Genomic DNA, 144,179 nt, shown 5'->3' with positions numbered 1-144,179 from the left:
TTTGTCAGAAACCCTCATTTGAATATCCAACAAGTGTTGCAGACTGAGTACCTGCAGGATCTCTTCTTTCCCCCCTTAACAACTGAGGCATATGAGGAATTCTTACAAATGGAAGACATTTGTATTTCCATGAGACAATCAGAATATTTGGACACATTGGACACATGGAGTTACATTTGGGGGACTGAACACTATTCATCCATCAAAGCATATAAAGTCTTGATTGGACATAAGAAACCCCCTCCACATTTCAATTGGATCTGGCAGAGTTGCTGTCAGCCTAAGCATAAAGTTTTCTTTTGGCAACTTCTACATGATCGAGTCAACACAAGAAATTTGCTTAGAAGGAAATTTTTTGTGTTGGAAGCTTATAACTATGCTGTTGGAGGTTGTCAGCAAGAAGAAACACTGCATCACCTCTTCTGGGGTTGTCAATTTGCTCAACATTACTAGGATTTCATATGTCCAACAAGAACCCCAAACTTGTCTGTACTGGAAGCATTCCAAGATCTTAAAGACAAGCTAAGGTATCCATTTTACATGGAGATCATCATACTTGGAGCATGGGCCATTTGGATAACTAGAAATAATAGGATTTTTGAAAACATGGCACCTTCATTCCAAGGCTAGAAGTCCATTTTTTTGGAGGAACTAAAACTTCTAAAGTTTAGAATGAGGAAAAAGCATGAGAGGCAATTTTCTGTTTGGCTTGAAGGCATTCTGTAATTTTCTTTGTTTTTAGGCTACTAGGTTGTTTTATTTTTATTTCTTTCCTTTTTCTTCTATTAGTTTTTTAGTTCTTTTTTCTGTTTTAGGGCTTATCTCAAGCCCCTCAAGACTACTTGCTACTTGGTTCTTTTAATTTATAAAAAAATGCAGTGGGGGTCTTACCCTACTGTTTATAGTCAAAAAAATTGTAATGAGGTGTGTTTCATCGGTGTCCTTCTCTGTCATCTTCAACGGAGGGAAGCAAAAGGATTCACTCCATCACGGGGCCTACGACAGGGGGATCCAATATCCCCCTACCTCTTCTTGCTAGCAGTGGAGGGATTATCTTGTTTATTGAAGTCTACTATTTCCCGATGAGAGGGTACGGGGTATAACGGTGGCAGCAGGAGCTCATGAGGTAAACCATCTACTTTTTGCACATGGCAGCCTCTTATTTTTTAATGCTACACCTGATGGCACCCAGGGTTGACTCTCTCCTTCAATGTTACTGTGGTGCCTCCGGCCATCGCATAAATAGGGAGAAGTCTTCAATCTTCTTTAGCAAAGGTTGTGCCGAGTCTTTAAAACAAGGAATCAAAGAAACCCTGCAAGTCCAAAATGAGCAACTATCCGATCGTTATCTTGGGCTTCCGGCCGATGTGGGAAGATCCAAGGAAGGTTCCTTTAAATATCTCAAGGATAGGATCTGGAAGCATGTGCAAGGTTGGACGGAAAAAGCCTTGTCTGTCGGTGGAAAGGAGGTGCTTATCAAATCTGTAGCTCAAGCAATCCCCACATACTCTATGGCTTGCTTCAAACTGCCAAGGGGTTTATGCCAACACATTAATGGTATTTTGAGGAAGTTTTGGTGGGGATCGAAGAATGGAGAAAGAAAAACTGCATGGGTATCACGGGAAGTTATGTCACAACCTAAAGCTATGGGGGGCATGGGCTTTAGAGATATTGAGCTCTTCAATTTGGCTTTGTTGGCACGCCAAGCCTGGCGGCTTCTTACTGAGCCTAGTACACTTAGTGCCCAGATTTTGAAGGCTGCCTATTATCCTGCATCTATGATCCTTTAAGCAGAGGTTGGAAAGAACCCATCGCAAGTATGGCGCTCAATTATTGAAGGCCGAGACTCACTCAAGCTTGGCCTCATTAAGCGCATTGGCTCAGGTAATGAAACCAACATATGGTCTGATAACTGGATCCCTCGAGACTTTAAACTTCGACCAGTTTGCCCAAAAACTCCAAATCCCCCCGAGCTGGTCTCCGTGCTCATTAATCCCATTACAGTTTCTTGGAACCAGGCTATCTTAGATGAGCATTTTTATGCGATGGACATCGAGGTAATTCTTAACATCCCTCTAAGTAACAGGGTCCGAGAGGATTTTTCTGGTCATGGCATTACGAAAGGAAGGGCACTTTCATGGTCCTGTTAGCCTACTGACTTATGTCATCTATCAAACAGCAGCAGACTGACTGGCTCGAGCATAATGAGGGTCACTCTAATGGCGTAGCAGATAGCCGATCTTGGGCCAAACTTTGGGGAGCCCTGGTCCCCTCCAAGGTCCGAGTATTTGCTTGGCGTTTGGCCAACACCTCAATTCCTACAGGAGATGTTCGAAAAAACCGAAATATGACTGATTTGGCTGGATGCTCACTTTGCCATGCGACAGTTGATTCTTGGCGCCACTCCCTCTTTGATTGCCACATGGCGTGCTGCGTGTGGGCCCTTGCTGACGAAGACCTGACAGAGACGGTCATCTCGAACCGGACGGACGACGCCAAGTTATGGATGTTTTGGCTAGTTGACACCTTACCCGCGGTAGAATTAGCGCACATACTTGTCACCATGTGGGTGATGTCTACTACGCAACCTTCTTCTTGTAGACGTTGTTGGGCCTCCAAGTGCAAAGGTTTGTAGGACAGTAGCAAATTTCCCTCAAGTGGATGACCTAAGGTTTATCAATCCGTGGGAGGCATAGGATGAAGATGGTCTCTCTCAAGCAACCCTGCAACCAAATAACAAAGAGTCTCTTGTGTCCCCAACACACCCAATACAATGGTTAATTGTATAGGTGCACTAGTTCGGCGAAGAGATGGTGATACAACTGCAATATGGATGGAAGATATAGGTATTTGTAATCTGAAATTATAAAAACAGCAAGGTAACAAGTGGTAAAAGTGAGCGTAAATGGTATTGCAATGCTAGGAAACAAGGCCTAGGGTTCATACTTTCACTAGTGCAAGTTCTCTCAACAATAATAACATAATTAGATCATATAACTATACCTCAACATGCAACAAAGAGTCACTCCAAAGTCATTAATAGCGGAGAACAAATGAAGAGATTATTGTAGGGTACGAAACCACCTCAAAGTTATTCTTTCTGATCGATCTATTCAAGAGTCTGTAGTAACATAACACGAAGCTATTCTTTCCGTTTGATCTATCATAGAGTTCGTACTAGAATAACACCTTAAGACACAAATCAACCAAAACCCTAATGTCACCTAGATACTCCATTGTCACCTCAAGTATCCGTGGGTATGATTATACGATATGCATTACACAATCTCGGATTCATCTATTAAACCAACACAAAAATACTTCAAAGAGTGCCCCAAAGTTTCTACCGGAGAATCAAGACGAAAACGTGTGCCAACCCCTATGCATAAGTTCACAAGGTCACTGAACCCGCAAGTTGATCACCGAAACATACATCAAGTGAATCACGTGATATCCCATTGTCACCACAGATAAGCACATGCAAGACATACATCAAGTGTTCTCAAATCCTTAAAGACTCAATCCGATAAGATAACTTCAAAGGGAAAACTCAATCCATTACAAGAGAGTAGAGGGGGAGAAACATCATAAGATCCAACTATAATAGCAAAGCTCGCGATACATCAAGATCGTATCACCTCAAGAACGCGAGAGAGAGATATCAAACACATAGCTACTGGTACATACCCTCAGCCCCGAGGGTGAACTACTCCCTCCTCGTCATGGAGAGAGCCGGGATGATGAAGATGGCCACCGGTGAGGGATCCCCCCTCCGGCAGGGTGCCGAAAAAGGGTCCCGATTGGTTTTTGGTGGCTACAGAGGCTTGCGGCGGCGGAACTCCCGATCTATTGTGCTCCTCGTTGTTTTAGGGTATATGGACATATATAGGTGAAAGAAGTCGGTCAGGGAAGCCACGAGGGGCCCACTAGAGTGGGGGGCGCGACTAGGGTGGCAAGGCGCGCCTCCCTGCCTCATGGCTTCCTCGAAGCTTCCATGACATCTACTCCAAGTCTCCTGGATTGCTTCCGTTCCAAAAATAACTCTCCCGAAGGTTTCATTCCATTTGGACTCCGTTTGATATTCCTTTTCTTCAAAACAATGAAATAGGCAAGAAAACAACAATTTGGGCTGGGCCTCCGGTTAGTAGGTTAGTCCCAAAAATAATATAAAAGTGTTTAGTAAAGCCCATAAACATCCAAAACAGATAATATAATAGCATGAATACTTCATAAATTATAGATACGTTGGAGACGTATCAGCATCCCAAAGCTTAATTCTTGCTCGTCCTCGAGTAGGTAAATGATAAAAGAATTAATTTATGAAGTGTGAATGCTAGCAGGTGCATAAGTTTGATCAATGATAATTTCAATCACCTTTTCTAGCATCATTATATGTCATAACAGCAGCTCATCTCATAAAACTTCTCACGATCAAGTAACAAGCTATTCACATGTTTAAAGCATAGACCATAAACTTTCTTAAAAACTAGCAAACTATGTGCTCAGTCATCAAACAATTGCAATTCATCTTATTTTCAGGAAGGGTCTATGTAAGAGCTTTGATTTAGCAAATCCCACATAGTCAACTATCATATAGTCTTCCATGATTGCTACCAGTCAAAGCATATTTTTAGAACAAATAGCATCGATCGAACACAGAGAAAGATAGGGGCTTAATGTTTCGCCTCCCAACTTACTTATCATATAGATAATTGTCAACAATAATAATTCATGATCAAATATATTTGAATGGCCATATATGCTTAGATCTTTCCCCATCACATGATGCTTGCCAACTAAAGAGTAGGTTGGAATGAGAAGGAATACTACCGACTCTTGCATAAAAGTAAAAGATAGGCCCTTCGCAGAGGGAAGCAGGGATTTGCAGAGGTGCCAGAGCTCGAAGCTTTTAAATAGAGATGAAAATAATTTTGAGAGGTATGCTTTCATTATCAACATAACAACCAAGAGTTCCCAATATCTTCCATACTAGATACATTATAGGCGGTTCCCAAACAGAATGGTAAAGTTTTTACTCCCCCTCCACCAATAATCACACTCCACGGCTTGTCCGAAACAACTGGTGCCGTCCAACTATCAACAATCCCGGGGGAGTTTTTGTTTAAATTATTTGCGATTTTGTTCTTGATCTTTTGATCATAGGACTGGTCATCCCGGTTACCAGCCACTTTCTCGTGAATGATGAGCGGAGTCTACTCATCGTGAGAATAACCCACCTAGCATGGAAGATACTAACAGCCCCTAGTCGCCACATGAGAGATTCGGGCATACAAAACAGATTATTATTTGAAGGTTTAGAGTTTGGCACATGCAAATTTACTTGGAGCGGAAGGTAAATACTGCATATAGGTAGATATGGTGGACACTCATGGCAGAAACTTGGTTCAAGGATTTTGGATACACAAACAATATTCTCGCTTAGTACAGAAACTTTGGCTAGCAAACGATTCTAAATAGCAAGCACCACATGTTAGAGGATCCATAACAATATAACTTCTATACAAATATACCCAAGCATAACTCATTATGTTATCTTCCTTGTCCAACTTTAACTAATTTGCTCAGGTTTGAAAATAATTAATGGGGCTCACATTCATACAAGACCTCTAAGATAGTATATTTATATGTGAAATCTCTCCTCCTTCAATATTCTTTCATGAATTGTTCAAGTGACCAATACAATGTTTGCTAACCTTCAATAAATTTAGCACCTCTACTTCTTATATGTGAAGTCATTATTCCCCATGGGATAAGCATATGAAACATATATAATTTCAGATTTATGGTATTCAAATCATTCAACCATTTACCCATAGGATATAAGTGAAGCACACGAGTACATGGCAAACTACTTCAAAAAGATATAAGTGAAGATCAATGAGTAGTTAAATAATTATTTAGCTATGTGAGGACTCTCTCTCATTTAAGAATTTCAGATCTAATGTATTTTATTCAAACAGCAAGCAAAACAAAACAAAATGACATTTCAATGATATCACTCATCATGTGAAGAAGCAAAAACTTAGGCTCAACCGATACTAACCGATAATTGTTGAAGAAGAAAGGTGGGATGCCTACCGGGGCATCCCCAAGCTTAGATGCTTGAGACTTCTTGGAGTATTATCTTGGGGTGCCTTGGGCATCCCCAAGCTTGAGCTTTTATGTCTCCTTAATTTCTCTCATTGAGGGAGTCCTGGATTAGGGGGTATCCGGACAGCCGGACTATATACATCGTCCGGACTATTGAAGCGTGAAGATACAAGACTCAAGACTTCGTACCGTGTCCGGATGGGACTCTCCTTGGCGTGGAAGGCAAGCTTGGCGATCCAGATATTATATTTCCTTCCTTGTAACCGACTCCATGTAAACCCTAGCCCTCTCCGGTGTCTATATAACCTGAGAGGTTGGTCCTTAGAAGGCCGATCACAATTACAATCATAACCATCATAGGCTAGCTCCTAGGGTTTAGCCTCTACGATCTCGTGGTAGATCTAGTCTTGTACTACTCATATCTTCAATATTAATCAAGAAGGAAGTAGGGTTTTACCTCCATCGAGAGGGCCCGAACCTGGGTAAACATTGTGTCCCTCGCTTCCTGTTACCATCAGCCTAAGACGCACAGATCGGGACCCCCTACACGAGATCCGCTGGTTTTGACACCGACATTGGTGCTTTCATTGAGAGTTCCTTTGTGTCGTCGCTGCAAGGCTCGATGGCCCCTTCGATCATCGTCAACGACATGGTCCAGGGTGAAAATTTTCTCCCCGGACAAATCTTTGTGTTCGGCGGCTTCGCACCGCGGGCTAATTCGCTTGGCCATCTAGAGCAGGTCGACAACTATGCCCCTGGCCATCAGATCAGGTTCGGAAACTTGAACTACACGACGGGCATTCACGGAGACTTGATCTTCAACGGATTCGGGCCTACGCCAGGAGCACCGGACAGTCACGACGGGCATGGCTTAGACCTGTTGTCGGACAATGCTCGGGATATCACCCCGGCAGTAGCCCCAGACCTAAATCCGGAGCAGGCTGCGTTGCCTGAGGACGGAGGGATGGACCCCGCCCCGCAGGCCGCACACTCATCGGCGGTGGAGCCGAACACAGGTCTCACCTCTGTGGAGGCCTGTGATCCCAGACCCTCGGACTCGTATCCGATTGTTGGTTCTAGTCCGCGCACTCCCGAGCCCGTCGAGCCTGGTTGGGCTTCGGTAATGGAGTTTACCGCTGCGGATATCTTCCAGCACTCACCCTTTGGCGACATGTTGAACTCATTAAAGTCCCTCTCTTTGTCAGGAGGCTCTGGGCCGAACTATGTCCGGCTCGAGTGGGAAGCAGGTGACGAAGGAATTCGCTACCCACCCACCACCCACTTCATTGCCACGGTCGATGATCTAACCGACGTGCTTGACTTCGACTCCGAAGACATCGACGGTATGGACGATGATGCAGGAGAAGAACATGAACCACCGCTCACTGGGCGGTGGTCAACCACCTCCTCCTATGATATATATATATATGGTGGATACTCCAAAGGAAACCAATGGCGATGAGGCAACGGAGGATAACCCCTCGGGGAAAAAAGCAAAGCATGGGCATCGTCAACACCACTCCAAGCCCCGCCACAGCAATACCGGCACAGGAGACGAAGACAATCCGTAAGGCGCCAAGGATGGATACAACCCCGATCAGCCTGCCTTTAAGCAGTCCGGACTGGCCATGGTGGGATACTTGGAAAGGGACAACTATACGCCCCCCTCTGAGGACGAGGTAAGCCTCGGCAATGACGAATTCGGCGTGCCTGAAGACCCAGCAGAACAAGTTTGCTTCAAGCGACGGCTCATGGCCACGGCAAGGAGCCTGCAGAGGAAGCAACAGCAGCTTAAAGCTGACCAAGATTTGCTCGTGGATAGGTGGACCAAGGTACTGGCCACCGAAAAATACGAACTCAACCGCCCCGACAAAGGGCACACACGACACAACTTGCTACCTCAACCTAAGCAGGAGAACCCAAGGCACATACCCCGACGTCAACACATTACTACGGTTCAAGACAATACGAACTACACACGAAGAGGCATCCTCAAGCCTCGGTGCAATGGTCATAAATGTCAAGTCAGAGAAGCCAGTGCCAAGTCCAGCAACTCCCAGTCCGGTAAGCGGACAAAGAACAGCTCAAGCCTATCTGGCCCGAGCCACACACTCGATCGACCATGTGAAATTCATGGTACTCCTAGAAGGACGGCAAAGCATACCAATAGAGAATGCCGGACCCTCAAACAAGGTGGTTGGCCGTGTGCCGGAAACAATGAGGGGAGGTGTCTAGTTAAGAGACCCCCCAGAGCATGAAAGTACGGCCGATCGCCCCCGATCACATCAACCACTGCAATTCAATTGCAGTACCTCTAGACCTTGTAGTCCGGGGCTCCATAACACATAAAGCCCCCGCGGGTATGAAATCACAAATAACATCTTTTAAAAGATGCCAGGTGCAGAGGCCAAGTTTTACTGGCCCACCACTCTAACGGTGGTCTTCGGATCACCACAAACTGTAACGCCAAAGAATAATTCTTCGGCACCTTCCCCTCATACTGTAGTTTACCATACACTAACGGGAGGAACCATGTTGACTAGACTCCATGTGGTAAACCATTGGGCCAACACCATGTGGTATAACCACACCTATGTGCAAGGCCGAACCCCGCCCTTAGAGCGGAAATCATACAGCTTCCGGAGTAGCGAGTCGCGCATGCCTATCAAAATTCTGATATGACAGCCAACTATCCGGACACCAACCGAGGAGTTCGCGCTACTTCACGACATATCGGCTGGGCTAACCAGGTTCCGATCAGGAACCCTCGGACCAGCCACAAGAGGACGTTCAGCTACCTCCAAGTATTTTCCTTTACAGACTAACCTTGACGCAGGACATGATTGGCGACGTGGAATTGGCCCAGACACACACGGGCAGGAACATGCATGTGACACCTCCCCTAAAGAAGGCAGTCAGGATTCACTTCAGACCCACTCACAGCCCCCTCCAGTCCGGCCATCACAGGTTCCGCCAAAAACACCTCTTTTTATAATCATAAATCGCAATCATATGCATAGACATATCATCCTACTACAATGCGTAGACTTAAATAACACTTACCGACCGCCGTTTCTCATCGACGCCTTGTGTCATGCCCGATTATGCCAGGGGCTTCACAGTACGACAGTAACGTCCGACCACATTTTTGGTCGCTCGGCACCCCGAACTTATAGCACTATATGCATCAGCTCTGAATCATGTCTTGGGTCATTAGTTGGGTTTGCCTGGCTCCCTTGTCTTGGTACCTTACGTTCCGTTATATCGGCTAAGGTATCGTAGGGAGAACTACTGCGATTGTGTCCCTGATATGCCGGACGAGCACCTCAGTAGAGAAAGCCGAAAACTGACCATCATGATACAACGAGAGCTGGTCAGCTGTTCGAGAGGTTGTAAAATCCTTAAAGATTTATTCCGCATAACGCCATTATAAATGCAGAGTGCGACGGATCGGTCTTCCGATCAGGCGCCAATAGAGCTCCTAGTTCAGCCTTCCGAACACTAGGGCTGCACCGACCATACTTGAATTCCTATGGCTAAGTGAGAGTGGTAAAGCCCTATAGTCCGATTGCCTAGTTCGTGGTGAGGAACACCTCCTTAAAAGGACCCAGCCATGGGATAAAGAGTGTTCATGTATGATCCGAACACCCCCGAGTTTCTTTCGTGGGGGCAGAAGCCGACGACTGGCCAACTCTCAGTATCTACATACACTAAACAACCGCACATGAAGAACAAGTGTTCACACAAAACATGCAATAAATAATAAATGTGCCAGTACCCCATATTACAAAGAACAACACGAATACCCTCAGGGAAATATAATGTCTTTCGTACACTTATCCGCCGCAAGGCGGGCTCCCTTCAGTACACCTTCATAGTACAGTTTGGGCTTGTGGTGCTCTTTACCCTCTGGCGGCCCCTCAGTCATCAGCTTCTCCGTGTCAAGCTTCCCCCAATGCACTTTTGCACAGGCAAATGCCATACGCGCACCCTCTATGCAGACCAATCGCTTAACAGCATCAAGCCGAGGACAAGCGCCCACAATCCGCTTCATGAGCCCGAAGTAACTGCTCGGAATTGGCTCCGCGGGCCACAGCCAGACAACCAAGTCCTTCATGGCTAGCTCAGCCACCTGGTGCAGTTCGACCAGCTGCTTCAGCTGATCGATAAAGGGCACCGGATAGTTCGGCGCCAAATACTGCGACCAGAAATCCCTCTCCGCAGACTTATTCTCCTCGGTCCGGTAGAATTGGGCGGCATCTGATATGCTGCGAGGAAGATCCATGAACGCCCCTGGAAAAGTAAGAATTCAGCTTGCCACTCAAAATTCTTCCCATTATCATGTACAAACGGCTAAGAATACAGAAGGCCTTACCAGCCGCAACTTTCCGGGCCTCCTGAATGTCCCTCATAGCACCTCAGGCTTCTTCCCGAGCATCTTCCGCAACTTTGAGAGCTTGGGCGAGTTCGGATACTTTCCCTACTAGACTCTGCTCCAAGCCCTCGCTTTTCTTCACAGCCTCCTGGAGCTCTCGCTCAGCTGTGATGACCCTGGCCTCGTGTTTCTCATGAAGCGCCTGTTCGGCGGCAGCCTTCTTGTTGGCATCAGCCACGACCTTCTTTAGTGCCTCGAGTTTGGCACTCGCTCCTAGAGCATACAATACAAATACTTTTCACTAGGCACAATTACTCATTCGTGCCAACTTCAAAGACAATGTTTTCAACATACTTGCTTGTCTTCCAATTGCTTCTTCACACGGCCAAGTTCCTCCTCGGCCCGTGCAAGGCTCTGCTTCAGTCCGGACACTTCCACATTATGAGCGGCCGTCCTCTCTGCAGATGCCTGTTTTCACACAAAGGGGTATACGTCATTCACACAGGCTCCTGCGGAAGAAGAGGATTTGATCCCCTGCCCGGCTCCCTCTCCTTCGCCGGACAGTGTATCAGGGGCTACTACTCATATTATGACGATTCCTCAAAGGTTTCTTAGGAAACATACCTCAAAGGCCTTCATAAGGCCAAGGCAGGACTCATTCAGCCCGCTCTCGGTGGGCTGAATCTTTTCAACCACCGCACCCATGAGGGTCCGATGTTCATCGACGATAGACGCGTTCTTTAACGCTGTCGATAGACCGCCTGGCAGCTCTGCTTGGATAGAGGTTGCCGGTGGAGTAGGCAGGCCTCCCACCGTCGAAGGTGACTGCTCGCCCGATCTTGGAGCCTTAGAGGTCTCCAGGACCTTGTCCGGCTGTGGGCCGAACTCAAGATCGCCCCCGCGGTCGGCACGCTTGGGGGCCATCGCTCCCGTGTGTCCGGCTCCAGAGATATGCTCCTCCTGGTCTGGGTCCCGTTGAGACGACACCTTAGTGTCACGCCTGGACTTTGGGGAAGGGGCCTTTGGAGGTGTCTGAGCTCAGCGAGTCCTCTGATGAGGACTATCCGGCCTGAGACCTCGCCGGGCTGTGCAAAATATGGCAACAGTTAAAACTACTATACCCAAACAATCCCGGACGCATATGCGTGTTTGGATTTCGTATACTTACGACTTCTCCAGGGGCTGGGCCCTGGGATCCCACTCCGGGCTGCTATCGGCAGCCGTGGTGGATGCCTCTGGGAGGGAACCTTTCCCCCTCTTGGGTGATTCGGCCTCCAGGGATGAGGAGGCCGTCCTTTTCTTCCCACCTCCAGGGTGAGGCTCGTCCTCCTCTGCTTCCTCCTCTTCGTCTTCAGAAGAAGGATCATCGCTGGAGTCTTCAGATTTGGCGTTCGAAGCCTCGCGACGACGGAGGCCACTCTGGGTCTTTTTGACCTTCTTGGAGGCCTCTTTCCTTGGTGCCTCGTAAGGCGCGGGGACCAGCATCTTTGTCAGAAGAGGTCCGGCCGGTTCCTCAGGCAGCGGGGCCAGACAATGTATCCGCTCCACCTTTTTATCCATCCCTAGGGTTATGATAAAACACGATAAAGATGTCTCCCTCAGGACATGCCAACTGAAGCATGGATGGACGGAGCATAGCTATGACTTACCGGGCTTGCAGAATGGGATAATTGATATCCACGGTCCTCAAAGGAGCCCGGCCATGATTTGCCGGACTTAAAGAGCACCTTCCAGATATCCTTGTGGGAGGAATCGTAGAGCCCCTGAAGGGTCTGGTGCTCGGTTGGGTCGTACTCCCACAAGTTGCAGGCCCGATGCTGGCAAGGGAGAACCAGGCGAACTAACATCACCTGGACTACATCAACGAGCTTGATGTCCTTGTCGACCACACTCTGAATGCCCGTTTGGAGCAGCGACAGCTCATCGGACGAGGACCAGTTCGGGCCCTTCTTGGGCTAGGACGTGAGCCGCAGTGGGGCTCCGGATCTGAACTCTGGAGCTGCAGCCCACTTTTTGCCGCGTGGTTTGGTGATATAGAACCACTGCTGCTGCCACTCCTTGACGGAGTCGTTGAAAGCACCCTTCAGCCAAACGGCCTTGGGCATCTTGCTCACCATGGCGCCGCCGCACTCGGCGTGCTCACCACTCACCACCTTGGGCTTCACATTGAAAATCTTCAGCCACAGGCCGAAGTGAAGCGAAATCCGGAGAAAAGCCTCGCACACGACGATGAACGTCGAGATATTGAGGAAATAATTGGGGGAAAGATCATGAAAATCGATCCCATAGTAATACATGACTCCGCGAACAAACGGGTGAAGGGGAAACCCGAGCCCACGGACAAAATGAGGAAGAAACACGACTCTCTCGTGGGGCTCCGGAGTAGGGACGATCTGTCCCGCCGGTGGAAGACGATGGCCGATCTTCTTGGCCAGGTACTCGGCCTCTCGGAGCCTCTCAATATCCTTCTCTTGGACGGTAGAGGCCATCCATTTGCCTCCTGCTCCGGATCCGGACATCTTCGAAAAACCCTCTCTTCGATGGAGAGGAGGAATGCTTGGGCGCTAGAGCTCGAACAGAGGGGAATGGACTAGCGGAAGGAGGAGGCGTGGGTAAAGAGGAAGAGACCTTATCTCTTTATAGAGACGGTGAAAGCTTTTTTGCACCTCCCCACTTGCCTGGTGGAACCCGCTCGTCCCCCACTCGCCGCGATTAGCGGTGCGGTTGGATTACCCATGCCCGTATTGATGAGAATCCCACGATAAGGGGACATGATCTCTGCTATGGTAAAATGTGCAGAAGAAACCGCCTCGCAATTTGCGCTATGGCTGGTTGTGGGAAAACGGTTCGAATAATGACCCGACCTTAATGACATGTCACGTGGTCAGCAGATTGCGTTTGTGAAATATCATTCTCTCTATGGTGGTATGTGAGGATCATTTTGCATATCCGGATATGGTCTACAATTGCCTTGGAGTATTCGGAGAAGGAACCCGCCTTGCAATGCCGAAGACAAGACTGCGCGCCGGACTCATCGTCATTGAAGCCTGGTTCAGGGGCTACTAAGGGAGTCCTGAATTAGGGGGTATCCGGACAACCGGACTATATACATCGTTTGGACTATTGAAGCGTGAAGATACAAGACTCAAGACTTCGTACCATGTCCGGACGAGACTCTCCTTGGCGTGGAAGGCAAGCTTGGCGATCCGGATATTATATTTCCTTCCTTGTAACCGACTCCATGTAAACCCTAGCCCTCTCTGATGTCTATATAAACCGGAGAGGTTGGTCCTTAGAAGGCCGATCACAATTACAATCATAACCATCATAGGCTAGCTCCTAGGGTTTAGCCTCTACGATCTCGTGGTAGATCTACTCTTGTACTACTCATATCTTCAATATTAATCAAGCAGGAAGTAGGGTTTTACCTCCATCGAGAGGGCCCGAACCTGGGTAAACATTGTGTCCCTCGCTTCCTGTTACCATCAGCCTAAGACGCACAGATCGGGACACCCTACCCGAGATCCGCTGGTTTTGACACCGACACTCATATCACGGTTTCCTAAATCTCGAAAGCTTCATCCACACCAAACTCAACAAGAACTCGTGAGATAAGTTAGTATAAACCAATGCAAAAACCTTATCATTTTCTACTGTAACAAATCACTAAAATTATTATTCAACATTGCATACTAAATGCCTCTGCATATTTAATATCCTATCCTCAAATGGAATCATTAAACTAGCAAACCTATGCAAACAATGCGAACATAACATCAATCTGCCAAAACAGTACAGTATGTAAAGAATGCAAGATTCATCATACTTACCTAACTCCAAAAATTATGAGAAAAGTACTACACTGTAGGAAAATTTATCATAGCTCAATATGCAAAAAGTTTCAACATTTTATCATTTTTTGACTTTTCTAGGGAATTTTTGCAACAGCGGTAAACTTTCTGTTTTGAAACAGCAACATGTATACTTGCAAAATAAGCATGGTAAAGGCTATCCTTGAAATTTTTGTTGAAAATAGAGATGCAAAACATTATTCTAAATAACAACAAACAAATACTAACAAAATAAAATGACGCTCCAAGCAAAACACATATCATGTGGTGAATAAAAATATAGCTCTAAGTAAAGTTACCCATGAATGAAGACGAAAGAGGGGATGCCATCCGGGGCATCCCCAAGCTTAGGCTCTTGGTTGTCCTTGAATATTACCTTGGGGTGCCTTGGGAATCCCCAATCTTAGGCTCTTGCCACTCCTTATTCCATAGTCCATTACCCAAAACTTGAAAACTTCACAACACAAAACTCAACAGAAAATGCGTAAGCTCCGTTAGTATAAGAAAATAAGTCACCACTTAGGTACTGTTGTGAACTCATTATAAATTCATATTGGTGTAATATCTACTGTATTTCAACTTCTCTATGGTTCATACCCTCCGATGCTACTCATAAATTCATCAAAATAAGCAAACAACACATAGAAAAACAGAATCTGTCAAAAACAGAACAGTCTGTAGTAATCTGTATCAAACATATACTTATGGAACTCCAAAAGTTCTGAAATAAATTGGTGGACGTGAGGAATTTGTCTATTAATCATCTGCAAAAGGAATAATCTTAAAATCACTCTCCAGTAAAAAATGTCAGCTAATCTCATGAGCGCAAAAGTTTCTGTTTTTATTACAGCAAGATCGCAAAGACTTCACCCAAGTCTTCCCAAAGGTTCTACTTGGCACAAACACTAACTAAAACATAAAAACACATATAAACAGAGGCTAGATGAATTATTTAGTACTAAACAGGAACAAAAATCAAATAACAAAAATAAAATTGGGTTGCCCCCCCAACAAGCGCTAAAGTTTAATGCCCCTAGCTAGGCATGATGATTTCAATGATGCTCACATAAAAGATAAGAATTGAAACATAAAAGAGCATCATGAAGAATATGACTAGCACATTTAAGTCCAACCCACTTCCTATGCATAGGGATTTTGTGAGCAAACAACTTATGGGAACAATAATCAACTAGCATAGGAAGGCAAAACAAGCATAACTTCAAAACTTTAAGCACATAGAGAGGAAACTTGATATTATTGCAATTCCTACAAGCATATGTTCCCCCCTCATAATAATTTTCAGTAGCATCATGAATGAATTCAACAATATAACCATCACATAAAGCATTCTTTTCATGATCTACAAGCATAGAAATTTTACAACTCTCCACATAAGCAAATTTATTCTCATCAATAGTAGTGGGAGCAAACTCAACAAAATAACTATCATGTGAAGCATAATCCAATTGAAAATTAAAATCAAGATGACAAGTTTCATGATTATCTTTATTCTTTATAGCACATGTGTCATCACAATAATCATCATAAATAGGAGGCATGCTTTCATCATAATAAATTTGCTCATGAAAACTTGGGGGACAAAAAATATCATCTTTATCAAATGTAGCTTCCCCAAGCTTGTAGCTTTCCATAACATTAACATCATGGATATTCATAGAATTCATACTAACAACATTGCAATCATGCTCATCATTCACATATTTTATGCCAAGCATTTTATGTAATTCTTCTTCTAGTACTTGAGCACAATTTTCCTTCCCATCATTTTCATGAAAGACATTAAAAAGATGAAGCATATGAGGCACCCTTAATTCCATTTTTTGTAGTTTTGTTTTATAGACTAAACTAGTGATAAAACAAGAAACTAAAAGATTCGATTGCAAGATCTAAATATATACCTTCAAGCACTCACCTCCCCGGCAACGGCGCCAGAAAAGAGCTTGATGTCTACTACGCAACCTTCTTCTTGTAGACGTTGTTGGGCCTCCAAGTGCAGAGGTTTGTAGGACAGTAGCAAATTTCCCTCAAGTGGATGACCTAAGGTTTATCAATCCGTGGGAGGCGTCGGATGAAGATGGTCTCCCTCAAGCAACCCTGCAACCAAATAACAAAGAGTCTCTTGTGTCCCCAACACACCCAATACAATGGTAAATTGTATAGGCGCACTAGTTCAGTGAAGAGATGGTGATACAAGTGCAATATGGATGGAAGATATATGTACTTGTAATCTGAAATTATAAAAACAGCAAGGTAACAAGTGGTAAAAGCGAGCGTAAACGGTATTGCAATGCTAGGAAACAAGGCCTAGGGTTCATACTTTCACTAGTGCAAGTTCTCTCAACAATAATAACATAATTAGATCATATAACTATCCCTCAACATGCAACAAAGAGTCACTCCAGAGTCACTAATAGCGGAGAACAGACGACAAGATTATTGTAGGGTACGAAACCACCTCAAAGTTATTCTTTCTGATCAATCTATTCAAGAGTCCGTAGTAAAATAACACGAAGCTATTCTTTCCGTTCGATCTATCATAGAGTTCGTACTAGAATAACACCTTAAGACACAAATCAACCAAAACCCTAATGTCACCTAGATACTCCATTGTCACCTCAAGTATCCGTGGGTATGATTATACGATATGCATCACACAATCTCGGATTCATCTATTCAACTAACACAAAAGTACTTCAAAGAGTGCCCCAAAGTTTCTACCGAAGAGTCAAGACAAAAACGTGTGCCAACCCCTATGCATAAGTTCACAAGGTCACTGAACCCGCAAGTTGATCACCAAAACATACATCAAGTGAATCACGTGATATCCCATTGTCACCACAGATAAGCACATGCAAGACATACATTAAGTGTTCTCAAATCCTTAAAGACTCAATCCGATAAGATAACTTCAAAGGGAAAACTCAATCCATTACAAGAGAGTAGAGGGGGAGAAACATCATAAGATCCAACTATAATAGCAAAGCTCGTGATACATCAAGATCGTATCACCTCAAGAACACGAGAGAGAGAGATCAAACACATAGCTACTGGTACATACCCTCAGCCCCAAGGGTGAACTACTCCCTCCTCGTCATGGAGAGCGCTGAGATGATGAAGATGGCCACTGGTGAGGGATCCCCCCTCCGGCAGGGTGCCGGAAAAGGGTCCCGATTGGTTTTTGGTGGCTACAGAGGCTTGCGGCGGTGGAATTCCTGATCTATTGTGCTCCTCGTTGTTTTTAGGGTATATGGACATATATAGGTGAAGGAAGTCAGTCAGGGAAGCCACGAGGGGCCCACGAGGGTGGGGGCACGCCCAGGAGGGTAGGGCGTGCCTCCCTGCCTCATGGCTTCCTCGAAGCTTCCCTGACGTCTACTCCAAGTCTCCGGATTGCTTACGTTCCAAAAAATAGCTCTCCGAAGGTTTCATTTCGTTTGGACTCTGTTTGATATTCCTTTTCTTCAAAACACTGAAATAGGCAAGAAAACAACAATTTGGGTTGGGCCTCCGGTTAATAGGTTACTTCCAAAAATAATATAAAAGTGTTTAGTAAAGCCCATAAACATCCAAAACAGATAATATAATAGCATGAATATTTCATAAATTATAGATACGTTGGAGACGTATCTGTGGGCCATTTGGTGGGCACGACAGAGGGCCGTTCATGACAATCAGTTCCAAAGTCCGTTAAGCACCCATGTGTTCATTAACAAGTTCATTGCAGAGCTCGAGCAAATTCCTGAAAAAATGGCGCGTACAAAAGACCTACATGCTATCCCCAGGGACCTGCATGTAAGGGCTAGGGACTGGCATGTAACCCAAGAAGCTGTTGAAGGTCCTACCCGATGCCCAAGGTGGCTACCACCTGCAACACACATGCATTCAAGATAAATGGCAACGCCGGCTTCTCCAAGGTTGGAGATAGCGGGGCATCTGCTGTGATCTGCCGGTATAGGAACAGTGACTACATTGGGGCATCGGCGATTATATCGAGTGGTCAAATGGATCCAACAGTTTTGGAGGCTCAGGCATGTAGCGAGGCACTCGCCCTGGTGAGTGATCTCCATTTACAGTCCGTGTGCGTGGCCTCGGATTGCCTCGAGGTCGTCAATCGGATAGGGGATGATTCTCCGTGTCGCTATTTCTCCATCCTCCAAGATATCAAGCACCAGATGAGGTCTTTTAGTGATGTCAAATTTATTCATGAGAGTAGGAAGTCTAATGGGGAGGCTCATGCCTTGGTGAAGGCAGCGGCCTCCCTGCCTCCCGGGCGCCACGTGTGGCTAACTAGTAGGGCCAATATCATCTGTATCCCTATGCGTGTGAACTATTAATAAAGGATGCAGTTGCTCAAAAAAAATTATGTACAAAAAATTGCCATGGACGGCTGCAAAGAGGAAAAAGGTATCAAAGAAAAATTGTCATGCTCAACTACAAAATGCAAAATACTTATAGGAAATTGTCATGCTCAACTACAAAAAATACCTACATGGCAAAAAATGCCGTAGCAAAAAAGAATAAACTAACATAACATTGACATGAACCACTACAGAAAAGTAAAATCATACATGGAAAATTTGCATATTAATTTGAAAAGGGCATACAGGATTGCCATCGTACACTAAAAGAACATAACACAACCGTATTTTGGGTTGATGTGGTTGTATAATTTAAGTTGCCATGGCAACAAAAATTATGTTGCCATGACAACAAAGATTTTTAGTTTTTGATGAGAATGATGCAAAATTGAAATGCTAAAAACAAAGAAAATTACCATGATCAAAATAATATAAATTGCCATGACATTACAAATGAAATTGACACACTCTTAATAATAAAATTGCCATGCTCTATATTCATCATAAAATAAAAATCACACCTAGAATTGCCATGATCCAAAAAATATATTTCATGCATTAAATGTAAAATTACCATGATTTCGGTATTAAAAAAATGTCATGCTCTTAATCATAAAAAGCCAATGCTCTATATACAACAAGGTGAAAAAAATTATACAAAAATGCATGAAAAAATGTTAAAAGTTTTTTTGTTGGGTTTTTATCAATTATGCCACTACTTGTGTCCCACCACTCAGTTTTGCCACTAGGAATTTCAACTACTGAAAAATGCCATCGGTCCGTTAGGCATTTGCTCAAAAATGCCACTAGACACCATGACTGTGAGCTCAAAGTATGTTTACCATGTTATAGTGACCTAAATACCCATGGAACAACATATCAGCTCTCCCTCTATCTCACTACTCCCTCCGTTTCAAAATATAGTGTTTCCTCTATTCCCGTGCTTCAAATTTGACCGAAAATTTAAACAACAAGACCGACTGCACTGGGAGCAAAAATTATACCAGTGAATTCGTATTCAAAAGAAGTTTTCAATTATATAATTTTTTCTTCCGCCGCAGTCGGTCTCGTTGGTTAAATTTATGGTCAAAGTTGGACCGCGGGAAGCGCAGACGCACTATATTTTGAAATGGAGGGAGTATAGTGAAGTGTGGGTCCCACTTGATCCCAACAATGTTTTTATTTTTCTCTAGAGTTATTCGCTTGCTTACTCCTGACAAGTGGGGCTCACACATGTCGTTATGAGATAGAGAAAGCTGACATGTGCGTCTAGGGGTATTTTGGCCATATAACATGGTCAACGGGTTTGACCTAAAAATAATGGTGTCTAATGGTATTTTTGAGGAAACATCTAATGAAATGCTGGCATTTTTTAGGTATCTAATGGTATTTTTAGCAAACATCTCACATAATGATGGCATTTTTTAGCAGTTGTAATTTCCGATGGCAAAAGTGAATAGCGCGATACAACTAGTGGCATAAGTGATAAAAACCCTTGTTTTAATCCCGATGATTTTTTACAATTTTTTTTGTAAAAATTATGGGAATTTCTTTGTGAATTTTTTTTCTTTCTAATTCATGGCATGTAATGGTCACATGACAGATCTGTAAAACAGACCATGGCAAGTTGTGATTTTTTTTGAATCATCATATGACAAGTTTAGAGGGAGTGTGTTCTCTACTTATGGCAAATTTTGAAAATGCATGCAAATGATTACAAGGCAGATTTAAAGAAAAAACACTTCCTAACAACCGACAAAAGATGTACAAATAGTTGCTATTGCAAATAGATACCATGGCACCGATGGAAGAAAACTACTCCCTCTATAACTTAACATAAAATGTACAAATAGTTGCTATTGCAAATAGATACCATGGCACCGATGGAAGAAAACTACTCCCTCTATAACTTAACATAAAACGTTTTTTGACTGTCATAGACTCTAAAAACATCTTATAGAAGGTTAGGTAGTACTTGCCAAGCTAGTAGAAAGCTATAGATAGACATGCGACTCTATATTTTTGGACACTTAACAAACATGCGCCTGTTGCCAAGTGTTTTCCTATTGCTGAGTGTAACACTAGGCATTGCCGAGTGTATTTTTGTAAACACTCGACAAAGGTTATGTTTGTCGAGTACCCTCAAAAAAACACTCGGCAAACACTTCGGCACATGGCAAAGAAGCATTTTTTTCGTAGTGTGTTGTGGCTGAAGCGTGAGCCCTGGAAACGAGAAAGATTTTTGAGGAGAAGATCTCGCGTGGCCACCGGGCCGGCGACGGAGAAACGATAGGCAAGTGGCGCCAACCAGTGGAGACAATAAAAATATGTGTACATTGGGTTATCTTTTAGCCTTATCCTCAACAAATTGCTATTCCTAAAAGCATGATGAGACATTGAAAGCGCGTTTATCAACCACAAGGGGGTGGGTAATGGGAGTTTTTTTATCAAGTTCTTCGAAAGAGCTACTGCTTCGAAGAATCAGCAGCTAGAGTAGAACACTTCAAGGAAGACCTCACAATAAAGATACGCTTAATAGTTTTTTTAAAAACACCTGTAACTTTATTCACACTCATAATAATTACAGGTACATTGATTTGAATCTAACATCCAAGAAAATACAAAGTAACTCCTATGACTAAGAATTAAAATCTCTTGAAAGTCTTGGCACATTCATCATCTCTACTGGCTTTTGGAAGAACATTTGATTTGCTATTCCCTAGTTGCTCCAAAGATTGCATGTACATCACTATTGTACATATGTCTTGGAACAATTATATTTTTGTTCACCTACTAAAATAAATGATCAATTTTCCTTGTTGTACTGTAATTTGTTCTCCTCCCCATGGCGTGACAATGGAAGTTAAACTAAGGGCATGTTTGGTTGCCCGCATCGAGCCCAACCAGGCCCGCGCGGGAAGGGAGAGGCCTGTTTGGTTGCCCGATTTTCCTGTTGGGCCTGCATCACACGCTCCTCAAAGCAGCCCAGAGCCTGGGTCGCTGGAAACGCTCGGATCGGCAGTTTCTCGCGAGCCAGGCTGAGTGCGGCGCGAGGTCACACGTGCGGGAGCGAGGCGAGGGCGAGGGGGGATGGCGGGAGATGGAAATCTGGCGCGCCGTCCCGGCGCCAAATTAGCCTCACCCCCTTTCGCTCGCCCACCCATAGCCACTGCCCCCCTTTCTTCCCTACTGCCTCACCACCGGCGGCGGCTGCGATTTCAGATCTGAGCTATAGGCGGCGGCGGAAGAGGCGGCGACGTCTATGGCGGATCTGGTGCTGCCCTTGCTGTTGGCCACCGTCTAGCCGACCTAGTCTGTGCCATGGCTCCCCCTACGCCGTCCTCGTCTTCGATGCCGGTAAGCAGCACCCCCTCCCCTCTTTGTTAGCTTAGTGATTAGGCCGTTAAGCTAGGTGTAGGATCGATTTTCCACTGAACGAACCGTCGATGTCGACTAGGTTATGGACGCATATCTAGGCAGCAACACTGATTAGTGTGATTCAGTCATGAGTCATGTTCATGCACCAGAGAGCTGTTCGTCGTGCTGGGAGACCTTTGATCCGCTATGGTCCATTGTTTCCCCGGGAATATGAGAGGATCCAAAATCTAAACTACATCTACAACTGCAATGACGTCGAGGCTCTGTGGATGCTTAGAATGAAAAGAGCACCATTTGCCAGGCTTGTCGAGACCTTCAGGAGCAGGGGGCTGTTACAAGATAGCATCAACACCAGTGTCGAAGAGCAAGTGGCCATGTTCCTTCATGTTGTTGGCCATAACCAGAGATTCAGGGTCATTCACAACACGTTCAGGAGATCAATGGAGACCATCTCTAGGTACTTCAAGAAGGTGCTTTATGCTGTTAGGGAGCTTAGAGGAGAGATGACCAGGAGACCATCTGGCCAGACTCCATCCAAGATTCACGGAAGCCCAAGATGGTATCCATACTTCAAGGTGAGCATTGACAATATACACTTTTCATGACTTGATATGCTTGTATTGTTCAAGTTGAGCACTAACACAGGCTTGTGATGCCATTTTCAGGATTGCATTGGGGCAATAGATGGTACTCATGTCACTGCCAGAGTTCCTAGGTCACAGTGAGTAGCATACAGGGGGAGGAAGCACTACACAAGTCAGAATGTGCTTGCTGCTGTTGACTTTGATCTGAAGTTCATATATGTGCTGGCTGGCTGGGAGGGGTCAGCGCATGATGCTAACATTCTCACTGGCAGCATGAGTCGACCTAATGGGATCAACAACCCCGACGGCAAGTTCTACCTTGGAGATGCTGGCTATGCATGTCAGCCGGGTATTCTTCCACCCTTCAGGAAAACAAGGTACCATCTCAACGAGTTCTCTGGTATGAACTATCCTAGGACTGCACAGGAGCTGTTTAATCTCAGACACTCCAGCCTTAGAGTAATTGTTGAGAGGGCATTTGGAGCTCTGAAGAATAAGTTTAAGATCCTGGATCAAAAGCCATTCCACCCATACTCCACTGAGGTTAATCTAGTTCTTGCTTGTTGCATTCTGCATAACTGGATCCTCCCGTGGGGCTTTGATGAACACGTGCCTGAGGAGGAAGATGTCGAGCCTGACAATGTTGTTAGCTCCGGTCATGGTGTGGAGGCATTTAACAATGACGCTTGGAAGAACAAAAGGTTGGAGTGGACAGAGGCGATGTGGCTTAACAGAGGTCAGTGTAGGATTTGAAGAAGATGGAAGAAGAACAAGAAGCAGCAGCAGCAATAGCAGAAGCAGCAGCTGAAGTAGAAGCAGAAGTAGAAGAGGAGAGGAAGAGGAAGATCTGGTAGCACCGATGAACTAGCCCATATTTAGCCAATGGCTCTTAATAATTTGAACTGTCATTTGATAGTAGTTAGGATGAACTGTCATTTGTTTTAAGTAGATGGCGCTACATGTTCAGATTCTGTGTGGTAAGCTTACCACTAGTTAGAAGTGGTGACAACACCTTATGCAGGTTGCAACAAACACCATGTCATATGTGCGTCTAATGCAATGCGGGCAACCAAACGGCGGGTTGAAAATGGTTGTCTCATGCAACTAGGGGCATGCAGGCAACCAAAGTGCATCTGGAGTTTTTTGGCCTGCATCCCTTCAAACCGGTTCAATAGATTCAGGTTCACCGGGCCAGGTTGAATCGGCAATGTAACCAAACACGCCCTAAGGGTATACACCTATACTTAAGCGTGCGATCAATGTTGTGCCAAAGTCATCAGAAGAGAAAGATAATATGCAAGCTAAATAGCAATACAAGTAGACTATACGATCAAACATGCAAGTACACTTAAGTATAGCTAGACAGAAGATAAACCAGAAAATGACATGGAGCAGCGGAATAGCAAAGTCTTCCGAGATGGTCTCAAACTCCCAATTCATGCTCAATTAAGCTTTGGCACTAACCAGCAAATCCCATTTCCTGACGGATCACATCACATACGCATCCATTGTTTGGAATCGGCATCACACCTGGCCTGAGCTCATCAATAAAAGGCAGCCAACCTGCTGCCTTTGCCCTGAACCTCGCTCTGACCAATCTTCTCTTCCCGCACTTCCAATCTTCCCCATCGTCTCCTTCACCAATCACCAGCCCTTACCCAGCGACCGGCGTCCCCTGTTCCCCAGTGCCCATGGAGATTGCCTACCCCTACGGCGGGGAGCTCACCAGGAAGCACGGCTTCGTGACAGCCGAGCCGTTTGACGCCAAGACCGGCATCATGTCCGGCCCGAAGCGCGCGAGGGAGATGGAGATCCTTCGGCAGCGCTTCCAAGCAGAGCTCGTCGCCGTCCGTCGCCTCCTCCACAAGGCGGCCGCCGTGCTAGTTCCCGCCTCGTCCCCGTCGGCTCCCCGCGTGCGCAGTCGTCCAGGGTTCTTGGCCGAGGAGGAGGAGCCGCCGGCCAAGAAGAGGAAGGCGTCTCCTCCCGTTCCTGTGATCAATCACAAGAAGGCGCCAACGAAGAAGAAGATGACGGCCTCTGAGAGGGAGATGGTCGCGGAAGATCTGGAGCTGTTCGTTGCGGAAATCCCCGATCACATCGTCCAGCTCTTGCAGAAGCACAGCTGCGCCAACCGCCCTGGCGAAATCGAGATCGACATCCATGCGCTCGACGACGCCGCCGTCGTCGAGTTACAGGAGCAGGTTGACAAGTTCGCTCGTGAGAGGAGAACGGCGAATCCGTCGCCCCAAGAACGCCACCAAGACGGCCCTGAGGTGATGGCCGAAGAGGAGGAGGAGGACGAAGAAGTTGACATCTGTGGCGGCGTCTCCCCCTTAGCGATCGCGCCGCAACCTCTGCTGCAAGAATGGCACCAAGACGGCCCTAAGGACATGGTCGAAGAGGAGGAAGATGTTGACATCTGCGGTGGCGTCTCCCTGTTACCGATCGTGCCGGCATCTCTGCTACTTGTCGAAGATGAAACAGCCAGCGGCAGCCCAAGCTCCAGCAGCAGCAGTTCGGAACTTCGGATACTGATTCCAGCGACAGTGATTCAGATACTGATTCCGGCAGCAGCTTCTCGGGTTCAGAGCACTCCGGCGGAAGTGACTCAGATTCTGATTCAGATGAGATCGTCGACAGCCCAGCTCCCGCCATCACGCCTCCAACAGGCGAGCAGCTCGCCCGTGCTCTGGAAAGGCAGCAAAAGGAGGCCACGTCCAGGGCGAGGGAGAAGGCCCGTCAGGAGGTGCTTCAGACGGAGAAGATGGCAATGCCCGACGATACCCTGCACCCAGAGGACCTGAAGAGGCTCGGCATTGATGAGTACAAGACGGCGAGGCCGAACAACTTGTTGCGGCAGATTGGACTCTTCCGCAAGCTTGACGACGACGACTGGAAGCAGCAGCAGCATTATCATCATCGTCAAATCTTCGAAGAAGACCTAGAGGAAGGCGAGATTCGGTCGTGATAGTCGTTGCTAGCAAGGTCCTATAACAAGTGATGTAACTGCTGATGGCTTGATGCCTCACAGAAAACTTGTAGCTCGATCTCTTTTGTAAATTGTATGTGTGCTGAACATGATTGGATATATGAAAGTACATGATCAATTACACTGAGTATCGGCTAAATTAGTGATATCTTCTTTGTACACATGTTTAACAGAGATGTCCATTTCCAATATCGATCATACTGAATATTTAACATGAACTGCAAGCCTATATAATAATGGCATATAAGGACCGCTATATTTTTATTTTTATATTTGAGAATATGACCACTAAATTACAATCAAGCCACATATATAAAAAAGAGTTTTTATAACTTGAAGGCTCGGTATTTCTTAAAAAACATCTTCACATACATATGGAGATTAATATCACGATGTATGATTGATGCCTCAAGACCCTGAATGATAGCATCACCTCATACACCCAATTTACAAAAAAGATACATCAAGGAGGCTTGTTCCAGTGGCACCGAGATTCGAGCCTTTTCAGTTTTCGTTTTGTGCCTCAATTTCCTCCTAATGGATATGCTAACTAGCTCCTCCTTACTGAAAAAGGCTTTCGCCCCGCTTTATATTATAAAGCAAATGCCCAAGCCAACAATTCACAAAGGTTCACACACACGCAAACACACACCAAGAACACACACATGATTCAAAAGGGTTAATGCTGAGGACACATCTCAACAAGCCCTAGAACAGAAATGAACGACATCAACTAGTCGGGCTCCGGGGGGGGGGGGGGGGGGGGAAGCGATGGCGCCAAGCGGAAGGCGAGCGATCGAAGGTCGGCGAGGAGGGAGTTGATGACGTCCCGATCCTGAGGGCGGCTAAGCGGCCGCCAAAGCTGCATGTACCCACACATTTTAAAAATGGCGTCAGTAGCACGTCGAAGAGGGACCTTTTGGATGACAAGCTTATTGCGGACGGTCCACAGCGTCCAGGCGAGGACCCCAACGCAGAGCCAACGAATATGTCGGTAGCGAGGGGGGGAGGCATGGATCTCCGTGAGAAGGTCAGGAAAGTTGGAGTTGCACCACTGTCCACCAACCGTCTCGCGGAAACTGGACCAAAGAAACTGGGCCGTGGGGCACGTGAAGAAGATGTGGTTAGCATCCTCCACCGTGCCGCACAGAGGGCAAAGCCCATCTCCGGGTCCGTTACGCTTGAGGACTTCGACTCCAGAAGGGAGGCGACCACGGATCCATTGCCAAAGGAAGATCCTAATCTTCAGTGGCAAGCGAATATCCCAGATCAAACCGAAGGGCTCGGGGGCGGGCGAAGGCGCGATGGCCGCGTACAGGGACCTAGTAGAGAAGCGTCCGGAAGACTCTAGGTGCCACGAGATGGCGTCCGGGGCGTCGGTGACGCTCATCGGGAGAAGGGCGATGTCCTGGAGAAGGGCATCCCAGGCGGCTACTTCGGGAGGGCCAAAAGAGCGACGAAACGCGAGGCGCCCTAAGTCAATAAGGGCCGTCTCAACAGAGACCCAAGGGTCAACTGCAATGGCAAAGAGATCGGGAAAGCGGGCGGCCAGAGGGGTGTCGCCGATCCACCGATCGAACCAGAACAGGGTCGTGGACCCAGTACCAACCGAGATGGACGTGCCAATGCGAAGCACAGGAAGCAGCTGAACGACGGCCTGCCAAAACTGTGATTCGCCCGAACACTGACAGAAAGCCAGAGGCTGTCCACGGAGGTATTTGTTGCGGATAATGGTGAGCCACAACCCTCCGTCCCCATTAGCAATACGCCATAACCACCGGGTCAAGAGGGCGATGTTCATGCGGCGGGAGGACAGAATCCCAAGACCCCCCTGGTCTTTGGGTTTACAAATGTCCGGCCAACTGACCATGTGGTACTTCTGTTTGTCATCGTCGCCAGCCCAATAGAACCTGGATTGGTACTTGGCAATTTCCGTGTGCAGCGTTTCATGGAGGCTATAAAAGCTCATGAGGAACCAAAGAAGGCTGGCGAGTGAGGAGTTGATGAGAATCACACGCGCAACCTTCGATAGCCAACGCCCTTTCCAAGGCTCGACGCGGTGCTGCAAGCGGGTCACCGTAGGGCGGAGGTCTGCCACGGTGAGGCGCGAATCACTAACGGGGATCCCCAGGTAGGTCGTGGGGAAAGACCCCAGCCGACAGTTCAGGCGGTCAGCAATAGCCTGAGCTTCCACCGGAGGGTAGCCTAGAGCCATCACTTCGCTCTTATCAAAGTTGATCGTTAGGCCCGACATCTGCTGGAAGCACAGGAGGAGGAACTTCAGGTTAGCCACGTCCTGAGTAGAACCTTCCACCATTATTATGTGTCATCCGCGTATTGAAGGAGGGAGACCCCTCCCCCTCCGACTAGGTGGGGGACAATGCCATGGATATGGCCGACACCCTTAGCCTTATCCAGGATGGAGGCCAGAGCATCAACCTCCATGTTGAACAGGAACGGCGAGAATGGGTCACCCTGACGAACCCCACAAAGAGTGGGGAAGTATGGCCCAATCTCGCCGTTGATGTTCACCTCAGTCCGCCCACAGGAGACTAATTGCATCACGCGAGTCACCCAGCGGTCGTCAAAGCCCTTACGCAGCAGCACTTCCCGAAGGAAAGGCCAGTGTACAGTATCATAGGCTTTATGAAAGTCAAGCTTCAGTAAGACAACATGATGATGTTTCACCCGAACTTCGTGAAGGACTTCATGGAAGACCAACACGCCATCTAGAATAAATCGGCCTTGGATGAAGGCCGATTGGTTCGGATGAGTGATCGAGTTAGCAAGCAGGGTCACCCTATTGGCGTATCCTTTGGCCAGGATCCGGAATATCACGTTAATCACGGTGATGGGACGGAACTGGCGAATATCAGAGGCGCCCGGGACCTTTGGGATGAGGGTAATGATCCCATAGTTGAGGCGTCCCAGGTCCATAGAGCCCGAATAGAACTCCTCGAATAAGGCCATGACCTCCGGTTTGACTGTTTGCCAGAATGTTTTAAAGAACACAACAGGCAGGCCATCCGGACCCGGGGCCAAGGAGGGGTTCATTCCTTTAATGGCCGCAAGGACCTCGTCTTCGGCGAAGGGGGCAACAAGGGCCGTGTTGGCCTCGTCGGAGACCAACTGTGCCCCCGCCCAAGTGTCGGGGGCGAGACTAGCCCCACCCCGAGGGGTGGGGGTAAAGAGGGCTTTGTAGAAGCCGTCTACATGAGCCCGAATGGCCGGGGGGCGGACAAGGGGGACGTCATCCTCCCATAAGCAGTGGATGGAGTTTCTACGGCGTCGGCCATTCGCAACTGCCTGGAAATAAGTAGTGTTCGCATCGCCGCGGAGCACCCATCGCTGGGTACCACACACCCTCCAGTATGCCTCCTCATCGGTGTAGATGGAGGATAGCTGATCCTCAAGATCATATCTCAGCATCCACTCATCCGGAGAAAGCCCAGAAGAATCAGCCCGAGCATCCAGGGCTTGGATAGCCAGCAGGAGAGATCTTTTACGCTCGCGGAGGTCACGACCAAGATTGGCATCCCAGCCCTTCATGAATTGGCGGGCAAGCTTGGCGCAGAAGTGCCACGAGTCGACGGCGGACATGGAGCGATGGGGGGAGGCGCGAGCAAGCGTCCAACGAGCCGAGACCGCATCCCGAAAGCCAGCCTGATTGAGCCAAAAGGACTCAAACCTAAACCGCGGCGGGCAGGTGGGGCGCTCGTCCGCAGAGGATAGGAGGAGAGGGACGTGGTCCGACCCAATGCGGGTAATCGCCCGCAGCGAGGTCAGGGGGCACCTCAATTCCCATTTCGGGGAAACTAGGACACGATCCAGCACAGATCGTGTCGGGTCGGCCTAGCGGTTAGTCCAGGTAAATCTCGCCCCTGTTCTCTCGATCTCTCGAAGGCCGAGCTCCGCGATCCAGTCGTTGAACAACTGCATCCGGGGAAGGTTAATCCTATCATTATTCTTCTCATCCGGCGAACGGATGAGGTTAAAATCTCCGCCCACAACTACTGGGAGGAGGGAGGCGGAGATCTTTTGGTGGAGCTCCGCAAGGAAGGTCGGGGAACGACGGTGATCCGCCGGACCATAAACAATCACGACCTCCCATTTGAAGTTCAGGGCCCGCTCAAAGATCTTCATACTAACAAAGAATTCGCCCCGATCCATGCCGCCCACTTCGAAGGTGGCATCCTTAACCCCTAAGAGGATGCCACCGGAGTGGCCTATGGCCCCACTAGAAGGGAGCCAGTGCCAGGCGAAAAGGTGGGAGCTGAGGCAATCAAGCTCATGAAGGGAGAACTCAGTACGCATGGTTTCCTGGATCGCAATGATGTCAATGTGTTCATCGCGCACGTACTCGACGAGTTGGCGGCGACGGTCATCATGGCCGAAGCCGTAGATGTTCCAAAAAAGGGCCCGCATCTAAACCCCCATCGGAGGGCTGCTTGACCCCAGAACATGAGATGCGCTTTGGGAGCGGAGAGCAGCGGTGCGGGACCGAGTGCGCCCACGAATGGTCCCGTCGACCACCAGAGGGGGCTGACCAGCACTACGTGCAGTCTGCTCCTCAGGGGTCCTACGTAGGCGAGCTCGAGTCTCAGCCAACTTGCCATCAAGGATCTCGCGAGCCCTAATGGCCACGATCTGTTCTAAAGGGGGACCCACTTCCCCCCTGAAGACGATGGCCGAGTCAGTGGCCACCTTGGCTAGGTGTCGAAGAGGGACGACCTCAAGCGCGGAAAAGGAACAACAGGAAGAACTGGGAAGGGCGGGATCCACACCAGACTCGAGGTTCCGGGCAGCCGCCCGGATCTCAGCCTGCTCAGTGATGGACGGGATCGAGGCGTCGGCCGGGCGAGCCGCATCGAGGCAGGCGCTGCGGCGAGACGCAGTCACCGGCGTCGAGGAGGAGAGGGGCCGCCTGGCGTACGCCACCGTCGGAGGAGGGACCGCGGAGCCTGGCGTGGTGACGACCACGGCCACTGCCGAAGCCGGGGAGGCCGGGGAGGTGGGGTGGGCGTCGGAGGCCACTAGCGGGGGGAGCGGGGGGACAAGCTCCAGGGTGTTGCCCGACGCTTCCCCCGCGGGCGGGGGCACCGGAGAGGGCTCTCCGAGGGGTGGGGTAACGCCGTCACCACCCATGAGGACCAGGGGGGTCGGAGCCAGGGGGGACGGAGGTTCCGGGCCCAACAGAGAGGGGCGGCGAGCGGAGTCGGCGGACGGAGAGCGGGGCGAAGACGGGGGCACGACGAGCAGACCCACACTCGAGATATCACTGACCGACTCCAAGGCAGGGGTAGAGGGCGCCACGGGGGGGGGGGGCAGCTGAAGGGCCACCGCGAGGTCCGCAGCGGAAACCCGAGTGCGACCCTGTCCAGAGCCGCCACGGCCCGAGGGGGGGTTGGCCGGCTCACGAGACGGAGAGCAGGAGCGCTCAGAGATGTCGTCGTCCTCCTCGTTGTCGTCGAAGCGGGAGTGGCGGGGGCGACGGTGATGGGAGCCATTGGCATCCTCGGGCCCGCCCCCCTGGAGGCTGTCAGCGGAGAGGCAGGGGCGGCTGATATGGTTCAGCGGCTCGGGGCAGATGGTGAGGTCGTAGCCGTCGTCGTTGAAGAAGACTCGAAGCGTGGTGTGGAGCTTGGAGGCGTCGAGGCATTTCACCTTGACCCAGACCTCCTCCTCCTTGCGCAGAGAGAGCTCGTCGACCACCACCACCTTGCCCAGGATCTTGGACATACTGCGAATGACCCGCTCAGACCGGGCCACGTCAGGGAGGCCGGCGATGAGGAGCCAAGCAGTGTCCAGGACCGCCACGACCTTGGGATCCCACCTCGGCTCGGAGATGTTCACCATAGTCCCGTTGAGGGCCAAGGTGATGTTGTCGCTGCGGGTGCAGAAGCCCATGCTCATGGCGTCGGGGAAGATCACCGAGAAGGCGTTGGGCGCGGTGGAGGTCACTTGCCAATCCCACTTGCATCGGCAGAGGTGGTTGAGCTCGGCCTCAATCAGAGCCGGAGTGGCGACACCCTCCCCCACGACCGTCACAAGGGCCAGGAGCGAGGGGGAGGGAGGCGGGAGCTCCGGCACCTCGATGTGGAAGAAGCCCATGTCCTCGATGCCGTGGCCGAACATCATGATCTCCTCCGTGACCGGGCGCACCGGACAGAGAACCGCGGGGTGCCCGGCCTCCTTGTAGAGGTAACAAGTCGGTGGGTTGGGGCAAGCCACCTGAAAGTGGCCTGGCACGCCGCAGTTGAAGCACGGGGGACCCTCGGAGGCGGCGACGGCACCCGAGGCCGGAGTCACCACGGCGGCGGAGGGGGCGGCAGCATTCTCATTCTTTATACAACCCGCTTGCACCATTCTCATTCCCAACTGCGAACTATACAGTTCTTCAGTTAAGCATGCAACAACCTTCAGCTTAATCTTCATGGTTGTTTTTGCGTTCAGAATTAGGGGTAGCTTATAATAAATCCATAAGAGTATGTTGCTGAGAAATAAAATAAATCTAACACCAAGGAAATAAGCAAGAAAAGAATCACTGACCGGATCAAACACACTCACCAACATGACCTCCGGACTGAATTTGTTTGACAACCATCCGGTAAATCAGTACCCACCAATATATGTGAAAGACCAGAAGTGAAAACAAGAGTGCGTTGAAAATATAGTAGTATGAGGTTCTGTAGATTTTTTGTTCTCCTTGTCCTGAATCATAGCTATTTCATAACTGAAAAAGACTCAAGATCACTGAATTGATCAACAGAATGCACTACAAAACTTAGTAAAGTAATGCTGCTTTCTAATCAAGTAAAGTAGCACCACATGCAAACTGAAAAAGCCGAAGAAGGATCCAGGAAGCCACAAAAAGTAGAAATGCTACAACAGCTAGCCACTCACAGCCACTGTACTTGGCCATCTTCCTGATCTCGAGGAATATATCACTTGCATCATGGAGGGATAAAATGATCGGTCCTGGACGAGATAATCTGTTTAGAAGTAGCCACAACTTCAAGTTTGACTATGCTGTGTATCATTATGGTATATAAGGGCGACTCTCCCGACCCTATGCGGCCACCGCCAGCCCGCACCGGGCGGCCATCACCGGGCTTCCCCTCGACCTCCTGCGCCTCCCCTCCCTCCGCCATCGCCGGGCAAAGGCCCTGTGGCGTGGCGGCGGTGGACCTCCTCTGCATCTCGGATCTGAGGTGGCGGCGGCCCGATCTTGGTCCCCTGCGGCGGTGATGGCGGGCAGCAGCGGCCGAGGCGCATCGGTGGGCCTGCTGCAGTCGGCGGGGATGGTAGGAGGCGGCGGTCGTGGGCTCGATCTAGAGTGCTGGTGATGGTCCATCGTCGGAACCTGACAAAAGCAGGCTGCTGCCATCGCGCCAAACTGCTTCCTCTCGTCGGCTGCGGCTACGGTTCGCGGAGGTTTTCCGATTCTGCCATGCATCACGAGGATTATGGCGGTGGCGATCTCCTCCTCCACCGGAGGCGGTCGGCCGGTTGTGGCTGGTCTGGCGGATCTCGCGATCTATCATCTAGTCCCAGTTGTGGTCCTCGTGCTCTTCTCGCGTCAAGGCAATGTCCTGCTTGATCGGCCCTTTTTATCTGGCCATCGGCGTGTTCTGGAACGGCCGCCGGAGAATTTGCTAAGGATATCTGGATTGATTAGTTGTTGGTCGTGCACGTCCATACCAACCTACGAGGTTCTAAAGCTCTGTTGACCGATGACACCTTAGGACATGTCGGCTTCTCGATTTTCATGATGGAGACAACAGTGGATAAGGTCATGGTGGCCGAGGTCGGAGGATCAGTTACACGGACGGAGTTGTGGAGGCGATGGAGTCAGCCAGGTGTTAGATGACTCTCAGGAGTAGCAGTGATAAGTGGGGCGGCAACATTTGTGGATTTCATCTTTGGTGGTACCCCTTGGGCATCGAGTCGTGACTTTCAGGGTGAAAACTTAAGGTCTGACCTTTATTGGTTGTGCCTGGCGACTGCCTTGCTGAAGGAATTGTTTTGAGAGCGCGGACTTTCTCCAGGCTGAAAACCTAAGATCTTGGATCGGGCAACGATGGCGCTTGTGCACCATTCCCTTCTTGGAGGTGTTGCTTTTGGAGACCTTTTATGTTTTCCGGGTGTTGTATTTGGGGGTGGTATGAGTGCTGCTATTCAAAGGAGTTGAGTGCTGCTATTCAAAGGAGTTGAGTGCTGTGGCGGGACTTTTGTTTTTTCCTTTCTTTTTATTTTCTCTTTTGGCCGTGTGCATTCTAGATGTCTTAACAACATCTTATACGTGCAGAGGCTGTGTGTAATTGGTATCATCGCGATATTAATATATTTCCCTTTTCAAAAAAAAATAATATAAGGGCGACTACACTCATCTACATACCTGCAAATATAGGACCAACGATCAGGACAACGGTTACCACATGGTGAGACTCCGAAGTCCTTGTGTCTTGTTTCCTACTCCCTCCGTTTCTAAATATAAGCCATTTTATAGATTCCAATACGAACTACATACGGAGCAAAATGAATGAATCTACACTTGAAAATATGTCTAAATACAACCGTATGTACTCCGTATTGAAATATCTAAAAAGCCTTATATTTAGAAAGGAAGGGAGTAAAACAGAAGATCAAAGATAGAATATACGTAAAATCCAGAGGCATACTGTATGCAGCCTTAGCACTTTTAGCACCGAAATCTCAAACTTGTGATATTCGAAGAGCTCAACATGATATTTTGTTATGAAAATTTGTAAACACCTACAAAGTTTGAGCATAGTTGATGTTGCAAAATTTCAGATTTTTTGAATTTATTTTCTGTTTTCTTTAACTTACAGTTCATAGAGGGTCTAGGGGCACCCGGGAGCTGAAAAACCATTGTCCATTTTTGATGGAAAAACACAGAAAGTATAATTTTTTTGCTACAAATAGTACTAGTTTTTTTAGAGAACTTCGCTGCATTTTAGTGATCAACGATGTTCAGAGAAGTTGTTACGTGATCATGTGGCACAACAAGCCGAACATGACGTCCAAAATTTAAATCTAGACAACATTTGGTTAAACTTCAACTTCATGATTGCTACCTCGACTATTATAGGTGAAGTTGCATTCGTTGAAATTACACAAGCATTGATTGACTATGGCTCCATGATGTCCACCCACTTTATCCGAGATATCCTTTACAATTGTGGCACAATCCAATGCTATTAGGATCCGTCTGACTAGTACATCATAGACAAGGTCTTGCTCTTGAGCTTACCGTCACGCTAGGTCTTTAGAGTCGTGCATCTATTATGCCACTAAATGCAACAAAACATGAGCCAAGATAGAGGCCGCTTTGGTCTCGGCAAATAGCCGCAACAGGTCCTTCCATCATTTCTTAAAACTGCACCATCAAAATTTCTTAAAACCAACCCCTTAGGCGGGATCCAAGGCAGACGTTGGGTTTTGGGTCTGCTAGCCGCGAGAGCTATGTCTCGCCTAAAGCGGTACATAAGGATGGGCCGGCCCAATAGGGGTTCCTGGGAGCAGGTATCAGTGCATTTTCTTTTTGTTTTCCATTTGTTTTTTGTCTTCTTTTTTTGTTTTTATTTTTTCTTTATATTTTGGTTTCTTTGTACTTTTGTCGGTTTTCTAGGTTTTCATTCTCTATCCAGTTTTTATCAGTTTTTTTTTAGTTTTTTCCTTTTTATTTTTTTCAACATGCGTCTACATTTTTTCACGCACAATATACATTTTTTTATATGGATATTTCTCATAAATTTTTATCATTTTTAAAATAATTTACTAACATTTGTTTCAAAGTATATATGTTGTACTTGTTGGGGAACATAGAATTTTTTTCCTACAATCACGCAATATCTATCTAGGAGAAGTATAGCAACAAGCGGGGAGAGTGTGTCCATGTACCCTCGTAGACTGAAAGCGGAAGCGTTAGTTAACACGATTGATATAGTCGAACGTCTTCATGATCCAACCGATCCAAGTATCGAACGTATGGCACCTCCGTGTTCAGCATAAGTTCAGCACGATGACGTCCCTCGAGCTCTTGATCCAGTAGAGGGTCGAGGGAAAGTTCCGTCAGCACGACGGCGTGGCGACGGTCTTGGTGATGTGATCCACGCAAGGCTTCGCCTAATCACTACGACAATATGACCGAGGTGGTAAACTATTGTGATAGTCTGGCTTAATAGGGATGATAGACTACTCATATCAATAAGGAATTCCTTCTTTTCCGGAAGCCCATTCGGACAGAACTCCAAAGTTAAGCGTGCTTAGCTTGGAGTAATTTCAGGATGAGTGACCGACCGGGAAGTTACTCCCTGGTGCGCACGAGTGAGGACAAAGTACGCAGAAAAGACTAGTATTGATCTGTGGGGCCAGTCTAGATCCCGCCAGGAGTAACGACCACCGGCGGGTGTGTCCGGGGTGTTACAAGTTGATATCAGAGCCGACCCTCGCGGTTATACGGATGTTTGCGGACAGGTGCGCGGACATGTTGTGCATGGCATTTGTGACCCGTCGTGGCACATGGCATGGCACATGTGCCGGACTGGAAGCACAGACGTTTGTGCCAAGACGGAACGTTCCTGTGGCCCAACGAGGACGTCGGTTTCTCTGAGTGAGGGTGTATGTGATAGCCTGGCTTAATAGGGATGATAGACTACTATTCCAATGTATCTATAATTTATGAAGCATTCATGATATTTTATTATATGTTTTGAATGATTATGGGTTTTATTATACACTTTTATATTACTTTTGGGACTAACCTATTAACCGGAGGCCTAGCCCATATTGTTGTTTTATTGCCTGTTTCAGTATTTTGAAGAAAAAGAATATCAAACGGAGTCCAAACGGAATGAAACCTTCGGCAGCGTGATTTTTTTGAAGAATATGATCCTAGAGACTTGGAGTTCACGTGAGAAGATCCTCGAGGAGGCCAGGATATAGGAGGGCGCGCCCCCTGTTTCGTGGGCCCCTCGAGCACCTCCCGACCGACTTCTTTTGCCTATATAGTCCCACGTACCCTAAAAACATCCACGGAGAAGATAGATTGGGAGTTCCGCCACCGCAAGCCTCTGTAGCCACCAAAAACCTCTCGGGAGCCCGTTCCGGCACCCTGCCGGAGGGGGAACCCATCACCGGTGGCCATCTTCATCATCCCGGCGCTATCCATGACGAGGAGGGAGTAGTTCACCCTCGGGGCTGAGGATATGTACCAGTAGCTATGTGTTTGATCTCTCTCTCTCTCTCTCTCTCTCGTGTTCTCTCTATGGCATGATCTTGATGTATCGCAAGCTTTGCTATTATAGTTGGATCTTATGATGTTTCTCCCCCCTCTACTCTCTTGTGATGAATTGAGTTTCCCTCTTGAAGTTATCTTATCGGATTGAGTCTTTGATTTGAGAACACTTGATGTATGTCTTGCCGTGTTTATCTGTGGTGACAATGGGATATCAGGTGCCACTTGATGTATGTTTTGGTGACCAACTTGCAGGTTCCGCCCATGAACCTATGCATAGGGGTTGGCACACATTTTCTTGACTCTCCGGTAGAAACTTTGGGTCACTCTTTAAAGTACTTTGTGATGGTTGAATAGATGAATCTGAGATTGTGTGATGCAAATCGTATAATCATTCCCACGGATACTTGAGGTGACAATGGAGTATCTAGGTGACATTAGGGTTTTGGTTGATTTGTGTCTTAAGGTGTTATTCTAGTACAAACTCTTGAATAGATCGATCCGAAAGAATAACTTTGAGGTGGTTTCGTACCCTACCATAATCTCTTCATTTGTTCTCCGCTATTAGTGGCTTTGGAGTGACTCTTTGTTGCATGTTGAGGGATTGTTATATGATCTATCTATGTTATTAATGTTGAGAGAACTTGCACTAGTGAAAGTATGAACCCTAGGCCTTGTTTCCTATCATTGCAATACTGTTTACACTCACTTTTATCATTAGTTACCTTGCTGTTTTTATATTTCCAGATTACAAAAACCTTTATCTACTATCCATATTGCACTTGTATCACCATCTCTTCGGCGAACTAGTGCACCTTTACAATTTACCATTATATTCGGTGTGTTGGGGAAACAAGAGACTTTTTGTTATTTGGTTGCAGGGTTGTTTGAGAGAGACCATCTTCATCCTACGCCTCCTACGGATTGATAAACCTTAGGTCATCCACTTGAGGGAAATTTGCTACTGTCCTACAAACCTGTGCACTTGCAGGCCCAACAACGTCTACAAGAAGAACGTTGTGTAGTAGACATCAAGCTCTTTTCTGGCGCCATTACCGGGGAGGCTAGGTAAGCGGCACTCACACCCCGTCAACTAAGCTCTTTTCTGGCGCCATTGCCGGGGAGGTGAGTGCTTGAAGGTATATCTTTAGATCTTGCAATCAAATCTTTTTGTTTCTTGTTTTATCACTAATTTAGTTTATAAAAGAAAACTACAAAAAATGGAGTTAAGTTTGTCTCATACGCTTCGTCTTTTTAATATATTTTGTGAGTATGATGGAAAGGAAAATTGTGCTCAAGTGCTAGAAGAAGAGTGCATTAAAATGCTTGGTACTGAATCTTTGAATCATGAGCATGATTGCAATGTTGTTAGTATGAACTCCTTGAATATCCTTAGTACTAATGATGATGGCTCTAGTCATGATGAAAATATCTCCTATAAGCATGTCAACTTTTGTGGAGTGCATGTTTGCATGAACACACCAAATAGAGAAGATATATATTGCAAGACGCATAAGCATTTAGAAACTAAATGGTTGCAAGAAAGGCTAGATGTGAGTTCTGAAAATTTAAATTTCCTTTGCCGTACTTGTGAACTTTGCAATGAACGTGGTCATTTACATCTCAAATGTAAATTGTTTCAAGACCGAATTGTGTCCAAAAATTGTGATGAGTTGATCTCCCTTGCACATTATAATGAACTTAATTTGCTTTGGGTTATCAAGAGTTGAAACGTTTAACTAAGCCTATTCCAGAATTTAATCTTGAGCATTTCCTTGATATTGATCTAGAAAAGATTTATATGTTTTGTGCGGAGAATTGCATTGAAAATCCTTATATTGCCAATTACCTAAATAAAAGAAAGCAAATAGAAGATGATGAGAATACTAATGAAAGGGAAGAGACTTCCCAATCTCCTCCTATTATTTCTTATGATGAATCAGGTAACGAGGAGGAGCTTTCTATTCAACCAATCTCATCTATAAGGAGCTCAAAGAAGAAGGTTGAACCCACACATAATGTGAAGAATAAAAGGAAAATAAGGGGCAACAAAGGTAAAAAGGTATCCCTTCCAAATGATGTTGCTCCTACTACTCATTGTGATGATGATAATTGTTATACTATTGGTGCTATCCATACTATTAATGATGAGAGTGATTATGCTTATGATATGAAAAGGCCCAAGCTTGGGGAAGCTATGTTTGATGAGAATGACATATTTGAGAATATATTTGCTGAAATTAATGTTTGTCCCAAGCTTGGGGATGCTACGTTTAATGAAGATGATATTTTTAGCATCCCAAGTTTTGATATGCAAAGTTGTTATGATGATAGCATGCCTCCTACCTATGATAATTATATTGATGAAAGTGGGTTGGGAAGAGTGTCAACTTTAGGAAGTAGTGATCCCACTATTTTGGAGGATGTTGAATTTTATTGTGATGAATATGAAAGTGGATTTGGAATAGAGTCAACTTTATTTAGTGATGATTCCACTATATTGGGAGAGGTTTCAATCGATTATGATGAGAACGAAGTTGCTACTTATGATGATTATTGTGATGAAACTTATGCTATAAAAAGTAGTGATGATTATATTTATAAAAATTGTCATGATTATGATTACCCTTTTTCTGAACATTACTCTTTTAATGTGGAAATAATTTTTAGTGTTCAAGTCTCTTATGATACTCCCACTATTCCGAATGAGAAGAATTTTGCTTATGTGGAGAGTAGTAAATTTTCTATGCTTGTAGATCATGAAAAGAATGCTTTAGGTGATGGTTGTATTGTTTAATTCATTCATGATTCTACTAAAAATTATTATGAGGGAGGAATATATGCTTGTAGGAATTGCAATAATGTCAAGTTTCCTCTCTATGTGTTGAAAATCTTGAAGTTATGCTTGTTTTGCCGTCCTATGCTAGTTGATTATTGTTCCCATAAGTTGTTTGCTCACAAAGTCCCTATGCATAGGAAGTGTGTTAGACTTAAATGTGCTAGTCATATGCTTCATGATGCTCCCGTTATGTTTAATTCTTATCTTTTATATGAGCATCATTGTCATCGTCATGCCTAGCTAGAAAGGCATTAAAGAAAAACGCTTGTTGGGAGACAACCCAATATTTATCCTTACTGCTTTTGTGTGTCCACATGATTATGCTACTGTAGTAATCATGTTTTATGGCTTTTATCTAAATAAAGTGCCAAGTAAGACCTTTAGGATAGCTTACGGTGATAGTTGTGTTGATCCTGCTGAAAATCAGAAACTTTTGCATCCAGTAAATTAGTTTTGTTAATTCACAGAAACGTGCGTATGGTCTGATTATTTTTGATCTGGATTGGCACACAAATTTCTTAGGACTTACTAATTTGGTAGGATTTTTTGGAGTTCCATAAGTATACGTTTGATACAGATTACTACAGATTGTTCTGCTTTTGACAGATTCCGTTTTCTGTGTGTTGTTTGCTTATTTTGATGCATCTATGGCTAGTATTAAGTGGTATGAACCATAGATAAGTTGGAATACAGTAGATATTACACCAATATGAATTAAGAATGAGTTCATTAAAGTACCTAAGTGGTTGTTTTACTTTCTTATACTAACGGAGCTTACGAGTTTTCTGTTGAGTTTTGTGTTGTGGAGTTTTCAAGTTTTGGGTAAAGATTCGATAGACTATGGAATAAGGAGTGGTAAGAGCCTAAGCTTGGGGATGCCCAAGGCACCCCAAGGTAATATTCAAGGACAACCAAGAGCCTAAGCTTGGGGATGCCCAAAGCACCCCAAGGTAATATTCAAGGACAACCAAGAGCCTAAGCTTGGGGATGCCCCGGAAGGCATCCCCTCTTTCGTCTTTGTTCATCGGTAACTTTACTTGGAGCTATATTTTTATTCACCACATGATATGTGTTTTGCTTGGAGCGTCATTTTCTTTTGTTAGTATTTGCTTGCTGTTATTTAGAATAATATTTTGCATCTTTATTTTCAATAAAAATCTCGAGGATAGCCTTTACCATGCTTATTTTGCTAGTATACATGTTGCTGTTTGAAAACAAAAAGTTTACCGCTGTTGCAAAAATTCCCTAGAAAAGTCAGAGAATGGTATAATGTTGAAACTTTTTGCATATTTAGATCTGATAAATTTACTATAGTGGTAATTTTCCCTCATAATTTTTGGAGTTAGGGAAGTATTGATACTCTTGCATTCTTTACACACTGTACTGTTTTGGCAGATTGCTGTTATGTTTGCACTGTTTGCATATGTTTGCTTGTTTAATGATTCTATTTCAGGATAGGAGTATTAAATATGCAGAGGCATTTAGTATTCAATGTTGAATAATAATTTTAGTGATTTGTTACAGTAGAAAATGATAAGGTTTTGCATTGGTTTATACTAACCTATCTCATGAGTTCTTGTTGAGTTTGGTGTGAATGAAGCTTTTGATAAATAGAGAAACCATGATATGAGAGGAATTAAGGAGACACAAAAGTTCAAGCTTGGGGATGCCCAAGGCACCCAAATATAATATTTCAAGAAGTCTCAAGCATCTAAGCTTGGGGATGCCCCGGTAGGCATCCCGCCTTTCTTCTCCAACAACTATCGGTTAGTATCGGTTGAGCCTAAGTTTTTGCTTCTTCACATGAGTTGTGCTATCCTTGCAATGTCATTTTATTTTGTTTTGCTTGATGTTTGAATACAATACCAAGATCTGAAATTCTTTAATGAGAGAGAGTCTTTGCATAGTTACATAATTATTTAGCTACTCATTGATCATCACTTATATCTTGTTGGAGTAGTTTGTCATTTACTCGTGTGCTTCACTTATATCCTACCGGTAAATGTTTGAATGAGTTGAATGTCATAAATCTGAAATTATATATGCCTCATTTTCTTATCCCATGGGGAGTAATGACTTCACATCTAAGAAGTAGAGGTTGTAAATTTATTGAAGGTTAGCAAGCATTGTATTGGTCATTTGAACAATTCATGAAAGAATATTGAAGGAAGAGAGATTTCACATATAAATATACTATCCTAGACATCTTTTATAATTGGGAGCACTCATTAAGTATGACATGCTAAAGAGTTGATGTTGGACAAGGAAGACAACGTAATAGTTTGTGTTTTCCGACATCTCAGTTAAAGTATATTGTCATGGATCATTCAAACATGTTGAGCTTGCCTTTCCCCCTCATGCTAGCCAGAATTCCTTGCACCAAGTAGAGATACTACTTGTGCTTCCAAACATCCTTAAACCCAGTTTTGCCATGAGAGTCCACCATACCTACCTATGGATTGAGTAAGATCCTTCAAGTAAGTTGTCATCGGTGCAAGCAATAAAAATTGCTCTCTAAATATGCATGACTTATTAGTGGGGAGAAAATAAGCTTTGTACGATCTTGTTATGGAAGCAATACAAGCGATAGACTGCATAATAAAGGTCCATATACAAGGGGAAATATAAAGTGACATTCTTTCGCATTAAGATTTTGTGTATCCAACCCTAAAAGCGCATGACAACCTCTACTTCCCTCTCCGAAGGGCCTATCTTTTACTTTATGCAAGAGTCAAGGTGATCTTCACCTTTCCCTTTTTCATTTTATCCTTTGGCAAGCACTTTGTGTTGGGGTGATCCTGATATATATATCCAATTGAATGTAAGTTAGCATGAACTATTATTGTTGACATCACCCAAAGGTGAATACGTTGGGAGACAACACTATAAGCCCCTATCTTTCTCAGTGTCCGATTGAAACTCCATAACCATTAGTATTGCGTGAGTGTTAGCAATTGTAGAAGACTATATGATAGTTGAGTATGTGGAGTTTGCTATTCCTGAAAATAAGATGAATTGCAATTGTTTGATGACTGAGAATGAAGTTTGCTAGTTTTCAAGAAAGTTTATGGTCTATGCTTTGACATGTGAACTCCTTGTTACTTTATCGTGAGAAGTTTTATGAGATGAACTATTGTTATGACATATTATCATGCTAGAAAAGGTGATTGAAATTATGAATGATCAAACTTGTGCACCTTCTAGCATTCACACTTCATAAATTCTTTCTTTTATCATTTACCTACTCGGGGACGAGTAGGAATTAAGCTCGGGGATGATGATACGTCTCCAACGTATCTATAATTTATGAAGCATTCATGCTATTTTATTATCTGTTTTGAATGATTATGGGCTTTATTATACACTTTTATATTACTTTTGGGACTAACCTATTAACCGGAGGCCCAACCCATATTGCTGTTTTATTGCTTGTTTCAATATTTCGAAGAAAAGGAATATCAAACGGAGTCCAAACGGAATGAAACCTTCGGCAGCGTGATTTTTTGGAAGAATATGATCCTGGAGACTTGGAGTTCACGTCAAAAGATCCTCGAGGAGGCCAGGAGATAGGGGCGCCCCCCTACTGGGCGCACCCCCTGTCTCGTGGGCCCCTCGAGCACCTCCCGACCGACTTCTTTCGCCTATATAGTCCCACGTACCCTAAAAACATCCACGGAGAAGATAGATTGGGAGTTCCACCGCCGCAAGCCTCTGTAGCCACCAAAAACCTCTCGGGAGCCCGTTCTGGCACCCTGCCGGAGGGGGAACCTATCACCGGTGGCCATCTTCATCATCCTGGGGCTATCCATGACGAGGAGGGAGTAGTTCACCCTCGGGGCTGAGGGTATGTACCAATAGCTATGTGTTTGATCTCTCTCTCTTGTGTTCTCTCTATGGCACGATCTTGATGTATCGCGAGCTTTGCTATTATAGTTGGATCTTATGATGTTTCCCCCCCTTCTACTCTCTTGTGATGAATTGAGTTTCCCTCTTGAAGTTATCTTACCGGATTGAGTCTTTGATTTGAGAACACTTGATGTATGTCTTGCCGTGTTTATCTGTGGTGACAATGGGATATCACGTGCCACTTGATGTATGTTTTGGTGACCAGCTTGCGGGTTCCGCCCATGAACCTATGCATAGGGGTTGGCACACGTTTTCTTGACTCTCCGGTAGAAACTTTGGGGCACTCTTTGAAGTACTTTGTGATGGTTGAATAGATGAATCTAAGATTGTGTGATGCATATCGTATAATCATCCCCACGGATACTTGAGGTGACAATGGAGTATCTAGGTGACATTAGGGTTTTTGGTTGATTTGTGTCTTAAGGTGTTATTCTAGTACGAACTCTTGAATAGATCGATCCCAAAGAATAACTTTGAGGTGGTTTCGTACCCTACCATAATCTCTTTGTTTATTCTCCTCTATTAGTGTCTTTGGAGTGACTCTTTGTTGCATGTTGAGGGATTGTTATATGATCTATCTATGTTATTAATGTTGAGAGAACTTGCACTAGTGAAAGTATGAACCCTATGACTTGTTTCCTATCATTGCAATACCGTTTACACTCACTTTTATCATTAGTTACCTTGCTATTTTTATATTTTTCAGATTACAAAAACCTTTATCTACTATCCATATTGCACTTGTATTACCATCTCTTCGCCGAACTAGTGCACCTATACAATCTACCATTGTATTGGGTGTGTTGGGGACACAAGAGACTTTTTGATATTTGGTTACAGGGTTGTTTGAGAGAGACCATCTTCATCCTACGCCTCCTACGGATTGATAAACCTTAGGTCATCCACTTGAGGGAAATTTGCTACTGTCCTACAAACCTGTGCACTTGCAGGCCCAACAATGTCTACAAGAAGAAGGTTGTGTAGTAGACATCAACTACTCATATCAATAAGGAATTTCTTCTTTTCCGGAAGCCCATTCGGATAGAACTCCATAGTTAAGCATGCTCAGCTTGGAGTAATTTCAGGATGGGTGATCGACCAGTAGGTTGCTCCCGGGTGCGCACGACTGAGGACAAAGTGCACAGAAAAGACTAGTATTGATCTGTGGGGTCAGTCTAGATCCTGCTGATGACCCACAAGTATAGGGGATCAATTGTAGCTTTATTCGATAAGTAAGAGTGTCGAACCCAACGAGGAGCAGAAGGAAATGACAATTAGTTTTCATTAAGGTAATGTCTGCAAGTGCTGAAATTGTAAGTAGCAGAGTAGTTTGATAGCAAGATAATTTGTAACGAGCAAGTAACAATAATAGTAACAAGTATGCAGCAAGGTGGCCCAATTTTTTGAGGCAAAGTACATGCCAAAACGGTCTCTTATGATAAGCAAAGTGTTCTTGAGGGTACACGGGAATTTCATCTAGTCACTTTCATCATGTTGGTTTGATTGTGTTCGCTACTTTGATAATTTGATATGTGGGTGGACTGGTGATTAGGTGTTGTTCTTACTTGAACAAACATCCTACTTATGATTAACCCTCCCGCATGCATCCGCAACTACGAGAAAAGTATTAAGAATACTAACCATAGCATTAAACTTTTGGGTCCAATCGGTCCCTTACGGAATAGCGCATAAACTGGGGTTTAAGCTTCTGTCACTCTCGCAACCCACCATCTATTTACTACTCCACAATGCATTCCCTTAGGCCCAAATATGGTGAAGTTTCATGTAGTCGACGTTCACATGACATCACTAAGGGAATCACAACATACATACCATCAAAATATCGAACACATATCAAATTCACATAATTACTTGCAACATGATTTATCACGTGACCTCAAGAACAAAAGTAACTACTCACAAATAATAAACATGGTCATGATCAGAGGAGTATTAAATAGCATCATAGATCTGAACATATAATCTTCCACCAAATAAACCATATAGTGATCAACTACAAGATGTAATCAACACTACTAGTCACCCTAGCACCAATCTATAGTTCTGGTAACAAGATTGAATACAAGAGATGAACCAGGGTTTGACATGAGATGGTGCTGAATATGTTGATGGATATTGCCCTCCCCAAGATGGGAGAGTTGTTGGTGATGATGATGACAATGATTTCCCTCTCCGGGAGGGAAGTTCCCCCGGCAAAATTGCTCCACCGGAGGGCAAAAGTGGTCCTGCCCAAGTTCTGCCTCGAGACGGCGGTGCTCCATCCCGAAAGACTTCTCCTCATTTTTTGTAGGTAAAAATGACTTATATACCATAAGATGGACACCAGAGGTGGGCCGAGGAGGCTACAACCCACCAGGGCGCGCTTGGGCTGCCTGGCGCACCCAGGTGGGTTGTGCCCACCTGGTGGCCCCCCTCTCGTAGTTATTGGCTCCAATATTTCTTTATTCCATAAAAAATCTCCGTGAAGTTTCAGCTTGTTTGGAGTTGTGCAGAATAGGTGGCCCGACGTAGCTTTTTTAGGTCTAGATTTCCAGCTGCCGGAGTTCTCCCTCTTGGTGTATACCTTGCAAATTATGAGAGAAAAGGCATTGGAATTACTCCAAAAAGCATTAATATGGATAAAAACATTATAAATAACAGTAAGAAAACATGATGCAAAATGGATGCATCAACTCCCCCAAGCTTAGACCTAGAACAGTAAGAAAACATGATGCAAAAAGCATTATTGTTGGAATCAACAATATAAGGTCTAAACTTATCACAACCAAACACAACTGATAAGAATTCTTTTTCAGTAGTAGCATAATTTCTTTGAGCACTGTATAGAGTTTTACTAGCATAACGAATAACATTCAATTTCTTATCAACTATTTGTCCTAGAACAACACCCACAGCATAATCACTAGCATCACACATAATTTTAAAAGGCAAGTTCCAATCAAGTGGCTGAACAATAGGTGTAGAAATTAAGGCTTTCTTGAGTGTTTCAAAGGCTTCTAAACAATCATCATCAAAAACAAAAGGAATATCCTTTTGCAAAAGATTGGTGAGAGGCCTAGAAATTTTAGAGAAGTCTTTAATAAACCTCCTATAGAAACTAGCATGACCTAGGAAACTACGAATACCCTTTATGTCCTTAGGACATGGCATTTTCTCAATTGCATCAACCTTAGCTTGGTCCACTTCAATACCACTTTTAGAACTTTTATGACCCAAGGCAATGCCTTCATTAACCATAAAGTGGCACTTCTCCCAATTCAAGACAAGATTTGTTTGTTCACATCTCTGCAAAACTTGATCAAGATTGCTTAAACAATCATCAAAAGACTTCCCATAAATAGAAAATTCATCCATGAAAGCCTCAACAATCTTTTCACAAAAGTTAGAGAATATAGCAGTCATACATCTTTGAAAGGTAGCATGTGCATTGCATAAACCAAAGGGCATACGTCTATAAGCATAGGTTCCAAAAGGACAAGTAAAAGTGGTATTTTCTTGATCAGGTTGAGAAACAGGTATTTGTGAAAAGCCAGAATATCCATCAAGGAAGCAAAAATGTGTGTGCTTAGATAACCTTTTAAGCATTTGATCAATAAAAGGCAAAGGGTAATGATCTTTTCTAGTAGCTTTGTTTACTTTTCTGAAATCAATTACCATTCTATAGCCTGTTACAATTCTTTGTGGAATAAGTTCATTCTTATCATTAGGTACAACAGTTATACCTCCTTTCTTAGGGACACAATGAACATGACTTACCCAGCTACTAACAGCTATAAGATAGATTATACCCGCTTCCAGAAGTTTTAATATTTCCGTTCTTACCACCTCTTTCATCTTCAGATTTAACCAACATTGGTGATCAACAACTGGTTTAGCATCAGGTTCCATATTAATTTTGTGCTAATATAGAGTGGGACTAGTGCCCTTTTAATCATCAAGAGTATATCCAATAGCAGCTCGGTGCTTCCTTAGAACTTTCAATAATCTTTATTCTTCATGTTCTGAAAGGTTAGCACTGATAATAACAAGATATATTTTCTTTTCATCAAGATAAGCATATTCCAAAGTGTCTGGCAATTGTTTTAATTCAAACACAAGATCACCTTTAGGTGGAGGAGGACCTCCTAGAGTTTGAATAGGCAAATTGTGTTTAAGTAGAGGACGTTGTTCAAAGAAAATCTTATCTATTTCATTTCTTTCATGCATATGTAAATTATTTTCATGGTCCAGCAAGTATTGTTCTAAAGGATCAGTAGGTGGCACAACAATAGAAGCAAGACCAATTAATTCATCCTTACTAGGCAATTCTTTTGCATGATGATTTCTACTAAACTTGGAAAAACTAAACTCATGAGACTCATCACCAAAACTAACACCAACAGTTTGTTTCTTACAATCTATCTTAGCATTAACTTTGTTCAAGAAAGGTCTACCAAAAATAATGGGATAGAAGTCATCTTGTGGGCAATCAAGAACAAGAAAATCGGTAGGGTATTATATTTTCCCACACAAGACTTCAACATCTCTAATAATCCCAAAAGGTGATATGATATCTCTATTAGCAAGTTTAATAGTAACATATATGTCTTCTATCTCTGCAGGTGCTATGTCTTTCTTAATTTCTTGATATAAAGTGTAAGGAATATCACTCACACTAGCACCCATGTCACACAAACCATGATATAGTGATCTCCTATTTTACCTGAAATGATAGGCATGCCAACAACTAGTCTATGTTTATCCCTTTTATCGGGTTTAGCAATTCTAGCAGCTTCTGCACATAAGTAAATAGCATGCCCATCTATATCTTCTTCTAAGAGGTCTTTAACCATAGCAACATTAGGTTCCATCCTAATTTGTTCATCTGGTTTAGGTGTTCTAACATAGCTTTTGTTAACCACAGTTGAAACTTTAGCATGTTCCTTTATCCTTATAGGAAAAGGTGGTTTCTCAATAAAAGCAGTAGGAACAACTGGATCAACATTATAGAGTATAGTTTCTTCTTTAACTGGTACTGGTTTTTTAATTTCATCTTTAATAGGTGGGTGATATTTAAACCACTTATCTTTAGGGAGTTCAACATGAGTAGCAAATGATTCACAAAAGGAAGCTACTATCTCAGAGTCAAGTCCATATCTAGTGCTAAACTTTTGAAAAGCATCGGTATCCATAAAAGGTTTAACACAATCATACTTAAGCTTTATACCTGACTCTTTACCTTCATGGAGTTCCCAATCTTCAGAGTTGCGTTTAATTCTTTCCAAAAGATCCCACTCGAATTCAATAGTTTTCTTCATAAAAGAACCAGCACAAGAAGTGTCCAGCATGGTTTGATCATTGTGAGAAAGCCAAGCATAAAAGTTCTGAATAATAATTTCTCTTGAGAGCTCATGATTGGGGCATGAATATAACATTGACTTAAGCCTCCCCCAAGCTTGAGCGATACTTTCTCCTTCGCCAAAAATTATATATATAATTCCGATCACGATGAACTAGATGCATAGGATAATTTTTTTGGTGGAACTCCAATTTTAAACGATTCCAATTCCATGATCCAATACCATCGCATAGCCTATACCATGCCAATGCTTTTCCCTTCAAAGATAAAGGGAAAACCTTTCATCACCTCATCTCCGGGTAAACCTGCAAGCTTGAACAATCCACAAATTTGTTCTACATATATCAAGTGCATATTAGGATGTTCGCTTCCATCTCCTGCATAAGGATTAGCTAGCAGTGTTGGGGAACATAGTAATTTCAAAAAGAAATCCTACACACACGCAAGATCATGGTGATGCATAGCAACAAGAGGGGAGAGTGTCATCCATGTACCCTCGTAGACCGCAAGCGGAAGCGTTATGATAACGCGGTTGATGTAGTCGTACGTCTTCACGATCGACCGATCCTTAGTACCGAACATACGACACCTCCGTGATCTGCACATGTTCAGCTCGGCGACGTCCCGCGAACTCACGATCTAGTAGAGATTTGAGGGAGAGCTTCGTCAGCACGACGGCATGATGACGGTAATGATGAAGCTACCGGCGCAGGGCTTCGCCTAAGCACTACGACGATATGACCGAGGTGGATTATGGTGGAGGGGGGCACCGCACACGGCTAAAAGATCAATGATCAACTTTTGTGTTGTAGGGTGCCCCCTGCCCCCGTATATAAAGGAGCAAGGAGGGGAGGCCGGCCGGCCCCTTGAGGGCACGCCAAGAGGAGGAGTCCTCCTCCTAGTGGGAGTAGGACTCCCCTTTCCTAGTCCCACTAGGAGGGGGAAGGAAGGAGTGGGAGAGGGGGAAAGCAAGGGGGCGCCCTCCCTTCTATTCGGACTCAAGGGGAGGGGGCGTGCTGCGTGCCCTGTCCGGCCCCTCTCTCTCTCCACTAGGGCCCATCAAGGCCCATTAGTCCCCGGGGGGTTCCGGTAACCCTCCGGCACTCCGATTTTCTCCAGAATCACCCGGAACACTTTCGGTGTCCGAATATAGCCATCCAATATATCGATCTTTATGTCTCGACCATTTCGAGACTCCTCGACATGCTCGTGATATCATCCGGGACTCTGAACAACCTTCGGTACATCAAATCACATAAACTCATAATACCGATCGTCACCGAACATTAAGCGTGCGGACCCTAGGGGTTCGAGAACTATGTAGACATGACCAAGACATGTCTCCAGTCAATAACCAATAGCGGAACCTGGATGCTCATATTGGTTCCTACATATTCTATGAAGATCTTTATAGGTCAAACCTCATAACAACATACGTTGTTCCCTTTGTCATCGGTATGTTACTTGCCCGAGATTCGGTCGTCAGTATCTCAATACCTAGTTCAATATCATTACCGGCAAGTCTCTTTACTCGTTCCGTAATGCATCATCCCGCAACTAACTCATTAGTCACATTGCTTGCAAGGCTTATAGTGATGTGCATTACCGAGAGGGCCCAGAGATACCTCTCCGACAATCGGAGTGACAAATCCTAATCTCGATCTATGCCAACTCAACAAGCACCATCGGAGACACTTGTAGAGCACCTTTATAATCACCCAGTTACGTTGTGACGTTTGGTAGCACACAAAGTGTTCCTCTGGTATTCGGGAGTTGCATAATCTCATAGTCATAGTAACATGTATAAGTCATGAAGAAAGCAATAGCAATATACTAAACGATCAAGTGCTAAGCCAATGGAATGGGTCAAGTCAATCACATCATTCTCTAATGATGTGATCCCTTTAATCAAATGACAACTCATGTGTATGGCTAGGAAACTTAACCATCTTTGATTCAACGAGCTAGTCAAGTAGAGGCATACTAGTGACACTCTGTTTGTCTATGTATTCACAAATGTACTAAGTTTCCAGTTAATACAATTCTAGCATGAATAATAAACATTTATCATGATATAAGGAAATATAAATAACAACTTTATTATTGCCTCTATGGCATATTTCCTTTAGTCTCCCACTTGCACTAGAGTCAATAATCTAGATTACACAGTAATGATTCGAACACCCATGGAGTCTTGGTGTTGATCATGTTTTGCTCGTGAGAGAGGCTTAGTTAATGGGTCTGCAACATTTAGATCCGTATGTATCTTGCAAATCTCTATGTCTCCCTCATTGACTTGATCGCAGATGGAATTGAAGCGTCTCTTGATGTGCTTGGTTCTCTTGTGAAATCTGGATTCCTTTGCTAAGGCAATTGCACCAGTATTGTCACAAAAGATTTTCATTGGACCCGATGCACTAGGTATGACACCTAGATCGGATATGAATTCCTTCATCCAGACTCCTTCATTTGCTGTTTCCGAAGCAGCTATGTACTCCGCTTCACATGTAGATCCTACCACGACACTTTGCTTAGAACTGCACCAACTGACAGCTCCATCGTTCAATATAAACACGTATCCGGTTTGTGACTTAGAGTCATCTGGATCAGTGTCAAAGCTTGCAACAATGTAACCATTTACGACGAGCTCTTTGTCACCCTCATAAATGAGAAACATATCCTTAGTCCTTTTCAGGTATTTCAGGATGTTCTTGACCGTTGTCCAGTGATCCACTCCTGGATTACTTTGGTACCTACCTGCTAGACTTATAGCAAGGTACACATCAGGTCTGGTACACAACATTGCATACATGATAGAGCCTATGGCTGAAGCATAGGGAACACCTTTCATTTTCTCTCTATCTTCTGCAGTGGTCAGGCATTGAGTCTGACTCAACTTCACACCTTGTAACACAGGCAAGAACCCTTTCTTTGCTTGATCCATTTTGAACTTCTTCAAATTTTTATCAAGGTATGTGCTTTGTGAAAGTCCAATTAAGTGTCTTGATCTATCTCTATAGATCTTGATACCCAATATATAAGCAGCTTCACCGAGGTCTTTCATTGAATTTTTTTATTCAAATATCCTTTTATGCTATCGAGGAATTCTATATCATTTCCAATCAACAATATGTCATCCACATATAATATTAGAAATTCTATAGAGCTCCCACTCACTTTCTTGTAAATACAGGCCTCTCCAAATGTTTGTATAAAACCATATGCTTTGATCACACTATCAAAACATTTATTCCAACTCCGAGATGCTTGCACAAGTCCATAAATGGATCGCTAGAGTTTGCACACTTTGTTAGCATCATTTGGATCGATAAAACCTTCCGGTTGCATCATATACAACTCTTCTTCCAGAAATCCATTCAGGAATGCAGTCTTTACATCCATTTGCCAAATTTCATAATCATAAAATGCGGCAATTGCTAACATGATTCAGACGGACTTAAGCATCACTACAGGCGAGAAGGTCTCATCATAGTCACCTCCTTGAACTTGTCAAAAACCTTTTGCAACAAGTCAAGCTTTGCAGATAGTAACTTTACTGTCAGCGTCAGTCTTCTTCTTGAAGATCCATTTATTCTCGATGGCTAACCGATCACCGGGCAAGTCAACCAAATTCCACACTTTGTTCTCATACATGGATCCTATCTCAGATTTCATGGCCTCAAGCCATTTCCCGGAATCTAGGCTCATCATCGCTTCCTCATAGTTCGTAGGTTCGTCATGGTCAAGTAATATGACCTCCAGAACAGGATTACCGTGCCACTCTGGTGCGGATCTTACTCTGGTTGACCTACGAGGTTCTGTAGTAACTTGATCTGAAGTTACATGATCATCATCATTAGCTTCCTCACTAATTCGTGTAGGAGTCATAGGAACCGATTTCTATGATGAACGACTTTCCAATAAGGGAGCAGGTACAGTTACCTCATCAAGTTCTACTTTCCTCCCACTCACTTCTTTCGAGAGAAACTCCTTCTATAGAAAGGATCCATTCTTAGTAACGAATGTCTTGCCTTTGGATCTGTGATAGAAGGTGTACCCAACAATTTCCTTTGGGTATCCTATGAAGACACATTTCTTCGATTTGGGTTCGAGCTTATCAGGGTGAAGCTTTTCACATAAGCATTGCAGCCCCAAACTTTAAGAAACGACAACTTTGATTTCTTGCCAAACCACAGTTCATAAGGTGTCATCTCAACAGACTTAGATGGTGCCCTATTTAACATGAATGCAACCGTCTCTAAAGCATAACCCCAAAATGATAGCGGTAAATCAGTAAGAGACATCATAGATCGCACCATATCTAGTAAAGTACGATTACGACGTTCGGACACACCATTACGCTGTGGTGTTCCGGGTGGTGTTAGTTGCGAAACTATTCCACATTGTTTCAAATGAAGACCAAACTCGTAACTCAAATATTCCCCTCCATGATCAGATTTTAGAAACTTTATTTTCTTGTTACGATGATTTTCCACTTCACTCTGAAATTCTTTAAACTTTTCAAATGTTTCAGACTTATGTATCATTAAGTAGATATACCCATATCCGCTTAAATCATCTGTGAAGGTGAGAAAATAACGATACCCACCGCGAGCCTCAACATTCATCGGACCACATACATCAGTATGTATGATTTCCAACAAATCTTTTGCTCGCTCCATTGTTCCGGAGAACGGAGTTTTAGTCATCTTGCCCATGAGGCATGGTTCGCAAGTACCAAGTGATTCATAATCAAGTGATTCCAAAAGTCCATCAGAATGGAGTTTCTTCATGCGCTTTACACCAATATGACCCAAACGGCAGTGCCACAAATAATTTGCACTATCATTATCAACTCTGCATCTTTTGGCTTCAATATTATGAATATGTGTATCACTACTATCGAGATTCAATAAAAATAGACCACTCTTCAGGGGTGCATGACCATAAAAGATATTACTCATATAAATAGAACAATCATTATTCTCAGATTTAAATGAATAACCGTCTCGCATCAAACAAGATCCAGATATAATGTTCATGCTCAACGCTGGCACCAAAGAACAATTATTCAGGTCTAAAACTAATCCTGAAGGTAGATGTAGAGGTAGTGTGCCGACTGCGATCACATCGACTTTGGAACCATTTCCCACGCGCATCGTCACCTTGTCCTTAGCCAATCTTTGCTTAACCCATAGTCCCTATTTCGAGTTGCAAATATTAGCAACAGAACCAATATCAAATACCCAGGTGCTACTGCGAGCATTAGTAAGGTACACATCAATAACATGTATATCACATATACCTTTGTTCACTTTGCCATCCTTCTTATCCGCCAAATACTCGGGCCAGTTCTGCTTCCAGTGACTAGTCCCTTTGCAGTAGAAGCACTCAGTCTCAGGCTTAGGTCCAGAGTTGGGCTTCTTCACTTGAGCAGCAACTTGCTTGTCGTTCTTCTTGAAGTTCCCCTTCTTCCCTTTACCCTTTTTCTTGAAATTGGTGGTCTTTTTGACCATCAACACTTGATGCTCTTTCTTGATTTCTACCTCCGCAGCCTTTAGCATTGTGAAGAGCTCGGGAATTGTCTTATCCATCCCTTGCATGTTATAGTTCATCACGAAGCTCTTGTAGCTTGGTGGTAGTGATTGAAGAATTCTGTCAATGACACTATCATCCGGAAGATTAACTCCCAGTTGAATCAAGTGATTGTTATACCCAGACATTTTGAGTATATGCTCACTGACTGAACTATTCTCCTCCATCTTGCAGCTGTAGAACTTATTGGAGACTTCATATCTCTCAATTCGGGCATTTGCTTGAAATATTAACTTCAACTCCTGGAACATCTCATATGCTCCATGACGTACAAAACGTCGTTGAAGTCCCGGTTCTAAGCCGTAAAGCATGGCACACTGAACTATCAAGTAGTCATCAGCTTTGCTCTGCCAGACGTTCATAACATCTGGTGTTGCTCCTGCAGCGGGTTTGGCACCTAGCAGTGCTTCCAGGAGTAATTCTTCTATGCAGCAATGAGGATAATCCTCAAGTTACGGACCCAGTCCTTGTAGTTGCTACCATCATCTTTCAACTTAGCTTTCTCTAGGAACGCATTAAAATTCAACGGAACAATAGCGCGGGCCATATATCTACAATAACATAGCCATGCAAAATACTATAAGGTACTAAGTTCATGATAAATTAAAGTTCAATTAATCATATTACTAAAGAACTCCCACTTAGATAGACATCCCTCTAATCATCTAAGTGATCACGTGATCCATATCAACTAAACCATGTCCGATCATCACGTGAGATGGAGTAGTTTTCAATGGTGAACGTCACTATGTTGATCATATCTACTATAGGATTCACGCTCGAACTTTCGGTCTCAGTGTTCTGAGGCCATATCTGCATATGCCTTGCTCGTCAAGTTTAACCCGAGTATTCTGAGTGTGCAAAACTGGCTTGCACCCGTTGTATGTGAACGTAGAGCTTATCACACCCGATCATCATGTGGTGTCTCGGCACGACGAACTTTCACAACGGTGCATACTCAGGGAGAACACTTGTACCTTGAAATTTAGTGAGAGATCGTCTTATAATGCTACCGTCGGACTAAGCAAAATAAGATGCATAAAAGATAAATATCACACGCAATCAATATAAGTGATATGATATGGCCGTCATCATCTTGTGCCTTTGATCTCCATCTCCAAAGCACCGTCATGATCACCATCGTCACCGGCGCGACACCTTGATCTCCATCGTAGCATAGTTGTCACCTCGCCAACTATTGCTTCTACGACTATCGCTACCGCTTAGTGATAAAGTAAAGCAATTACATGGCGATTGCATTTCATTGAATAAAGCGACAACCATATGGCTCCTACCAGTTGTCGATAACTTCGTTACAAAACATGATCATCTCATACAATAAAATTTAGCATCATGTCTTGACCATATCACATCACAACATGCCCTGCAAAAACAAGTTAGACGTCCTCAACTTTGTTGTCGCAAGTTTTACGTAGCTGCTATGGGCTGAGCAAGAACCGTTCTTACCTAGGCATCAAAACCACAACGATATGTTGTCAAGTATGTGCTATTTTAACCTTCACAAGGACCGGGTGTAGCCACACTCGATTCAACTAAAGTTAGAGAAACTGACACCCGCCAGCCACCTGTGTGCGAAGCACGTTGGTAGAAGCAGTCTCGCATAAGCGTACGCGTAATGTCCATCCGGGCCGTTTCATCCAACAATACGGCCGAATCAAAGTATGACTTGCTGGTATGCAGTATGACTAGTATCGCCCACAACTCACTTGTGTTCTACTCGTGCATATAACATCTACGCATAAACCTGGCTCGGATGCCACTGTTGGGGAACGTAGTAATTTCAAAAAAATTCCTACGCACACACAAGATCATGGTGATGCATAGCAACAAGAGGGGAGAGTGTCGTCCACGTACCCTCGTAGACCGTAAGCGGAAGCATTATGAAAACGCAGTTGATGTAGTCGTACGTCTTCACGATTGACCAATCTGTCGGCATTCTGGGAACGGGGGTCCCCAGACTTGCTTGCCTGCGACCCACGGCGTGGCTCCACCAGTGGCCCAGTACAGCCCGTCTTCGTCAGCCAGCACTCAAGACCCTCGCGAGGGGCCAAGCCACGTGAGGCGGACGACACAAGGCCTCCTCAGGAGCGGCCTCACCAGGCAGGCTCGCGAGGGGGCGAAGGGATCAAGGCAAGGGGTACCTCGTGAGGTTCCCGTGACGCAAGCCATGACGACCAAGGCCAGGCGGGCGCCAGGCGGGCGCCAGCACGTAGTGTCCTCGTTTCCCCTTTGGTGCTAAGGGGGGCAAGTGCAGCCGCGGAGTACCGAGGCATCAGGCAAAGGTTTCCATATCGGTGCAACAAGACCAAGGCCAGCAGGACGGCAGGACGGAGGTCATCGTGGAGCCCAAGACGGCGTCACCACCAGCACCTTTGACAGGCGAAGACCACCTTTAGTCAGGATAGCTTGTACTAGCTGTCCCCTTTCAAATTGGCCATTGTTGGATCCCTTCCCGCTCAATATTTGTGGAGAGGACCAGAGCCTCTATAAACAGGACTAGCCACCACAATAGAACGGATCTGAAACGGACTCAGTTCATCCTCGCACCCACCAAGCACAAGAACACCTCTCCTCAGGAGACTGTTCTTTCCTTGTACTGTTCATCATCAGCCCAAGAGGCAATCCACCACCATCGCACTAGAGTAGGGTATTACACCACAATGGTGGCCCGAACCAGTATAAACCTTGTGTCTCTTGTGTTGTGAGTTCATCGAGCTAAGCTTAGAGATCGCGGCGAGGCTGAGGGCGTGATTCGGTAGGGGGAAATCTTCGTGTGCACCCCAGTGTTTGAACCTCAAGGGTTTTGCCGGAACCCTAAATCCGACATTTGGCGTGCCAGGTAGGGGTGCACCGAAGTCTTCCTTCTGCTGATCCGCATCCCATCGCTTTGTCGCATCCATGTCTGACGCCCGCCGAGCCCGCGCTGAGCGCCAGACTGCTCTCACCGCACGCGTCACCCAGACGGCTCCTGTCGGCGGACCTCCCCGTCGTTCTCTGTTGCCTGCCGCTAATGCCGCCACCGACCCGGCGGGGAACAAGCAGCAAGCATCCTCGCTGCACCCCTCGGTGCAGTGAGACAGCCGCATCACCACTCCGTCGCTGACCCCAGCCGGCTCGTCGTCCCACGCTCGTCGCGCTCCCACGGAAGCGCAGGTCGCGCTGCTTATGGCGCGCGAGCTCCTGCGTTACCGCCTCGTCAACGACCTCTACAAGGAATGGCTCACTCGCATCACCGAGCTTGTCAGCGCCGCAGGGGGCTCTTCCGCACCGTCCCTCTCGGTTCCTCGCCCTCCGCTAGGTACGGGTGATGTGGCTCATGGAGCGCCTCCACCACCTCTGCCCCAAGACGGCGCCCTGGCGCCAAGGCGCGTGGCCCCTGGGCGTGACCCACCACGTCCGGCGCCCGTGCGAGAAGAAGGAAGCTGTCAAGAAATCCCTTGGCCTCAAGAAGGCACCCCTGTGCTCCCTGCACCGACACGACAAGACCGTGTACTGCCTATGGCAGCGGTGCGCGGGTACCATCAAGAGCAAGCTCTGCGTCAGCAAAGGGCCCCGGTGACCACAGCAGGCTACCGCGCCTTCACCCCCGAGCTGCGTAGCGTCGCCTGGCCATGCAAGTTCAAACCGGACCTACCTCCTCGCTATGACGGCACCCTTGACCCTGTGGAGTTCTTGCAGCTGTACGAGCTGAGCATCGAGGTGGCCAACAGCGACGAGAAATTCACGGTGAATTGGTTTCCCATGGCACTCAAGGATGATGCCCGCTCGTGGCTCCTAAACCTACCTCCCGACTCGATCTCCTCCTGGGACGAGATGCGCAGCCGCTTCATCGCCATCTTCCAGGGCACTCGCGATCGCCCCCCAGCCGTGGGTGACCTGCGCCGTATCAGGCAGCAGCCCGGGGAGACCCTGCAGAAATACATCCAGCGCTTCAACAGCGTCCACCTCAAGATCCCCAAGGTGATGGACGAGGCCATCATCTCAGCATTCTCTGATGGCGTGCGTGATGTCAAGATGAAGGAGGAGCTTGCCATCCACGAGGAGTTGTGCACATCCCTGGAGCTGTTCAACCTGGCGACCAAGTGCTCAAGAGCTGAAGAGGGACGCCTCTCCCTCCTCGAGCTCCCAGCTGCCGACACGGAAGAAAAGAAGACCAATGCTAAGGACGTGAAGTGCAAGGGAGTGGTCATGCTCGCGGCGGAACCAGACACGAAGCGCGGCAGGGACCAGCTAGAGTCATCCAAGGGTAGCTGACCGTTCTGGGCCTACCACAACCTCCACACCCACGACACCAACGATTGCCAGGAGCTTAGGGCCATTCGAGAAGGACGCTTCAGTCGACACCCCGAGCGCAACGACCGAGGCTACGGCCGAGGAGGAGGACATGGTGGAGGACGATGGGACGACCGTGGCCCTCGCCAGGGGTGGCGTGGCTGACCTCGTGAGGATCGGTGGCAGGACCAGCCTTGCAAGGGCGCCTAGAGGGATCAACCTCGTGAGGACCGCCCCCAGGGCAATACAGGCCTTCCTCCACTGCCACCGCTGCAAAGAAGGAATGACGACCATCATCAGGATGAGAGGGCTGGGGGCTTCGAGGAGCCGCATGCTATCACTTGCATCTTGGGCGGAGCTCAGGCCCCAGCCTCTCAGCGTATCTTCAAGCAGTTTGCTCGCGAGGTGAACACAACCCTCCCCAGGCTCGAGGCCACGCACACTACAAAAAAAGACACATCTGTGACATTTTGGGCCGAACGAATTTTTTTGTCATACTTATGACACTTCTATGATGATAATTGTGACAAAACCCAATATCATCATAGATGTGGTGGGCTCCTACTTCTATGACAAAAAATCATGACAAAAAATGGGCTTTTCGTCCTGGGCGGGCCGGAGACGCAGCCGCATGACATTCTTTGGGACGTCCATGACAGAAAAAACCATGGTAGAAGCGAGGGCGAGGAAAATTTTGGCGAGTTCCCGGTTACGGTGGGAGGTTGGGGGCCGAGCGATGCGTGTTTCTCTCGTACACGTACGCGCGTGTGTGAGAGGCATTGGCTCTATCTGAACCTGAGCGAGGCGTTGGGGTCTAACTAAACCCGAGCGATTGCACTGCAGGCTACGCGTTACTGAACCCGAGCAATTGATCTATGGCTGTTAACTGAACCCGATCGAGCGATTCCTTCGCTACTGCTGCTAACTGAAGCCGATCGATCGAGCCAGTTGGGCCTAGATGAACAGGACTCCGTGGACGGCTGGATGAACAGGACGACCCCGTGGAGGGCTGGATGAACAGTAGACGGTGGAGGGGTGCCCGTGGAGGGGTGGTTGAACAATAGCTGGTGGAGTAGCACGCGGTGGAGGCTGGATGAACAGGAGCCCATGGAGGCTGGAGGAGGTCGACGGTAGCCCGTGGAGGCTGGAGGAGATTGACGGTGGAGATGAACAGTATCACGTGGAGTCCTGTTTTGTGGTACGCCAACCACCTCCCGATGAACAGGACCCCCATTTCGACCGTAGCGCTCCAACACAAGTCAGTTTCGTCCGTTTTGCGGTACGCCACACCCCTCCCGATCAACAGGACCCCCATTTTGACCGTAGGAGGTCTGTTTCCTATGTTTTGCGGTACACCAGACCCCTCCCGATGAACAGGATCCCGTTTCGAATGTGGCAGGTCGAACACAAGGCCGTTTCCTCCGTTCTGTGGTACGCCAGGCCTCATTTCCATCGTCTATTCCGTCCAAGCCCTCCCAATGAACACGACGACGCATTCCATTCTGACCCAGCCGGCTGGCTCCCCATGAACATGACGACGATGCTGTTTCTCCGTTCCGACCCAGCCATGTAAACGAGCCCTGGCCGTACGTATGTGCGAGTAGGCGTTCGAGACCCCGCCCGTATGTACACATGCGTGGTCGTATTTTCTTTCTTGCACACTGGACGCTGTACGTACGTGTACATGCTACATGCGCGCCTCTACTACGACACGTGCACGCCTCTACATCCACTAGTATGTACGTACACGTTCGCGACCAGAATGACAACGCTATGTATGCTTCGACCAGGTGGGTCCCGACTGTCAGGCACTTCCTTGCGTGCGAAGATGTAGTTGGTGGGTCCTAGCAGTCAGGGGGTGAATCGTTTTTTTTGCCCGGACGCACTTCCTTGCGTGCCAAGGTGTTGCTGGTGGTTCCCAGAAGTCAGGGGGGCGAATCGATTTTTTTTCGGACGCACTTCCTTGCGTGCGAAGATGTAGCTGGTGGGACCCTGCAGTCAGGGGGAAATGTTTTTTCGCGAAATACAGTGGCCCGTCCGATGGGTCCCAGCTGTCAGGTGGAGGAATCATTATTTTCCGCGTAATAAGGAGGCACTTCCATGCTGCGGTCGTGGACCCAACTGTCAGCCTCTCCATGTACAATCCACGTCCGATGGAAGTCGTTCCTTGACCATGTTGACCACGCCGCGCCGAAAGCACCATGGCGGTGGACGACGGTGAGGCCTAGGAAGGGGACGACGCGGAGACTGGGAAGATGCGGCAGTGGATGCCCATGCAGAGATGAGTATGAGGGTTCACTGGTTCGGCTGCGGTGTGAGGCTGCCGTCGCCGTAGAATAACAGGGGGTGTGGGTGAGTGGAGGGATGGCCTCGCCAGCGGTGGGAGTAGTAGGGGGCGGTGATTCCTCTACGGCAGCACAGCCGGCCACGGGAGGCAGGAGCAGGCGGCACGACCGGCGCTGCTTTGGGCGGCTGGAGCAAGAAGACCAGAGGTTGAAGAAGCACGACGGTCGTTGGTTGGACATCGTACGGTCATTGCAGCTAGAATCATTTATATTGCTAAGTTGACAAAGCCCTTGGTACGTCAACTTAGTAGGCCCACATGTCAGTTTTCGAAACGGTGCGCCCCAGATGTCAGGGGGAGGAATCATTTTTGGGGCGGGTGAAGCTAGAATATCCAAGATTGAAGAAAAAGCACGGCATCCGTTGGATGGACATCCAACGACCACTGCTGTTAGAACAGTGTGTTGACTATAAGTTCACAAAGCCTTGCATACGCGTCAACTCTCTTTTTTTAGGGACGCGTCAACTTAGTAAGGCCACAAGTGTATGGCAGAGAACTTATATCCCATTTGAGATTTGTAAGAATGTGCAGCCCATTTTTGAATTCTAATGGAATTTACTACAGCCCATTTACACTTTGTTTAAAGTATAGCCCATTTCAACCAACCATCCAAAATAGAATTCAATAAAATTTCCCACATTTTGATGGGATCCGAAATATTTTTATCCCAAAATTTCTAGTCAGATTAAATACAATTTCAATATAAATTTATATTACGTAAAAATCCAGTGAAACATTGCGCTCACAACTATTAATGAAATTAAAAATTTCAATATCCAAAAATAATATTTATAAAGTAATTACGTGTTTGGTGCATTTTTTTATAGTTACTGCCCAGTTTTTATAATTACATCCCATTTATTATTTCTTAAAACCCATTTTTCTTGTTAAGCCTAATGCATCCCTCCTAGGAAAGATTTGCAGCCGAGCGGGGTGGAGAATAACAACTTGACCTTGCCTGAGTATTCCTAAAAAAAAGTATAGCTGGGCTAGCCAATTTCAGCTTGAAAAATAATAATATCTGAGCTGGATATCTGGCCTGGGCTAGACGGGCCAGATAACAATATCTGAGCTGGATATCTGGCGTGAGCTGGATATCTGGCCTGGGCTAGACGGGCAGCCGAGCGGGGCGGAGAATAACAACTTGACCTTGCCTGAGTATTCCTAAAAAAAAGTATAGCTGGGCTAGCCATTTTCAGCTTGAAAACTAATAATATCTGAGCTGGATATCTGGCCTAGGCTAGATGGGCCACAGCCCGCCCAGTTAATACCTGTAGCAATGTTTTCATTGTTGTTCAGAGGAGAAAAATTAATATCTGAGCTAAACATAAAAAACCTCTGCAGTGCTCACACCACAAAAGCACAAATACTGCTCGAGCTGCTTGGTCCGAGCTGTGGGCCGCTTCTTGTGCAATTCTCTCATTTATTGACTATATAGGTTGACAATGGTGTGGGACCGTGATGTCAGGAAACCAGGAGGTAGCAAAAAATTATAGTTATATATGTATATGTATATTATATATATGTGTGTGTGTGTGTGTCTATATATATATATATATATATATACATCAGGGCTATTCTGTTACGGATAACAGAATATTATTCTGTTACCCTTTTTGAACTGACGGTTTCAGGTGGTTATACTGATGTTTTCGAAGTGGTTGAACTGATGCTTTCAGTTCTGTTTAACACATTGTCTTCTTTAGTTCAAAAACTTTTTGTAATTTTTTTTCCAGAACGAGGCGTGTAATATATCGTTGGAAAGCTCTTGACAACCATATTTCAATTATATTGAATGTTTTTGCAAAATCATTATGGTTTAAGAGCAGTTTTGAAAAAACCATTTTTTTCAAAACCGAAAACGTGAATTGTATTTTGGACTCAATTTTCAAACGGTTTGTCGGAATTGAGCAAATAAGATGGCGTTGGAAAGCTGGTGAGAATCCACATCTTCCATATATGTATTGTTTTTTCTAATTATATATGATTTAAAAGTAATTTGAAAAACGGTGAAATTTTGGGCGAAACATATTTTCGCGATTTTTTGCAAACGCTTTGCCGGATTGACGCAAATGATACGGCGTTGGAAAGCTACGGAAAATGCGCAATTTTATCGTATTGAAATGTTTTTCTAATTCCTTATGTTTTAAAAACGAATTCGAATACGGTCAAATTTGATTTTGAACATGATTTTTTTAAAAGTTTGTCGAAATGGGGCAAATAATATACCGTTGGATAGCTATCAAAAATGCGAAACTTAGTCATGTTGAAAGTTTTCTCATATTTGCAGCCGTTGAAGAGTAATTTGGATTACGGTGAGACCCACCATGGTGTTTTTTCTTCAAAAAAACATAGTACTCGTACTGATATATTTATGTGTTTGTACTGAGGTGTTTTTCACAATAGTTTTGAATGGTTCCAAAAAAGTACTTGAACGGATGTCTATATGATTTTGTACTGAGCATGTTTCCACATACTAGACTTTACTTTGTATTTATTTAAAAAGTTTTCAATATGGCAAGACACATCCTATTGTTTTCCGGTCTGATAAACAAATCACTTGTACTGATATATGTGTGTGTTTGTATTGAGCTATTTTTCACAATCCAGAATGTTCAGTGGGTTGATCACTTGAACTTGTAGAAATGTAACTTTTAGGTTTAGTTTAAAATGTGTTTCGACGTGTCATCATCACTAAACTTGCATGGTTTATATACTTGAATTGGCTGAATTTTCTTCTCCAAGAAATGTTTTTGTGTTTTGTGATAGTAATCATTGATGCAACAATCCATACCGAATTTAATATGCCCTTTAAACTGATTATAAAATACATATTGAACTGTTGGACATATGGTAACACATTAAAACAATTACATAATCATCCACGGGTTGTACATGTTGCAAACAATTATCAAATGCTAAGCTAAAGTCTGTACACTTCTTTTCTAAAATGTATTTAAAAAAGTCACACAATCTTCTATGGAACAGAGGAAAGATTTTTGTTTGTAATACAACATAAATGCTTGCTTAAACATATGTTGCACATCCTCGCAACCGGCAGCGAAGCATGCCGTAGTACTGTCGAGGCAAGTACTAGTCATCAGTACTAAAAATAATTGTACAAGTATATATTGCAACATTGTACTGTTCCATATCAGCAAGATATTGAAGATAAGATTCCAAACGATCGTTAGGAGCATTAGAACTCAGAGATACTAGTCATGGAGCTCCTTCAAATCGGTGGCACTAACGGGGTGTTAGAGGATGGTCGTGAGCCTGCAAATCCAGTGAGGGAACTGAAACTAGCAGTAGCAGAGTACTTTGTCAACCCAGGATTGCGTATACACGTTTGTTGGAATGGAGTAGTGAAGTCTCACTAGCAGTACTGCTCATGTAGTAATTCATGGACTTGCTGTTAAATATACATGGACCTGCTGTTAAATACACATGGAACTGATCGTTTTCTAACCTGAGAACTGCAGAAAATTAGCAAAAGTGAGCCACCAAATTCTATATAGAAGTGCAGAAATTAAGACATCAAAAGCTTAAACAAAGTAGCTGGAGTTTTTTTAACACATCAACATTTGAACTTCTAGTTGTTCTTGTCCTTGGAACAAAGTACCTTCATTTTTAACCACCGCAAATAAACTCTTAAATACTTATGGCAAGCATATTTGAACTGATGTATCCTTTTTCTAGCTATTGAATTGCTAGCCACCACAAATGAACTCTTAACTACTTATGAGTTTTTAAATGCATAATACAACAGGAAATGGGTTTCAATCATATGCTAGAAGATGCCCCATGCAAAAACTAGAAATATGAGTGAGATAGAAAGAGTTGTACAAGAGTTGTTTCAATAAGAATCTACTCAACCTACAAAGACTACACCCACCGATCCATGTACCACTCGCTCCCTCATGTCCCCAACTCCATAATATGTACTAGCAGCTAACCTTAATACCGCAGACTTGTTGATCAACATCTGCCCACATTCCACTTGTTGAATGAAGCCATGAATGCGTCCCTGAGAATAAAATAGACCAGATGAGAGGACGGTAACACACGAGATTGAGTTCCGGTTCAGGTGTTTGTAAGTTAGTGAAACATGTGACGAAGAACTGAACTCAAAAAACAAGATTTTTGGAGATGGAAGAAGGCGTCAGACATCGGGTGAACCTGCTACCCCTACTCATGCGGACTGACGGCTCCAGTGTAGTGGAGCTGATGGAGGCGTGGTTCACGAGCAGCGGCTTGGAGCACCGGGATTTGGCCACTATAGGGGATTCGCTACCCCTACTCCTGTGGACTGACGGCTCTGGTGAAGTGGAGCTGATGGAGGCGGGGTTCACGAGCAGTGGCTGGGCGCGCCAGGATTTGGCTCTATAAAGATGAAGTGCAAATCACATTAAAGGTGAACTAAATATCTTCCTAGCAACTTCGTCCAATTGCATTACTCATAACATGATCTATAGAGAGACTTACATCCCAAATAAAATACATGCAGAGATGGGCGGCCACCAGCTTGTTTATATCTGAAATTTTAAGAAGCCAATGAACTTCAGCATGACAAGTAGATCAATACATCATGCAACTTATGTAGTTGCTTAACTCTAAACACATGGTCAAAATTTCAGTCACTTAAGAACTATAACAATAAAGCATTACCACAGTGATTTACTTGTTTAACTATTAAAAATGGGTTTCAAACACAACTTCTAAGCAGACAGTGCTTACTTTTGCTCTCCCACTTGGACTGAACAGGCAAAAACAGAACGCATTACTTGCGCTAACAATCCGGAAATCCAATGAACACAAAAAACGTTAGAATTATTCCGAACGGGTAGTTCAGCCCCACTACTACATCCTCCAAGGCAGAGGCACGCAGCGAGGATGCCACTCTGTTGCTCTGCTTATAGGCAAACTGATTGTTGAACTGCAGCAACAATTTATTTGCCACATGGTGAAGCAAAGAACAGCAGCGGAGGGTTCCCAAATGGAAAAAGAACTTGTTGCGGGTTTTATTTTGAACTTGCCTGGAAGTAATACTTGTACTCTAGTCCCAGTACAAGTATCGTGCCTATAATTTGTAAACATAAAAAGATGCAGAATTCACAAACGAAAAGATTAAAATAAAAGTTGAAACGACAAAGAAACCATGAAGCGAATAGCATGAGTGATCTTCTAGTTGAAGCACTATATTGTACTGATATTTTTTTGTCAGTGAACATTTGTAATTTGGTACTAGAACTCACTGATGCTATTTACTCTTCGTTTTTGAAGGCATTTTCAGTACATGTTAAACCATTTTTTTAACCACACCCACAGTTGAAATGGATCAATACATGCTGAAAAATATCAGTTTTTCATAAGCAAAAATTGCACTGAATTAGTTAAACTCTGAATATGTTCAGAGAACATTAGAGTCTCATGCTACTCTAGGCACACACCAAACCAAGCTTTTAGCATGATGCATCTTCTCTTATGGAATGTAGATACGGAATCAAAACAATTTCTAAACTACATTTTTCTGCACTGAATTCCTATCAGATGTTGAACTTCCTAACCTGCAGTTGCCCAGAAGCTATCCCAAGTCAGGCTAGACAAAGACTTTGACATTCTAGAAGTAGCGACAGACTATCAATCTTCTTAAGTAGCAACATAGACAAAGAGAAATTGTTTTCTCTTTTCAGCTGAAAAATTAAACACGACAAAAAAATCAGCTCTTTTTGGCTCCCAACCTCTTGTATATAAATTTTGAACTGATGTTCTTTCTCTCATTGAACTGATGCAATATCCTTGTAGTTGAACTATCTTTTCTGTCATTGAAGGGAAAAACTAGATAAGCAAGCACAAACGTGTTTTCTTTTGTACCTCCTTTAGTGCTTTTTTAGGGAGGAACTCGATACAGCACAACATGTACAAAACATTTTTTAAACCATCTAAGTGCCATAAACCAAAAAAATAAAGTTAGCTTTGAAACTAAACCAATTAGACATTACTGCATCAGTGCATGTGCAGTTCGCTTGATTCTACATCATGGTAAAGAACAACTGAAGTACGAGAGAGAGAGACGAGCCTAAGTCCAAACTACAAACATAAGTAGCAAGCTCCATCTTCCAGCTTGTAGATGATCCATTTTAATGCCAAATTTCTCAGTCCAGCTTCAAAGTAACACATAGGACCGATCAGTACACAAGCTCACAATACGAATTTTTGTCTGTAGGATCATAAGTTCACGAGCACATCAACCACAAACGTTCAAAGTATAGCAGGTGAATGACGGTTGGGTCATAAGTTCATAACACAAAGGCTCATTTTTTTTGCATAGTTTACTGCCGAAATCTTCACCACAAAGAAACACATATGCATTACTTTTTGCATGAACTTTTTTTAAGGAAAAGCTAAAAAATATTTCAAACCAGCTGTAATACAGCTCAGTTATTTTGCATGAACTTTTTAAGGAAAAGCTAAAAATATTTACTCAAAGTTCAGTAAAAGATTAAGGGAAATAAATTGCAGTGCCAATAGCAAATCCTCTTCCATTTTAGTGTTCATGCTCAATCCTAATTTCAACACCATTATCAAAGGAGTTAAAATCCTAATTTGCAAGATTTAATATGTTAGTACCTCTGGATGCATCATTATACACTTATCTAGGACTAGTTATTGTGAAATTAAAACTAAAAATATTGTCCAATTCTGAGAAACATAACAACAAAGAGGTTATGGGCAGCAGAGCACACATGCTTACCAAAATTCAAATGCACGCCTATCACAATCTAAAATAATTATTGGACAAGTGTGCAGCACAACAACACAATTGTACAAGTGATACCAGGACACAAGCTATCTACATTCCTTTGATTACACTACTCTGACTAGACTTTAGTAACTAACACTGGACTCCTATCAAGATAACCTGGTTCGGTCCAGCTCCAAAAAATTCAATTTATTAAGATTAGAAGGAATAGGAAACTCAAGCGTACTCTCAGTTCAGAGGAGTGCAAGCATTTGGTACAACCAGACGCAACCTTATTTGAGCATCTTCCTACCAACAAGTTTTTGCCAAGATGTATCAAGGTTTAAGGTAAAGAACAAGGAAAGTAAGCACCCATCTCTTACTTTATCCTTTAAACAATGCATAGACATGTAAAAGAAAGATCTACAATATATATCACTCACTGAAACTTTGACTACACGGCGCAAACCTCTTGGTAACACGATGCCGACTTCGATCATTAGTACTACAGTGATACAATTCATTGTTTGAATTTAAAACTATTCCTCATAATGGACATATATATCCCATAGTTGGTCTTATGATGCTAGCTAGCTTTACAAGAAAAAAACATAGACCTACAAACGTACAGGGTACATGCCATAGCATGGCTTGTAAAACAACCAAAACCACAAATCCTTATTGTTTGCAAATGTTCCATAGAATATCTTTATCATGAACGGACCAGCATATGTGCGGTGAAGTTACACACGATGTTCATGATGGAAAATTTGTGTATGGTGTAGTTCTAGTTTAGATGTCGGGCAAGTTCAAAACAATAGAACTTGATAAATTCGAAAACCCGAATTACTGGGGAGTCATGTTCTTGTGCCTACATATTACAATCTTGATTTCTTACCAAGGGTGGCCAAGGCGACCAGCGGGAACTATAGTTGGCCGTGCTGACAACAGAATACACACCAAACTGATAATAGAATACACACCAAACTAATACTGAGTTTAGTATAGAAATTCTCTTTTCATGCACTGACGATATTTTCTTCTCTGTGTACCGGAGAACAAAGAACAAAAATACACACCGAACTGACGATACAATATACATTGAAGAAAAGGGAATTTCTTCTCTTTGAACTGATGATAGAATACATACAGAACGGACAAGAGAACAATGTCTATTTGTGTTTTTGCTTTTTTCATGAATTGACGATATTTTACAAAACAAACCATGTACTGACAACACTTCGTCAGCTTAGTGCACAATGTTCAGTATTCTTTTGTCAGGTTATTTCATGGAAGGCAGTACAAGAAATCAGTGGCAATAATCAGAGTTCAGTTTTCAGTGGCAATAGGTGTAGTAAGTGAAGTTGAACTGACCTTGTCCATGGCGGAGGTGAACGACCTCAGGTATTGGGATCGGACTTAAGGCTTTCATCAAGCATCACTAATTCAGTTTAATTTCACCTTGGGTATTTTTGTTTGAGTTGATCTCTTGTAGGTCGACTAGTCCAGCGAGGAGAAGCAATGTGAGGCGTGCCGCAGCTAAGCCATGAGCTGCACTGAAAAGTAAGCTCAACAGTCACTACGATGACCCAAATCCAACAGCAAAACTGAATATATGTAATACTCCAATACACACAGAATGCACACACTTAAGTTCAGAGAACCAACCCGTTTATGTTCAGGGAATAAATGCATTTAAGCTCAAAGAACAAATGCTTAAGTTTAGAACATAGTTCCTGAACTTAGTAATTCACTACTGGAAACTGGGAATTTGCCATCAGCCAGCTCTTTGCCATCTGCCAGCTGATGGCAAAGAACGTCTTTGCCATCTGCTTATAAAAAACAGATGGCAAAGAACTGACAGACGGCAAAGAACATGGTTGCCATCAGCCAATTCTTTGCCATCTGCCAACAGATGACAAATAATCTTTGCCATCTGCCAGCAGATGGCGAAGAGGTTGGCAAATCATGTGGACGTCAAGAATGTAACGGTGTACCAGCCCCACCTCTTTGCCATCTGCTAGCAGACGGCAAAGATTCTTTGCCATCTGCTGGCAGATGGCAAAGAGATGGGGTTATTTTTTTCCAGATAAAAAACTGTGGGGTTATCCCTTCCCTCTCTCCCCTCCTCTCCCTCTCTCCCCTCCTCTCCCACGCATCTGCACGCATCTCACCAGCCGCCGCCCCAGCACCCCGCCGCCCCGCCGCCCCACCACCCGCCGCCCCGCCGCCCCACCACCCCGCCGCCCCGCTGCCGCCCCACCACCCACCACCCCGCCGCCGCCCACCACCCCACCACCCCGCCGCCCGCAGAGGCCCCCCCTTTCCCTAGCGTGCGTGCGGTCCCCCGCGGCGACCTCTCCACTCGCCGTCGCCGTCCGTCGGGGAGGGAGCATGCGTGCGGTCCCCCACGGCGACCTCTCCACTCGCCGTCGCCGTCCTCGGCCACTCGCCGTCCCGACCTCTCCACTCGCCTCCTCTGGCCAGCCAACCATAGTGGCATCGTTCCTCTGACACCGGTCGGCGCTTCGACTTCGACTCCTACCACCGGCACCTCGACTTGTCAACATCCTCCGTCGCCAAATCTTAACCACTACGAGTTCATCCGGCCATCGTCGTGAACCTCCAAGCAGATATGCCACGCCCTTCATGTGTATGTCCCGTTATATCTCCACTATGTTCCTCTCTGTTCTGATTTTCAGGAAGAAAGTTGATTGGTGGCCGTTTCCAGTATGTTTATATTAATTTTGCAATATAGATATTTGTTCAGATTCTTCTAAGCAGTGCTCTAGCAGAAGGGTGCTTCCCTTTCCTTACTGTTGTTGCTAAATATTTATTTTTGTGACATATGAGGACTGAATAGCATCAGGCCAACGACCTCACGCTGGGAGTCCACTTCTTCACGGTCACGACATCTGCCTTGAAAAATTATCTGGAGGTAATTTATTTGGTTCCCTCCATTGGATGTAGATGCCCTATTTTGTGTTGTTTAGTTGTATGCAGTTCATGCAAACGTCCTGAAGCATTTTATTGGCATTGGATAGAGCTGAGAAATTCTATTTATGCTTACAGTTTTGTGTGCCTTTTTTCTAGCAGTGAGTTCCAGAGACGAATGGGGAACTGGACTTTGAGCTGGAGCGGTCATGTGTTCTTGCACCTGGGGATTAAAAGCCAATATACAATTTGTTCATTTTCTTTTAGAGGTATGTAACATTGATTCGTACGATTAGTTGGTACTTAAGAACATGGATACCCACACTTTCCAGGATGGCTCAAGCTGTTCTGATAGTTGATATAGATTTAAATGACTAGGAGAACCTAAGTGGCTCATTCATACGCCACCATTTCCAATATATATGGGGCAGTTCTTAAACGTGCAAATGTTCAAGAAATGAGTGCTCTCATTTGTCATGCCATGGAAGTATGGTTTGAAGTTTCCTTACTGCAAAGATTTTTCTTCAACATCTATGAGCTGGCTAGCAAAATTATTGTAACTACAATTCACATCAGATATAAGGCGACAAATAGGGCATCATCTAGGTCCATACATCTTAATATCATTTTCACTGACGGTTGCTTTGCTATCATAGTCATTGTTTATGACAGAATGTATAAACCACATGGAGCTTGTGACATCGGATGAAGCTAGCGCACGGCGGCATACAACAGGAGCTATTAGAGCTGGTTGTTACACGGTATTGCTTCCTGAAAATGGGTCGCTTCATCCTGAGTGTTTTATCTTTGTCGGGCATTACATGCTCATCCACATGCTGACCAATTAGTTAGTGAAAGCAGATAGGCTTTCCCTTGCAGAAGAACGGCATGCTCCCTTGCAAAAGAGTAGTAAGCATAGAAGTACAAATGTGGACTGGATTCAAACTTGTCAAAAAAAAAACTTGTGGACATGCAGGATGTAGATCTGGATTTTCTTAGGTTACATGGATGTCATTGCTATATTCGATATCATGGACACATTTAAAATGTTGCCTGCTGATTTTGTTTTTGTGTACGACACCCATCAAATGTTGTTTGCTTGTACACCCTTTATGGGAAACATGATCTGATGTACTACTCTTTCCCGGGACATTGACCGGCTGCCCCTGTGCTATCTGCACCAACAAAACTCACCAATGAAAACTGAATCACAATTTAAGTGGCCTAATAAGGCCAACCCAAGAAGTCAAAACTTTAGTTTGATTCCTCAAAAAGGATCAAAAATAAATAAATAGAAAATACCACCTAATCTTCTTCTAATCTGATTTCCTAGGTTGGTCATCTTGTTGAGTATATCCATTAGTATTGAGTCTTGACTCGATCCAAGTCTTTCTTGCCACACAGCACCGGTGCCATCTTGCGGCCGGTCTCGACGGCTTCCACATCTGTACTTGACATATATAACTGAAATACGACTGAAAGGTCAAAGTGGAATACGATCAGGATATCCGGATATGCATTTTTTGAGTGGATTGTACATGCTAAATCAACATATCATGTGTAGATCGTGTTGTAGAGTATATATGCGTAGATTGCTTGATTGGGTAGTACCTGCTAAATCAGTATCATGAGATAAAATCATGTACGTATACATGATTGATTACTGTACTTGGAAATTGAAATTCATATGTTGAGGTTGATATACCTGATGGGTTGCTGTAGTTGAAAAAGAGATTGCATGGTTGCCGAGCGGACTCCATATGACGGAAGAAATAATCACCGCCAGCGAACATAGGTAGGAGAGCACAATTTAAGGAGGAGGAGGTAGCGTCCATGTAGAGGACTCCATGAATATTTTAACCGGCAGAGTATTTTATTGAGATGGAGCCTTTTACGGGATTGTGGTTTTCTTTCTCCTTTTTCGTTGGAAGTTTTTTAGGTGATGACACTTTCCTTTTTCTTTCTTTTTTTGATCTGGACGCTTTACTTTTTTATTTCGAGGGAACGGCTGGAGGATTTTTTTTGTTTGTTTCACTAACGTGGGTCGTGTCAGATCGTTTTTCAATGGGACAGGATCATTTGTGTTACGCAAGTTTTCATTCTATCCTGTACGTAAATTTCAAAATCCAACAGTGTAATTAATTTTAATGATGTGGATTAATTAGAGTACTTAAAAGGTGCCTCCAATTAGTAATAAGAAGATGCTGTTTTCTTTTAGGAGGAGATTTATCAAGAAAAAAAATGAAACCTGAACTTGCTTGGTTACTTGGCAACGACCAAGCATATGCGTGTGCGTGTGTGTGTTTGTGTGTAGTCATCATCTTAAGTTTGGACAAGTGAAGTGGTAGGATCACATCTGCACGATTCATGTGTCCACTGTGATTTGCACTGTTTAACTCGCCTAAAATATTTGTTTTTTTGGTGATGGCGATCGCTTTAAATTAACCATATATCAAATGTACAACTATCAATGCATCTACTAGGGAGTTTGACACGGGATTGCACAAACCTGAACCTGCTCGGTTCAACATTCAGATGCTGAACATGGCATGCTTCTTATTTTTTGCAGGGCATGATGTAGTGCCCAGGATGCTCTTCGGATGGCTCCCAGGATGGGATTGAACCCAGTTGAGGTACCACTGCATTTCCTTCTTCTTCAATTATTTGTGCCCAAGTGTTACCATTTTCTTGAGATCCTTCTTCAATTGCTTGTGCGCAACTGTCGGAATTTCTGTTTTTCATGGTTTTCTCGTTGCCGCATGTGCAGGTCCTTGGGAAATCAGGCCCTCCTGTTTCCAAGATCATAGGCTTTCACAAAGACAAGTATACCAAGGATGCCATGGAGAAAGATCGCCTAAAAGAACAAGGTATGTGATAAAATCATCCTGCTTGGGTAAATTTGTCGTCACACCACAACTGAAGCTGAGTTGGAATGCTTAGAACAGAGCCACGTTTGAAAGTGTGCAACATCATATAATTTTGAACTGAAGCTTCCTTGTTGTGCGTTAACAAACATGTTATATTGTTGATTTGCAAGATCATAGGCTTTCACATATCATGTTTCAACTTTGCAGGTCATAATGTTGTACCGAGGGCATAAAGTTGTATCCAGGATGGGCTTGCACCTGGTTGAGGTAGTGCTGCATTTCCTTCTTCAATTGTTTGAGCCCAAGTTTTAGCATTTTCTTGAGATTCTTCTTCAATTGTTTGTGCGCGACTGTCAGCATTTCCATTTCTCATGGTTATCTTGTCACCGCCCATGCAGGTCCATCGGAAATAGGACCATCCTGCTTGCAAGATCATGGACTTCCACAAAGACAAGTATAACAAGGATGTCAAGTAGAAAGAGCACGTAAAAACCAAGGTATGTGTGTTGTGCCATCACTACTGACGCTGAGTTGAGATGCTTAGAGCACAGCAAATATATTCCATGTGCTGGCTATTTTATTTGTAAAGAATTTTGTTTTTCTCAAGGGAAGGGAGGAGTAAATGAGATGGTGGGATTGACTCTAACCTGTCAATCTGCTGGTTTTGATGGCTGTAGTATGTGTTGTTCAGTTGCAACATAAGACATGGTTGTGCATGTTTTGATCCTTGTTGTGGAATCGAAACAACTCCTTGTATAGTTTATTTGATTATTGCTGCCAGTATTCTGCCTGTGAGCCATGGTGTTGATTTCAAGTGGAAGAACCGCTGTCCGTTGTTTTCAGGGTCCAAGAAGTATGTTTTCTTGTATTTAGTTTTTGTTTTGACCTTGTGAAACTTGCTACCTATGGATGAAACTGTGTAATATTGATGAAACTATGTATATGTACGGATGAAACTTGCTACTATTGGTAACATGGTTGGATACATATGTGTTCATGACTATTGGTAATATGTGTTGAATATGCTATATTGGTCATATAAATATATTTGTGTTTGATTTCTGTGAAAATGAATTGATATAAGAAAAATCAAAATTAAATGGGGCAATATAGTCACTTCGCCATCTGCTGGCAGATGGCAAAGAGCTTTGCCATCAGCTGGCAGATGGCAAAGAGGCCACGTGTCATGTTTGGCTGGCCTATTTGGGCTCTTTGCCATCAGCTGGCAGATGGCAAACAGCCTGCAGCCTTTGCCATCGAGCGCCGGAGTGAGGCTTGATGATTTTTATTCTGGGTAGCGGAAGCGTATAGAATACAAGTGACCAACTCCAGGATCGCACGAGACTGACTGGGACTCCTCTAGGCGTCGGACTCGCTATCGTACTCTTCATCCATAAGATCGCCTTCGTCAACATCTGGCCAAATCAATAAGCCAGGTGAGTACTTTGAATGTACTCGCAAGATAGTTTGGACATAAGATATAACAAATGCAAACATGATGCACATGAGCAGACTAGTAATGCACACTCAGATAATAAATTTTCACTGTATGTTAAATAAAAAGGAAGTCAGGCGGTAGTCCTCCTGAAATCCCAATAAAATCAGTGAAGACCGATCGGGTGTCTGAAGCGACGCCTCTAAAGGTAAAAATAAATTAACAAGCCGCAGTCGAGCGTCAGGGCGACACCACATAAAGGGCTTATATTGAAATATAAACGATAGTGCGTGCCACAGTCGGACGTCTAAGCGATGTCTCGAAAAGGGCTTATATTGAAAGTAAATAATATGGATGCCACAGTCGGATGTCTGAGCGACATCACATAAATGTCTCATATCAAAAGTAAATAACGAGAAATGCCACAGTCGGACGTCTGAGCGACCACATAAAGGGCTTATATCAACTGTAAATAACAGGAATGCCACAGTCGGACGTCCGAGCGAGATCACATAAAGGGCTTATATCAAAAGTAAATAACAAGAATGCCAAAGTCGGACGTCTGAGCGACATCACATAAAGGGCTTATATCAAAAGTAAATAACAAGAATGCCACAGTCGGACGTCTGAGAGACATCACATAAAGGGCTTATATTTCACCATTCGAATTCAACTAGCTCATAAATTTAAATCATCCCAAGGAAATACTCAATACATAATAATAAACTGGTTAGTCCATCCATAGGAAATAACATTCAGCCGGGTTTAACACTCATGTTTATTCGCTGGAGATTGTCACTGAGAATGGCACTGAGACTGATTGATACAGACGTTGAGACTGACACTGATACTGACATTGACATGTTGATCACAGTCCTTGACCATGGACATGGTTACTCGACTGATTTTGACTCTACAGAGTTTGTACTCTTCACCCACAGCCAACGGATTTCCGTAGTCACAAAGGACTAGTTCTGTTTACGCTATTTTAGAAGAAACATATCTAACCAGTACACACCCATTCCACATTCCGCTGCCAGGAATCACCCTAGGTAATGTTCAAGAAAAACTCTAAGACGGGGAGGCCACAACCTCGAGTAGCATGGGATCAAATTTATATCGCGCGCTCTAAGGGGTGCCCCCTCTCAGTCCCAACCGGAAACACCCATGCCCCCTGACTGGATGACGGGCTTTAATCCAGGGCCATGGAACCATCATCACGGCCCCTCTATTTGGTGTGTACAAGGAAAGAGGTTTGCAACTGACTAGACCGCATTCTTTGCAGAAGACATGTGGCAGCACGAAAAAGGAGATGAACGGGAACATGACTTGATCCACGTTAATACTGGAGTTAAACGGTTGGCATAAGACTGGCATGCTTCAACAATACCATCTTGCAACCTATCATGTCACCACATGATCAGGTTATCTCACCATCGTGTAAACACATCAAATTTCGAAGCTCACTTGTAGCTTGCTTTGCATGCAATATAACATTCACTAATGCTTATATGAACATGCCATGAGAAAACTACTCAAGTAAACATGCAAGACACTCATCATATCAAAGGTTCAAACATGCTTGCCTGGTTCGGAGTAGTCGGAGTCTAGCTCGGTCAAGTTTGTGGTTCCGTCACCTCCTCCGGTATCTACGTTATAAAAAATATCGGATACTAACGTAAATACCGAGCGTGCGTAAAATTTGTTCGAAATAATTTTCAAATAAATATGGTAAAAAACTAGATAGAAAAATAAAGATCACAGAAAAAGAATCAACTAAAAATCATCTTTTTTTAAAACTTATAAGGGTTTTAGTCCAGGGACTAATCTGTGATGAAACAGGAACTTTCCAGGGGCTAGATTAAAAAAAGACAGAAAATGTTTCAGTTAGAAAACGTATTTTGCCCGAAGGTGCTTTCAGAAAACGTTTCGAATAAAAGAGAAAAAGCTGACGAGGGGGTCCCACCCGTCAGGCTTAAAAAATCAAAACAGAGTCCCGCCGGCGCCCGAGGCTTGCAGTGGTCGCCGGCGTCGATCCACGGTGAGGTAGAGGAAACGGAGGGTACCTACGGACTCACTAAGCTCTTCCGCGTCTGTGGGTGGTGGAGTTGGTCGTCGGCGAGCACCACGTGGACGGCGGCCTCCACTCCGGCGGACGGTGGTTCGGGCGGTGATGGATCTCGCCGAGGAGGGCTGCAAACGTCAAATATGGGCTCGGGTTAGAAGGGTGGGTGCACTAGGAGGTTGATGACAAGGTTTGGGAGGCGGGGTTGCTCTCACCAGAGAGGATCTTGCCGGAGCCCGAAGCGGATCGGGGCGGCCGGAGTCGAGGAAGAAGGCCTCCTCGAGGTCCTCCTAGTGGCTGGGCGCAGTCCTGGCGAGGTGGAGGGGTAGTGCTGGGTCGAGAATGAGCTCGAGGCCCCCTTTTATAACCGGTCCGAGGCGGTTGCCGAGAACGGGATATCTCCGGCGAGCGATTACGGTGAGGCAGAGGGGGAACGGAAGGTTTAGGTGACTGGGCTGCTTTGTGTTGGTCCACTGGCTTCATCCAACGCCTAATCTTGGCACACTTGGGCGATACTCCAAGTCTTTCGACGGAACGGCCTCACGGGCACGTCAGTGGCAGAGAGCATGCTCTGCGCTTCTCAGGACACGGTGACTGTGCTGCAGCACGCACGAGGAAGAAGACAGCCACACGCAGGCTTCTGGTGGTGTGGGCGGTGCTGGACGGCGCTGTATGGAAGAGCTGGCCCCTATTGGCCGCCACGGGCGGTTCTGCCACCGCGGAAGACGCCAGCGTTGGTGAGACACGTTGCCACCGACGCTCGCGCCCATCCAAACAACCGTGCGGCATGATGGATAAGAAGGAGAAGCAGGAAGCAAGAGGCGAGAGCGAGCACTGGCAAGATTGACGCCGCGGCTCTGAAGAAAACGACACTGACGACAGAACTGAACACCGAACTCTGAACTTTGACAGGAACACTGCATGCCAGCTGTTCGACGAAATGTTTTGGGCATGTGGAAATTTTTTCTTGAGCTGATCCTTGGTGAGGTGACCTCTTGATGCATCTAGAGGCTGCGTGATTTATCTCAGATTTTTTAGGAGAAGAAAAAGAATGAATTTCACCAAAAATGGCACATCTGGTTCAAACTTGCAGCAAGCATATTTTGAAAATTTTGAACTGTGGACCAGTGGATCTTGATGGATCTTGGTTGAGGGTACTAAGGACTAGCTAGGGTAATTTGCTTGGGCTCATAAACTTAAAGGATCTGGTACTTCCTTTGTAAATCCCAAGAGTCCAAAGTAAAAGACAGAAAAAGATTTGAGGATAAAATAAATAGAAAGAAAATCTAAAAGAGGTTGAAACTTGCTGGAATTGGGTGTTTGACTTGACCCAAGGTAGGGAGTGGATTTTGAAAGAAAGATATCAACATATGTCATGGCAAAAGAGAAAATTTTAAACGGGAAAAGAATAAATCCATAATCCATAGGATTTCTTTTTAATAGAAAGAATTGTAAAATCTTCCAATATTATTTGTGTTGAGCCAACACAATATGAAAAACCCTTAAAGCCAAAAATCCAGGTTGAGAAGGACTTTAAAAAAAATATTTGTCATAAAAAGACTTGAGAAGGAGAGTCTCGCTGTCGGTGTCAAAACCGGGCGGATCTCGGGTAGGGGGTCCCGAACTGTGCGTCTAGGCGGATGGTAACAGGAGACAAGGGACACGATGTTTTTACCCAGGTTTGGGCCCTCTCGATGGAGGTAAAACCCTACTCCTACTTGATTAATATTGATGATATGGGTAGTACAAGAGTAGATCTACCACGAGATCAGAGAGGCTAAACCCTAGAAGCTAGCCTATGGTATGATTGTTGTTCGTCCTACGGACTAAAACCCTCCAGTTTATATAGACATCGGAGAGGGTTAGGGTTACACAGAGTCGGTTACAATGGGAGGAGATCTACATATCGTATTGCCAAGCTTGCCTTCCACGCCAAGGAAAGTCCCATCCGGACACGGGACGAAGTCTTCAATCTTGTATCTTCATAGTCCGGGAGTCCGGCCAAAGGTCATAGCCCGGCCATCCGGACACCCCCTAATCCGGGACTCCCTCAGTAGCCCCTGAACCAGGCTTCAATGATGACGAGTCCAGCACGCAAATTTTCTTCGGCATTGCAAGGCGGGTTCCTCCTCCGAATACTTCATAGAAGATGTTTTGAACACAAGGATAGTGTCCGGCTCTGCAAAATAAGTTCCACATACCACCGTAGGGAGAATAATATTTACACAAATCTAATCTGCTGGCTTATTCCAAGTGTGACATCACGCCACGGCCAAGGCTTTATTCGTTTTACTGTCCCACCTCAGCGTGTTTAGCGAGGCGGTTCCCTTGGCATTTCTTGTCAAAGCAGAGATCGTGTCCCCTTATTATGGGATCCTCATTAATACGGGCGTGGGTAACCCAACCGTGCCATTGGTATGACTTCTTAATTGAAAGTGAGTCCCAAATGGTCACGGGGAGGGCTCTTGGTATTCAACCTCTTTATAAAGAGACCAAGGCTCGACTCCTTTCTTTCAATCCCATCAAATCCGCCTCTCGTCTCGAGTTCCAACACCCAAAGCTCCAGATTCAAGCGCTTCTGATCTTCGATGATGTCCGGCTCCGACCTCCAAGGCCGGTGGATGCCTTCCTCTATTACGGAAGAAGACGTGCGAAAGCTGAAAGATGCCAGGTACCTAACCGGCGAAATCTCGCATAGGCTGCCTACTCAAGGGCATGCTATTCCCACTCCCCAGCCCCGTGAGAGCGTGGTGTTCACATCTCACTTCCTTCGTGGGCTAGGCTTCCCGATTGATCCCTTCATGAGGGGGCTCATGTTTTATTAAGGGCTGGAATTTCACGACTTAGCTCCGGAGTCCATCCTCCAAATCTCATCGTTCATTGTCGTGTGTGAGGCCTTCCTCCATATTACTCCTCACTTCGGACTGTGGCTTAAGACCTTCAAGGTAGAACCGAAGATAATCGAGGGGCAGCATGCTGAGTGCGGAGGTGCTATTATAAGCAAGATTGCCGACGCTCCATGGCCCGAGGGCTCTTTTCAAGAGGAGTTCAACTTATGGCAACGAGAGTGGTTTTACATCATAGCTCCCAGGGGCACCACGTGGGTGGCGCCAACCGCTTTTCGCTCGGGTCCCCCACCACGGCTAGCGTCATGGGTCAATAAAGGGCTTAACTGGGGGCCGTCCAAGGACGTGCCCTTGCTGCAGGGCCGCATTCGAGATCTCCTAGAAAGAGATATCAATTTGGCCATAGTGGCGCAGGTCATGCTGATTCGCCGCATACTACCCTGCAAACGTCGCCCCCTCCGCCTGTGGGAATTTAATCCAGAAGGACCACGAGTCCTCCAACATTTTATGGGCACGACGCCCCTGGAGATGTATAAATTGTTCTTCGGATCACAAGCAATGTGTCCGCATTCGTCCGAGGACGCAGGTCTGAGCTGCAATTGCCCAGACACTCAAGTAAGTAGCCCTGTACCTGGACACGCTACCCGTATGTTTATCATAAAATTGCCCTTAAAAGATCTATCCTTCAAACAGGAGTGGATAGCGAAAGCAAAGCTTATCAGGTGTCCGGCCCCCTCCCCGGGACCACGCCGGATCCCGTGTTAACCAAGATGCTGGAGGTTGCGCCTTTGGAAGAAGGCGAAGAGGGGAACCAAGAAGCTACCGCCTCCGTGAAGGAGGCTGTCAGGAAAGGAGGAACCGATAATTCCCCTAACCAGGGAAAGAAAAGGACCGCCTCTGAAGACCCGGAGGCGATGGCCTCAAAGCGGGGGAAGAAATCTTCATTAGAGGGTCCGGCGCTGGAGGGTGCCCCGGCCGCATTGCACCCCAAAGGGGATAAGCTCTCCAACAAGCCGTAAGTAAAGAGATGGGTTTTAAAATGAGTGACATCCCTGTTTTATTTCTGAGGAAGGTAACCGAAATTTTACCTTGCAGTTCGGATCTCAACCCTTCTCAGCAGAGCTCATCTTCAGGGGATCTTCATACAGAGATGATGGAGAGCGGAACGCCTCCCCCAGCTGTACCGTCTTGCGAGGCGAGCGACCCCGAGGTGTCGTCTCAGAGGGTTTCTCTGAATCCGGGCTTCGAAAAAGGTCTTCGAACGAGTCCGGCACCGTCCGGTGCACGGTCGGAGGAGCTGAAGGATCTGCTCGGGCGAGCGTCTATCTCAGAAGAACACCGTGTGTTGATGAACACGGTGATTAGAAGAATTTCATCCACGGAAAGCGGATTGTACGAGGCCGCCAGGAGTTTACTGACAAGTTTTGGGGTACGCGAAATGATGTACCTTTTGACAGATCCGCATATATAAAATGCGCCCTGTATAGATAGTAGCCCCTGAGACTCTGTGCCTTGTCAAAAATGACGGCGCACGGAGGATCATAATCCCAGGTATAATATGTCACCTTTCCTATGTAGGTGGCTAAGAGTTCGGTGGCTAGCCGGACTGATGAATTTGCCGAGCTAAAGCGGCAACTTGACGTGGCCGATGCTGACATCGCGCTTGTCAACGAGCGGCTGGACGAGGCACAAGGTATGTAATGTCTCCGAAGACATCTGGTAAGAGGAGCTTGATGCTCGTACCTTATAACATGTGTGCTTAATGCAGATGGTGCCGCTGCCATGGAGAACCTTCAGGCGGAACTTGCCCGAGCCAAGGAGCAGGCCAGGAAAAGCGATGCGGCTGCCTTAAAGGCGGCTGAAGAGCTGAAAGCCGAACAGGCTGCTCACTGCCAAAGCAAGAAGGAAATGACCAAGATGGCTGAAAAGTTGAAGAATGCTGCCGACCGCTACAAGCTTCTTGAAAAAGAAGATCGAGTGGCACAGAAGGACCTAAAAAAGGTCACTGCCGAGGTCAAGGACATTCACTTTGCGATGAGAGCTATGAAGGAGGAGCTACGTCAGGCCGGAGATATCATGGCTGGGAAGCCCTATATGCTGCGGATGAAGTTCGGGGATCCTAGATATGCTCTGTTGGACCGAAAGTGGAGTGCGGCGAACACTTACCTGGACATGGCGGCGTGTGCCGCGGACGCAGCCGAACACTTCCGCGATCAAGATGACCGTGAAGTGGAGAAGCTTTTTTGGTCGCAGTTCCACAATCCAGAGCGCCCACTTTCAGTATCCAATCGGTTGGCCGCGTGGGCGGAGCTGAATAAGTTATCCGGACTCGCCATGAATCACGTCGTGAGTCACCTGTGGCCGGAAAGGCCTGAGCCGAACAGTTATTTTAGCTTGGTGCAGCAGTTCCTTGGTGCGGTGCCGCATATTGATGCAATGAAGAGGTCAGCGTGCATAGAGGGTGCACAGATGGCTCTTGCCCGTGTCAAGACTGTTGGGGAACGTTGCAGAAAATTAAAATTTTTCCTACGGTTTCACCAAGATCCATCTATGAGTTCATCTAAGCAACGAGTCATGGGAGAGAGATTGCATCTACATACCACTTGTAGATTGCGTGCGGAAGCGTTCGAGGGAACGGTGATGATGGAGTCGTACTCGCCGTGATTCAGATCACCGATGACCAAGTGCTGAACGGACAGCACCTCCGCATTCAACACACGTACGGTACGGACAACGTCTCCTCCTTCTTGATCCAGCAAGGGGGAAGGAGAGGTTGAGGAAGAAGGCTCCAGCAGCAGCACGACGGCGTGATGATGGTGGAGAGGCAGTACTCCGACAGGGCTTCGCCAAGCGCACAACAGAGGAGGAGAGGTGTTGGGGAGGGGAGGGGCTGCGCCTTGGATCAGGTGTTCAGCCCTCCCCTCGCCCCTCTATTTATAGGGGAAGGGGGAAGGGGGCCGGCCCCCTCTAGATGAGATCTAGAGGGGGGGGCGGCGGCCAGGGAGGGGGGCTTGCCCCCCAAGCAAGGGGGGTGCGCCCCCACTAGGGTTCCCCCCCAACCCTAGGCGCATGGGCCCAAGGGGGGGGGGGGCGCCCAGCCCTCCAGGGGCTGGTGCCCTGCCCCACACGGCCCATGTGGCCCACCAAGAGGGGTGGCCCCTCCCAGTGGACCCCCGGAACCCCTCCGGTGGCCCCGGTACAATACCGATATGCCCCCGAAACTTTCCGGTGTCCGCATGACAACTTCCCATATATAAATCTTTACCTCCGGACCCTTCCGGAACTCCTAGTGACGTTTGGGATCTCATCCGGGACTCCGAACAACATTCGGTAATCACATACAAGTCTTCCTAATAACCCTAGCGTCACCGAACCTTAAGTATGTAGACCCTACGGGTTCGGGAGACACACTGACATGACCGAGACGGCTCTCCGGTCAATAACCAACAGCAGGATCTGGATACCCATGTTGGCTCCCACATGCTCCTCGATGATGTCATCGGATGAACCACGATGTCGAGGATTCAAGCAACCCCGTATACTATTCCCTTTGTCAATCGGTACGTTACATGCCCGAGACTCGATCGTCGGTATCGCAATACCTCGTCAGTCTCGTTACCGGCAAGTCACTTTACTCGTACTGTAATGCATGATCCCGTGACCAAACACTTGGTCACTTTGAGCTCATTATGATGATGCATTACCGAGTGGGCCCAGAGATACCTCTCCGTCATACGGAGTGACAAATCCCAGTCTCGATCCGTGTCAACCCAATAGACACTTTCGGAGATACCTGTAGTGCACCTTTATAGTCACCCAGTTACGTTGTGACGTTTGGTACACCCAAAGCACTCCTACGGTATCCGGGAGTTTACACGATCTCATGGTCTAAGGAAGAGATACTTGACATTGGAAAAGCTCTAGCAAAACGAACTACACGATCTTGTGCTATGCTTAGGATTGGGTCTTGTCCATCACATCATTCTCCTAATGATGTGATCCCGTTGTCAACGACATCTAATGTCCATAGTCAGGAAACCATGACTATCTGTTGACCAATGAGCTAGTCAACTAGAGGCTTACTAGGGACGTATTGTGGTCTATGTATTCACACGTGTATTACGATTTCCGGATAATACAATTGTAGCATGAGTAAAAGACAATTATCATGAACAAGGAAATATAATAATAATCCTTTTATTATTGCCTCTAGGGCATATTTCCAACAGTCTCCCACTTGCACTAGAGTCAATAATCTAGTTACATTGTGATGAATCGAACACCCATAGAGTTCTGGTGTTGATCATGTTTTTTTCGTGAGAGAGGTTTAGTCAACGGATCTGCGACATTCAGATCCGTATGTACTTTGCAAATATCTATGTCTCCATCTTGAACATTTTCACGGATGGAGTTGAAGCGACGCTTGATGTGCCTGGTCTTCTTGTGAAACCTGGGCTCCTTGGCAAGGGCAATAGCTCCAGTGTTGTCACAGAAGAGTTTGATCGGCCCCGACGCATTGGGTATGACTCCTAGGTCGGTGATGAACTCCTTCACCCAAATTGCTTCATGCGCTGCCTCCGAGGCTGCCATGTACTCCGCTTCACATGTAGATCCCGCCACGACGCTCTGCTTGCAGCTGCACCAGCTTACTGCTCCACCATTCAACATATACACGTATCCGGTTTGTGACTTAGAGTCATCCAAATCTGTGTCGAAGCTAGCATCGACGTAACCCTTTACGACGAGCTCTTCGTCACCTCCATAAACGAGAAACATGTCCTTTGTCCTTTTTAGGTACTTCAGGATATTCTTGACCGCTGTCTAGTGTTCCTTGCCGGGATTACTTTGGTACCTTCCTACCAAACTTACGGCAAGGTTTACATCAGTTCTGGTACACAACATGGCATACATAATAGATCCTATGGCTGAGGCATAGGGGATGACGCTCATCTCTTCCTTATCTTTTGCCGTGGTCGGGAATTGAGCCGAGCTCAATCTCACACCTTGCAGTACAGGCAAGAACCCTTTCTTGGACTGATCCATTTTGAACTTCTTCAAAATCTTATCAAGGTATGTGCTTTGTGAAAGACCTATGAGGCGTCTCGATCTATCCCTATAGATCTTGATGCCTAATATGTAAGCAGCTTCTCCAAGGTCCTTCATTGAAAAACACTTATTCAAGTAGGCCTTAATGCTATCCAAGAATTCTATATCATTTCCCATCAAAAGTATGTCATCTACATATAATATGAGAAATGCTACAGAGCTCCCACTCACTTTCTTGTAAACGCAGGCTTCTCCATAAGTCTGCATAAACCCAAACGCTTTGATCATCTCATCAAAGCGAATGTTCCAACTCCGAGATGCTTGCACTAGCCCATAAATGGATCGCTGGAGCTTGCACACTTTGTTAGCATTATTAGGATCGACAAAACCCTCTAGCTGCATCATATACAGTTCTTCCTTAAGATGCCCGTTAAGGAATGCCGTTTTGACGTCCATCTGCCATATCTCATAATCATAGTATGCGGCAATTGCTAACATGATTCGAACGGACTTAAGCTTCGCTACGGGAGAGAAAGTCTCATCGTAGTCAATCCCTTGAACTTGCCGATAACCCTTAGCGACAAGTCGAGCTTTATAGATGGTGACATTACCATCCGCGTCTGTCTTCTTCTTAAAGATCTATTTGTTTTCTATCGCTCGCCGATCATCGGGCAAGTCAGTCAAAGTCCATACTTTGTTTTCATACATGGATTCTATCTCGGATTTCATGGCTTCTAGTCATTTGTTGGAATCTGGGCCCGCCATTGCTTCTTCATAGTTCGAAGGTTCACCGTTGTCTAACAACATGATTTCCAGGACAGGGTTGTCATACCACTCTGGTGTGGAACGTGTCCTTGTGGACCTACGAAGTTCAGTAGCAACTTGATCAGAAGTACCTTGATCATCATCATTAATTTCGTCTCCAGTCGGTGTAGGCACCACAGGAACGTTTTCCTGAGCTGCACTACTTTCCGGTTCAAGAGGTAGTACTTCATCGAGTTCTACTTTCCTCCCACTTACTCCTTTCAAGAGAATCTCTTTTTCCAGAAAGATCCGTTCTTGGCAACAAAGATCTTGCCCTCGGATCTTAAGTAGAAGGTATACCCAATGGGTTCCTTAGGGTATCCTATGAAGACGCATTTTTCCGACTTGGGTTCGATCTTTTCAGGTTGAAGTTTCTTGACATAAGCATCGCATCCCCAAACTTTTAGAAACGACAGCTTAGGTTTCTTCCCGAACCATAATTCATACGGTGTCGTCTCAACGGATTTAGAGGGTTCCCTATTTAAAGTGAATGTAGCTGTCTCTAGAGCGTATCCCCAAAATGATAGCGGTAAATCGGTAAGAGACATCATAGATCGCACCATATCCAATAGAGTGCGATTACGACGTTCGGACACAATGTTACGCTGAGGTGTTCCAGGCGGCGTGAGCTGTGAAACGATTCCACATTTTCTTAAGTGTGTACCAAATTCGTGACTTAAATATTCTCCTCCACGATCCAATCGTAAGAACTTTATCTTTCGGTCACGTTGATTCTCTACTTCATTCTGAAATTCCTTGAACTTTTCAAAGGTCTCAGACTTGTGTTTCATCAAGTAGACATACCCATATCTACTCAAGTCATCAGTGAGAGTGAGAACATAATGATATCCTCCGCGAGCCTCAACGCTCATTGGACCGCACACATCGGTATGTATGATTTCCAACAAGTTGGTTGCTCGCTCCATTGTTCCGGAGAACGGGGTCTTGGTCATTTTGCCCATGAGGCATGGTTCGCATGTGTCAAATGATTCATATTCTAGAGACTCTAAAAGTCCATCAGCATGGAGCTTCTTCATGCGCTTGACACCAATGTGACCAAGGCGGCAGTGCCACAAGTATGTGGGACTATCGTTATCAACTTTACATCTTTTGGTATTCACACTATGAATATGTGTAACATTACGTTCGAGATTCATTAAGAATAAACCGTTGACCATCGGGGCATGACCATAAAACATATCTCTCATATAAATAGAACAACCATTATTCTCGGATTTAAATGAGTAGCCATCTCGTATCAAACGAGATCCAGATACAATGTTCATGCTCAAACTTGGCACTAAATAACAATTATTGAGGTTTAAAACTAATCCCGTAGGTAAAAGTAGAGGTAGCGTGCCGACGGCGATCACATCGACCTTGGAACCATTCTCGACGCGCATCGTCACCTCGTCCTTCGCCAGTCTCCGCTTATTCCGCAGCTCCTGCTGTGAGTTACAAATGTGAGCAACGGCACCGGTATCAAATACCCAGGAGTTACTACGAGTACTGGTAAGGTACACATCAATTACATGTATATCAAATATACCTTTAGTGTTGCCGGCCTTCTTGTCCGCTAAGTATTTGGGGCAGTTCCGCTTCCAGTGACCCTTCCCCTTGCAATAAAAGCACTCAGTTTCAGGCTTGGGTCCATTCTTTGACTTCTTCCGGCAACCTGCTTACCGGGCGCGGCAACATTTTTGCCGTCCTTCTTGAAGTTCTTCTTACCCTTGCCCTTTTTGAACTTAGTGGTCTTATTGACCATCAACACTTGATATTCTTTCTTGATTTCAACCTCTGCTGACTTCAGCATTGAGAATACTTCAGGAATGGTCTTTACCATCCCATGCATATTGTAGTTCAACACAAAGCTCTTGTAGCTTGGTGGGAGCGACTGAAGGATTCTGTCAATGACCGCCTCTTCCGGGAGGTTGATCTCCAACTGGGACAGGCGGTTGTGCAACCCAGACATTTTGAGTATGTGCTCACTGATATAACTGTTTTCCTCCATCTTACAACTATAGAACTTGTCGGAGACTTCATATCTCTCGACCCGGGCATGAGCTTGGAAAACCATTTTCAGCTCCTCGAACTTCTCATATGCTCCGTGCTTCTCAAAACGCTTTTGGAGCCCCGGTTCTAAGCTGTAAAGCATGCCGCACTGAACGAGGGAGTAATCATCAGCACGTGATTGCCAAGTGTTCATAACGTCTTGGTTCTCTGGAATGGGTGCTTCACCTAGCGGTGCATCTAGGACATAGTCTTTCTTGGCTGCTATGAGGATGATCCTCAGGTTCCGGACCCAGTCCGAATAATTGCTGCCATCATCTTTCAGCTTGGTTTTCTCTAGGAACGCGTTGAAGTTCATGTTGACATGAGGGTTGGCCATTTGATCTACAAGACATATTTTGCAAAAGTTTTAGACTAAGTTCATGATAATTAAGTTCATCTTAATCAAATTATTTAATGAACTCCCACTTAGATTAGACATCCCTCTAGTCATCTAAGTGTTACACGATCCGAGTCGACTAGGCCGTGTCCGATCATCACGTGAGACGGACTAGTCATCATCGATGAACATCTCCATGTTGATCATATCTTCCATACGACTCATGTTCGACCTTTCGGTCTCTGTGTTCCGAGGCCATGTCTGTACATGCTAGGCTCGTCAAGTTAACCCTAAGTGTTCTGCATGTGTAAATCTGTCTTACACCCGTTGTATGTGAACATAAGGATCTATCACACCCGATCATCATGTGGTGCTTCGAAACGACGAACTTTAGCAACGGTGCATAGTTAGGGGGAACACTTTCTTGAAATTATTATAAGGGATCATCTTATCTACTACCTCCGTTCTAAGTAAACAAGATGCATAAAACATAATAAACATCACATGCAATTATATAAGTGACATGATATGGCCAATATCATATAGCTCCTTTGATCTCCATCTTCGGGGCTCCATGATCATCTTCGTCACCGGCATGACACCATGATCTCCATCATCATGATCTCCATCATTGTGTCTTCATGAAGTTGTCACGCCACCGACTACTTCTACTTCTATGGCTAACGTGTTTAGCAATAAAGTAAAGTAATTTACATGGCGTTCTTCAATGACACGCAGGTCAAACAAAAAATAAAGACAACTCCTATGGCTCCTGCCGGTTGTCATACTCATCGACATGCAAGTCGTGATTCCTATTACAAGAACATGATCTCATACATCACAATATATCATTCATCATTCATCACAACTTCTGGCCATATCACATCACATGACAATTGCTGCAAAAACAAGTTAGACGTCCTCTAATTGTTGTTGCATCTTCTACATGGCTGCAATTGGGTTCTAGCAAGAACGTTTTCTTACCTACGAATAACCACAACGTGATTTTGTCAACTTCTATTTACCCTTCATAAGGACCCTTTTCATCTAATCCGCTCCAACTAAAGTAGGAGAGATAGACACCCGCTAGCCACCTTATGCAACTAGTGCATGTCAGTCGGTGGAACCTGTCTCACATAAGTGTACGTGTAAGGTCGGTCCGGGCCGCTTCATCCCACAATACTGCTGAAGCAAGAAAAGACTAGTAGCGGCAAGAAAGTTGACAAGATCTACGCCCACAACAAAATTGTGTTCTACTCGTGCAATAGAGAACTACGCATAGACCTAGCTCATGATGCCACTGTTGGGGAACGTTGCAGAAAATTAAAAATTTTCCTACGGTTTCACCAAGATCCATCTATGAGTTCATCTAAGAAACGAGTCATGGGAGAGATATTGCATCTACATACCACTTGTAGATTGCGTGCGGAAGCGTTCGAGGGAACGGTGATGATGGAGTCGTACTCACCGTGATTCAGATCACCGATGACCAAGTGCTAAACGAACAGCACCTCCGCGTTCAATACACGTACGGTACGGACGACGTCTCCTCCTTCTTGATCCAGCAAGGGGGAAGGAGAGGTTGAGGAAGAAGGCTCCAGCAGCAGCACGACGGCGTGATGATGGTGGAGAGGCAGTAGTCCGACAGGGCTTCGCCAAGCGCACAACGAAGGAGGAGAGGTGTTGGGGAGGGGAGGGGCTGCGCCTTGGATCAGGTGTTCAGCCCTCCCCTCGCCCCTCTATTTATAGGGGAAGGGGGAAGGGGGCCGGCTCCCTCTAGATGAGATCTAGAGGGGGGGGGGGGCGGCGGCCAGGGAGGGGGGCTTGCCCCCCAAGCAAGGGGGGTGCGCCCCCACTAGGGTTCCCCCCCAACCCTAGGCGCATGGGCCCAAGGGGGGGGGGCTCCCAGCCCTCCAGGGGCTGGTGCCCTGCCCCACGCGGCCCATGTGGCCCACCAAGAGGGGTGGCCCCTCCCGGTGGACCCCCGGAACCCCTCCGGTGGCCCCTGTACAATACCGATATGCCCCCGAAACTTTCCGATGCCCGCATGACAACTTCCCATATATAAATCTTTACCTCTGGACCCTTCCGGAACTCCTCATGACATCTGGGATCTCATCCGGGACTCCGAACAACATTCAGTAATCACATACAAGTCTTCCTAATAACCCTAGCGTCACCGAACCTTAAGTGTGTAGACCCTATGGGTTCGGGAGACACACAGACATGACCTAGACGGCTCTCCGGTCAATAACCAACAGCGGGATCTGGATACCCATGTTGGCTCCCACATGCTCCTCGATGATGTCAACGGATGAACCATGATGTCGAGGATTCAAGCAACCCCGTATACTATTCCCTTTGTCAATCGGTACGTTACATGCCCGAGACTCGATCGTCGGTATCCCAATACCTCGTTCAGTCTCGTTACCGGCAAGTCACTTTACTCGTACCGTAATGCATGATCCCGTGACCAAACACTTGGTCACTTTGAGCTCATTATGATGATGCATTATCGAGTGGGCCCAGAGATACCTCTCCATCATACGGAGTGACAAATCCCAGTCTCGATCCGTGTCAACCCAATAGACACTTTCAGAGATACCTGTAGTGTACCTTTATAGTCACCCAGTTACATTGTGAAGTTTGGTACACCCAAAGCACTCCTACGGTATCCGGGAGTTTACACGATCTCATGGTCTAAGGAAGAGATACTTGACATTGGAAAAGCTCTAGCAAAACGAACTACACGATCTTGTGCTATGCTTAGGATTGGGTCTTGTCCATCACATCATTCTCCTAATGATGTGATCCCGTTGTCAACGACATCTAATGTCCATAGTCAGGAAACCATGACTATCTGTTGACCAACGAGCTAGTCAACTAGAGGCTTACTAGGGACGTATTGTGGTCTATGTATTCACACGTGTATTACGATTTCCAGATAATACAATTGTAGCATGAATAAGAGACAATTATCATGAACAAGGAAATATAATAATAATCCTTTTATTATTGCCTCTAGGGCATATTTCCAACAAAGACATACTGGGCGGAGATGAAGGCCAGTGCTGTTGCATCCCAGGATTCAGACGAAAGCCGAGTACCTGCTGAGCACTATTTTGAGGAAGTTCTGCAGGGCGTTTGTTTAATAGAGATGCCGTGCTCGAAGGATGCTATGTTTGAATAACGTGTACTGTTTGTAAAACGATGTTTTGATGGAATATAAAAGCTTTTTATACTTGTGCTTTCAAGAATTAGAATACCTCCTGTGCGGCCGTCAATGTATATGTGTATATAACCTGAAAGATGGCAGTCGTTGGCTTCATCCCCCACACATATAATGGGGGGTGTTCGCAGAAGGCGCATTTTCACACTTGATCCAATGTCTTGGTCCTATAAAGGAGGTGATAGCGCAGCGAACTAGGCAACCGGAGTATAATGCTTTATCACTTTCACTTAGCCATAGGAGTTTGACAGTGGGGCTACTGAATAGCCCCTAGGGGCACCGCGCTCGCCCGAATTCGGGGCGCGTGTGTGCCTTACCGGGAAACGGCCCTTCGTTAATGCGGAGGAATCCTAAAGATTCCGGCAAGTCATTGAGTGGTTGACCAATCTCTCGCTATATCATGACAGTCAGTTTTCGACTTTCTCTAACGAGGTGCTCGCCTGGCCGAACCGGGGCACAATCGCAGTAGTTCTCCTGGTGCCGCCTTAGCCGATAGAGCGGAACATAAGGCAGCAAAACACAGGAGCCGGGCAAACCCAACATTTGACCAAAGACATGATTCGGAGCTGATGCATATAAGGAGAAACACGCGACGCCGAACACTCCCTCAGGTATTCGGTCTTTATGAAAACGGGCTTGAACAAAAGCCCTTGGTAAGAAGCCCCTGGTGTCCAGGTACGTGCAAAATTCTGGCGTGGCCACATGCCAAGACGCCAGCCTCCTCCTCGGTTAAAGCAAAAAGTCGGGGGATGTTATCAACAAGAGACAATAAAAAAGGTTTACGCAGGGTCTTAATCTGAAAAGAATCCTTGAAACGGGTCCCTACTGCACGTCTGCGCCCGTGTCTCCGTTGTGCCGTATCCTGGACGGGTGTAGCATGGTGTTCGTCTGTAAAAGAGAGGAACTTAGTTGAAAACAATCATGCGAGAAATCTATGTTAAAATAAACAAAGTATAATACAGAAAATGGGTAGAATTGAGCTTTATTGTCTCTTGGTGTAAACGCGCGGAGCCCCTTGTACAGGGGTATGCGGCTATTAAGCCTTTGTATGTTTACGCCGGACTCGTCGAGCCATGTCCGGGGTCTTGAACGACCTGTTGAGGTGTTCTAACTAGTAAAGCTGGTTTAGTGTGCGGCTGTCGAGGCAGCCGCACCATTGTCCGCGCTCGAGGAACACTCGATATTTCCCTTTAATGAGATGATGGCTCGTGGACCGGGCATTTTGAGTGTAAGGGATGCATAATGCGGTATTGCGTTAAAGCGAGCGAAAGCTTCGCGTCCTAGTAGTGCTTGATAGCTACTTATGAATGGGGCGATGTGGAAGGTTAGCTTTTCGCTTTGGAAGTTGTCGGGGGAGCCGAACATAACTTCTAACAAGAGGGAACCCATACAATGGGTATCTGGGCCTGGCGTGACCCCTTGAAAGGAAGTTTTTCCATGGCAAATTATTGCTGGGTTTATCCCCATTTTGCGGATTGTGTCCTGATATAGCAGGTTTAGATCACTGCCGCCGTTCATTAGGACTTGTGTAAAGTGGAGTCCGTCAATTATCGGATCTAAGACCAAGGCAGTCCAGCCTGCATTCCGGATACCTCTAGAGTAATCCTGATCATCGAAGGTGATTGGTTGTAATAACCAGTGGCGGGACTCCTCTGGGACAGGCCGTATGGCGCGTATCTCCATAGGCGCCACTCTATTTTTCCCTTTTGTCACATGAAGTGAATTTACTGTTTTGACTTCTTGCGGGAACTTCTTTTGTTCTCCGGTGCTCTGCTTGTGGGGTTTGTCGTCATCCTCGCTTGGTATGTCGAGCCCCTTGTGTTCGGCGTTGAGTTTGCCGGATTGCTTGAAGACCCAACAATCTCTGTGGGTGTGGTTTGCAGGCCTCCCAGGAGTACTGTGGATTTGGCATATTTTGTCCAAGATTTTGTTGAGGTTAGATAGCTCGTCCCTATTATCTTTGGGGGGCGGCTTTTTCTGATTCTGCCGAGAGCTTTTGAATCCGGCGTTGACTGCCGTGCTCTTCGGGCTGTTATCCTTGGTCCGGCGCTGTTCCTTGCTATGGCGCGGTTTCCCGTTTCCATCTCTAACTTCGGATGTACTTGGGTCGCTGGTGCTGCTTCTTGCCAACCAGCTATCCTCTCCTGCGCAAAAGCGGGTCATGAGGCTTGTCAATGTGGCCATTGTTCTTGGCTTTTCTTGGCCAAGGTGTCTGGCGAGCCATTCGTCTTGAATGCTATGTCTGAAAGCTGCTAGGGCTTCGGCGTCTGGATAGTCGACTATCTGATTCTTTTTAGTAAGAAATCTGTTCCAGAGTTTCCGGGCTGACTCTTCGGGTTGTTGAGTTATATGACTTAGATCGTCTGCATCCGGAGGTCGGACATATGTCCCTTGAAAATTTGCCCGAAAAGCATCCTCGAGCTCTTCCCAACTTCCTATGGTGTTTTCGGGAAGGCTTTTAAGCCAATGCCGGGCCGGCCCTTTGAGCTTGAGGGGTAAGTATTTTATGGCGTGGAGGTCATCTCCTCTAGCCATGTGTATGTGGAGGATGTAATCCTCAATCCAGACTCCAGGGTCTATTGTTCCGTCGTATGCCTCTATGTTTACGGGCTTGAATCCCGCTGGGAATTCATGGTCCAGCACCTCATCGGTGAAACATAGGGGATGTGCGGTGCCCCTGTATTTGGGTGTGCTGCGATATTCAGATATTTGTTGCGTTGCATTGCTTACTAGAGCTTGCTTTCTTGGCCCGTAGATAGATCTGGTTGGGCCATATTTTTGATGTGAATCCTTGTGCGGATCGCGTGCCGGATTGAGTGTGGCGCCCTTTGCCGCTCTATGTCGGTCAAGGGGTCGTCTATCCGACCTGGTGGCTTCCTTGTTTTTTGACTGTAGGGGCTCTAAGGCCTCCTCATCAAATTCCGGTAGTAATTTTTTCTTCGGATAGCTCTTTGTGTGGTGACTGTCGTCGTACTTGTGTGCGGTGTTGAGTACTTTGCCCCATCTGATTCTGAGTGCATCTTCCGCTGTTTTGAGCTTCCGCTTCTGCTTTTTCAGGCTACGCACAGTGGCGACGAGCCTTTGGTGGAGGTTCTTCTGCTCCAGCAACTTGTCCAACGTGAGGTCGTCCGGGCTATTATCTACGCCGGGGACGGGTTGTTCGGTTTGTTTATCCAAGTTGCCCTGTTCAGACGATTGCTCGACGGCATGTTCGTCGTCCGCCGGTTCGCCCTGCTCTATGGCTGGGTCTCTGTTGAGGTGGGGTTTGGCGCGGCGCTTACGCCGCCGCTTTAATTTCTTTTCGAGGGAGCGATCCCTCGTTGCACCCTTTTGATCGTCGTCGTCGTTTCTTTTAGGTGTGTCCACCATGCATACATCGTGGGATGAGGTGGCTTTCCAGTGCCCTATAGGCGCTGGTTCTTAGTCGTCTCCTTCATCGGCATCCATACCGTTGATGTCTTCGGAGTCAAAGTCGAGCATGTAGGTTAAATCATCGATAGTGGCTACGAAGTGGGTGGTGGGAATTTCTTTGTTGTCCGCATCCCAACCTTGCTGACCGTAGTCCGGCCAAGGCTCTCCTGATAAAGAGAGAGACTTTAGCGAATTCAGGATGTCGCCAAAGGGCGAGTGCTGAAAGATGTCTGCGGCGGTGACTCCATGATCGGAGCCCAATTAGGTCCGATCGGAAGGGGTGCGGAAGGCTCGGAGTCCGGAAAGGAGTCCGGCACCTTGGAGTCACTAGCTTCGCACAGGACAAGGCTGGTATTCGGCTCGATCGCCGTAGAGATTGCAGCCCCTGAGGCGGTGTCCAACCATCCGTCCTCGATTGGCGAAGTCGGCTCCGAGCTAAGGGTCGGAGCGGACACCTGAGCGGCCTTCCGGACACTGTCCGGCGGCAGAGCTAGATCATGCCCATCGTGACAGTGTGGCACGCTCGGTTCTGGCTCGAATCCGTCAAAGATCAAGTCTCCGCGGATGTCAGCCGTGTAGTTCGAACTTCTAAATCTGACCTGATGGCCAGGGGCGTAGCTTTCGATCTGCTCCAGATGGCCAAGTGAATTGGCCCGCAGTGCAAAGCCGCCGAATACGAAGATCTGTCCGGGGAGAAAAGTCTCACCCTGGACCACGTCGTTGTTGATGATCGAAGAAGCCATCGGGCCTAAAGGTGACGACACGGAGGAACTCTCAATGAAAGCACCAATGTCGGTGTCAAAACCGGTGGATCTCGGGTAGGGGGTCCCGAACTGTGCGTCTAGGTGGATGGTAACATGAGACAAGGGACACGATATTTTTACCTAGGTTCGGGCCCTCTCGATGGAGGTAAAACCCTACTCCTGCTTGATTAATATTGATGATATGGGTAGTATAAGAGTAGATCTACCACGAGATCAGAGAGGCTAAACCCTAGAAGCTAGCCTATGGTATGATTGTTGTTCGTCCTACGGACTAAAACCCTCTGGTTTATATAGACACCGGAGAGGGTTAGGGTTACAGAGAGTCGGTTACAATGGGAGGAGATCTACATATTGTATTGCCAAGCTTGCCTTCCACGCCAAGGAAAGTCCCATCCGGACACGGGATGAAGTCTTCAACCTTGTATCTTCATAGTCCGGGAGTCCGGCCAAAGTTCATAGTCTGGCCATCCGGACACCCCCTAATCCGAGACTCCCTCACCCGCTTGTAGAAAAATTCAAATAACCTCCTCTAAATCAAATAAAGAATTTAATAAAACCAAATAAATTTTTTTGGAGTGTTACAACACCTACCCCCTTAGGAAAAATCTCGTCCCCGAGATTTCAGCTGATCCTCAAATAGGTGTGGGTACTCTGTCTGAAGGAAATCCTCTCTTTCCCATGTTGCTTCATCCTCGGTGTGATTGCTCCACTGAACCTTGAAAAACTTAATTGTTTTCTGATGGGTCCTTCTTTCAGACTCCAATATTTTTATTGGATGTGCCCTGTAGGTGAGGTCTGGCTGCACGTCAATGCTCTCATGAGATACATGCTTTTCTGGGTTGCTTACACATTTCCTTAACTATGAGACGTGGAACACGTCGTGGACGTCTGACAGCTCCTTGGGTAGGTCTAGCTGGTAGGCTACTGTGCCTCTTCGTGCAGTCACACAGAAGGGTCCAATAAAGCATGGTGCTAGCTTTCCTTTAACTTTGAATCATTGCAGGCCCCTCATAGGTGATACTCGTAGGTACACATATTCGCCGGGTTCAAAGCTGACTTCATGATGTTTTTGATCGTAATAACTCTTTTGTCAGCTCTGGGCTGTCTTGTGTCAATCCCTGATTAGTCTAACTTTCTCCTCAGCTTCCTTGAGTATGTCACGGCCGAAGATACGACTGTCTCCTGTTTCTGACCAATTCAATGGGGTACGCCATCTTCGCCCGTACAAAGCTTCAAAAGGTGCCATTTGCATACTGGCTTGGTAACTGTTGTTGTATGCGAACTCGGCATATGGCAAGCTTTCTTCCCAACTGGTTCCATAGGTGAGAACACATGCTCTCAGCATGTCCTCTAGAATTTGGTTCACACGTTCAGTTTGTCCTCCGGTCTGGGGGTGGTACGCTGTACTGAATACTAGTTGAGTTCCCAGAGCTTGTTGTAAATGATACCAAAATCTAGAGATGAATTGAGTGCCTCTGTCGGATATTATAGTCTTTGGAATCCCATGCAGACAAACTATACGGGAGAGATAAAGTTTGACAAGCTTCTGAGTGGTGTGGGTTGTCTTTACTGGGATGAAATCTGCCACCTTAGTTAATCTATCTATGATGACCCATATGGCATCATTTCCATGTCGTGACCGAGGTAGTCCAACAATAAAGTCCATTCCAATTTTGTCCCATTTCCATTCAGGTATCTTGTTTGGATGTAATAATCCTGCTGGTTTTTGGTGCTCAGCTTTAATGCGCTGACATGAATCAGAACATGCAATGAATGTGGCTATATCCCTCTTCATACTGTGCCACCAAATTTTTTCCTGAATATCCTTGTACATTTTGGTTCCTCCAGGGTGGATTGAATATGGAGCTGTGTGGCCTTCGGCTAGAATTTGCTGTTTGAGGTCCTCTATATTTGGTACGCAAAGTCTGTCTCCGTACCATAATATTCCCTTATTGTCTATGACGAATTCCGAGGCCTTGCCCATACTCACTTTTCTTTTGATGCCTTCGATGCTGGGGTGTCCATGCTGAGCCTCCTTAATCTGTTCCATTAGGGTGGGCTGTATTTCCAAATTTGACACGTTGCCCTCTGTGACCATCACCAAGTTGAGTTTGGCGAACTCCTGCTGAAATTCAGGTCTCAAGTTCTGTAGATTGTCATTGCCCGAGCTGGGGTTTCGACTAAGAGCATCTGCCACTACATTCGCCTTTCCCGGATGGTAGTGAATGCCAACATCGTAATCCTTCACTAATTCCAACCAGCGCCGTTGTCGTAAATTGAGTTCTGGTTGTGTGAAAATATATTTGAGGCTTTTATGATCCGTATATATTTCACAACAATTTCCAAGCAAAAAGTTCCTCCACTCTTTGAGTGCATGAATGACTGCTGCCAACTCCAAGTCATGAGTAGGATAATTTTCTTCATGCTTGCGTAGCTGCCTGGAAGCATATGCGACTACTTTGCCTTCTTGCATCAGTATGCATCCGAGGCCCTTTCGGGATGCGTCACAATATACTTCAAAACTTTTGTGTATGTCTGGTACAACCAATACTGGTGATGTTGTTAATTTCCTTTTGAGTTCTTGGAAACTTTTCTCGCAAGCTTCAGTCCATACAAATTTCTTATCCTTCTTGAGTAATTGTGTCATTGGTTTTGCTATGGTGGATAACCCCTCAATAAACCTTCGGTAATATCCAGCCATTCCTAGGAAACTTCGTACATTTGTTACATTGGCTGGTGGTTTCTAGCCAAGTACGGCCTTGACTTTTTCTGGGTCTACGGCAACACCTTCTTGGGTCAATACATGGCCTAGAAAACCAACCCGTCTTAACCAAAATTCACATTTGCTGAACTTGGCGTATAATTGATGTTTCCTTAATTCTCCTAGTACAATTCTGAGATGTTCAGCATGTTCTTCTGGTGTCTTAGAGTATACCAGAATATCATCAATGAACACCACAACAAATTTGTCCATAAATTTCATAAACACTTTGTTCATGAGGTGGACAAAATATTCGGGGGCGTTTGTTAGTCCGAACGACATTACTATGAATTCATATAATCCATATCTGGAGGTGAATGCTGTCTTGGGGGTGTCTTCTGTCCGTACCTTTAATTGATGATACCCCGATCTTAAGTCAATTTTTGAGAAAACCTTGGCTTGTGCGAGCTGGTCAAATAAATCATTTATCCGTGGCATCGGATATTTGTTTTTGATGGTGACCATGTTGAGTGCTCGATAGTCTATACATAATCTCAGTGTACCATCCTTTTTCTTGGCAAATAATACTGGTGAACCCCAAGGTGAGGAGCTGGCCCGTATAAATTCTTTGTCCAATAATTCTTTTATTTGCTTCTTTAATTCTACCAACTCGGAGGGTGCTATTCTATAGGGTTTCTTGTAAATGGGGGTGGTTCTAGGTGCTAGTTCAATGCTGAACTCTATTTCCCGGTCTGGTGGCATGCCTGGTAGTTCTTCGGAAATACGTCGGAGAACTCACACACCACTGGAACTTTTCTTAACTCTGAAACGTCCACCTTGTTCAACCTTGGTTGCCGTGATACTGGTCTTTCTTGAGCTGCAATTTTTATCGTCTTCCCGTGATGATGGGTAAGAATTATAGTTCGATTGAAGCAGTCGATGAATCCCTTGTTGGTGGTTAACTAGTCCATTCCTAGGATAACATCCAGTCCCTTATTTTCCAATACAATGAGGTTTGCCTGAAACTTTAGTCCCTCAAACTCAATAACCACACCTTGGCAGTAACTCTAAGTGATTTGCTTAATCCCGGGGGACTTGATGATCATGGATTTTTCTAAGGGAAGCATCAAAAAATCATGTTGCAAAGCAAATTTCTTTGAAATGAACGAGTGAGAAGCTCCAGAATCAAACAAAACTGTGGCAGGTATTGTGTTGACAGGGAACGTACCGAGTACGATATCCGGGGCATTCTGTGCTTCCTCCTTGGTCACATGGTTCAAGTGACCCTTCTTGTGATTGTTATTGGGGTTGAAGTTTTTACGCTTGGGCGTTGAATTATTTCCATTGTTGTTCAGCTTGGGGGCCGAGTTTCTTGGTTTTGGGCACTGTTTGGCATAGTGTCCTTCTTCTCCACAAGCATAGCAAGTAACACCTGGGCGATATGTAAAATCCTTGTCCCTTGCATGAATTTTTTTGTTTGGGCGTGGAACATTGGTCGTGGATTTGTTTGCTCCATTCTTCTGAAAATCAATCTTGTTCCGGTTGTTGCGAGCATGAGTAGTCTTGTCCCTTTTGCGCTTGCGAAAATCCTCCAAGCCGCGGTGCTCATTTTCCAATGTAATGGCTTTGTCCACAAGTGTTTTGAAATCCGGAAAGGTGTGTACGACCAGCTGGCATTTAAGTGCTGGTGCAAGACCGTCCAAATTTTTTTCCATCTTTTTATTTTCAGTCATATGCTCTTCGTTGGCATAACGAGATAATTTAGTAAACTGGCTATTGTACTCAGTCACTGTCATGCTTCTCTGCTTGAGGTCATCAAACTCTCTTTTCTTGATCTTCATAATGCTTCTGGGAATGTGCGCGCCACGAAAACCTTCTTTAAATTCTTCCCAGGTGATGTTATTTTCATTGGGGTGCATGTGTAGGAAATTCTCCCACCATGATGCAGCTGCTCCAGTGAGGTAGTGGGGTGCGTAAAGTACCTTCTCACAGTCTGAACATTGTGCAATAATTAACTTCCTTTCAATGTCTCGAAGCCAATCATCGGCCTCAAGAGGTCTATCAGTGTGAGAGAACGTTGGGGGACGCGTCTTTTGTAGCTCAGACAATTTGGAATGCTGCTGATATGGTCCACGGTGATTTCCCATATTGATAACATGGTTCATCATTTCTTGATGCTGCTGCTGGCTTTGCTCATAAAGGTGGCATACTTGAGAAAATGCTGCTTCACTGCCTTGCTGACTTGACTGCCCCTGTGTAAATTTTTTGCTTGTCTGGGTATCATAATTTTCTTCTGGCGGACTTGGCATGGAACGAGTCTAGGGACGAGGCATTTTCCACTCTGGGGTATTTTTGCAGAACTCATGAGAAAAATTGAGTGGCAAAAACAAATAATTTTGCAAAGGCGGAATATTTAAAGACTCCAAGATTTCAAGGAAATTACTTGATTGCGCATGGAGAAGGACCGCTCAGTACATATCTTACACGCAAGCCATAATTATTCAATACATCACTCAGGATGTGCGTACACATTCCTAACATGTTATTTAGGCTAGTGCACTTCTCCGAGTTCCTACATGATGCGCACACAAACTACTTCTCACCAAACCTATATACATATAAACATATCATACAAGCCGGTACATCGCACATCTGCTAGGCGCACTTAGTCGGAGATGGTAAGAACTTCCCTCGGCCTGCCGAGGGTAAGACCCAGTGATGCTGGAGACTCAACCTCCTCCTCACTAATGGGCTCCAGGCGCGAAGTACTGAGTTGAGGAGCTGGTGCGGGTGCGACAGGTGGTGCAACACTGACTGGAGTAGGAGCAATGACTTGGTCAAACTCCTCAGTGGTAGGCAGGCAGCGAGCGGAGGCTAAGATGGCAGGTGTATAGGGTGCTGAGGACGAGACGTAAGTCAGTGGTGGCGCTGTATGGAGGAGATCCCTCCTGTTGGCGGAACAGCCCTGCACGAAGTCCATACGAGCAGCCACAAAGTCGTCCGCGAGGTTATCAAAAGCTGCCTCAAGAGCTTTGAGATACTCAACCAACATTTCAATAGCCTCATCTCTCTCTCCCTAGGGCAAGCGAATGCATAGTGACATGTGTATGGCACGTGGCATGGGAGGTAGCGATAGTGACGAGCCTTCATCGATGGAAGAGCATCCTGGAGATGAGCTATCGCCTCACGGGCAGCCATCTACATGGCATGCCTCTCCGTAGGCATGGCCCTTCCCACAAACTGGAAGCGGCGTGACTCAGAACGTCCTCCCTTGAATTGCATCGCGGCCTGGTGCATAGACACGCTGTCGCTAATCTTGTGCTGATAGAGTGTGAACTCCGGATGAGTCGATGGCCCGATCGCGAACTTGACGATGGAGACAAGAAGCTTGATAAACCCCTCAGGTACATTGGCGAACACCTGTGACTCACAGTCGCTGCCAGCCATCTACAAAAGTAGACAACAATTCCGAATAGTCAAATCATAAATTTATGATGACTAGTAGAAAATTGCTATATTTGCAAAATGATAAATAAAAGCACTTATCATGCTAATAACCGATTAGCGATCGCACCTAGTGGCTTCCTACAGTCAGCCTGGCTATGATACCAAGGTTGTCAGGACCGGTTCTCCAATAAAACGTTTATTGAAAAACCGTCCATTTTATCCGACCAGTATAGAAGAATTCTCCTTACTGGTAGACAAATCCTTGATACAGAAATCCAAAAGTACTAAATAATATACAAGGTTGGGCTGAGACTGCTCAACAATTTATTACAATCATGCCGATATAATATATAAAGGAGGATATGACACAAGGAGTATGGTGGCATAACAACTGACTCGTGACAAAACTGGTGGTGGATATGTCATAGTGAAGTGGGTGACAAGACTCCTAAATCTTACAGCTCATCGAGCGCCGGAGTGAGGCTCGATGATTTTTATTCTAGGTAGCGGAAGCGTATATAATACAAGTGACCAACTCTAGGATCGCACGGGACTGACTGGGACTCCTCTAGGCGTCGGACTCGCTATCGTACTCTTCATCCATAAGATCGCCTTCGTCAACATCTGGCCAAATCAACAAGCCAGGTCAGTACTTTGAATGTACTCGCAAGACAGTTTGGACATAAGATATAACAAATGCAAACATGATGCACATGAGCAGACTAGTAATCCACACTCAGACAATAAATTTGCACTGTATGTTAAATAAAAAGGAAGTCAGGCGGTAGTCCTCCCGAAATCCCAATAAAATCACTGAAGACCGATCGGGTGTCTGAAGCGATGCCTCGAAAGGTAAAAATAAATTAACAAGCCGCAGTTGGGCGTCAGGGCGACACCACATAAAGGGCTTATATTGAAATATAAACGACAGTGCGTGCCACAGTCGGACGTCTAAGCGACGTCTCGAAAAGGGCTTATATTGAAAGTAAATAATATGGATGCCATAGTCGGATGTGTGAGCGACATCAAATAAAGGGCTCATATCAAAAGTAAATAACGAGAATGCCACAGTCGGACGTCTGAGCGACATCACATAAAGGGCTTATATCAACAGTAAATAACAGGAATGCCATAGTCGGACGTCCGAGCGACATCACATAAAGGGCTTATATCAAAAGTAAATAACAAGAATGCCACAGTCGGACGTCTGAGCGACATCACATAAAGGGCTTATATCAAAAGTAAATAACAAGAATGCCACAGTCGGACGTCTGAGCGACATCACATAAAGGGCTTATATTTCACCATTCGAATTCAAGTAGCTCATAAATTTAAATCATCCCTAGGAAATACTCAATACATAATAATAAACTGGTTAGTCCATCCACAGGAAATAACATTCAGTCAGGTTTAACACTCATGTTTATTCACTGGAGATTGTCACTGAGACTGACACTGAGACTAACGCTGAGATGGACGTTGAGACTGACACTGATACTGACATTGACATCTTGATCATAGTCCTTGACCATGGACGCGGTTACTCGACTGGTTTTGACTTTGTAGAGTTTTTACTCTTCACCCACAGCCAACAGATTTCTGTAGTCACAAAGTACTAGTTCCGTTTACGATATTTTAGAAGAAACACATCTAACCAGTACACACCCATTCCACATTACGCTGCCAGGAATCACCCTAGGCAACATTCAAGAAAAACTCTAAGACGGGGAGGCCACAACCTCAAGTAGCATGGGATCAAATTTATATCGCGCGCTCTAAGGGGTGCCCCCTCTCGGTCCCAATCGGAAACACCCATGGGCCCTGACCGGATGACGGGCTTCAATCCAGGGCCATGGAGCCCTCATCATGGCCCCTCTATTTGGTGTGTATGAGGAAAGAGGTTTGCAACTGACTAGACCGCATTCTTTGCAGAAGACATGTGGCAGCACGAAAAAGGAGACGAACAGGAACATGACTTGATCCACGTTAATACTGGAGTTAAACGGTTGGCATAAGACTGGCATGCTTCAACAATACCAGCTTGCAACCTATCATGTCACCACATGATCAGGTTATCTCACCATCATGTAAACACATCAAATTTCGAAGCTCACTTGTAGCTTGCTTTGCATGAAATATAACATTCACTAATGCTTATATGAACATGCCATGAGAAAACTACTCAAGTAAACATGCAAGACACTCATCATATCAAAGGTTCAAACATGCTTGCCTGGTTTGGAGTAGTCAGAGTCTAGCTCGGTGAAGTTTGCGGTTCCGTCACCTCCTCCGGTATCTACCTTATAAAAAAAATCGGATACTAACGTAAATACCGAGCATGCATGAAAGTTGTTCCAAATAATTTTCAAATAAATATGATAAAAAACTAGATAGAAAAATAAAGATGACAGAAAAAGAATCAACTAAAAATCATCTTTTGTTTAAAAGTTGGTTTTAGTCCAGGGACTAATCTATGATGAAACAGGAACTTTCCAGGGGCTAGATTAAAAAAAGACAGAAAACGTTTCGGTTAGAAAACATATTTTGCCCGAAGGAGCTTTTAGAAAATGTTTCGAATAAAAGAGAAAAAGCTAACGAGGGGGTCCCACCCATCAGGTTTAAAAAATCAAAACAGAGTCCCGCCGGCGCCCGAGGATTGCGGTGGTCGCCGGCGTCGATCCACGGTGAGGCAGAGGAAACAGAGGGTACCTACACACTCAGTGAGATCTCCTGCATCTGTGGGTGGTGGAGTTGGTCGTCGGCGAGCACCACGTCGATGGCGGCCTCCACTCCGGCGGACGGTGGTTCGGGCGGTGATGGATCTCGCCTAGGAGGGCCGCAAACGTCAAATTGGGGCTCGGGTTAGAAGGGTGGGTGCACTAGGAGGTTGCTGACAAGGTTTGGGAGGCGGGGTTGCTCTCACCAGAGAGGATCTTGCCGGAGCCCGAAGCGGATCGGGGCAGCCGGAGTCGAGGAAGAAGGCCTCCTCGAGGTCCTCCTAGTGGCTGGGTGCAGTGCTGGCAAGGTGGAGGGGTAGTGCTGGGTCGAGAACGGGATATCTCCGGCGAGCGATTACGGCGAGGCAGAGGTTGAACGGAAGGTTTAGGTGACTGGGCTGCTTCGTGTTGGTCCACTGGCTTCATCCAACGCCTAATCTTGGCACACTTGGGCGATACTCCAAGTCTTTTGACGGAACAGCCTCACGGGCACGTCGGCGGCAGAGAGCATGCTCTGCGCTTCTCAGGCCATGGTGACTGTGCTGCAGCACGCACGGGGAAGAAGACAGCCACGCGTAGGCTTCTGGTGGTGTGGGCGGTGCTGGACGGCGCCGTATGGCAGAGCTGGCCCCTATTGGTCGCCACGGGCAGTTCTGCCACCGCGGAAGACACCAGCGTTGGCGAGACACGTTGCCACCGACGCTCGCGCCCGTCCAAACAACCGTGCGGCATGATGGACAAGAAGGAGAAGCAGGAAGCAAGAGGCGAGAGCGAGCACTGGCAAGATTGACGCCGCGGCTCTGAAGAAAACGACACTGACGACATAACTGAACACTGAACTCTAAACTTTGACTGGAACACTGCACGCCAGCTGTTCGATGAAATGTTTTGGGAACATGGAAAATTTTTCTTGAGCTGATCCTTGGTGAGGTGACCTCTTGATGCATCTAGAGACTGTCTGATTTATCTCAGATTTTTAGGGGAAGAAAAAGAATGAATTTCACCAAAAATGGCAAATCTGGTTCAAACCACTACAAGAAATATGTCAACTAGTGACCTTTTGTCAGTGAACCTAGAAGAATTGGTCATAGATCTATGACCATTTGAGACCAATTGGTCAAAAGCTGTTCGGGGGCCTGCAAACCCTAAACCATTGCGACCATTTTGGTCAGAAATGTCATAATTTCCTTACACAAAATGGTCATAAAGCAAACAGTGCTGGTCCGCTGCCTTATTTCTAGTTGTTAACGACCAATATAAATGGTCACAGCCTTGTAAATTGTGGTGGGTTGTGATGACTAGGCGCCATCTCATTAGTTTTGCCTATGTGTCATGTCCATGTGTCAATTTTTGCCCTAGGTTGTGAAGCAACCTATATTTTTGTTATTCCAAAAATTCCCTAAAAATTCTCATAAATTGTCTGGATCATATCTTCATAAAATATGTCAAAAACCTTCCTTGTCTAGTTCAAAAATAACACAACAATATTCATTTTCCTATTCTGTTCAGGGCTGCACTTTGTGAAGGAAGTGTTATTTATATATTCTTGATTTCCCTAAAAAATTGTGAAGACATTCTTCTTAGTATCTAATCATCCTCAGCCAAAACTCACGCCCATTGCCCATGTGCATTTCCTGTACCGCTAATCAAACACTTGGCTGCTAATTCATCTTTGAGCATAGTTCGGTCTCATCATGAGAATCTTATGTTGTAATTTTCTTCCTAGCACCTACCTGGGGAGTGCCCAACCCACTAGAAATGCCTAGGCCGCCCATAATGCATGGAAACGCCACGGTCACGCGGTGACCACGCGGCGAGCATGCGAGCTTATGCGCTCTAGAGTTGGGGCCCTCGGCCACCGTCCAAACCTCGATGTCTCGCCATAAAACCATGTATTTCTCATTAAATAGATACTTATTTACCTAAAAATTATTTTTGTAAAAAATAAAGACCAAACTATGAGGCAGCTGCAGTTCAAATTTGACCCGCTTCCAGCTAAATCGGCGGGAATTTGTCTTTTTCACCATAGGTGTATCAAAAGTTTTGACACCCAAGCATTTTGTCAATTGTGCATTAAATATGGCCTGGAATTTTATAAAATTGATTAGGTTCAATTTTGCAACAAATATATGGTAGGTCCTTCACAAAAAAACTCATTTCAGGCACTCGGAAAATGAAAAATGTATTTTCCGTGAAAAGAAAATGAAAACTTCCATAAGCAACATTGTTTGGAATTCCAAGATGCACCCTTGTGTGCAATATGAGATCATTTGAACAAATTATGCCATGAGTGTGGCCATAAGATTGATCATTTGACTTGGAAGCCATGAATCTTCACGCATGATAGCTCATTTCTGAGAACACTTTTTTAAAATAATGTCCGTATTACAAGTTTATTATTTTTCCTGGAAACTTGGTGTTATATAATGACACAATGCGAAGATTTTCCAATTTTTTGATTTTTTTTGAATTTTTTATGCCCGTTTCAAAATGCAGTCAAAACGACGGGCTTGACCATTCCTAGCTAGTGGTTGAATATTGGATTTTTTTGTGTTCCTCTGATTAAATAGATACTTATGTACCTATAAATGATTTTTGAAAAAAATTAAGAGCAAACTATGAGGCAGCCGCAGTTCAAATTTGACCCGCTTCCAACTGAATCGACAGAAATTTGTCTTTTTCACGAGAGGTGGATAAAAGCTTTTGAAACCAAACCATTTGGTCAATTGTGCATTAAATATGTCCTAGTATTTTAGAAAATTTATTTGTGTCACATCCTAGCTAGTCCATGCATTAGTGTGTGCATCATGTTTAACTTTCATTTGAAATTGGAAATGGGGAAGACAGAACCCCCAGAACCCCTTTTGAATCCAACTAGGGTTTACTAAAATTATTTTCAATGAACCTGAAATGCCCTTCTAAAATGCTCATCACCTTTGCTTTGGTTCAGAGCCTCTGCCAAAAGTGGTGCACAATTTTCTAGGTCATCCTAAGGTCTTTGAATTAAAGCATAAGTATTTGAGTTTGGGCATTTAAATTATATAAAATATTTCAAATGCCCAAATATTCCCAAACTAAAATGTTCCATGTTGGAAATATTCCAACTAAGGACCAGGTCCAGTTTGGTGAATTTTGAAGCTGTTTAAGTATTTTTAAAAACTCCACAAAGTTGCAGAAAAATAGAAGAAGAAAAACAGGAAGAAAACCTTACCTGGCGCCTACTAACCGGCCCACCTGCCGGCCCAGCCCAGCTGCCGCGCCAGCGAGCTGCTTGGCTCGGCCAGGCAGGCAGGCAGGTGCTCGGCGGCGAGCACCGCATGGGTGCCACGCACCTGGTCGCCGCCTCGCCGCTCCCCTCACCGAGCCGCGACGTGGATCGCTCTCCCTCTCTCCCCCGAACCCCTCGGACATCTCCTCTCCACCCCAGCTCCTCCCCCTCGTGCTCCCCAGCCATGGCCGATGCCACCGCCGCCGCCCCATCGCCGTAACCGCGCTCCCCGCCGTCCGTGCTCCGTCTCGCCGTGTCTAGGAGCTCCGCCGCCATCCTCTTCGTCGAGCTAGCCGAGCCCCGCGTGGTCATGTAGCCCGAGTCCACCGCACCGACTTCGCCCGAGTCCGCCGCCGCCGGAGATCCCCTTCAACGCCGTCGCCGCATCAGTCCGTCCCCGACCCCGCCGGTTGCCTCCACGAGTGCCCTGTGAGCCTAGCTACCTCCCCTTCCCTTCCTCTCTCGCCCCCGAGCTGTGTAGCAACCGCACGAAGATCACCCGCACGCACCACCGCGGAGCTCGTCGCCGATGTGCTCCCGGCCATCCTCCGGCCACCTCTCGGTGTCCATCGCACTCGCCACGTCGCGTAGGGTCTAACCATACACTCCCTGCACCTCACCGCACACCCTAGCCTCGAGTTCGCCTCCACCCGAACTCCGGCGGCCGCCTAGGTCATCGCCGGCGCCGATTCCAGCCACCCCGACCCCAACTAAACACCACCAAGAGCTGCGGTTTGTCCCCAGCTACACTTAGATGCCTTCCGCGACCCATTTGGTGGCCGGAACGGCCAAAATCACTTCCGCCGCCGCGTCGGGCTCGCCGGCGGCTAAACGCCGGTGCAGCCGACTTGACTTTGACCTAGGGCCCGCCCTGGTTGACTCTATTGAGTCAATGACAGGTGGGGCCCAGCCCTGTTAACTAATCCGGTTTAGTTCTAATTAATATTTAGCTAATCTAATTATGCTGACATGCGGGACCCATCAGTCAGGTTTGACCTGGACGTCCCCGTTGACTATGACATCACCCTGACGCATTGCTGACGCAGTAAATCAATTACTGGATTTATTCTATTATAGGAAATTCCAGAAATTAGTATAAACTTCTAAAATTCATAGTAATTCAACCGTAACTCCAAATGAAATAATTTATATATGAAAAATGATCAGAAAAATCCAATCTATCCATCTGTACCATTTTCATGCATGTTAGAACAACTTATGACTACTGATTAGGACAAATGAATGAATGGCATTTAAATAACTACATGTGGAGTTTGAATTTGAACCTAGGGTTCAAACCAACTTCATTTAACTTGCTGCTAGTTGCATTAGCTCAAATCACAGCATATTGCCATGTCATTATCATGCATCATATTGTTGCATCGCATTGATTGTGTTCTTTCTTGTTTGCCGGTAATTGTCCCCTCTCAGTAGACGTGGTTTCGGCGATGAGTTCGATGACACCGATGAAGAAACTATATGATCTTCAAAAGTGCCAGGCAAGCAAAACCCCCTTGTTCATTCCGATACAATCCCACTCTCTCGCTCCTGCTCTCTTTTACTACATTAGGACAACAACGATTCATCTGTTACTTGCTGCGGTAGCTGAACCCCTTTATCCTCTGCATGACCTGTCATTGCCACAGTAAAATAGATGAAACCCACTAGCATGAGTAGGAGTTGTTTGAGCCCTGATGTGCCTACTCATCCATGTTTGTTTGTCATGCCTGCTACTGCTTAGAGTTGAGTCAGGTCTGATTCATCGGGGATGAATCGGAGGTGTGTGAACATGTCCTACTGTTGAGAGCTAAGTGTGTGAACACGATTTGGTAAAGGTAGCGGTGAGAGGCCATGTAGGAGTACATGGTGGGTTGTCTCATTGCAGCCGTCCTCAGGAACTGAGTTCTGTGTTTGTGATCCATGACCAGCTACTACCACGCATTGGAATGCTTAAGTGCCCCTCTCGACTTATTAATCAACTTGATCTCTATCCAGGAGTTGCAACTAGTTTCTGGTGTTTGTAGGTAGTGTTAGTAGTCTACCAAGTGGCACCCGGTACAGGTGGGCTTGGGACAGACTAGGCACAGTGGCCCGGTGTACCAAGTGGCACCCGGATGGTGGACTTGGGAACCCTGCACACATCGTTTGGGGCCGTGAGCGACACCCCGGCCGGATCTCCTTGCGGATGGAACCCGAATAGGCGATAAACCTGGACGAGAGACTTGTGTGGTTAGTCAGGTCGTGGCCGACACCCTCGCTGGGCTTCCGCTTGAAGGTTGCCGAGTACATGTCGTGTAAACGGCGGTAAGTGGTGAGAACGTGTGTGAAGAAGCACACCCCTACAGGGTTAATATGATCTATTCGAATAGCCGTGTCCGCGGAAAAGGACTTCTGGGTTGCCTGTATAGTTCATAGAAAAGTGAAAGTGGATACTCTAAAATACGCAAGATAAGCGTGAGTGCTATGGATGGCGTTCTCGTAGGGAGACGGGAGCGGATCCATAGTGGTGTATTGATATGGTGGATATGTGGACTCGTGTGCGCCACCTCAAAAGAGTTACTTGCAGTCGTAGTTCAGGTTAGCCACCGAGTCAAAGCTGGCTTGCTATAGTTAAACCCCACCATCCCTTTATTGATAATGATGCATATGTAGTTAGTTCTGATGTAAGTCTTGCTGGGTACATTTGTACTCACGTTTGCCTATTTTATGTTTTTGCAGAGAGACTTCAGTCTCACTAGTAGTTCCACGTGGACCTCGACGTTTAGCTTGTTACCTCAGCTACGATCTTGAGCCCTCGGCAGGATCTGGTAGATAGTCAGGCTTCTCAGCCTTTTTCATTTGTAGATGTCTGTACTCAGACATGTTAAGCTTCCGCTTGTGCTTTGACTTGTATGCTCTGAGTGTTGGGTCATGAGACCCATGTTTGTAATATCTCGCTCCTCGGAGCCTATTGAATAAAATACTTGAGTTGTAGAGTCATGTTGTGATGCCATGTTGTATTTGCACATATCGAGCATATTGTGTGTATGTTATTGAAATGCTTGGTATGTGTGGGATCTGGCTATCTAGTTGTTTATCCTTAGTAGCCTCTCTTACCGGGAAATGTCTCCTAGTGTTTCCACTGAGCCATGGTAGCTTGTTACTGCTCCGGAACACTTAGGCTGGCCGGCATGTGTCCTTCTTCGTTCCTATGTCTGTCCCCTCGGGGAAATGTCACGCGATGAATTCCGGAGTCCTATTAGCCCGCTATAGCCCGGTTCACCGGAGCCCTGCTAGCCCAGTCCTACAGCCTGGATTCACTCGCTGATGACCGACACGTTCGTTGTTGGGTCATGTATGCCTGTCCCTGTAAGTTAGTGCCACTTTGGGTTCACGACTAGCCATGTCAGCCCGGGTTCTTTGTCATATGGATGCTAGCGGGACTATCATATACATGAGCCAAAAGGCGCAAACGGTCCCGGGCCAGGTAAGGTGGCACCCGTGGGAATACCGTGCGTGAGGCCTCAAAGTGATATGATGTGTTACATGCTAGATCGGTGTGACTTAGGATCGGGGTACTGACAATTTGGTACAATTTTGCAACAAATATTTGGTAGGTCCTTCACAAAAAACTCATTTTGGGCACTCGAAAAATGGAAAATGAATTTTTCATCCAAAGAAAATGAAAACTTCCTTAGGCTACATTTTTTGTCATTCCAATATGCACCCTTGTGCACAATATGAGATCATTTGAACAAACTATGTCATGAATGTGGCCACAAGATTGATCATTTGGCTTGAAAGCCATGAATCTTCACACTTGATAGCTCGTTTCCGAGAACACTTTTTTAAAATAATTTCCGTATTACAAGTTTATAATTTTCCATGGTAACTTGGTCACATATAATGACGCAATGCGAAGGTTTTCCAATTTTTTGATTTTTTTGAATTTTTTATGCCCGTTTCAAAATGCGGTCAAAACGGCGGAATGACCGTTCCTAGCCAATGATTGAATCTTGGATTTTTTGGTGTTTCTTTGATTAAATAGACACTAATGTACCTAGAAATGATTTTTGTAAAAAATAAAGAGCAAACTACGAGGTAGCCACAATTCAAATTTGACCCGCTTCCAGCTGAATCGACGGAAATTTGTCTTTTTCCCGAGAGGTGGATCAAAACTTTTTACACCCAACCATTTGGTCAAATGTGCATTAAATATGTCCTAGTATTTTAGAAAATTGACTTGGTACAATTTTGCAAGAAAAATATGGTAGGTCCTTCACAAAAAAACTCATTTTGGGCACTCGAAAAATGAAAAATGAATTTTTCATCCAAAGAAAAATGAAAACTTCCTTAAGCAACATTGTTTGTCATTCCAATATGCACCCTTGTGCACAATATGAGATCATTTGAACAAACTATGCCATGAATGTGGCCATAAGATTGAGCATTTGGGTTGAAAGCAATTCATCTTCACACTTGATAACTTGTTTCTGAGAACACTTTTTTAAAATAATCGCTGTATTACAAGTTTATAATTTTTGCTGGTAACTTGGTCACATATAATGACACAATGCAAAGATTTTCCAATTTTATGATTTTTTTTGATTTTTTTATGCCCGTTTCAAAATGCGGTCGAAACAGCGGGCATGGCCGTTCCTAGCTAGTGGTTGAACCTTGGAATTTCTTTGTTGTTTCTCTGATTAAATAGATACTTATGTACCTAGAAATGATTTTTGAAAAAAAATAAAGAGCAAACTATAAGGCAGCTGCAGTTCAAACTTGACCCGCTTCCAGCTGGATTGGCGGAAATTTATCTTTTTCACCAGAGGTGGATCGAAACTTTTGACACCCAACCATTTGATTATATGTGTATTAAACATGGCCTAATATTTTAGAAAATTGATTTGGTCCAATTTTTCAACAAATATATGGTAGGTCCTTCACGAAAAAACTCATTTTGGGCACTCAAAAAAATGAAAAATGTTTTTTTTTGCCAAAAACTCATTTCTCACGACACCTTTTAAAAGTTTTTTATATTATTTCTTGTTTGTTATTTTTCCTGAAAACTTGTTCACACTTGGTGACACAATGAGAAGGTTTTGTATTTTCTTTTTGAATTTTTCAGGTCATAAAATAGCTGACAGGATTTTAACACGTTAATTTTAGGCAACTATGACCTATTTAGATGGTCATAACATCATACTGCATCCTGATTGGTCCGTGGACATCTCATGCGGATCACGCATCATACGCCGTCGGATGCTCGCGGATCCAACGGCCATCCTCAACCTTTCCACACCAACCTTGAAACCCTAACTGGTCATTTTTCATCCACCCCCCGCCTCCTTTCTTTCCCGCATCCATCCATCGATCCCCTTCCATCTCCTCGCTCAGCTTCAGTCTTCTGTCGTCATCCTCCCCATCTCACGTCTGCATGGCCGTTTTGTATGCACTAGTATTACTCTGTTTAGCTTGAGGTTTGAAGCTCTAGTATGCTTAGAGTCACTGGTTTCGTTAGTCTCTTAATCGACAAGTTAACTGCACTAGTATTTACTAGTATTGCTGTTTTGCTTTTACAAGAATTAATTTGTGCTGTCTCTAATTGATGCTGACAACAACAGTTATGTTCTGTCTCTTGATTCATGTTGATGACATCTCCATTCATTTCATCCAGTGAGCAAACATGGCACCATCCATGAGTCTTGCAGCGAAAGGTCTGCTCCCCTTTGGAGCGCTCCGCTCGAGCGGCGTCGCGCAGAGGCCGGTGTCCGTGACCGCCTCACTGGAGCACAAGATGAGCGATTATAAGAGGAAGCTCCTGAAGCTTGCGCTCGGAGGAGTCAGCCTGCCCGCCTTGTTGAGTGCCAAGAAGGCTTTCGCCGATGACCAGGGCATCTTTTCCTGCAGGATGTCTTACTTGAGGTGGTTGCCTCCCTGGCCTTACTGCTGCTGCTGGTTGCTTCCCCGTCCCCTTCCCCTACAGTGCTATATTGCATCACTGATCTGCACTGTTTGGTGTGTCTCATTCCTAGTATTGTTATGCTCAACCACATTGCCCGTGTTCAGAAATAACACCTACTCACTATGCAAATGCATGCAACATAATTTGAAATTCATTCAGTTTGATTGTGCGTAAACACTATAGTGTACAACTATCAATTTGTTTCACTATTCAGTTTGTCACCCATTCAGCTTACTTACTAGGGCATATTTCTTGTGAGAGTTTACTTAATAGTACAATATCTTAGAAGAAACTACCATGTCTCCGGAATGAATCATCGATCGCTCTTTATACAGTTACAACTCGGTTTCTTTCATATAAGTTCTACTGCCTTTCTTTAGGTTGAGCTACTGCCCTGTTAATTATTGTAACAAACATTATCATTTGCCAGTTTGCTCTGTGTTGAGAACTGATCAATAAGTTTTGTTTGCCAATTAGCTTTCTGTGTGCATGCTCTTAATCCCCATAGCACTAAGATAGGACCTTACTGAGCCTCATATTACTAATTTATGAATCAAACATTATTATTTCTGTCCTCAACAAGTCATGTCGCTATGTTCTCTTTTTTGTTCAGTTAGCTCTGTCAAATATAATCAACCTGCCTATGTTCCATTTTGCTATTTGTACTTAGGTAGAAAAAGCTAAAATCTGTACATGTAATGCTGAAGCCATATTGGTTGCTTGTTTCTTAATTTTTTCTTCTGTAATGATGATTTGAAATCCCACGTAGGTCATTATTGGTGCTGCTCCTGCTGTTGTTGTGGTTGTTGGAGGTGTTGCTGTTGCATCTGGCGGAGCTGCCGTTGGGGCCCCAAAAGGTAACCTTCATCAGCCACAACCCCACAACAATGGCTCAAGGTTCTGTGCCCCATCACCCCTCTTTCTATATTACTGAAATGAACCAAGATCTCATATATTTAGGAACGGAGGTAGTAGTAAGGTTAAAATAGAACAACAAGGGATGTTTCTAATTGGGATAATTGATTTTGTGCCCCTAGTTGGGTCACACTCGGCAGGTTTACCCCTAGTTTCCGAATACACTTGTTCCTGCCCAAACCACTTTGCTCCTCTTATGCTTTTTCCCTTTGACCATTTGGCCATCACTTTGAAAACTTCACAAAAAATTCATACTAACTCAGAAAAATTCAAATAAGATATCAAAATGTTCAGAAAAGCATCACCTATATGTGCATGCCATTTTCATTCATGAAAAAAGTGTTGGCTGGTCCCCATCTTATTTTTAGCTCATATGACCTTACCATGAATAGTAAAATCTAAAAAAATTCTAAAAATTCTAAAAAACAAATTGGTGGCAAACTTTGACCAATGTTTTGAGTGCTTGCCAAGTTTCATAAGGGAATGACATTCGTGGAAGTCGTGGCACAAAAATTAAATTTTGGAGCATTGATTTTTATTTTTTTGCCACGACTTCCATGAATGTCATTCCCTTATGAAACTTGGCAATCACTAAAAATATTGGTCAAAGTTTGCCACCAATTTTTTTATAATTTTTAGAATTGTTTTAGATTTTACTATTCATGCTAAGGTCATATGAGCTAGAACTAAGATGGGGACTGGCCAACACTTTTTTCATGAATGCAAATGACATGCACATATAGGTGATGCTTTTCTGAACATTTTGATATCTTATTTGAATTTTTCGGAGTTAGTATGAATTTTTTATGAAGATTTCAAAGTGATGGTCAAATGGTGAAAGGGCAAAAGCATAAGAGGAGCAAAGTGGTTTGGGCAGGAACAAGTGTTTTTGGAAACTAGGGGTAAACCTGTCGAGTGGGACACAACTAAGGGCACCAAATTAATTATCCCTTTCTAATTTGGTTATGCTAGAATAATGCACCAACTCGTGGTATTCTTGGATATTACGGTGTCAAAATGATAGTAAAACCTAGGCTCTTGCATGGTTCTTGAATTAATTTTTATATTTTATTGCTAGCAAATATTGCCCATGTTGAGACTCTAAACATGTGGATGTTCCTCTCATTTACAGGAATTCTACCCGAAGAAATTTGGAGAAAGCTTGAAGCCCTAGTTAGTGACTTGTTTTATATGTTATTGACTTGTAATGCTAAATTTGTTGAGAATTTTGATGTACTGTTGCACATGTTACTCGAATACTGGTAGTTATGTACATATACTCACAATATTATCCGTTGTTTACTTGAAATCCATTCTTGGGCTGAAAGTGGCTGAAAAAGTATATGTTGTATTGAATTTGTGCTGATTATGTATGTCTATTCTACAAAAGAAGAGGCACGGTCCAAATGGAAGAACTACTGAAATGTCTATTGGACCTAATCTGTTTGGGCTTTGAAAAGAGGCCTGAAACATATTGGCAGCAATTAAGGCTGGCAATTAAATAGAAATGTGTAAAAAGGTCGAGGCCAAAAAAAGAAACAGATATTAAAAGGCCATGGTCTAGAAAAAAATGCTAAAATGTTGGGCTTGGCCAGTGAAGTCGACCAAAAATTGACAGGTGAAAAAATATAAAAAGGCTAAATTATTGGGCTAGGCCCATGTAGAACATCGAATTGGACCGGGCTGAAACTTATTAACGACCTTTTCAATTGGTCGCAATTTTGCCACGTCGGATCTGACGTGGCCTGTGCAAATAGCTAGTGACCAAAACAAAAGGTCATGGGTTCCACGACCTTTTGTTTTGGTAGTAAACGTCTACGACCTTATCCCGAAGAAGGTCGTTAATTTTAGTTTACGACCGCCAGCTTTTGACCTTCTGTTTTTGGTCACAAAAAGGCCGCAAATGAAAAACAATGACCTTTCAGTGACCAATAGTCAAGGTCACAAGTTGACATATTTCTTGTAGTGAACATGCAGCAAGCATATTTTTAAAAAATTGAACTGTGGACCAGTGGATCTTGATGGATCTTGGTTGAGGGTACTAAGGACTAGCTAGGGTAATTTGCTTGGGCTCAGAAACTTAAAGGATCTGGTACTTCCTTTGTAAATCCCAAGAGTCCAAAGTAAAAGACAGAAAAAGATTTGAGGATAAAATAAATAGAAAGAAAATCTAAAAGAGGTTGAAACTTGTTGGAATTGGGTGTTTGACTTGACCCAAGGTAGGGAGTGGATTTTGAAAGAAAGATATCAACATATGTCATGGAAAAAGAGAAATTTTTAAATGGGAAAAGAATAAATCCATAATCCATAGGATTTCTTTTTAATAGAAAGAATTGTAAAACCTTCCAATATTATTTGTGTTGAGCCAACACAATATGAAAAACCCTTAAAACCAAAAATCCAGGTTGAGAAGGACTTTTTTTGAAAAAAATATTTGTCATAAAAATATTTGAGAAGGAGAGTCCATCTTTTAGAAAAATTCAAATAACCTCCTTCAAATCAAATAAAGAATTTAATAAAACCAAATAATTCTTTTTGGAGTGTTACACTGCGGAGCAGGAGGCGCTGCTCGACTCGTACCGCTCCGCCCACAAGGGCTGCCTCGAGCGCTGGCGATACCGCATGCGGGTGGCGGAGGCTGCGTCCGCCTACAAAGAGGGCGATGAAGCAGGCGAGGCGCTGTTTGGCGAGACTGAGGACGAGGCAGAGGACAATGCCGGCTCCGATGAGTGCCCGCTCCGCTGGCGTCGACGAGGCCCTGCTCCACCGAGGCCTCGCGGCGCCAACAACGAGGCAGAGGACACCGCCGGCTCCGCCGAGGCCCCGCCCCGCCAACAACGAGGCAGAGGACATCGCCGGCTCAGCCGAGGCCCCACCCTGCAGGCAACGAGAGGGAGGATTTCCACCGCTCCGCTGAGGCGCCGCCTGCTGACAACGACCCCGTGGAGAGCTGGATGAATAGGATGACCTCGTGGAGGGCTAGATGAATAGTAGACGGTGGAGGGGGTGCCCGTGGAGGAGTGGTTGAACAGTAGCCGGTGGAGTAGCGCGCGGTGGAGGCTGGATGAACAGGAGCCCGTGGAGGCTGGAGGAGGTCGACAGTAGCCTGTGGAGGCTGGAGGAGGTCGACGGTGGAGATGAACAGTATCCCGTGGAGTCCCGTTTTGCGGTACGCCACACTCCTCCCGATGAACAAGACCCCCTTTTCGACTGTAGCGCTCCAACACAAGTCCGTTTCGTCCGTTTTGCGGTACGCCACACCCCTCCTGATCAACAGGACCCCCGTTTTGACCGTAGGAGGTCCGTTTCCTCTATTTTGCGGTACGCTAGACCCCTCCCGATGAACAGGATCCCATTTCGAACGTGGCCGGTCGAACACAAGGCCGTTTCCTCCATTCTGCGGTACACCAGGCCTCGTTTCCATCGCCTGTTCCATCCAAGCCATCCCGATGAACACGATGACGCATTCCGTTTCGACCCAGCCCGTTGGCTCCCCATGAACACGACGATGATGTTGTTTCTCCGTGCCGACCCAACCATGTACACGAGCCCTGACCGTACGTATGCACGAGTAGGCGTTTGAGACCCCGCCTGTATGTACACATACGTGGCCGTATTTTCTTTCTTGCACACTGGCCGCTGTACGTACGTGTACATGCTACGTGCGCGCCTCTACTATATGACACGTGCGCGCCTCTACATCCACAAGTATGTACGTACACGTTCGTGACCAGAATGACAATGCTACATACCGCTTCGACCAGGTGGGTTCCGGCTATGAGGCACTTTTTTTGCATGTGAGGATGTAGCTGGTGGGTCCCAGCAGTCAGGGGGGCGAATCGCTTTTTTTTGCCCGGACGCACTTCCTTGCGTGCAAAGGTGTATCTGGTGGGTCCCAGCAGTCAGGGGGGCGAATCTTTTTTTCCTGGACGCACTTCCTTGCGTGCAAAGATGTAGCTGGTGGGTCCCAGCAGTCAGGGGGGAAACGTTTTTTTCGTGAAATACAGTGGACCGTCCGGTGGGTCCCAGCTGTCAGGTGGAGGAATCATTATTTTCTGCGTAATAAGCAGGCACTTCCATGCTGCAGCCGTGGACCCAGCTGTCATCCTCTCCACGTACAGTCCACGTCTAATGGAAGTCGTTCCTTGACCACGTTGACCACACCGCACCGGGAGCACCATGGCGGTGGACGACGGCGAGGCCTAGGAAGGGGACGACGCAGAGACGGGGAAGACGCGGCAGTGGATGCCCACAAGGAGAGGAGTACGAGGGTTCACTGGTTCGGCTGTGGTGTGAGGCTGCCATCGCCGCAGAATAACAGGGGGTGTGGGTGAGTGGAGGGATGGCATGTCCAACGGTGGGAGTAGTAGGGGGCGGTGAGGCCTCCGCGGTAGCACAACCGGCCATGGGTGGCAGGAGCAGGCGGCACGACCGGCGCTACTTTGGGCGGCTGGAGCAAGAAGACCAGAGGTTGAAGAATCACGACGGCCGATGGATGGACATCGTACGGTCACTGCAGCTAGAATCGTTTATATTGACTAAGTTGACAAAGCCCTTGGTACGTCAAGTTAGTAGGCCCACAGGTCAGCTTCCGAAACGGTGCGCCCCAGATGTCAGGGGGAGGAATCATTTTTTGGGCGGGTGAAGCTAGAATATCCGAGATTGAAGAAGAAGCACGGCATCCGTTGGATGGACATCCAACGGCCATTGCTGCTAGAACTGTGTGTTGACTATAAGTTGACAAAGCCTTGCATATGTGTCAACTCTTTTTTAGGGGACGCGTCAACTTAGTAAGGCCACAAGTGTGTGGCAGAGAACTTATAGCCCATTTGAGATTTGTAAGAATGTGGAGCCCATTTTTGAATTCTAATGGAATTTACTACAACCCATTTACACTTTGTTAAAAGTATAGCCCATTTCAACCAACCGTTCAAAACAGAATTCAATAAAATTTCCCACATTTTGATGGGATCCGAAATATTTTTATCTCGAAATTTCTAGTCAGATTAAATACAATTTCAATATAAATTTATATTACGTATAAATCCAGTGAAACATTGCGCTCGCAACAATTAATGAAACTAAAATTTTCAATATCCATAAATAATATTTATAAAGTACTTACGTGTTTGGTGCATTTTTTTATAGTTACTGCCCAGTTTTTATAATTACATCCCATTTATTACTTCTTAGAGCCCATTTTCTTGTTAAGCCTAATGCATCCCTCCTAGGCAAGATTTGCAGCCCAGCGGGTTGGAGAATAAAAACTTGACCTTGCCTGGGTATTCCTAAAAAAAGTATAGCTGGGCTAGCCATTTTCAGCTTGAAAAAAAATTAATATCTGGGCTGGATATCTGGCCTGGGCTAGACGGGCTACAGCTCGCCCAGTTAATACCTACAGTGATGTTTTCGTTGTTGTTCAGAGGAGAAAAATTAATATCTGGGCTAAACATCGAAAAACTCTGGAGTGCTGATGATACGTCTCCATCGTATCTATAATTTTTGATTGTTCCATGCCAATATTCTTGAACTTTCATATACATTTGGCAACTTTTTATACTATTTTTGGGACTAACATATTGATCCAGTGCCCAGTGCTAGTTCCTGTTTGTTGCATCTTTTATGTTTCATAGAAACCCAATATCAAACGGAATCCAAACGAGATAAAAACGGACGGAGAATTATTTTGGAATATTTGGGATTTTCTGGAGGAAGAATCAATGTGAAACGGTGCCCGAGGTGGCCACGAGACAGGGGGCGCGCCTGGCACTCTCGTGGGCCACCCGTAAGGCAGTTGACACTCTTCTTTTGCCGCAAGAAAGCGAATTTTATGAGAAAAATCTGGGTGAAGAAACTGTGAAGCGTCAGAATCTGAGAATGCATAAATAGAGAGAGACAGAGAGATAGATCCAATCTCGGAGGGGCTCTCGCCCCTCCCAAGCCATGGGAGCCAAGGACCAGAGGGGAAGCCCTTCTCCTATCTAGGGAGAAGGTCAAGGAAGAAGAAGAAGGGGGGCTCTCTCCCCCTTGCTTCCGGTGGCGCCGGAACACCGCCGGGGGCCATCATCATCACCGCGATCTTCACCAACACCTCCGCCATCTTCACCAACATCTCCATCACCTTCCCCCCTCTATCTACAGCGGTCCACTCTCCTGCAATCCGCTGTACCCTCTACTTGAACACGGTGCTTTATGCTTCATATTATTATCCAATGATGTGTTGCCATCCTATGATGTCTGAGTAGATTTTCGTTGTCCTATTGGTGGTTGATGAATTGCTATGATTGATTTAATTTGCTTGTGGTTATGTTGCTGTCCTTTGGTGCCCATCATATGAGCGCGTGCGTGGATCACACCATAGGGTTAGTTGTATGTTGATAGGACTATGTATTGGAGGGCTAGAGTGACAGAAGCTTCAACCTAGCATAGAAATTGATGCACACAGGATTGAAGGGGGACCAATATATCTTAATGCTATGGTTGGGTTTTACCTTAATGAACGTTAGTAGTTGCGGATGCTTGTTAATAGTTCCAATCATAAGTGCATAGAATTCCAAGTAAGGGATGACATGCTAGCAGTGGCCTCTCCCACATAAAACTTGCTATCAGTCCAGTAAATTAGTCAATTGCTTAGGGACAATTCCACAAACTCCTACCACCACTTTTCCACACTCGCTATATTTACTTTATTTGCATCTTTATCTAAACAGCCCCTACTTTTTATTTATGTGTTCTTTATTATCTTGCAAACCTTTCCAACAACACCTACAAAGTACTTCTAGTTTCATACTTGTTCTAGGTAAAGCGAACATCAAGCGTGTGTAGAGTCGTATCAGTGGCAGATAGGACTTGAGAGAGTATTTGTTCTACCTTTAGCTCCTCGTTGGGTTCGACACTCTTAGTTATCGAAAGAGGCTACAACTATCCCGTATACTTGCGGGTTATCCAGACCTTTTTCTGGCGCCGTTGCCGGGGAGTCATAGCGTGGGGTGAATATTCTCGTGTGTGCTTGTTTGGTTTATCACTAAGTAATTTTTATTTGCTGTTCTTAGTTGTTTTCTATCTTTAGTTATGGGTAGGAAACGCAAAATACCAAAAGAATTAGTTGTACCTACTGAACCAATGGTTGAAGAACCACTCAAAATCTACCACACTCCTGAAGCTTTTTTACTTGGATCTTCTTCGATCCCTTTGTGCTCGTGCAGAAACCCCAACTAGCTTAGTTGAGGGAAAAGCTTTAGATGAGCATGCTTGTTATGTGCGACACCGTATATCTGAAAAGTGAAACTTTTACTGGATCAAATTCATTGTTTGCAATGCTATGCTTGGAATTTATGTGAAATATATGGTATTACTTGTTGTTCTGAAAACCCTAAGAAACACCTTCCCTACCAATGTGAGTTTATTGATAATGGAATCGTATATTCATATGCTAAGGGTGTTCATAATTACTATGATGTTCAATAAATTGAAGAATTTGTTGCTTTTAAGGGTGCTTATGAAATTGCTTCTTTGATTGAAAAGTATGATGCTACTCTCTACAAATCTGAAAATTTTGCCATACTTGAATATTTTTATGATAATTATGCTTCTAATGCCTATGTTAAACTATATATTGAGAAATTCTCCGCTGTCCAAGAAGAGATTAATATTTTGCAGGAAGCTATGGAAGAAGAAATTGATGAAACAGTGAGCTCATTGGATGAAAAAGATGATGAGGAGAGCGAAGAACAAAAGGAGGAAGAGCGGATTGATCACCCGTGCCCACCTTCTAATGATAGTAACCCTTCAACTCATACATTGTTTAATTCCCCTTCGTGCTTACCGAAGGATGATTGCTATATGATCCCGTTGATTCTCTTGAAATATCCCTTTTTGATGATGCTTGCTATGCTTGTGGCCAAGATGCCAATATGAATTATGCTCATGGAGATGAACTTGCTATAGTTCCTTATGTTAAACATGAAATTGTTGCTATTGCACCCACGCATGATAGTCCTATTGTCTTTTTGAATTCTCCAAACTACACTATGTCGGAGAAGTTTGTGCTTATTAAGGATTAGATTGATGGATTGCCTTTTACTGTTGCACATGATAATTTTGATAGATATAATATGCATGTGCTTGCTGCTCCTACTTGCAATTATTATGAGAGAGGAACTACATCTCCAGCTCTCTATGTTTCCAATATGATAAAATTGCAAGAAACTGCTTATACTATGCATTGGCCTTTACTATGTGTGCATGAATTGTTCTTTAATGACATGTCGATGCATAGGAAGAGAGTTAGACTTCGTCATTGCTTGATATATGTTACTTTGTGCTCACTACTAAATTACAAATCATTGTTAATTAAAATTGACTTTGATATACCTTGGGATCCGGGTGGATCCATTACTTGAGCACTATATGCCTAGCTTAATGGCTTTAAAGAAAGCGCTGCCAGGGAGACAACCCAGATATTTTAGAGAGTCATTTATTTCTGTTGAGTGCTTTTATATATTTTAAAAACAAAAAAATAAAGAGGGGAACCTAAAACTTTTCAAAAAGGAAAGTGAAAGTAATAAAGACAAGCATTGTTGAAGTGAGAGAGCTCCTTGAACTTTGTTCATGCTCACGGAAACTCTGTGAATCTTGATTACAAAAAAATTTCAACAAAAATAATTATCCCTTTGTACAATTCCATCGTATTATAAAAATAATGTGCCAAGGTTTGCCTTTAGGATGTTTACAATGCTTGTTGGTTTGTACGGTGCAGGACAGAAACTTTGGCTGTAGTGCGCGATTTTACATTTTTAACTGGAAGGTCAAACGGTTCTGATTCCTTTTGCACTGTCTTTCTGTACAAAGTTTCTATTTTTCCTAAGTTTTGTAGAATTTTTGGGGTACCATAAGTATGGTTAATGTTCAGATTTCTACAGACTGTTCTGTTTTTGACAGATTCTGTTTTTGATGCATAGTTTACTTGTTTTGATGAATCTATCAATTTATATCAGTGGATTAAGCCATGAAAAAGTTATATTACAGTAGACACAATGAAAAAACAAAATATGAATTGGTTTGCTATAGTACTTAGAGTAGTGATTTGCTTTATTATACTAACGGATCTTACCGAGTTTTCTGTTGAAGTTTTGTGTGGAGGAAGTGTCTAATCGAGGAGGTCTCGATATGAGGAAAAGGAAGAGAGGCAAGAGCTCAAGATTGGGGATGCCTGAGGCACCCCAAGTAAATATTCAAGGAGAATCAAGCGTCTAAGCTTGGGGATGCCCCGGAAGGCATCCCCTCTTTCTTCAACAAGTATCGGTATGTTTTCGTATTCGTTTCATTCATGCGATATGTGATGTCTTGGAGCGTCTTTTGAATTTAGTTTTCACACTTATTTTATGCACCATGCTGGTATGAGATAGTACTTGGTTGATTTATATAATTCTCATTGCACTTCACTTAAATATTTTGAGTATGGCTTTATAGAATGCTTCATGTGTTTCACTTATATCATTTGAAGTTTGGATTGCCTGTTTCTCTTCACATAGAAAACCGCCATTTGTAGAATGCTCTTTTGCTTCACTTATATTTGTTAGAGCGTAGGCATATCTTTTGTAGAAAGAATTAAACTCTCTTGCTTCACTTATATCTATTTAGAGAGATGACAGGAATTGGTCATTCACATGGTTAGTCATAAAATCCTACATAAACTTGTAGATCGCTGAATATGATATGTTTGATTCCTTGCAATAGTTTTGCGATATAAAGATGGTGATATTAGAGTCATGCTAGTGGGTGGTTGTGGATTGTAGAGACACTTGTGTTGAGGTTTGTAAGTCCCGTTGCATGCACGTATGGTAACCGTTGTGTGACAAATTTGAAGCATGGGGTGTTTCTTTGATTGTCTTCCTTATGAGTGGCGGTCAAGGACGAGCAATGGTCTTTTCCTACCAATCTATCCCCCTAGGGGCATGCATAGTAGTACTTTGCTTCGAGGGCTAATAAACTTTTTAAATAAGTATATGAGTTCTTTATGACTAATGTGAGTCCATCGATTATACGCACTTTTACCTTTCCATCATTGCTAGCCTCTTCGGTACCGCACATTGCCCTTTCTCACCTCGAGAGTTGGTGCAAACTTTGCCGGTACATCCAAACCCCGTGATATGATACGCTCTATCACACATAAGCCTCCTTATATCTTCCTCAAAACAGCCACCATACCTACCTACCATGGCATTTCCATAGCAATTCCGAGATATATTGCCATGCAACTTCCATCATCATCATATACATGACTTGAGCATTCATTGTCATATTGCTTTGCATGATCGTAAGATAGCTAGCATGACGTTTTCATGGCTTGTCTGTTTTTTGATGTCATTGCTACGCTAGATCATTGCACATCCCGGTACACCGCCGGAAGCATTCATATAGAGTCATATCTTTGTTCCAGTATCGAGTTGTAATATTGAGTTGTAAGTAAACAAAAGTGTGATGATCATCATTATAGAGCATTGCCCCATGAAAAAAAGGAAAGGCCAAAGAAGCCTAAATAAATGAGGGGGCCAAAGAAGCCCACCAAAAAAAGAAAAAAAGAAAAAAAGAGAAAAAGAAAAGGGGCAATGTTACTATCCTTTTACCACACTTGTGCTTCAGAGTAGCACCATGTTCTTCATATAGAGAGTCTCTTATGTTGTCACTTTCATATACTAGTGGGAATTTTCATTATAGAACTTGGCTTGTATATTCCAACGATGGGCTTCCTCAAATGCCCTAGGTCTTCATGAGCAAGCAAGTTGGATGCACACCCACTTAGTTTCCAGTTTGAGCTTTCATACACTTATAGCTCTAGTGCATCCATTGCATGGCAATCCCTACTCCTCACATTGACATCAATTGATGGGCATCTCCATAGCCCGTTGATTAGCCGTGTCGATGTGAGACTTTCTCCTTTTTTTGTCTTCTCCATATAAACCTCCGCCATCATATTCTATTCCACCTATAGTGCTATATCCATGGCTTGTGCTCATGTATTGCGTGAGGGTTCAAAAAGCTGAAGCACGTTAAAAAGTATGAACCAATTGCTCAGCTTGTCATCGGGGTTGTGCATGATGGGGGCATTTTGTGTGACGAAAATGAAGCATGGCCAAACTATATGATTTTGTAGGGATACGCTTGCTTTGGCCTTGTTGTTTTGAAAAGACATGATTGCTTTATTAGTACGCTCGAAGTATTATTGTTTTTATGTCAAATGATAGACTATTGCTTTGAATCACTCGTATCTTAATATCCATGCCATGATTAGACATATGATCAAGATTATGCTAGGTAGCACTCCACATCAAAAATTACTTTTTTATCATTTACCTACTCGAGGAAGAGCATGAATTAAGATTGGGGATGCTGATACATCTCCGTCGTATCTATAATTTTTTATTGTTCCATGCCAATATTCTTCAACTTTCATATACTTTTGGCAACTTTTTACACTTTTTTTGGGACTAACATATTGATCCAGTGCCCAGTGCCAGTTCCTATTGGTTGCATGTTTTATGTTTCACAGAAACCCAATATCAAACGGAATCCAAATGGGATAAAAATGGACGATGAATTATTTTGGAATATTTGGGATTTTCCGGAGGAAGAATCAACGCGAAACGGTGCCCGAGGTGGCCACGAGACAGGGGGCGCGCCCTCCCCCCTGGGCGTGCCTGGCACTCTCGTGGGCCACCCGTAAGGAGGTTGATGCTCTTATTTTGTTGCAAGAAAGCTAATTTTATGAGAAAAATCTGGGCGAAAGATTCACCCCAAACGGAGTTACAGATCTCCGGATATAAAAGAAACGGTGAAGGGGCAGAATCTGAGAATGCATAAACAGATAGAGACAGAGAGATAGATCCAATCTCAGAGGGGATCTTGCCCCTCCCAAGCCATGGGAGCCAAGGACCAGAGGGGAAACCCTTCTCCCATCTAGGGAGAAGGTCAAGGAAGAAGAAGAACAAGGGGGGCTCTCTCCCCCTTGCTTCCGGTGGCGCCGGAACGCCGTCGGGGGCCATCATCATCACCGCGATCTTCACCAACACCTCCACCATCTTCACCAACATCTCCATCACCTTCCCCCCTCTATCTACAGCGGTCCACTCTCCCGCAACCCGCTGTACCCGCTACTTGAACATGGTGCTTTATGCTTCATATTATTATCCAATGATGTGTTGCCATCCTGTGATGTCTGAGTAGATTTTCGTTGTTCTATTGGTGGTTGATGAATTGCTATGATTGATTTAATTTGCTTGTAGTTATGTTGCTGTCCTTTGGTGCCCATCATATGAGCGCGCACGTGGATCACACAATAGGGTTAGTTGTATGTTGATAGGACTATGTATTGGAGTGCTAGAGTGACAGAAGCTTCAACCTAGCATAGAAATTGATGCATACGCAATTGAAGGGGGACCAATATATCTTAATGCTATGGTTGGGTTTTACCTTAATGAACGTTAGTAGTTGCGGATGCTTGCTAATAGTTCCAATCATAAGTGCATAGAATTCCAAGTCAGGGATAACATGCTAGCAGTGGCCTCTCCCACATAAAACTTGCAACCGGTCTAGTAAAGTAGTCAATTGCTTAGGGACAATTCCACAAGCTCCTACCACCACTTTTCCACACTCGCTATATTTACTTTATTTGCATCTTTATCTAAATAGCCCCTAATTTTTATTTACGTGCTCTTTATTATTTTGCAAACCTTTCCAACAACACCTACAAAGTACTTCTAGTTTCATACTTGTTCTAGGTAAAGCGAACGTCAAGAGTGCGTAGAGTCGTATCAGTGGCAGGTAGGACTTGAGAGAGTATTTGCTCTACCTTTAGCTCCTCGTTGGGTTCGACACTCTTACTTATCGAAAGAGGCTACAACTATCCCGTATACTTGCGGGTTATCAGCTCACACCTCAAAAACACAAATACTGCTCGAGCTGCTTGGTCCCAGCTGTCGGCCACTTCTTGTGCAATTATCTCGTTTATTGACTACATAGGTTGACAATGGTGTGGGACCGTGATGTCAGGAAACTAGGAGAAAGCAAAAAAAGTATAGTTATATATATAGTTATATATATATATATATATATAATAAGGAGGCACTTGCGTATGTGAGGCTATGGCCCTGGTGGGTCCCCATTGTCATTCTCTCCAAGTAAAGTCATCTCCTCGCCCGCGCGCGCTTTCCGCCCAAAACAGTCAGCGCTGCCCGCCCCGCTTCCCATTGCAGGCGATTGCTCTGCCTTCAAACGAGACAAGTGCCATCCGTCCGTCCATCCGCCGCCCACATTAATGATACGCGGTTGCCGATGCGGCTACTCCGGTGCCACATGTCCGTCCCTCCGCCGCCCACCATTGCTATATAAACTGCTGCGCTGGCCATAGCCGCAGTCATCCACATCCGTCCCCTTTCTCCTGTCCACACCACTGCTGCTCACCATGGCTTCCTCGCGCTCCAGCGCTCTTCGAGACGGGAGGACGACGGACCACAAGGAGATGGCAGCCATTGCTGCCGACCGGCTGGCCGGCAGGCAACCGGAGGACGACGACGTCCCAATGGAGAACATGGTAGTCAACGATCCGGCACCAAACCCCTCCTCCGTGCCATCCTCGCTGGTGCATTGCACCATGACCATCGGCGAGGCCCGTGCCCAATATATGGACACGGTGAGGCAGATGCATGAGGAGCAGTTCCGGGAGGCGCAGGCCGACGCCGCCTACAACCACCATCTCCTCCGGGAGCACCTACAGGCGGAGGAGCAGATCACCGCAGAGCAGGAGGCGCTGCTCGACTCGTACTGCTCCGTCCACGAGGGCCACCTCGAGCATTGGCGGTACCGCATGCGGGTGGCGGAGTCTGCGACCGCCTACAAAGAGGGTGGTGAAGCGGGCGAGGCGCTGTTTGGCGAGACCGAGGACGAGGCAGAGGATAATGCCGGCTCCGACGAGTGCCCGCTCCGCTAGCGTCGACAAGGCTCTGCTCCGCTGAGGCCCCGCGGCGCCAACAACGAGGCAGAGGACACCGCCGGCTCTGCCGAGGCCCCGCCCCGCCAACAACGAGGCAAAGGACATCGCCAGGTCAGCCAAGGCCCCACCCTGCCGGCAACGAGAGGGAGGATTTCCACCGCTCTGCCGAGGCATCGCCGCCGGCAACGAGACAGAGGACATCGCCGGCTCCGCCGAGGCCCCGCCCTGCTGCCAACGAGGCCGCGCCATGCAGAAAACGAGAAGAGTAGAACATGGTAGGTCGCCGCCGCTCGGGTCCAAGTAAGGCCACCGCTGCTACCCTTCGGTTGAAGCCAAGCTAGGCGGGTTGACCATTGATGTCCGGTTAGCTTCTTGGCGGCGACGGGGAGTCGGAGAGCTGTGTTGGAGAAGAATGCTGCTTCTACTTAACTGCTAGTGCAGTTGGTTACCTGACACGTGGGCCCAATAGGCCACATGTCAGTTATGCAACTTCACTTGCAGTTAAGTCACTGAAGCTTCTGTTCGGCTCAGCGGGACACAGGTGGGTAACTTCGGTTAATTAATTATACCTCCAGCGCACCCCTTTTTAGTTGAAGAATGTATGAAATGTAATGAAATCCGGCATGTTTATATGAAATCCGACCGTGTATAAATGAATTTATTTCGATTAGTTCGAATTCCTGTATCACTGTCATTGGATGAACATGCAAAACAATACGTACTAGCATTATTCCCGGGGTGATCACCTCGTTTGCAGCAGTTTCACATGTACTCCCTCCGGTCCTTTCTAGTCTACATACAAGTTTTGTCTGCAGTCAAAGTATCTCTACTTTGACCAGTCTTATAGAAAAAAGTATGCACTTTCACAATGTGCGAACTAAAAAGAAACAAAAGGAGTACAAAGAGTTTGAGCAGCTTTTTAGCGTTTCTGTACATTGCAATCAAACACACAGGGTTCATAGAGAACATTCAAAACAATCGATGATTATGCATCTCAGCGACTCACATGTCAGAGGCAATATTTACTTCACAACTAAAGAATAAAGAAAAAATTGATCGACGCTGCTGACAGCAAAGGGCATCCCATTCGAAAATATCAAACGCATGTCTTCCTAAAATCAATGAGCAAAATTTGACAAGGTTGTCCCATTCCAAAATATCAAATGCCTACGATTGTGGATGGGCAGGGTTTGCCATCAGTTCGAACATTGACATGGCACCTCGTGCTAAATAAACTAGCTATTCTTTTTGTGAAGTTCCACCAAAATCAACCAAATTCGCGCGTAGCTTGTATGATTTCGCCCTTATATGTTGCAACACGTTGAACTTATCGGCACCTCCTTTCTTGTGGTGGAAATGAATGATTCAATGTATTCATGAACATTTTGTGCAGTTCCCATTGAAATCAAGCTGAGCACCCCTCTTTGCGCAAATACAAAAAAAGTGATTAGTATAAAGCAAACTGTACTATGAATTGACAGTTTAAACAGGCACCTACATGGTCCATGTAGAGCACACTTTTAGAAAAATGGAACTCACCAGAAAGAATCCTAGAACAACATTGTACTCGCGCATCACAACAAAAAAAATGGAGATTTGTCAGTCCTTCTGAGCTGAAGTTAGTTTGGTCTTGTGGGGAGTAATGTAACCATCCTTCAACTGCTCCTTCTGATGAGAAGATAGACAGGGCTTCTTCATATTGGCATAATCGGAACTAGTCATTTCACGTAGTCCATATTCTTCTTCAGAGGAAGATGATCCTGTTGTGCAAATACAAGAGGACAACTAAATGCTAGCATACCTGTTTGCTCGAAAAAAAGGAAAGGAAATATTTAAAACAGCTCAGATGAAGCACTTCTCAAGGACAATACCACCTTTTCATGATAGTATCTAAACAGCAGTACAACACCAATAGAGACGACAAAGCTCAATCATATGGATGAAATCAGTGGGCGAGTACCAACCTTTGTCAGGAGGCTTATTGTGTAGAGTATACAGATGAAGCACTTCTCCGGAACCATCTGTTTCTATCTATTGTGGTGGCCATGCTTACTATATACTCCTCGATTAGTTTAATGTTTCCAATATCTTCTTGTGTAGTTCCACTAAAATATATGGTATCTTCAAAGAAGATCCCTGTTTGCTCAAGTAGAGATAATTACGTATTACATTAAGAGTGGCATCAAATCAGTGGCAAAACAATTGCTCGTTCCAGCCATAGCAATAAATTAAGATGCAAAACTATATCATTACTTGTGTCATCACAGTTCCATTGCTTCATTACAGCATCGGGAGTTGATTTTTGTTTTTCTTGTGCTTGTTCTTCCCCTTCATCACTTGGTTCAATAACAGACAAGCTCCGCCTTCAATGTAAGATTTGGCATGTCAATTAGGGAGCACAAGTATAATACTAAACTTAATTTTCTGATGAAAGTGGCAAAATACAGGCCAACAGTTGTGAAATATCCTTATCTTACCTCAATGGGATATTACGATGCACATACAGATTGGAAGTCTTGTCTCCATTTGTGTAGTTCACTAAAATCAAGCAACATTATCGTACTAGTAGCACAACATATGAAAGCACACTGCAGAATCATGTGAAAGAAGGCTAGTACTGACCTCTCATGATGCGGAATTCAAACAACTCACAAGAAGAAGATCTTAACCAAATTTGCCAACACGGATAGGAAGCAAGATCTCCTCTTGTGCAGTTCCACTAAGATCAAGCAATCAAGCAACGTTGTTGGTGTGACATTTTTGGTTGAACTGCACAAAACACTCTTAAAACAAAAGTGTTTTTGTGCAGTGCAACAAAAGGTCACAATGGCAACGAGGTGAAGTAGATAACCCTGTTTACACAAAGGTGCAAAGGAAACAACTAGTGGTCAATAACGGTGGATGACACAGAAGCCAACAAAAAGAAGCATCTACCTTATCTAAATGGGAAAGAAAGCAAGACAATAGCATTTCTCAAACGGTGGCATTGGTTAATATTAACATAGAGATTATATTAACAATAAAATTCGTTAAACATGTGATTTGCTTTTAACTGTGGCATTGCATCAATTTTCCAGTGGCATTATTAGAGGGTGTTTGTTTACAGGGACATTTTGGTGTAGGGACTAAAAAAACTCCGTGTCAGTCCCATCTAAACCAAACAGGAGGGACTTTTAGGGACTAAAAGTGGGCATTTGGGACTAAAGAAAGAAGACCCCGAGGGAGTCTTTTTGGGACTTTTTCCAGCAGTTGCCCCTGCCATGCATCGCACCTTGTCTCTATTAGTTCATTACTAGGGGTAACATGGTCTTTTAGCATGTCATTTAATAACCTCTAGTCCATGTTTACTCCCTGGAACCAAGCAGGTAGGGACTAGGGAGTTTTTAACCAAACAGGGCCTTAGATTAACAATAGCTAATGAGTTGCACGGGACAGTGGATGCACCAGCACCATGTGCATCTACCAATGTACTGCGGTCATGCACAGTCTGTTGCAACAAAGAACAAACAACCAAGGAGCATATTTGTGTTGGTCCCAGTTTTGTTATCTTTAGACACCTTTCCCTATGTGAGCGCAGCAAATCTAGTCCAGCTCAAACTCTACAGCCTTGTCCCCCAGAACAAAAGATCAGTTCGTTACAGATGTGCGTACTGCGTTTGTCATTGTTTTCCCTTTTCGACCAACGTAGGTGCTGGATAGCCAGTCTGTACTAGTACTTTTCCCCCTTCCTTTCCTCTTTGAACCACATCCTAGATTTATGCGATACAACTTTCCCCACTACTTTCCCCCATTCCTTTCCTCTTTGAACCACGTCCTAGATTCATGCTATACAACTTTCCCCCTTCCTTTCCTCTTTTAACCACGTCCTAGATTCATGCTATACAACTTTTCCCACTACTTTCCCCCACTCCTTTCCTCTTTGAACCACGTCCTAGATTCATGGTATACATGCAGCTAGAGCAATGCATGTGGAATAAGTAAATTATACCTTAAGGTTCTTGGGGCGTGGTTCGGTGGGTGATGGGACGGTGGCGAAGAAGAAGGGGTCGGAGGCCCTCCCGCACCTCTGCTGGGTGAAAACGAACAGCTACGCCGGTAGTGGATTCCCTCCCTCACCGACGGCGACAACGTTAAGACTCCTTCCCTTCCTGGTGGACGGATCTTGCCGGCTCTTTGAGCAACAGTGAGGGGACAGAGAGGCCAACGGAGTCTTGTTTAGATCTGGAGAGGGTGAGAGAGTGTGAAGAGAGCAACTACAAGCGCTGAGGCTCCAACGTGTGTATATATACTGGAGAGAGAGTGTGAAGCATGCAAACCCTAGAAAACAAGCACCGAGGCTGCAGCTTATACGTGATGAGGTGATTATACGGTCACTACGAGATCGTATAGCTCCGTATCCATCCATTTTGACCAGTCAAAGAATCCTCCTGGCACAAATTATGCTCAAGTGTAGTTATCGAACCCGAGACCTCAAGTTTGATGAGTGAACAGGCTAACCTGCTACACAACCCTCCCGTTATGTTCAACGAGAGGAAAATAACCTTTTATACATTCCTACATTTGTGTGACAAGCATGTCGTGTTTTTTTGTGTGTGTGTGGGAGTCATCGGGATTTCAATCATAATCGTGTCATGTGGCTTTGGTGGTAAGACTATCCACAGTGGTGCAGAAATAATGCAGCCTTAGTCACCTTACCTCCCTCCACGTAGTATGTTGGGTCCCACCAGTCAGAGGGTGAAACAAACAAATTAATAAGAAAAATTAAAAACGCCAACGGTGTATCTTACCTCACACATCTCGCTACTGCTCGGGAACACTGTCCAATTGATCCCTCTGTTTGCTCACGTACTATTTTAAGTGAATCCTTATTATAACATGCACACAATTTTGGGCACTTATATTCGACCTAAGTCAGCGTGCCACCGTATCTCGTATACTTACTACTCACTCCGTCTAGGTGTAATAACTCACGTTAGAAGGTGCAGCGAGACCAAGGTGCATGTGTGTGCGTGCGTGTGTGTGTGTGTTTAACAACATGTGTGTGTTAGAGAGAGCGACGGATCGACCTACTCCTACAAAGAGATGGTGTGTAGTCTACGATTTTAGCCGTGAGAGTCGGTGCATCCTCTCATTTCCGGGCGTGTCCGGTAGGGACATGCGGACAGCTGCCATGCCCGCTCCTGACCAGCTTGGCCCACCCAAAGCCCCTCCATCACCCGCGCACGCTTCCCGCCTGAAACGGTCAGCACCGCTCCAAAGAATCAGTGCCACATTCATGCCTGGGCAGAGCGGACGCGACCTCTCACTGGCGCAAGAGTGATGGTTGCTTCGTCCGTCCAACTTACTACTGGGTCTATGTGATTTGACGGCTCATTGGTCTTTATTACTGCGGTGGTAGGATTGTTGGATGTCCCATGCTTTCGACGAAAGGAGGTACTACTAGATAACAACTTTGTCCATTCTTACAGCGGAGGAGTGCAAGAGCAGTGAAAACACGCAGGCTTAGTGATTACATGGCCCACCTCACACTATCACCATATTTTCTGGACACCGTGCGACACCTAACTCTTTACATAGTACTCCCTCCGTTCCTAAATACTAGATGAGTCCCCGCGCATTGCCACAGAACAACCATATATCTCTCTGCGCAAGATTATCGATTTCATAGAACTAAAAAAACTCTATGACCGCATGACAAATGTGGTAGCCAAACTAAATAAACTCCCATCATCATTTAGATCATCCCACGTAAGGAAAAAAGATCAGCCAACTCCTACTGCATAATGGGATTATATTTTTCTTTTTGACATGTTAATGGGACTTAAAAGCTCACTTACATGCATGCTACGGTGCATGCTTGCATGCAGACATGTTGATGTGATTTAAAACCCACTCACATGCATGCCACGGTATTTCTGCATGCTTGCATGTGGCTTAGTGCGGAGCCTCTCAACGTCTAGATTAGACGTCTATTATGGACTGATTTAGTTCATCTAACGGCTACATTAATTTTGATGATGTGGCTCAAGGAGAGGATAGAGAATTCCTAGTAGTGGGGGCTAGCTATTACTAGTAGATAAGTCTTTGTAGATATTCCACTAGGTGAACTACATACGGAACAAAATGAATGAATCTACATTTAAAATGCATCTATATACATCCGCATGTGGTTCATGGTGAAATCTCTACAAAGACTTATATTTAGGAACGGAGGAAGTACTAGTATATTACGTACTGTAATTTATCAGCGAGATAAATTTGTACAATGCTATGAAGCTTCCAGCTTCTGCTACATGTATCTTGCGTCCAAGGTTGCCCGTTGCAACATTTCATCAAATACAAAGGAGACTAACATGCATGCTATTGCATCTCAATGATTGACGGATCATAGCAAATATGTACTCCCTCCGTTCCAAAATAAGTGTCTCAACTTTGTGCAAACTTTAGTACAAAGTTGTACTACTACTAAAGTTGACACTTATTTTGGAACAGAGGCAGCTAAAGAAAAAAACGATCGGTGCAGTCCCTAGCCCTTCAACCGTGAACCCTAACCAGCCTTCAATTTGCTGGCAACGTTCGAGCTTCCTAAGAAATGAAGTTTGCAACCTTTTGACCATCGGATCATTTTGTGCAGTTTCACCAAAATCGAGATGAGCATCCCTGTGGCAAAGAAATTGAAGAAGCGTGATTAGAATAAGATTACAGGGATTAGTTGATGAGACATAAACTCATCACAAATATAGTACGTAGAAGCCAGTAGAGGTATGTGTGGGGCAAAGAAGTAGAGAAATATCCAAATGGAGTGATGTGGGCAGCTGGAGCAGTGGTGCAAGCCGGTTGTAAAGGGAGTAGTACCTGAGGGACGTAGCTCAACCTTGAGGAGGGAGGCGGGAGGCGGCAATTGCCCACGTCGCGGCAGTGAGCAAGGGACGAAGGCAACCTCACCGGCTTTGTGAGAGAGAATGGCGGGGACCCCTGATCGGGACGTGCCGACAGTGGGTTTTCACCGTCGGTGACGGCGACCATATCTACAGTAAGCATCCACCCCTTCCCCAGGTGGACGTGATCCGCCGGGATGTTAGAGATGTGGCCACAGTCGTTTTGTGCGAGAGAGTGTCAAGAGAGCAACCCCAGCAAGCAACCGTGTAGGCTGGCCCGTCCTGACTATGTATATAGTGGAGCGGTTTCCTTTTCTCTCCATATGAACCTATCATATTGCGTACGTGCCACTAAAGAAAAAAAAACTTTACTTATAAATGATGCAGCGCCTACTACTCGTTCTCCTATAACCTTGCGCTTGGCATCTCCAAAATATTAACCTTGCGATTGGCTCTTCGCCTCTTCGGGAAGTCGAGCAATAATGGTAGTGCAGTATATATCGCTCTGGCTATATGAGACCGAATGAATTGCTGCACGTCCACCACGTGGGCGAGGGTCGAGGGGCGAGGGAGAGTGCTACATAAGGAGCAAAATGAGTGAATCTGCACTGTAAAATACGTCTATATACATCAGCGTTTGGAGTATGTACTAGTAGTTCATATTGAAATCTACTAAAGGACATATATATTCCAAACAATATGATATAATCTCTATAACCAAGGTAGTAGGCCACCGCTCCCGTGGGCGGGGGAGATGGTGTACTAAGCAAGCTTCTCCTCGTTCTGTGAGTTGACAGGACACATCAAAAGTACTCCAGTGTATAGAGCCTTGCCTCTAAGGTAGGCCCCACATGGTTTGCCTCTTTTTTTAATTTAACATAACGCATCAAGTCGCAATTTGTTTGTTCACCCGTGGTAGATGATCTTCCCTCCACCAAGTGGACAACCAGTACACGTGCCAAATTACCATGTGAGCTGCCTTTTTCGTACAGAAATGAGCTCCACCGTGTACCTGCATGGGTGTGGATGGGAAAGAGACGGGAGTACGTGCGTCGTGCATGCACCTCTTCTCTTCGTGCACGTCCCCCACCTACGTGGGTGTGTGTGAGAGATACAAACCGCGTTCATGAGTGTTTTTTGTTTTGGGGTGGGGGTGGGGGGGTTGATTTTGTGAATGTATTTGTGGGAATATGTGTTGATGACATCTCAAACAAATTTTTGCATGCAATGTGTGTGAAATGGAGGCCTATCCATATCATATAAAGAGGGTCGGGCAATCCACGAGAAGAGAGGGAGGGGTCATAGATATCGATAGAGTCGAAGAGAGGATCAAGTGGGTGGGTGCGAGATCGATGAAGAGAGCCATCGAAATTGTGTGTGTGTGCAAGTCAAAGATATAGGGCGACTGACCTACCGGAACGTCAGAGGGCACATGTCAAGTTTGTGTGTGGCAGGGAGACATGACTATAGCGCTCGATGTATCGGTGTGTGTGGGGGGGAGGGGGTGGGGGAGGGGTAGGCAGAGGCCTAACTATAGAGGTAGAACGACTCATATATGTGTTGAGAAGGAGAGACCCAACTATGTCTTGAGGGAGATCAGTCGACATCCATACATAACTGAATGATAGGAAATATGATGGGACAGGGAGAGAGAGAGAGAGAGAGAGAGAGGAGAGAGAGAGGAAGGGAGAGGGGTAAAGTGCTGGATGGGTGATGGAGTTGCTTCTCGAAGATGGTGGGAGAGGCCTACTAGAAAAACTGAGGGTGGAACTACAATGTTATCAATAAGAGTGGGGATGTGTTTCTATGTGTGCCTGTGCATGATAGATCTATCGGGACGCATCCATGGATGATGAAGGGGAACCATGTGTTTAGTAAGCAAACCTAACTAGATCGGTAGATCAATTGTTAATTCTCGAAGGAAGGGAGAGACACAACTAATGAGGTAGGTCGATCGACGCGTGGGTAAAAATGAGTTATAAGGACCTACCTAGCTATATGTATAGCGAGAGATCGGTCGGTGTACGTCCATTTGTTAGAGGCAAATAAGGCCCAGTGAGACGGACAGACAGAGAGAATGGAGCTAGGAGGTGGTGTGAGAGGCCCAGCTACTAGCTAGATAGGGGGAGGAGTGTGCAGTTGTGAGATCGATGAAAAGAGGGGCGAGAATTTACACGTGTGTGTGACCGTATGAGAGACATGAGGCAAGGACACATAAAGGAGGAGATTGACGGTGTGTGTGTATGTTGTAGGCAGGCATCACTGGAGAGGTTTATCGATCGGTGTGTGTCGGAAAGGAGTTGTGGAGACTCTGAGAGAATGACCAAAAGAAAAAAATGAATGTGCCCGGTGGATAGAATGTCGAGGGAGGGGAAGGGTGATACGTATCCAACGTATCTATAATTTTTCATTGTTCCATGCTATTATATTACCCCTTTTGGATGTTTATGGGCTTTATTTTACACATTTATATCATTTTTGGGACTAACCTACTAACCGGAGGCCCAACCCGTATTGCTGTTTTTTTGCCTATTTCAGTATTTCGAAGAAAAGGAATATCAAATGGAGTCCAAACGGAATGAAACCTTCAAGAGCGTGATTTTTGGAATGAACGTGATCTAGAGGACTTAGAGTGCAAGTCAAGAAGCAACCGAGGCCTCCACGAGATAGGAGGGCGCCCCCCATAGGGCACGCCCCTATCTCGTGGGCCCCTCGGGCAGCCACCGACGTACTTCTTCCTCCTATATAAGCCTACGTACCCCGAAAACATCCAGGGAGCCAAGGAAACACAATTTCCACCGCCGTAACTTTCTATATCCGCGAGATCCCATCTTGGAGCCTTCGCCGGCGCTCCGCCGGAGGGGGAATCGACCATGGAGGGCTTCTACATCAACATCCTTGCCCCTCCGATGAGTTGTGTGTAGTTTACCACAGACCTACGGGTCCATAGTTATTAGCTAGATGGCTTCTTCTCTCTTTTTGGATCTCAATACAATGTTCTCCCCCTCCCTTGTGGAGATCTATTCGATGTAAACTCTTTTTGTGGTGTGTTTGTCGAGATCCGATGAATTGTGAGTTTATGATCAAGTTTATCTATGAGAAATATTTGAATCTCCTCTGAATTCTTTTATGTATGATTGAGTTATCTTTGCAAGTCTCTTCGAATTATCAGTTTGGTTTGGCCTACTAGATTGATCTTTCTTGCCATGGGAGAAGTGCTTAGCTTTGGGTTCAATATTGCGGTGTCCTTACCCAGTGAGAGAAAGGGTTTCAAGGAACGAATTGTATTGTTGCGATCGAGGATAAAAATATGGGGTTTATATCATATTGCATGAGTTTATCCCTCTACATCATGTCATCTTGCTTAAGGCGTTACTCTCTTCTTATGAACTTAATACTCTAGATGCAGGCAGGAGTTGGTCGATGTGTGGAGTAATAGTAGTAGATGCAGGCAGGAGTCGGTCTACTTGTTGTGGACGTGATGCCCATATACATGATCATGCCTAGATAATCTCATAACTATTCGCTTTTCTATCAATTGCTCGACAGTAATTTGTTCATCCACCGTAATACTTATGCTATCTTGAGAGAAGCCACTAGTGAAACCTATGGCCCCCGGGTCTATCTCTTATCATATTTGCTTCCAATCTACTTTTATTTGCATCTTTACTTTTTGCATCTATATTATAAAATACCAAAAATATATTTATCTTATCATACTATCTCTATTAGATCTCACTTTCGCAAGTGGCCATGAAGGGATTGACAACCCCTTTATTGCGTTGGTTGCGAGTTCTTTGTGTGTTTGTGTAGGTGCGTGGGACTTTTGAGGAGCCTCCTACTGGATGATATGGAGGTTGTGATTCCCATAGCATGCACGTATGGTGAACCGCTTTGTGGTGAAGTTGGAGCACAATTTTATTTACTGAGTGTCTTTGTTATGAGTGGCGGTCGGGGACGAGCGATGGTCTTTTCCTACCAATCTATCCCCCTAGGAGCATGCGTGTAGTGCTTTGGTTTTGGATGACTTCTTGATTTTTGCAACAAGTACATGAGTTCTTTTGACTAATGTTGAGTCCATGGATTATACGCACCTCACCCTTCCACCATTGCTAGCTTCTCTTCTGCCGCTCAACTTTCGCCGGTACCATGCACCCACCATATACCTTCCTCAAAATAGCCACCATACCTACATATTATGGCATTTCCAGAGCCATTCTGAGATATATTGCCATGCAACTTTCCACCGTTCCGTCCATATGACACGCATTACTTTTGTCATATTGCTCTTTGCATGATCATGTAGTTGACATTGTATATGTGGCAAGGCCACCTTCATAATTTTCATACATGTCACTCTTGATTCATTGCATATCCCGGTACACCGCCGGAGGCATTCCTATAGAGTCATATCTTGTTCTAGCTTTGAGTTGTAATTCTTGAGTTGTAAATCCATAAAAGTGTGATGATCTTCATTATTAGAGCATTGTCCTAGTGAGGAAATGATGATGAAGACTATGATTCCCCCACAAGTCGAGATGAGACTTCGGACTTTACAAAAAGAAAAAAAAGAAAGAGAAAAAAGAGAAAGGCCAAAAGAAAAAAAAGGAGGCCAAAGAAAAAAAGAGAAGAAAAAAAGAAAAATAAATAAAATGAGAGAAAAAGAGAGAAGGGACAATGCTACTATCTCTTTTTCCACACTTGTGCTTCAAAGTAGCACCATGATCTTCATGATAGAGAGTCTCATATGTTGTCACTTTTATATACTAGTGGGAATTTTTCATTATAGAACTTGGCTTGTATATTCCAATGATGTGTTGGGGAACGTTGCAGAAAATTAAAATTTTTCCTACGGTTTCACCAAGATCCATCTATGAGTTCATCTAAGCAACGAGTCTAGGGAGAGAGTTTGCATCTACATACCACTTGTAGATCGCGTGCGGAAGCTTGCAAGGTGATGATGTAGTCGTACTCGACGTGATCCAAATCACCGATGACCTGCGCCGAACGGACGGCACCTCCGCGTTCAACACACGTACGGAACAGCCACGTCTCCTCCTTCTTGATCCAGCAAGGAAGGGAGGAGAGGTTGAGGGAGATGGCACCAGCAGCAGCACGACGGCGTGGTGTTGGTGGAGCTGCAGTACTCCGGCAGAGCTTCGCTAAGCACTATGGAGGTGGAGGAGGTGTTGGGGAGGGAGAAGGAGGCAACCAAAGGCCAGGGCGTTCAGGTATGAAGTCCCTCCTCTCCCCCCACTATATATAGGGGTGCCAAGGGGGGGTGGCCGGCCCTAGGAGATCAAATCTCCTAGGGGGTGCGGCGGCCAAGGGGGGTTTTCCCTCCCCCCAAGGCACCTAGGAGGTGCCTTACCCTCCTAGGACTCTTGCCCCCCTTGAACCCTAGGCGCATGGGCCTATGTGGGGCTGGTGCCCTTGGCCCATTAGGCCAAGGCGCACCCCCTTACAGCCCATGTGGCCCCCCGGGACAGGTGGACCCACCCGGTGGACCCCCGGGACCCTTCCGGTGGTCCCGGTACAATACCGATAACCCCGAAACTTGTCCCGATGCCCGAAACAGGACTTCCCATATATAAATCTTTACCTCCGGACCATTCCAGAGCTCCTCGTGACGTCCGGGATCTCATCCGGGACTCCGAACAACATTCGGGTTACTGCATATACATATCCCTATAACCCTAGCGTAACTGAACCTTAAGTGTGTAGACCCTACGGGTTCGGGAGACATGCAGACATGACCGAGACTCTCTTAGTCAATAACCATCAGCGGGATCTGGATACCCATGATGGCTCCCACATGCTCCTCGATGTTTTCATCGGATGAACCACTATGTCGAGGATTCGATCAAACCCTGTATGCAATTCCCTTTGTCAATCGGTACGTTACTTGCCCGAGACTCGATCGTCGGTATCCCAATACCTTGTTCAGTCTCGTTACCGGCAAGTCACTTTACTCGTACCGTAATGCATGATCCCGTGTCCAACACCTTGGTCACATTGAGCTCAATATGATGATGCATTACCGAGTGGGCCCAGAGATACCTCTCCGTCATACGGAGTGACAAATCCCAGTCTCGATCCGTGTCAACCCAACAGCTACTTTCGGAGATACCTGTAATGTACCTTTATAGTCACCTAGTTACGTTGTGACGTTTGGTAAACCCAAGGCATTCTTACGGTATCCGGGAGTTACACGATCTCATGGTCGAAGGAAGAGATACTTGACACTTGCAAAGCTCTAGCAAAACGAACTACACGATCTTTTATGCTATGCTTAGGATTGGGTCTTGTCCATCACATCATTCTCCTAATGATGTGATCCCGTTATCAACTACATCCAATGTCCATAGTCAGGAAACCATGACTATCTGTTGATCACAACGAGCTGGTCAACTAGAGGCTTACCAGGGACATAGTGTGGTCTAAGTATTCACACGTGTATTACGATTTCCGGATAATACAGTTATAGCATGAATACAAGACAATTATCATGAACAATGAAATATAATAATACTTTTATTATTGCCTCTAGGGCATATTTCCAACAGTCTCCCACTTGCACTAGAGTCACTAATCTAGTTACATTGTGATGAATCGAACACCCATAGAGTTCTGGTGTTGATCATGTTTTGCACGCGAGAGAGGTTTAGTCAGCGGATCTGCGACATTCAGATTCGTGTGCACTTTGCAAATCTCTATGTCTCCATCTTGAACATTTTCACGGATGGACTTGAAACGACGCTTGATGTGCCTGGTCTTCTTGTGAAACCTGGGCTCCTTTGCGAGGGCAATAGCTCCAGTGTTGTCACAGAAGAGTTTGATCGGCCCCGACGCATTGGGTATGACTCCTAGGTCGGTGATGAACTCCTTCACCCAAATCGCTTCATGTGCTGCCTCCGAGGCTGCCATGTACTCCGCTTCACACGTAGATCCCGCCACGACGCTCTGCTTGCAGCTGCACCAGCTTACTGCTCCACCATTCAACATATACACGTATCCGGTTTGTGACTTAGAGTCATCCGGATCTGAGTCGAAGCTAGCGTCGACGTAACCCTTTACGACGAGCTCTTCGTCTCCTCCATAAACGAGAAACATGTCCTTTGTCCTTTTCAGGTACTTCAGGATATTCTTGACTGCTGTCCAGTGTTCCTTGCCGGGATTACTTTGGTATCTTGCTACCAAACTTACGGCAAGGTTTACATCGGGTCTGGTACACAGCATGGCATACATAACAGATCCTATGGCTGAAGCATAGGGGATGACACTCATCTCTTCTTTATCTTTTGCCGTGGTCGGTGACTGAGCTGAGCTCAGTCTCATACCTTGTAACATAGGCAAGAACCCCTTCTTGGACTGATCCATTCTGAATCTCTTCAAAATCTTATCAAGGTATGTACTTTGTGAAAGACCTATGAGGCGTCTCGATCTATCTCTATAGATCTTGATGCCTAATATATAAGCAGCTTCTCCAAGGTCCTTCATTGAAAAACACTTATTCAAGTAGGCCTTAATGCTGTCCAGAAATTCTATATTATTTCCCATCAGGAGTATGTCATCTACATATAATATGAGAAATGCTACAGAGCTCCCACTCACTTTCTTGTAAACGCAGGCTTCTCCATAAGTCTGCATAAACCCAAACGCTTTGATCATCTCATCAAAGCGAATGTTCCAACTCCGAGATGCTTGCACCAGTCCATAAATGGATCGCTGGAGCTTGCATACTTTGTTAGCGTTCTGAGGATCGACAAAACCTTCCGGCTGCATCATATATAGTTCTTCCTTAAGATGCCCATTAAGGAATGCTGTTTTGACGTCCATCTGCCATATCTCATAATCATAGTATGCGGCAATTGCTAACATGATTCGGACGGACTTTAGCTTCGCTACGGGAGAGAATGTCTCGTCGTAGTCAATCCCTTGAACCTGTCGATAACCCTTAGCGACAAGTCGAGCTTTATAGATGGTAACATTACCATCCGCGTCCGTCTTCTTCTTAAAGATCCATTTGTTTTCTATCGCTCGCCGATCATCGGGCAAGTCTGTCAAAGTCCATACTTTGTTTTCATACATGGATTCTATCTCAGATTTCATGGCTTCAAGCCATTTGTTGGAATCCGGGCCCGTCATTGCTTCTTCATAGTTCGAAGGTTCATTGTTGTCTAACAACATGATTTCCAGGACAGGGTTGCCGTACCACTCTGGTGCGGAACGTGTCCTTGTGGACCTACGAAGTTCAGCAGTAACTTGATCCGAAGTACCTTGATCATTATCATGGTTTTCCTCTTCAGTTGGTGTGGGCATCACAGGAATGGTTTCCTGTGCTGCGTCACTATCCCGCTCAAGAGGTAGTACTTCATCGAGTTCTACTTTCCTCCCACTTACTTCTTTCGAGAGAAACTCTTTTTCCAGAAAGCATCCGTTCTTGGCAACAAAGATCTTGCCTTCGGATCTTAAGTAGAAGGTATACCCTATAGTTTCCTTAGGGTATCCTATGAATACGCAT

At 45.2% G+C, this 144,179-nt stretch overlaps 1 long non-coding RNA gene across 5 annotated transcripts; it reads left to right on the top strand.

The window, feature by feature from the left end:
• Nucleotides 1-70,868: 70,868 nt before the first annotated feature.
• Nucleotides 70,869-74,577, top strand: LOC123111788 (uncharacterized). Of its 5 annotated transcripts, none has more exons than XR_006454741.1 (7): nt 70,890-70,943; nt 71,102-71,208; nt 71,596-71,700; nt 73,509-73,572; nt 73,707-73,806; nt 74,014-74,073; nt 74,205-74,577. It is a non-coding gene; the product is annotated as an uncharacterized lncRNA (long non-coding RNA). The 5 variants fall into 5 exon arrangements; XR_006454738.1 differs by having other exon boundaries at nt 70,913-70,943; nt 71,102-71,700; nt 74,205-74,303; nt 74,414-74,577; XR_006454737.1 differs by having other exon boundaries at nt 70,929-70,943; nt 71,099-71,208.
• Nucleotides 74,578-144,179: the final 69,602 nt, after the last annotated feature.

This window comes from Triticum aestivum, chromosome 5B (assembly GCF_018294505.1).
Source record: "Triticum aestivum cultivar Chinese Spring chromosome 5B, IWGSC CS RefSeq v2.1, whole genome shotgun sequence".
In the NCBI taxonomy this organism is placed as follows: domain Eukaryota; kingdom Viridiplantae; phylum Streptophyta; class Magnoliopsida; order Poales; family Poaceae; genus Triticum; species Triticum aestivum.
Note: the sequence above shows the minus strand (reverse complement) of the source record. Positions and strands in the feature narration are given on the sequence as shown.